Source organism: Miscanthus floridulus, chromosome 8, assembly GCF_019320115.1.
Source record: "Miscanthus floridulus cultivar M001 chromosome 8, ASM1932011v1, whole genome shotgun sequence".
NCBI classification, from domain to species: domain Eukaryota; kingdom Viridiplantae; phylum Streptophyta; class Magnoliopsida; order Poales; family Poaceae; genus Miscanthus; species Miscanthus floridulus.
Genome location: NC_089587.1, coordinates 208,990,367 through 209,101,068, shown reverse-complemented (window position 1 = coordinate 209,101,068; position 110,702 = coordinate 208,990,367). Strand labels below are relative to the sequence as shown.

General features: G+C 45.8%; 2 protein-coding genes and 3 pseudogenes across 2 annotated transcripts; all 5 read right to left on the bottom strand.

Moving 5' to 3' along the window:
- Nucleotides 1-33,769: 33,769 nt before the first annotated feature.
- Nucleotides 33,770-55,951, bottom strand: LOC136470566 (uncharacterized). The gene is made up of 10 exons (XM_066468369.1): nt 55,749-55,951; nt 55,358-55,409; nt 44,797-45,092; nt 44,294-44,687; nt 43,269-43,460; nt 42,532-43,070; nt 41,381-41,936; nt 40,403-41,002; nt 40,166-40,318; nt 33,770-34,048 (listed from the first exon to the last, which is right to left on the bottom strand). Exons 1-10 carry the CDS (start codon nt 55,949-55,951, stop codon nt 33,770-33,772), a joined length of 3,264 nt encoding a protein of 1,087 aa, XP_066324466.1.
- Nucleotides 55,952-56,590: 639 nt separating this feature from the next.
- Nucleotides 56,591-60,890, bottom strand: LOC136474773 (uncharacterized; annotated as a pseudogene).
- A 17,136-nt stretch (nt 60,891-78,026) lies between these two features.
- On the bottom strand, nt 78,027-79,558 carry LOC136470565 (putative disease resistance RPP13-like protein 1; annotated as a pseudogene).
- Nucleotides 79,559-83,551: 3,993 nt separating this feature from the next.
- Nucleotides 83,552-87,539, bottom strand: LOC136474772 (uncharacterized). The gene is made up of 10 exons (XM_066472331.1): nt 87,301-87,539; nt 87,023-87,205; nt 86,665-86,880; nt 86,399-86,581; nt 85,568-85,789; nt 85,310-85,426; nt 85,042-85,185; nt 84,764-84,865; nt 84,258-84,326; nt 83,552-84,139 (listed from the first exon to the last, which is right to left on the bottom strand). The coding sequence occupies exons 1-10, from the start codon at nt 87,466-87,468 to the stop codon at nt 83,906-83,908; spliced, it is 1,638 nt and encodes a 545-aa protein (XP_066328428.1). The 5' UTR covers nt 87,469-87,539; the 3' UTR covers nt 83,552-83,905.
- A 349-nt stretch (nt 87,540-87,888) lies between these two features.
- LOC136470564 (uncharacterized) lies at nt 87,889-110,141 on the bottom strand (annotated as a pseudogene).
- Nucleotides 110,142-110,702: the final 561 nt, after the last annotated feature.

The following is a 110,702-nucleotide window of genomic DNA, read 5'->3' as shown; positions in this document are numbered from 1 at the left end:
ACCATGATGGAATGCTAACTTTTGGTTATATCTTACCCAGGCAAGCCCCGATGCATTACCCTTATTTTGAATAATCACTGGAAATGTATATGATTTATATTGAAACTACATGCATAGATATACCTACCTATGAGTCCTACTAGCTTAGGTCGAGTAGCTGCTATGCTTATGTTTTTCGGTAGCGTGAGTAACTTGTCGTTACTCACAATAGGTGATTATTATTATCACTCTCATGATAAAATGGTGAAAAGAAATGGAGATCGGGCAGGGATATGGTATGGGTATTGGTGGGTGTAAAAGGTTGTGTCCCACGGCCAACAGGGCATAGCTTGTTTACACTATTTTCCTGTCCGTGTCGGTTAAGGATCAGTCGTTGCATTGGATTCTAGTCATGTCACAGACTTATTATCCTGAGCACATACTTATTTATGGGAGCAGGAAAGGCTCGTTGCTCTCTTGTTGTGGGTTTTGGCTCTTTTCGGATCAACTAATTCAAGGTGGGGATAGTGGAGGTCTAAGCACCACACTGAGTCTGGAACTCAGATGTGGGGGCTTAGAGTCCAAGTTTGGATGGGGACCTAGACCCCTTGATAGGAGAGTGATGGGTTGGTCTTGCTTGTGCCTAGGGTACAAGCGGGGCATGTGTTTCGAGGTACCCAGCTGGTCACGTTGATTTGCGAATCGCCAGGTAATCCGGTATGACTTGTCTACAATCTGGCACTGTAGTAAGAACTAGAATATGAAAGTTGGTAAAATGGTTCTAATTGCTTACCACCTGCTTGAAAGTAGCACATGTGCTTACATAGAATGGTTAGTTAATGAACTAATGATGACTGCTAATGAAATTGAATATAAAGACGCACGTTTAGTAATGCTTCATGCAGATGCAATCAACCATAAGCCAGATAGCCTTGCATATCCATAAAGTCTTTTCTTTCCTCCTGGCGGGTAAGTCTTGTGGAGTACAATTGAGTACTCTGGGTTTGTTCTACCCTGTTGTAGGTAACAGGAACATGTGGAGCTGACACTTGTGTGTGGAAACCTCCTGGTGGGTTCAGTGAGGATTTCCTTAACGTTGCGGACATAGAGTTTATTTGAAACATCCACCCAAAATGTTTTACAATGGAAAACTTATAACCTGTTATGATGTATATAACAGATCATCATGTTAATGTTTAACTTATCGTTAAATGGTTATATTTCCGCTGAAACTCTGATAGCATGGTTATATTCCGCTGTTATGAACAATAAATATTATACTCTGATGTTGCATGGAAAGTGATGTAAAAAATGTCTTAAGAATGTTGTAAGCTTTATTCTCTCATTTGTGATCCTGATGGAAAAATGTGGATTTTCGGGTTCTCCCTTGGGGTGTGCTCGATGGAATTGCGTAATTTAATGTCCTCCCTTGGTTACTTAGTGTCTAATGGAAGACAAGTATCTCCTGGGAGGCATTAGATTAGGTGGTTCTGCCACAGGTGGTATTAGAGCATAAATGAGGAAATAAAGTTTCGAAATCCTTTTCTAAACTAAATTTTTGACAACCTATTTTTGCAAAAAGTTAGGGTGTTTAACTACGAAGTATATAAGTAGCCCTATTGCTATATTTAAGCATCCGAAATAGGTTTAACTAGGTTCTCTCCGATGGGCTGACTCTCGTGTAGTATATGATCTTTAAGTCAGTCGCGTTGGTACTGCTTTAGTCGTCGTATCGTATTGTGCACGACTGACCCATTCTTGTTCTGGAGTTATTACTGCACTGTGACTTCGTGCTTCGCGTTTGCCTATGGTTCACGCCTGCCATGACCCACGTCTCCCTGTACTCTTTTCTGTGCTCTTGTCGGACCCTTGCCCTACAGTCGTACTAATCATTAATGGCCTCGGACATCGCTCGCCTCAAACGCGCAAAAAATTTGGTCGATTCATTCGTAGTGATCCCACGCAGGAACCATGGGTAGACTGCGCCAGGACCACTGACTGCTCTGCCATTATAAGCAGGGCCTAGCCTAGCCATTGGTACCACCACTCGGTGCACTTTAGCTCGCCTAGCTTTTTCTTTTGAGCAAGCTTTTCGCTTAGTCTTTCCTTGCAACCACCGCTAGGGATGGCAGGAGCCTAGGTTAGCAGTTACTGCCTGAACATTGAGGATTTTCCTAGAATCTTGTATGCCACCCTACAAAAGCTCAGAGTCAAGGATCGTCTCGAGTATGAGGGCCGTGAGTATGAAAAGCATGGCACTGAGCGGTGTGAAGTTACTGTCTACATTGGGAAGAGTGAGGAGTTCCCCGTCATCTCTGACGCCTAGAATGTGACCACAACTAGGTTTCGCTTCATCGACACCTTCTAGGTTGTGGCCCGCAAAAGCCTTGCGGTACTTTTGCCAGATTTATGAAGAGCCCATTGCTCATACCCCCATGAGGTTCTTTCCACCTTTAGAAAAGAATCGGCAGGCATGGAGGGCTCGCATGGAGGCTTTGCAAGGGCAGGATGTGTAAGAAGACAACCCAACCATGGTGCACTTGACCTTGTACCTGCTTGCTCTAGATGAACAGTATGACCGGCAAGCCTTGGAGCTGAGGAAGTGCCTTCGGCGAGCAGAGGAAGCCGAGATCTTCTCCAGAATGCTCTAGGTGCAGCTTATCGAAGCGCATGCCAGTGCGATAGCCGCAGAGAGTCAAGAGACTACCATGTCGAAAGCCCTAAGGGAGGCTAAAGATCGGCATGCCCTTTAGTTGGGAGAGGCCTACCTTGTCACTAGAGCCAAGCGAAGGACGCTTGCTGCTGAAAGGCAGGATCCTTTGATCGTGGAAGGAATCTCTATCCACCCACTAGAAAAAGGAGAACTGGTGTTGTAGTACCACCACCACCTCTACCCTCAGAAGTGTCAGAAGTAGAACCCTTGCTTTCTCTCACTTAGCCACTGCCTAAAGAGAAGGGAGATCCATAGCTAGGGCGGTAAAAGAATCCGCCGAGCTAGGAATGGAGATGCGTGGTCCGACAAAGTAGGTTAGTTGCCTTAGGATGATGTACCCATAGTTAGTAGTGTCTTTCGTCACTGTCCTTTAGTATTATAATCTTTCTGTTGTATTTCGTATGTAGTTGTTGAGGTCGTCCGACCGTAGGGAAGGTGAATGATGTGTCGAGAATGAGAGTGAGTGCATGTATGTTGTACCAGTATGAGGCCATTAGAGTGTGCATTTTATTTATTTTGCTATGCTTATTGCGTCCATCTACCCTTAAGTCTTGTTAGACATGCTTAGGGTTTTCAAGGGCGATGTTAAGTGGGTTACAAGAGAAGCTACTATTCTGATGCGAGCAAGACTGGCCATGATTGGATAACATAGGACCACTATATCAACAAATTGTGGATGTCCTAGCAGAACCTTTGAATTTTTTTTAAATCAAATCCATTGTTAGATTTTAATTCCTTGTCCCTTGTTGTGAAAAGAACTCTTGTTGTTTGAATCTTCCCTTGCAATACTCATTTATTTCTGTGGTCTATGACCCCCACTGTTTTTCACTACGTGTAAGTTGGTAAAGTGGCCTGGTTAATAGCTTATGGTGTCATGACAAAATCGAGGGCCCTTGTGGAATAGCTGCCACATGGTGATGCTATTCGACATGCGCTGGTATCGAGGTTGTTGACCAAGTACATTTACCAAGTTACACCGCCCTACCATTTTTATACAAATATTCTTCTTGGAAATATTTGGGTTTTTTCGAACGGGAAATCCACAACGGATTGATGAAATAGTGTTCCCTCAAAGAAAACAAGAGAATGTAGTTTTGGAGGAAGAATGTATATCACGATGTTAGTTCATACAAAGGTTGGCACATCTGGTGAACAAGGAAGGGAAGGAAAAGAATAGCAGTAAGGAAAAAGTTAGCCTCGGGTAGTAGGGAGTGCTTGGAAAAGCCTGAGTAGATATCAAGTCCCAAGCTCTATGTCTAGCTAGACCACGCTCCACACATCGGGGTGCTATCACCGCATGCCCTACAGACACCGTCTATGTCAGGCCCATTAGTAGCCTATTCCCGCATGGCTGCAACATCGTGCCACACTCACCGCACTCGTGTCCTGTGCGTTTTCCCTCCCGTTGGCTCTCGATCCCATGCCCTCATTCCCGTACCAGACCCTCCCCTCCCTCCTTTTGCTTCTTTTGGGGACATAGTCGCCCACATGCCTTCCTCACCGAGTGAATCCCCTCCCCGCTCTCTTATCCTCTCTCCGCTCACTCGCATAGGGAGCGCCCCATGGCCAACTTTATCCCCACAGCATGACCCGTCAGTGTATCCCATCCACATCGCCTCCACTTCTGGTGTGCTACGCTTCACCTTCGTTCACCATTATAAGATGCCCTTGGTCCTTGCTCTCCTTCTTCATCCCCATCCCTCTCGCATCCAAAGTAAAGTTACGAGATCTAGTCATCATTCGAAGAACCATGTCATCAGTCAGAGGTGATCGCATAATCCGGAAAGAAGAAGGGATCTAGAGTTCTAGTAAGGAAGTTCAAGTCCCCTTTTTGGATAGTTTGGTCTTAGGGTTCACGATGTTGGACTTCTCAGTCTCCTGTTACTGGATCTGTTGGACATACGCTATGTTTTAGATAATCATTTTCTTGTTATTTCTCCATTGCCCTCGTCTATCCCGACTTCTGGATTAAGCCTTGGTTGTACTAGGTTGCTCTTAACCATGTATCTCTAAATCCCTATGTGGTTTAGCGTTCGACATCATGTAATCTTTCATGTAATTTCATATCTACGAAGCGTAATTGTATTTCTCTCCTTCTGATTCATGTTTCAAATCTCGAGACTAGATTTTGTTTATTGGGGGTAGAGCTGTAGCACCCTCGGTGTTACCGCTTAAACAACTTGCTAAGCTATGTCATGAGCCTCATGTTTATGTGTCGATGCATGTGATAAAGTGTGTAGATCAATTTCCATAACTCAAAACAATCAATAGAAATGCTAAACGAAAGTTGATTCAATAGTCATGTTATATCACTTTGGGTTTAAAACCAATTTTTATTAAGCAAAAATACTATAGAACATTATGTGACACTTAAATAAAGTTGGAAGTACAAACTTGGTAGTTGACAATGCAACTTTTGTTTTGGTAAATAAATGTTGTTCAATAGTATTTTTGATAGCTCAAGGATTGAAGTTGGAATTTAATTCCAGCCTCTAGAACTAAAATGACCAAGTCTGAAAACCTAATGACGATGCTGCTTTGGCATTTAAATTTTGATTAAATTTCTTAAACACTAGATTCATGTTTTTGCACTGTTGGTTGTACCAAAGTGAGTACATGAGCATGGTGTAGGTCAAAGTCATGTTGGTTGTCATGTTGTACTCGTAAAAATTGCCCAAAACACCTTAGAATGCGTAATGGATCATTTTTCGGTGATCCATTCGCAAATTGATGTCGGCGCGATGAGCTCATTTTGGCATGCTTCTATCTCCCTCTCTAGTTGCTCTCTAGGCATAAGATTTGCTTCGCTAGCTAGTGGGTAGTACTAGCCTCGGGTTAGTGTAATTAGTTGGACTCTAGTTGATTCCTTGTAGCTTCTCGGTCTGATTCCTTGTAGCTATGCGTAGTCTGGGGAGTCAGCTAGCCAGTCAATTCCTATCAAGGCCCTGTCATGCCTTGGCATGGTCGAGCTTGGTGTTTTTGCGGTCGTCGATCATCTTGTCGTCGTGGATGATACGATTGGGGGTAAGGCCCGTAGGGCTGGTAGAAGTTCAATTACTTGCAGCCAGGAACTCGTCTAGACCTTTTGTAGCTAGTGCTCACGTCCTTCTGGCCAGGGACCTCACCAAAGATGTGGTGATGTGCCAGTGTCTGGTCAGAGTGCCACCGTCCCGTCAGCTCGCACGTGGCCAGCGCTGCGGGGGCCGTCTCTGACTTCACCACCACTTCAACCATGTTCATTGTAAGCTGCTGATGCTCAATCGCCCCCTTTTAGTCTGTTAATTGCATTAGCTCACCAGACCGCTCATGCCGCTGTGGTGGTTGGGCCATCGCCATGGGCAGTGCTGTAGAAGTCACCGTTTAACTCCTAATCATCGCTGAGGGTTTCATCTTGGCTTCGTGGTACTCGTCGGCTCGATTGTGGGGCAGGTGTTTCATTCTGGTGGTTGGTGTATGCACGCTGCGCCAGCAGGAGTCGCACCATCATGCGCAGGCTGCCTAGGACCATCCCATGGTAAAGATAGGCTAGTTCAGGGGTCTCTCTACAAAACGTGTCTCTGTTGCAATAGTGCGCATAGTACCACGTAATAAATGGATAGATTAGGGACTCTTTTGTAAAACCATCGGTGTGCATGCTGACTCCCCGCCTTGGGCCGTGGTTGGGCCAGCCTGCTGCGTGCACCATGTTCCATGTGGGCCGTATTGGGCTGCCAGGCCAGATCCAGTTATCGCCGGTCCTTTCTAATTTCTAAAGTCTTTTCTAATTTAGCTTTTAAGGTAAATTTGTAAATTCAATGAAAAATTGTGTTGATGTTCAAAAATTATGAAACCAATTTTGTTAGGTTCCTAAAATCATGACCTATCTGATAATGTATTTTTTCACTTAGTTTCATAGAATTTTCTAGAGCAGACTAATTAATTTGAAGCACTTAAAGTGGGTAAAACAAGAACTTGTAGGGATTATTGTGATGAATTGGTAGAAGTACTAGCTCTAAAATTTTTATAGTAGATTCCTAACAATATTATGTGCTCTCTGTAATTTTTGTAGCCTCATAGGAATTAGTTTGCTAAGGTAACTAAATGAGCCCTAGTCCAAAAATATATAGTTAATCAATCAAATGTCAAAAATAATTGAGGGTTTGTAGAACGAAAACATTTTCTAGAAAAAGCATTACTTGGTGATGTGGATACGTAGACTATTACGTTAGTCATTAAGCTAGCTCATTAGCTCGCGGGGCGTAATCATATTATAGAGTTGTTGTTACCATTGATTAATTGTGTCTCTGCGTTGCATCCACGTATATCATAATAGGAACAATGATGGATCGTGGAGTTGACCGAGGTAGCGGAAAAGATGGTGCCTTGATGATCATGTCACCATGATAGAATGCTAACTTTTGCTTATATCTTACCCAGGCAAGTCCCGATGCATAACCCTTATTTTGAATAATCGCTGGAAATATATATATGATATGCATTTATGTTACATGATTTATATTGAAACTACATGCATAGATATACCTACCTATGAGTCCTACTAGCTTAGGTCAAGTAGCTGCTATGCTTAGGTTTTTCGGTAGCATGAGTAACCTACCATTACTCATAATAGGTGATTATTATTATCACTCTCATGATAAAATGGTGAAAAGAAATGGAGACCGAGCAGGGATATGGTATGGGTATTGGTGGGTGTAAGAGGTTGTGTCCCGTGGCCAACGAGGCATAGCTTGTTTACACGGTTTCCCTATCCGTGTCGGCTAAGGACCGGTCATTGCATTAGAATCTAGTCATGTCATAAACTTATTATCCTGAGCACATACTTGTTTATGGGAGCAGGGAAGGCTCGTTGCTCTCTTGTCATGGGTTCCGGCTCTTTTCGGATCAACTGATTTGAGGCGGGGATAGTGGAGGTCTAAGCACCACACTGAGTCTAGGACTCAGGTATGGGGGCATAGAGTCCAAGTTTGGACAGGGACCTGGACCCCTTGATAGGAGAGTGATGGGTTGGTCTGGCTTATGTCTAGGGTACAAGCAGGGCGTGTGTTTCGGGGTACCTAGCTGGGCACATTGATTCATGAATTACCAGGTAATCCGGTATGACTTATCTACAATCTAGCACTATAGTAAGAACTAGAATATGAAAGTTGGTAAAATGGTTCTGATTGCTTACCACCTGCTTGAAAGTAGCATATGTGCTTACATAGATTGGTTAGTTAATGAACTAATGATGACTGCTAATGAAATTGAATATAAGGATGCACATTTAGTAATGCTTCCTGCAGATACAATCAATCAAAAGCCAGATAGCCTTCATATCCATGAAGTCTTTTCTTTCCTCCTGATGGGTAAGTCTTGCGAAGTACAATTGAGTACTCCGAGTTTGTTCTACCCTGTTGTAGGTAACAGGAACATGTGGAGCTGACACTTGTATGTGGAAACCTCCTAGTGGGTTCAGCGAGGATTTCCTTAACGTTACGGACATAGAGTTTATTTGAAACATCCACCCAAAATGTTTTATAATGGAAAACTTATAACCTGTTATGATGTATATAATGGATCATCATGTTAATGTTTAACTTATCGTTAAATGGTTTTATTTCTGCTGAAACTCTAATAGCATGGTTATATTCCATTGTTATAAATAATAAATATTATACTCTGATGTTGCGTGAAAAGTGATGTAAGAAATGTCTTAAGAATCTTGTAAGCTTTATTCTCTCATTTGTGATCCTGATGGAAAAATGTGGATTTTTAGGTTCTCCCTTGGGGTGTGCTCGATGAAATTGTATAATTTAGCGTCCTCCCTTGAGTACTTAGTGTCTGATGGAAGACAAGTATCTCTTAGGAGGCATAGATTAGACATCTCTGCCACATCAACTACTCTAGGTCCAAGCGTATGGGCCTGGATCAAAACTCTGACACCAGGGAAGAGATTGGCATGCCTCAATGTAACCCATGTCCATGATGGGACATACCTAGGGATTCACATCAAGAATAGTGTTGGGCATGCCAGTGTTGTTCTGCCTAACCCTCGTACGGACACTGACAGGCGCGTCAGTTCACCACGATGTCCACCAGGATGGAGTGGAATGCCATGACCGGTAGATGATGCCTACACAAGGCGCCAGTGATGAACTAGGCCACGACATCAAGCCATCCATGTTGACATCTATAGGATCGGTGGGACCCGCATGAAGGAGAAGAAGGACCTGGCGACCCTGGAAGCCTTCTTCTTCTCTCTCTCTCTTGTTCTTCACCTTTTCCTCCACTATAACCCATGCTTTCCCTTCGCCTATAAAAAAGGAAGCAGGGTGCCCCATGAAAAGGGGACAAGATCGAAACACAAGAGCACGACACGAGTACATGGCTGAGCAACAACCGAGCTCCTAGCACCCGTTCACTCCTTCTACCAGAGACTTGAAATCCTTTCTCTCTCTCGCCTGTTTGTAACCCCTACTGCAAACCAACAGTGAACTGGATATAGGGACATTCTGCTCAAACTAGTATGAACCCTTGTGTCCTCCGAGCACATCATCTAAGTCAGACACGCAAATACAAATTTACTCATCGGTGGTCCAAAAACACTGATAGTTGGCACGCCAGGTAGGAGCTTTTTGCGCGACTTGACGTCCACATCAGGCCTCGAATGGCTAGTCATGGCGTTAGCTAGGTCTTGGGCATGCACGCATACTTTGGGAACCTAGACTTCATCATTACGATGGAGGATGAGTTGGTGCAGGTTCCCGCCGCTGTCTAGCCTCTCCACTCCACCAGCCTTGACGCGATCGCTGAGGCACTTGAGGAGTTGTAGCTGCATGCACCGGAGGCCCACGCCCCTGGGACCAACCAGCTCATTGGCTTCAATTATGGGAGACTAGAGTGCCAGCTTGGTGCCTTCCTAGGACCTCAACCATCCTAGGAGGACCTGCGCTGCCTCACCTTCTTGTTCCCTAATGTCATAACGTAGCTTGTCGGAGGAGAGATGCTCTAGCTAGAATGCCTCATCCTGAGTGCCCTGGCAAAACTCCTGTTTGGTCTACGCAACGCTATAGAGACCGTTGGCCACCTTGTTGCGCAGCGCACGCCCCCATCCCCTACGAACGACACGTTCGTGGGGATGATCGAATATGTCGTGAAATCTTTCCATGACCTCATCATGGGAGAATCGAAGTCGCCCTCCAACTCTGACTCTAGTAGGGGGAGCCATCACCCCTTGCATGAATGTTTCATGGTAGGTACCCCCGAGGGAGATGTCAAAAGTATCCATGAGGGAGGGGCTACCCCAACTAACGACCTTGATGACAAGTTCGAGGGGGATGTAGGGGCCCACCTTGCCTATGGGTAGAGTAGCTAAGGGTGTGGCACCAAGAGCTCGAAGAAGCATGACTCTAGCTTGAGTAGGAATGCATGGAGCTTGAGCGAGAGATCAAGTGCCATGGAGATGGTGGGCGTGCATACACTATGGCCCATGATGTGAACTAGAGGATCATTGAGGATGACAAAACCCTCCCACACTTCACCTGAGCAAGCTTGAACATCGCTACCATAGTGGCCTTGCTCCGTAGGCTTCCGGGGCCCACGACGCCTGAGGATCATTAGGCCCATCGTGAGATTCGCATGCTACTCGAGCATGCAGCGGCACAGCAGGCCAAGAGCTTGCTGTCCCAATGATGCGAGCTCAGCACCTGCCAGAGCGTGCCCTCAGAGCGACCCGACAGGGACGTGTTAGTCCACCAAGTGCAGCGAGGTGATAGGCCACACGCCGTGATCCCGGTGCATGAGCATCTCGGCCTCCACCGTGATATGTGCAACACCTTGGATGCCCACAGGTGTGCCCACGGCAATGAGAGGGAGGAGGCTAGCCGTGGCTACCACCCTCACCGTGGCAGACACTACGATAGTGACGACGACTAAAGCCCAAGCCCTGACTTGTCGGGACCTTAGGCCTTTGGCTGACACCTCCTCAACGCCATCTTTTTGCCACTGTACCGACCGCCGACCAACATCCCAAAATACTCTAGGGAAACAAACCCTAAACTATGGCTTAAGGATTATCAGCTTGCTTGCCAAGCCAATGGAGTGGATAGTGACAATTTCATTATCCGCAACCTTCTATTATTCCTGGTTGATTCGGTGCGAACATGGTTGGAACACCTTTCACCCAACCTAATACAAAGTTGGGCGGCCCTAAAAGAGATCTTCATGGGAAACTTCTAGGGCACATACACGTGCCTTGGGAACCCATGGGATCTCAAAAACTACCGAAAGAAGTCCAGGGAAACTCTTTGTGGGTACATCCGACGCTTCTCCCGGTAGTGCAATGAGCTATCCAACGTCGCCAACACCAACGTCATAGGAGCTTTCCTGTCTAGGACCATTTGTGACTCCCTGGTTCATAAGCTAGGATGCAAGGGCCCATGAACCACCAAGGAGCTCCTCGACATCGCCACCAGCCATGCCTCGGGCGAGGAGGCGGTGAAAGGTCCTTGTTTGGTTTTGGTAATTGAGTGACAACTTAGGTGGACTAATTGTGTTTATGTGAGATACACAGGTGATTAATCCACAGGTACATGTGTGTGAGCAACATATGCCATGAAGGTGAAAATGACTTGGAAATGTTGCAAAGCTCACACATGTGATGATAAAGGAGCTTAAATGCACATGAGACATGACATTGAGTCATGTGATCAAGGTGGAGAAGATCAAGACAAGACTTGGCTTGATGGACCGGTTGCAAGCGTGAAGGGCAAGTCGAAGGCTTTGGAGTGATGGACCGCGTGACGGTGAAGCTTGAGCAAGACTTGGCGCCGATGGATGATGGCAACGGTGAAGAGCAAGTAGAGTCAAGATTGATGAACCAATATGATCATGTGATGATATGAAGTGGATCATATCATTGTTGATCATGTTGGTGCATGTGTTGCATCGACATTGAAGGAGATGGAATGGAATACGCAAGGCAAAGGTATAACCTAGGGCATTTCATTTCACCGGTCATAGGTGTGTAGAGAAGTTTATGACCGGGTTTAGTATAGATGGCCGTACTATCAAGAGGGGCAAACTTATTTGCATATCGGTCATCTAGTGCCACTCGAGTGATCTAACTTTGCATTGCCGCTAGGATCGAGTGGCGTGGCAAGTTGAGTGGCTAACATCCTTTGGGAAATGATTGTGAAATGCTAACACACATACACATGGTGGTGTACACTTGGTGGTGTTGGCACATTTACAAAGGAGGTGGTGTTTGCAGGGGTGAGATGGGTTTGGGTCCCTCTCTCCCTCCCACCGAGCAAATTCTTGGTGGTTAGCACATTGGAGCAAGGGTGAAGAAGTTAGAAGTGAAAACGAGTTGATCGCGAAGATGCTGGCGTCGGTCAACTGACCGGACGCTGGATCTAAAAGCACCGGACACTGGCAGGCTACATCTGGTTAGGCTGACGTACGTTGACGTAGAAGCTGGAGTGTGACCGGATGCTGGCTACGTCCGATCAGGTGTGACCAGACACGTCCGGTCGAGGTCAGTCAGTTGAAAGCTACTGCGTCCAGTCAAGTCAAGTGACCGTTGGAACCGGGACACGTGGCCATCTGCGGGCGACCGGACGCTGAGGTCCAGCGTCCGGTCAACACGACCGGAGCGTCCGGTCGGCCCGACCGTTGCCCAGTGAAGGGGTAATGGCTAGTTTAGCCCTTGGGGCTATAAATAGAAGTGACCTTCGGCCATGGCTGGTGTGGAGCACCTCAAGAGACTTAGTGTCCATGCTTGTGAGTGCTTGGGAGCCCTCCATCACATATATACTTGATAGTGATCATTCGATTGTGTGAGTGAGCGATTCTAGTACGATTGCATCGTGAGGTTGCATCGAGTGGCACTAGGTGATCGAGTTGCAAGCCGGTGGTGCTTGTTACTCTTGGAGGTTGCCACCTCCTAGATGGCTTGGTGGTGGTCTCCGTCGAAGTGCGCAAGAAGCTTGTGTGGCGCTCCGAAGAAGTGCTTGTGAGGGGCATTGTACTCGCCCCGCGGGAGCCGCGAAGAGCAACTCTAGTAAAGCGTGTCATTAAGCTACCCTCACTTCCAGGGTAGGTTCTTGCGGCACCCAACGTGCGGGCTTAGCGGGTGATGCTAATTAGCCGCCGAACCACCAAGTGAGCGGTTGACACAACGGGGACTAGCGTGTTGGCAAACACGTGAACCTCGGGAGAAAAATCATCGTGTCAACCTTGTTCTTCCCATTGGTTTGCATCCCCATTACACAAGCTTGCAATTACTTTTCTACATATTAAGCTTGTGTAGTTGCTCTTGTAATTAGATAGCTTGTGTAGCTTGCTAATTACCTTCTTGCTTGTGTAGCATAGAAGTAGCTCCCTTGCGTGGCTAATTTGGTTTTAGTAACCTTGTTAGTCACATTGCTTAGTTTGTGTAGCTAAGTATTTGCGCTCACTAATTAGGCATTGGTTGCCTTGTTATTGAGCATTGCTAGTGAGCTTAGTTAGCTTTGTGCTTTTGCTTACTAGCATGTGTAGGAGCTCCCTTATCACTTAAAGTACTAGTGGCATAGGTTTGTGTAACCTTGCTCCTAGAATTGTTTAGGAGAGCTCTAGCTAGCCCAGCACCTTAGTTGCATAATTAGTATCTTTGCAAGGTGCTAGAGAACATAGATAGAGGGGTATAGTCTTGGCTAGACCGATAGTTATAATTCCGCACTTGTTTCGGTTAGCCGACGTGATTAATTTTAGAAAAGACTATTCACCCCCCCCCCTCTAGTCCGCCATCTCGACCCTTCAGGCGGCCAGGGTGATTTTTGACCGCCCTAAGGGCAAGGCAAAGCAATATGAGGACACCGGCGAAGGTGCCTCCAACTACCCAAACAAGAAGAAGAACAAGCAGCGGCACGAGAGCTCGCTTATGGCCACTATCGATCGTAAGGGGGGTCAAAAGCCCGTCAAGGGTACCTCAGACCACTTCAAGAAGCTGCTCGAAGGGTCATACCTAAACTATTCTTTCCCCGTCAAACACCTAAACAAGGACTACGTCCTCATGATGCGGTTCTTGTCCGGAGGCTCCAACAAGGGGGAGCATAGGAAGGAGCCCAAGCCAGCCATAGACGATGCCAAGGGGAAGGACGATGGATTTTTGACGCTGGATGGGTGCCTCATGATCTTTAGAGGGTCGATGGCCTATGACTCCAAGCGCCATCAGAAGCTTGCGCACCACGAGGTATATACGGCTGAGCCAACCCTACCTTCTTTCCTCCGATGGTCAAAGTCCACCATAACCTTTGATTGGTCCGACCACCCAGAAAATGTCCCATAGCCAGGAAGATACCCGCTCATGGTCAACCTGATCATTGGCACAAAGCGCCTCACCAAGGTGCTAATGGATGGAGGCAGCGGCCTCAACATCATATATGTTGAAACGCTCGACGCCATGGGCATCGACCGATCTCGCATCTGGCCGACCGAGGTGCCTCTCCATGACATCTTACCTAGAAAGTAGGTCATCCCACTTGGGTAGATCGATCTTCCCACCACCTTCGAGAATCTGACCAATTATAGAATGGAGACCCTTACCTTCAAGGTGGTCAGGTTCCATGGGACCTACCACGCCATCCTGGGACATCCATGCTATGCAAAGTTCATGGCTGTCCCCAACTACACCTATCTGAAGTTGACGATGCCGGGCCCATGCGGGGTCACCACCATAGGTGCCTCCTTCCAACATGCCTACGAGTGCGAGGTTGAGTGCTATGAATACTCCACGGCAATTATCGCCTCCAAAGAGCTTGCGGCCATCAAGAAGGAGGTCGTCAAAGAAGTGCCTAACCCCAAGCGATCGACCGGGTGTTTCGAGCCTATAGAGGGCACCAAGGAGGTCCTCATAGACCACAGCGGCTCTGAGGGCAAAGTGGTGCACATCGACACCACACTTTCCTCTGAATAGGAAAGCGCGCTTGTTGACTTCCTCTGCACCAACAGAGACATCTTTGCATGGAGACCTCAGACATGCCAAGCATTCTAAGAGAAGTCTCCAAGCATGCCTTGAAGATCAGGCCTAGCTCGAAGCCAGTGAAGCGGCGCCTGTGTTGCTTCGATGAGGAGAAACACAGGGCCATCGATGAGGAGATTGCAAAGCTTTTGGTGGCCAGGTTCATCAAGGAAGTATACCACCTTGAGTGGTTAGCCAATCCCATTCTTATATGAAAAAAGAGTGGGAAATGGAGAATGTGTGTTGACTACATGGGTCTCAATAAAGCGTGTCCAAAGGATCTGTTTCCTTTGCCACGCATAGACCAAGTAGTCGACTCGACCTTAGGGTGCAAAACCCTTTGCTTCCTTGATGTGTACTCCGGGTACCATCAAATCATGATGAAAGAGTCTGACCAGCTTGTGACATCTTTCATCACCCCATTTAGATTGTTCTACTATGTCACAATGCCGTTTAGTCTAAAAAATGCGGAGGCTACATATCAGCATTATATGCTCAAGTGTTTCGGTGACCTCATCGGGAAAACCGTTGCATTTTTGGGGTCACAATGCTCAAGTCAAAAAGGGATGACCAGGTCATAGCTGACCTAGAGCAGACCTTCATGAAACTTTGAGCAAACGGCATCAAACTCAACCCCAAGAAGTGTATTTTTAGGGTCCCAAGGGGTATGGTGCTGGGTTTTATTGTCTCCGAGTGTGGCATCGAAGCCAACCCAGAGAAGATCTCAGCCATCACAAGGATGTGACTGATTCAGAACATAAAGGGGGTACAAGTTATAGGGTGCCTCGCCGTGCTCAGTCGCTTTATCTTGTGCCTCGGCGAATGAGGTCTTCCCCTCTATCAGCTTTTGAAGAAGGTTGACCATTTTGAATGGATGCCCAAGGACCTAGAGGCACTTGACTAGGTCAAGTAGCTCCTGATGAAGGCACTGATCCTAGTCCCCCTAACCGATGGGGAACCGCTTCTGCTCTATATTGCGGCCACCACGCAAGAGGTCAGCGCCGCCCTGGTGGTAGAGCAAGAAGAAGAGGGACACACACTCAATGTGTAGCATCCCATGTACTTCATTAGTGAGGTCTTGTCCGATTCCAAGACTCGCTACCCCAAAATCCAGAAACTCCTGTATGCTGTCCTTATCGCTAAGAGGGAGTTGCATCACTACTTCGAGTCACATCCAGCAACGGTCGTGATGTCCTTCCCTCTCGGTGAGGTCGTCCAAAATTAGGATGCTATAGGAAGAATCGTGAAGTGGGCACTCGAGCTGATGGGTCAAGGCATTTCATATGCTACTCAGACGGCCATCAAGTCTCAAGTGTTGGCTGATTTCATTGTAGAGTGGACCGAGATCCAAATGCTGCCAGCAGTCGTCGACCAAGAGTACTGGACGATGTACTTCGATGGATCACTGATGAAGAAAGGCGCCGACATGGGGTTGGTCTTTGTTTCACCCCTTGGGGTATGCATGAGGTACATGGTTCGCATCCACTTCTCTTCCTCCAACAATGTGGCCAAGTGTGAGGCACTCATCAATGGCCTACACATCGCCATCGAGTTGGGTATCCGATGGCTTGATGCCCGGGGCAACTCCTAGCTGGTCATCGACCAAGTCATGAAGGAATCAAGCTGCCACAATGCCAAGATGCTTGCATATTGCCGAGAAGTTCACTAGCTAGAGGACAAGTTTGATGGTCCCAAGCTCAATCACATCTCAAGGCATCTCAACAAGGCAGACGACATGCTAGCAAAAACAGCGTCTAGTCGAGAGCCAGTTCTGATAGGAGTCTTCGCTAGCGATCAGTATAAGCCCTCAGTCCGCTATGAGGAGCCAAAATAGACCGGTGATGGGCTGCTTGCCCTAGGCTTGGGGGCTAACCAGCCAGTGGCTCCATCCGACCCCAAAGTCATGGAGCTTAACGAGGATCCTATGATAGAGCCTGACCCTCTGGTCGACTGGAGGATGCCTTACCTTGACTACCTCCTACATGAGGCATTGCCGATGGATAAAATAGAGGCTCGATGGCTCACATGTCGCACCAAGTCCTTTGTCATTATTGAGGGCGAGCTCTACAGACAAAGCCATGCCGGGATCCTACAACGCTGCATCCCCATCGAACAAGGGAAGCAGTTGGTGTGTGATATCCACGGTGAGGTCTGCGGGCACCATGCTGTGCCTAGTAGCCTAGTCAGAAATACATTCTGATGAGGCTTCTACTGGCCGACTGTAGTAGCCGATGTTGCACAGATTGTGCACACCTATAAAGGCTGTCAATACTAGGCTCGGCAGACCCACCTACTGTCCCAAGCACTCCAAATGATCCCCATCATGTGGCTATTTGTGGTCTAGGGGCTTGATCTAGTCAGACCTCTTAAGAGGGCGCCCGGGGGATATACGCACTTACTTGTCGCCGTAGACACATTTACAAAGTGGATAGAGGCTCGACCAATCTCCATAATCAAGTCCGAGCAAGCCGTGCTGTTGTTCTTTGACATCATCCATCACTTTGGGGTGCCGAACTCCATTCTCATGGACAACGACATGTAGTTCACTAGGAAGAAGTTCCTCCAATTCTGCAATGAATACCACATCCACTTTGATTAGGCTACCGTGGCGCACACCTGCATGGACGGGCAGGTTGAGCGCGTGAACAGCATGGTCCTACAAGGCCTCAAGCCTAGGATCTTCAACCAATTAAATAAGTTTGGTAGACGATGGGTCACGGAGCTTCCCATAGTGCTCTAGAGACTAAGGACGACCCCAGTTAGACCACTGGCTACACGCCATTCTTCATGGTCTATGGTTCTGAGGCTATCCTCTCAACCAACCTTGATTACAGAGCATCGAGGGCCAGGGCATACGACGAACAGGGAATGCCATGGACCAGCTAGATGAAATGTGCGATGTTGCCCTCCTCTGCTCGGCCAAGTACCAGCAAGCATTGCGCTGGTACCACCACCGTAGAGTGTGGGGTCAGGCCTTCAACGTTGGGGACCCAGTGCTCCACCTCGTCCAGAGCAATAAGAACTACCACAAGCTCTCTCCACTGTGGGAGGGACCGTATGTCATTATTGAGGTGCTCCGGCTAGGCACCTATAAGCTCAAGACCATTGACAGTGAAGTTTTCATCAATGCCTGGAACATCAAACAGCTATGTCGCTTTTACCCTTAATCTACGCACGCTTTCTGTTATCGGTTTCGCTATTAACTCCTCGATCTTTAGTGACACCCAACCCTAGTGATGGCAAGGGGCTTAGGACCATCAATTGTGAAGTCTTCATCAATGCCTAGAACATCAAACAGCTACATTGCTTTTACCTTTAATTTATGCATGCTTTCTCTTATCAGTTTTGCTATCAACTCCTCGATCTTTAGTGACACCCGACCCTAGCAGCGGTGAGGGGTCGGGCCTCACTCAGGGATGAGTAAGAGCGTATCTCTCTGGTAGACATTCTCTATACCTGACCCTTTCTCATGTTAAAATCTAGAAGCTAGGGTTGCGGAAACAGACACTGAGTAAAACTAGTCGGACCGCAAGAAACCTACGCCCCAACGGCAATGGCGTTTTTGCTCACCAGCGTGATCAGAGTTTTTTCACACGCACCCTGAGCTTTACAGCCTTAATAATGGAAAGGGTTGGAATGCATTAACCTTTTTATACAAAAAGGGGAGAAGGGCTAAAAGTCTTTTTGGCCATAATGAAATTTAAGAGCTTGTCCACTTATTACAAGTTCGCCGCCTGGCTTATCTATCTAACTAATTTCTTGGGGGGATGATCCCATCCTTTTTCTCTATAGGTAAGTCCTATGCTAGAGGGGCCACCTCCTTCTCGACGTCGTTCGGCTCGGCATCGGTGTAGACAGGCGCAAGAACCGTCACAAGGTAAGGTGGGATATGGAGCTAAAAACGCTCCTATGGCCCATTTAGGCCTAGGAGTTCGAAGGCTGATCCTTCGATGGGTTCACAGCTGCTCCAGGGCACCCTTAGAATGAAGGGTGGAAAGGGATGTGCTCGCTAATGGCTAGTACCTAGGTGCACGAGCGTCATGGGCATCCTGGCCCATGTTCGAGTCTTGGTCGGTTCCCAGTCCATTGTTTTTGCTTGAAGAAAGGCAACGAGCCCTCGGGGCCGGTCAAACATACCTGAGAACTATATGGATTGGCCATTGAGAATCTAGAGTCAGACACCAGCTGACCCAAGCTGGACCCCCATGAATAGGAAGCTAGGGCCCCACTCAGACTAACCCATTAATAGCTCACCGAGCACCATGTTTCATCCATCGAGGAAAAACATGGCATGGCTCAGCCCCTCCGTTATACCAAAACAAACGCTTGTGGGATGATGATCACAAAGATGAGCTGACCCCTCGACCAGACCCCTACAATGCATGGGGGCTTGAGGGAAGTTCAACTCACAAGGAGACCAAATACGCGGTCGTAGAACGATGGCTCAGATCCTAGGGAGGGGTACATCTCCTCGATCTTTAGTGAAACCTGACCCCGACAATGGCAAGGGGTCGGGCCTCACTCGAGGGCTGATAAGGGTATATATATATCCTTTCTGAAATAGTCGCCGTACCCAACCCTTCCTCACGTTAAAAACATAGAGGCAAGGTTTGCGGAAACAAACGTTGAGTAAAACTGGTTGGACTGCGAGAAACCTACGCCCCAGCGGCTATGACACTCTTTCTTACCAGCGTGATTAGAGTTTGTCGCCCACACCTTGAGCTGTATGATCTTAACAACAGGAAGGGTCGAAACCCATTAACCCCTTTTACACATAAAAAGGGAGAAAGAATAAATTTGTTCAACCAAAACAAAAGAACAAGCTTGTTTAAACGAAACAGAAGGGTTGGAACTTGTTCGCCTATTACAAATGCGCCGCCTAACCTATCTGACTAAACTAACCTCTCAGGGGATGATTTCATCTTCTATCTTGCTAGAAAGGTCATGCGCCAGGGGGGCCACCTCCTTCTCGATATCATCTAGCTCGGCATCAGTATAGACGGGCATGAAGCCTTGGCTCATCGTCACCAGATCGATGTTCTCCTAATGAGAATAGGTGATTGCGAACGATTGGTGAATGCCAAAGCGAAGCACGCCCCTTGCCATATCACATGCCCGGTCCATGATCCAGGTGGCATGAATCGCGAGCGAGCTTGTCTCCTACTCTAGGGCCAGCTCAATTTCATCATGGACCAGCTAGACGGTGACGCATAGGTTGTCGTGTTCTTTGCTCTCCTTCTAGAGGGTGTCCTTCACCTCAGTGAGCTCCTTCTCTAGACCACAGCTCTTCAGCACCTTTGTCCTGAGCTTGTCGTCGAGACCTGCCCAAGTCATGTACCGACCATGTTAAAAGGCTTACCACGGATTCCAGAGAGAAAGACAACAATGGAAACCATAGACTTACCATCCACGTCCACCCAAAGCTTGCGCACCTCATCACGCTATCGGGCCACCTTGGCCTCTAGGCACTGGACCTCTTCTTGGCGCTGATCGACCTCTGCGGCAAGCCTGGTGGACATGCCCTCAGCTGCAACCTTTAGGTCCCTCTCCCCCTAAAGCTCATCCTTGAGATGGCTGATCCCCTACTGAGCATCAGCGCGCTCCTAACAAGCCAGGTCAATCCCCATGCGGAGCTCCTCTACGGCCTAGGGCAAATTGTCCTGCTCCTTCCATAGCTACTCAGCCTCCACGATGTCCGTGCGTACCCTCTCGATCAGGGCCATGAGCATCTCCTCAGCCTCACGAGCGTCATCACAACCATCCTTCTCCCTGACTCGTAGGTCGGCCACCTCCTGGGCGGTAGGGGCAAGTTGAGCCACCTCCTAATGGGCGGCAGCAAGCTATGCGGCCAGCCCCTCACTCCGCCGCATCTCCTTAGTAAGGAACTAGGACTTCTCTCAGCGGTGGGCCATAAGGATCTACGTAGAAGACAAGACTTAGAGGTGCGGAAAGAGAACATAAGGGTTGGAAGCATGGTCATATCATACCTAGCCAACTAGGACAACAATGTCATGCATCGAGCTCAGCATAGTGGTTAGGGTGCGAACCATGTCCCCAACCTCCATGTGGACGCTCCCGCATTCCCTCTCCTTTGTTGCATCATCGAGGGCAGCCACTCAGACCAGAGACTAGGACATCCCCGCACCGGCCTCAAGCAGCGCCGACCTCTCTGGCGGTGGCAACTCCTCTAGAGTGGCTCCTCTAGCGATAGAAGGGGCGGGTGATGTAGACATGGAGTCCTGCCCTGTTGCCACTTCCATGAAGGATGCCTTGGGTGCACCCCCTTCTGTCCGCCCCGCCATGGACATGACCACCCCATGGATGATGGCTCTGGCCCTACCTCCTCCTCCTGCGATGTCGAGGACACTACCGGCCGCGCTATGCCCTCCTCTGCCTGCTCTCCCATGGATGTGGCCATCGACTGTGCCTCCTTGGTTAACTCTGTGGCTGCCCCAATGCCACTCACGCTCACCACCAGTGTGGCACCAGTCAGCTCCTGGCACCTTTGTTGGAGGAGGATCTTTTTTAGACTGAGCCATAGAAGAGTCCCACGTCCTCTGACGCTGCAGGGGACATGGCGGTCAGTTCGCGGCAAAAATCCGTTAAGACAAAAGGATGAAAAAAACTCTTGACTCACCTTGATGCCATCATACAAGGACATTTTTGGGTTGGCTTGCCTGACCCTGGCTGCTCCTCATCAGCACATACCCGCTTCAAGCCGTCCCTCGGCTTGGAGGGCTCAAACGAATCAGAACGGCCACCTTCTGCCAACTCTAGAGGCACCACTGAGGGCTCGGTCGGAGCAGGGTGACCTATTTCCACTGGCTCCAGGGCCACTGTCGAAGGCCCAGACAAGGCGAAATGGCCTAACTCCACCAGTTCTGAGGCCGCCGTCGAAGGACCAAACAGGGTGGGGTGTTTAGCTTCCACCCGCTCCTAGGGTGTGTCCCCATCCTACCCCGTGGCATGTCATAGGAAGGGCCCTGCCTATAGTGAAGATGGGTCCTCATCCTCGGTGGCCAGATCATCCCACAGGATGGGTGACATGGAGCCATCCTCCTCCTCCTCCTCCTCCTCCTCTTGTTCTTCCTCCTCTTCTTCCAATGAACCTTGATGCCGCTTCCCTCGCTGTAGCTTCGCTCGCTACTTTGACCGCCGTTTCTTTTGCTTATCATCCTTCTTCTTCTTCCTTTGTTCATCCATGGCATGGTTTGCCACCCTCATGGCCACATGCTCTGGCAGCGGCGTGATAGAGTCCCAGAAGACTAACCCCGCCAATAGCTTGATGAAGCCCACGTCCGACCACATCACGGGATGCCCCAGGATCAGGAACACGGCATTGCGCGACCTCGCTATCATGGAGCAGCCCTTGAGCGAGCGTCGTCCCAATGAGCTATGCGCCAGGCGTCATCCCATACAGTAGGAGGACGCGCACCATCAAAGGCACCACCCACCTCATGTGATACGCCCCGATGACGCTAGCCCCGTGGAGGCCATGGGTCTTTAGGAACATGATGGCCTCAAGGAGGTCATGCATCCTATTCTTCTCCTTGATGGGTGTCCCCCATGGCCATGACGGTGGTACCGCTTTGAATAGACGCCCAGAGAAGACTGGCAAAGGAGCGGTAGGGTCATCCTTCAGGTAGAACCAATGCGAGTGCCACCCCTTGTTGGATCTAGAGAGCTGGCAGGGCATATACTCAGCCACCCACTACCCTCAGAGATGGATGCCCATGCATCCCATCAGCACCAGGGTCTCCCGACCTCTCTCTTTGTTCTTGATCAAGGAGATGGAGAAGAAATATCTCCACAGCTCGAAGTGGGGCTTGATCCCTAGGTACCCCTCACACATTGCGATGAAGGCCATGAAGTGCTAGATCCCATTGGGGTTCAAGTGCTATAGCTCGATCTGATAGTGGTGTAGCAGACCCCAGAAGAATGGGTGGGGAGGAACCACGAGTCCACATTCGTGGAAGAGCGTGAAGGAGACGACATAGCCGTCGGGCGGCGCCGGTGCATCCTCATGCTTGATGGGGACCTCCATGCATGCCTAGGTAACATTAGAGTGGTACCACAAATCCATAGAGGATGGAGGCGGCTACAGAGAAGCAAAGGCGGCGGCGGAGAAGCAGAAGGCCAGAAGCTACAGATCTAGGGCTCTGATGGCAGATTAGCAAGCACAATAGATCCAAATGGCGGCAGCGGTGGAGAAACAGAGAAGGTAAGGCTATGGTTTTGGCATGCAGAAACATGAAGGGGGAGGCTGCTATTTATAGGATGGAGCGGGTTGAGAAGGCAAACTGTCTGCCTCGATTCATGTGCTCTCTATGCCACATCACGTCACCTCCCTCCGAAGATCATGCACACGTTGTCTCTGGCCGCACCCTCAAAGGACACACCGAATGATGGTTCGCCTAATCGATGGGCCAAGAACCATCATAGGTAAGGAGGGATATAGAGCTAAAAATGCTCCTATGGCCCATTCAGGCCTAGGAGTTTGAATGTTGGCCCTTCGACGGGTTCATAGCCGCTCCGGGGCTCCCTTAGAGAGAGGGGTGGAAAGGAATGGCCCACTAGCGTCTAGTACCTAGGCACACGAGTGCCACAGGCATCTCGGCCCACGTTCATGTCTTGGTCGGTTCCTAGTCCATGGTTTTTTCTCGAAGAAAGGCAATGAGCCCTTGGGACCAATCGAATGGACCCAAGAACTATATGGATTGGCCACTAGAATCTGGAGTTAGTCACTAGCTGACCCATGCTAGACCCCCGCGAATGAGAAGCTAGGGCCCCAATCGGACTAGCCCGTTAATAGCTCACTGAGCACCATGTTTCGTCTATCGAGGAAAAACGTTGGACGGCTTAGCCCCTCCGTTTTATCAAAAAAGACGCTAGAGGGATAACGACGACAAAGATGAGCCAGCCCTCGACCGAACCCCTACTACACACGGGGGCTCGAGGGAAGTTGGACTTGCAAGGAGACCAAACACGCGGTCGTAGGAGGATGGCGGACCGATCGGATCCTAGGGGACTGGAATCAAGAAAAATATTTCCGACCTCCTAAATCCTATGGTTACATGCCCCCAAGAAGACCGATCAAGACAAAAGGGAATCATAGTCCTACCAGGACACACCGCAGGCAACAAAAAGAAGGCCAAGGCCATCAGAGTCCTCCCATTCGAGAAAGCCTCCAAAGGAGGCTTCTACTCCTCCATAGGCTTAGGGCTACTGTCGGTTATCAATATTAGGGATACCTAAGGCCATGGGCTCTGTCTTGGCTGAACCTAAGGCCATGGGATCTGTCTTGCCTGACCTTGAGGCCACAGGCTCCATCTCACCTGACGCCTTAGGTGCAGGCTTTGTCTCGCCCAACCTCAAGGCTACGGGCTCCATCTTGCCTGACCCCTTGGTTGCGGGCTCTATCTCGCCTAAGGCCGTAGGCTTTGTCTCACCCGACCTCGAGGCTGCGGGCTCTATCTTGCCTGATAATGAGGCCACGAGCTCTATCTCACCCGACCCCTTAGGTGCGGCTCCACCTTGCCTGACCCCAAGGACACAGTTTCCATCTCGTTCAATGGAGACCCATACCACCACCAACCACTTTAGGTCCAAGCATATGGGCCTGTGTCAAAACTCTAACACCAGGGAAGAGACTAGCATGCCTTGATGTAACCCATGGCCATGATGGGCCATACCTAGGGATTCACATCAAGAACAGTGTTGGACATGCTAGTGCTGTTCTACCTAAGCCTCGTACGGACGTTGACAGGCACGTTAGTTCACCACAACATTCGTCGGGACATAGTGGAATGCCATGACCAGCAGATGATGCCTACACATGGCACTAGTGATGAACAGGGCCACGACGTCGAGCCATCCCTGTTGACATCTATAGGATCAGTGGGACCCGTATGAAGGAGAAGAAGGACCCGACGACTCTGAAAGCCTTCTTCTCTCTCTCTCTCTTGTTCTTCTCCTTTTCCTCCACTGTAACATGTGCTTTCCCTTCACCTATAAAAGGGGAAGTAGGGTGCCCCATGAAAAGGGGACAAGATCAAAACACAAGAGCACGACATAAGTACATGGCTGAGCGACAACCGAGCTCTCAGCACCCGTTCACTCCTTCCACTAGAGACTTGGGATCCTTTCCCTTTCTCGCCTATTTGTAACCCCTACTGTAAACCAGCAGTAAACTGGATGTAGGCACATTCCGCCCAAACCAGTATAAACCCTTGTGTGCTCCGAGCACACCATCCAAGTCAGATGCTCAAATACAAATTTACTTGTCAATGGTCCAAAAACACTGACAGTTGGAGCACCAGGTAGGAGCTTTTTGTGCTTCTCGACATCCATATCAGGCCTCGAATGGCTAGTCACGGCGTTAGCTAGGTCTCGGGTGTGCATGAGCGCTTCGAGAACCTAGACTTCATTATTATGATGGCAGGAGAGTTGGCGTCGGTTCCCACTGCCGTCTAACCTCTCCACTCCACCGACCTTGACACGATCATCGATGAGCTTAAGGTGCTGTAGTTGCACGCAATGGAGGCCTAGGCCCTCAAGAGCGACCAGCTCCTCGGCTTCGATTACGGGAGGCTAGAGCACTAGCTCAATGCCTTCTTGGGACCCCGACCATCCCGGGAGGACTTGCGCCTCCTCACCTTCTCGTTCACCAACGTCATAATGCAACTTACCAGAGGAGAGCCGCTCTCCCTAGAATGCCTAATTCAGAGCGCCCGACAGCGCTTTCGTTCGGTCTACGCAACACCGCAGAGACCGTTGGCCATGGCAGCGCATACCCCCATCCCCTATGAACGATGAGTTCATGGGGATAACTAAATACATCGTGGGATCTTTCCATGACCTCCTTGCAGGAGAATTAGAGTCGCCCTCCGACTCTGACTCTAGCAAGGGAGCCATCACCCCTCACGTGAATGTTTCATGGCAGGTACCCTCGAGGGATATGTTGAAAGCATCCACGAGAGAGGGGCTACCCCAACTGACAACCTTAATAATGAGGTTGAGCGGGATGTAGGGGCCCCACCTCATTTGTGGGTAGAGCAGCTGAGGGCACGACACCAAGAGCTTGAAGAAGTACGACTCTAGCTCGAGCAGGAATGCGTAGAGCTCGAGTGCCACGGAGACGGTGGGCGTGCATGCGCTGTGGCTCACGACGTGAACCAAAGGATCATCGAGGATGACGAAGCCCTCCCACACTTCACCCGGGCAAGCCACAACATCGCTGTCATGGTGGCCTTGCTCTAGGGGCTTTTGGGGCCCGCGATGCCCAAGGACCGTTGGGCCCATCACGAGATTCACACGCTACGCAAGCGTGTAGTGGCACTGTAGGCTGAGAGCTCGCTGTCCCAACGACGCAAGCTTGACGCTAGCCAGAGCGCACCCTCAGAGCGACCCGATAGGGACGTGTCAGTCCACCAATCGCAGCAAGGCGGTAGGCCACGCACCGTGATCCCGGTGCATGAGCATCTCGTCCTCCACCATGACATGCGTGACACCCTGGATGCCCGCAGGCGTGCCCACAGCAACGAGAGGGAGGAGGCTAGCTGTGGCTACCACCCTCACCATGGTGGACGCTACGACAACGACAAGGACCGAAGCCTAAGCCCTGACTTGCTGAGACCTCAGGCCTTTGGTCGACACATCCTCAACGCTGTCTTCCCGCCGTGGTACCGACCGCCAACCAACATTCCTAAATACTCTAGGGAAATAAACCCCAGACCATGGCTTGAGGATTATTGGCTTGCTTGCCAAGCCGGTGGAGCAAATAGTGACAATTTCATTATCGGCAACCTTCCATTGTCCCTGGTCGATTCGACTCGAATGTGGTTGAAACACCTTTCGCCCAACCAAATCCAAAGTTGGGAGGACCTAAAAGAGATCTTCATGAGAAACTTCCAGGGCACATATGCATGCCCTAGGAACCCATGGGATCTAAAAACTACCGAAAGAAGTCTAGGAAAACTCTTCGTGGGTACATTCAGTGCTTCTCCTAGCAGTGCAACGAGGTGCTCGACGTTGCCGACGCCAACATCATAGGACCTTTCTTGTCCGGGACCTCCTACGAGTCTCTGGTTCACAAGCTAGGACATAAGGGCCTACAAACCACCAAGGAGCTCCTCAACATTGCCACCAGCCATGCTTCAGGCGAGGAGGCGGTCGGGGCAATTTTTGACCGCCCCAAGGGCAAGGCAAAGCAGGATGAAGACGTCGGTGAAGGCATCTCTAATGGCCCCAACAAGAAGAACAAGCAGCAACATGAGGCGCTGTTTGTGCAATGATGCCTCATTAAAAACCTTTCTAGGTAAAACTCACCCTTGTGAGAAACCCTAGAAAGGAAAAAGAGTGCAACACAGCTGTTAATAAGTCTTCCATCATTGTTCAAAGGTCTCAAGTCACAGTCATAGATGACAGATACAAAATAGAGATAACAGATTAACAGAACACTCTCTCCTCTCTCAACACTAATTACTAGTAGCCCTAGATGTACCAGCCCTAGATGAACCAGCCCCAGCCCTAGATGAACCACTAGCACCAGCAGCCCCATCTACATCTTCATCAAGGTATAGATTCTTGAAGGAGTCCTCCAGCTCTTGGTTGTCAACAGTATGATATAATCTTCTTTCTCCCAACTCCCAATCCTTTATGCAGACCAGCATCTCCATAGTTTTAGGCAGCAGGCGGCGTCGCTGCTCTTCAATTATCCTTCCTATCAAGCTAAAACATGATTCCAAAGAGACAGTAAAAACAGAAACATATATAATATCTCTAGCCATTATAGATAGGATTGGATAGGTTAGTTTGTGGTCATGTCACTAGAGAAGTAAATCAAAATCATCCTCATATGCAGTGATATTGTCACTGTCTAGATAAACTGAGAGCTCACTAGCAGTTGAAGCAGATGAAGATAAAGTGGGGGAACAGGCAGGGGAAGGACCAACAATAGATCTAGGGCCTCTAATGATTCTTCCCCATGCCTATTTTTTCTTACCTATATGGCTTGCAGGCTGTGCAGCCCTTTGAGTCCTAGCTACACCAAACTTTCTCTCATATTTGTTAAATAACTTGTAAATTTCAGCTTTCACATCAGCATAATATGAAGTATAATCACAACCAGTGCTCTCTTTAAGTAATTCCAGGACTCTAAATAAACCTCTCATCTTAGCTCTAGGATCAAGAATGAATGCAAATGAATATAACAGAAGTATATGTTGCAAGTATTTAAAGAATTTAAGCTTCATAGGATATACAACAACAATTAGACTTTGATCTTTTTCACTTGCATGTAAATGAGAAGCAATTTCTAGCAGATGGTGCAAGATAAGTGGACTAGTTGGATAGTAGACGCCAAAAAGAACAATAGTGGAGTCATAAAATAGTTCTAGAAACTCTAATATCTTTTCAGCTATATACCAATGCCTTACATACAATAATTCAGAGCCATAATTAGAATTAATGAACATAGAAAAAACATGCTTATATGGAACCAAGTCTTTAAGCATAAGATATGTAGCATTTCATCTAACATCCATATCTAAGCCAAACTTTCTAGGTCTAACACCCTTAGCAGTATAGTAGTTCTTAAACATAGTAATTCTTTGATTAGAGGAATTTAAGAAATTAATAGCGGTTCTAAAATCTTCTCTGTAAGGTTTGAACCTCTTTAAACTAGATTTTATAATTAGATTAATGATATGACAAGCACAACGTTGATGCACAAGACTATACTTACGCTTAGAAGGATCAACAGGCTCAGGTGTAGGATCAGGACCCAAATAACCAACAAACATAGGTGTCAAAGTTTTCATAGCCTTAGCATTAAAAGAAGCATTGTCTAGAGTTATAAAGAAAACCTTATCAATCAGACCAAACTCCTCAACCTCACAAGCAACTCTTTCAGCAATATTTTCACCAGTATGTTTCACCTCAATCAACCTAAGCCCAATAACCTTTTTCTGTAACTCCCAATCAGCACTCACAAAACGAGCAACAACACTAATGTAATCTTCTTTAGCATTACTAGACCAAATGTCTGATGTCAGAGCAACAGAGGAAGCAGCAAACAACATAGAATTCTTAAGCATATTATGACGTTCAGTAAACAGTTTATTCAGATCTCTAGTGGTGGTCTGTCTAGATACTTAGGGTTATGAGCACGAACAATGTAATCCTCCCAGGCCTCTGTCTCACCAATACCTAACGGCAAATCAAGCCTAGCAATCAAGCGACACAATTTAGATCTAGCAACATCAGGTTTATAGTCTCAGTTATGCACAAAACCATTAGGATTGTACGCAAGCCTAGACTGAACCCTAGCAGCTTGATCAGTTTTCTACCTACAAGATTTCTGGTGACTCTTCAAGTGCCCAGTGCTGGTATTAGATCTAGCAGACAAGGTTTGCTTATACATTTTACAGGTAGCTTTAGTGCAAATCTTCCTACCATTCACAGTCTCATATATCTCATCAAAATTAGCCCACATAGGTGATTTACGCTTACCAACACTAGGTCCAGAAGAGGTACCAGTACCAGCAACAGATGGAGTTGAGTCGTTGGAGCAGACCGGGGGCCTAGTCGCTGTCGCCCCTTCACCACCGCCGCCGTCCAGATCGATCGGAGCAGCAGAGCCGCTATCGACTTCGATACTAAACAAGGCAACAACGTCCTCATGGGTATCGTCATCGTCCTCAGGGGCCAGGCCTACCGCGATCAGATCGTCATTGTCGGTGAGCGGCCAGACGATCTCGTCATCAGCACCAGCCATGGCGTCCTCGATCGTGGAGGGCTCTCCAACACCGTTCCTCAATGGTGTAGGTGTAGGAGGGCGCCTTAGTCGTTCTATGCCATAGCTAGAGGACAACACATCGGCTACCAACCTACACAAAGAGATAGAGGAGGAGAAAAAGAACATATCAGAATAGATCGATCATCAATGGAAGAAGAGGAGGGTTAGGGTTAGGGTTAGGGTTGTACCTGTGCAACCAAAGCCTGGTGCCGGAGAAGACGAGGGCCACCCAAAGAAGATGACACAGCGGTTAGAAGAACGGCGAGCGGCGGAGGGGGGCCAGACGGGGACACGAACTCACATAATCACCGAGATCTAGAGGGGAGATAGGGACAAGGAGAAGGGAGAGGCGGATAAGGAGGGGATAAGGTAGGAGAAGTAGGGAGCTGCTCACCGACGGCAGGCGGATCGTTGAGGTCACCTCATCGGAGTCAGGGAGGATGAAGCCGAGACGACAAGGGTGAGGGCGCGAGCCACGAGACGAGACGAGAGCAGCGCAGCGGGTGAAATGAACTAGGGTTCGGGGTGAGGGAGAGGGCGCCGCGGCGTGCCGCTTATATATGAGGGGGGAGGCGGGGAGCCGTTGGGGCTGGGCCGCTTCGCGCTGGGCCTTGGGTAGGAGGGGGAGCGGGGGTCGTGGGGGGAGGCCGGGCCGTGCCGTGGCAGCCCACGGGCCTGAGCAGTAGCCCAGATACGGCCTGCTCCCTCGGGCCGGGCCAGCCTAGGCCCGCTGACCATTGGGCTATGCTGTGCTTGGGCTAGGCCAAAATTACGGGCTTCGTGTCAGGCCGCCGTGCCTCAGGCTGCATGGACATTTATAAGGCCAGACCACCAGTCCACCGCCGGGGGAGCAACCACACTTGCCCTGATTTATACAAGTAGCATAGTGTATAGCATAGCATGCCTCTCTCTCAGTCTCGTTGTGCTACAGCCATCGCTTTAATGAGGTGCTAGTGCTGGTACGTTTGCTTCTCTCCTCCCACAAACTGACATGGACCATATGCCGCATAACTTTATTTTATTTAAGGAAAAAATACGATCATTGTGGGGGATCATCCATCATGAATGAGCACAGATCCTCGCTGTCTCCTTGGTGCCCGCATCAGACCCAAATATGAAGAACCGACGATGGCCGCTCGCGATGACACAGCTTTCTCGCTAACTTGGTAGCCTTTTTCAGCTCAAGCTGTCAACAAATATAGGATAGGTTCTAGTTCGGCTGTGAGCCTGTGAGCTATAGAAAAACTACCATGAGCTATAATAAGCTATTAAGTCGTAGAAAAGCTACCATGAACTATATGACGTGGAAGAGTTGTAAATTGTATGGTTGAATTAACCTACCTCCAACCCTCCCTTCTCAATTTCAGTTCAAATAGTTGTGAATAAGCTCTCTGTATTCACCCATTTAAAAAAGTAGAGGGCTGAAAGCAAGGTTCAAGATGTAATGAAAATTGTAGTACGTGAAAGCAGCAGTTTCTAAAAAGCGGTTTCAGATTTCATGCATTTAGTTGACTTTTTGTTTTTTGGCCGTATAAACACTTATCAGAAATTGAACCAAATACAACCATAATCTAGCCCCTTAGCTTAGCACGTGCCCGTCTTAACAAAATTGTATCACTTTAAATTTTGTAGGTCATCTTCTGGGAGACTTACTCATCAGGCAACTGTTACAACTGTCTAGAGAGGAAGCGAGAAATTCGTTAAAAGAAGGTTGTCAAAGTGTTGGAAGTGACGATGATTGAATTATTCAACAAGTTTGGATGGAGAAACAAAGTATGATAGAGATGCGAGTCTTTAATCCTTGTATTAAGCTTTAAACATCTTTAATGTTTTATTGGTGGAGTGCGGTTTTAGTGCTGCAAGTTTGTATCGGACGACTGTACTCATTCTCTTGTGTGTTGGAGACCCAAATATTTGGTATTTAATATTAAAGAGTGATTTTTTCGTTGCTCCTTCACATACCAATAAAGCTAATCCAAATTTGATACAACCCTACCTTTACGCCCATATTCTATGAGTGTGTTTAGTTCCCAAAAAGTTTCCCAAAAAGAGCTACAATAGCCATCACATCGAATCTTGCGATACGTGCATAGAGCATTAAATGTAGACGAAAAAAAACTAATTGCACAGTTTGGTTGGAAATCGCGAGACGAACATTTTGAGTCTAATTAGTCCATGATTGAACACTAATTGCCAAATAAAAATAAAAGTGCTACAGTAGCCAAATTCCCAAATTTCGCGAACTAAATACAACCTATATGTGATTGGGACTCACTGTAACACCCTCGATGTTACACCATAAATTATTTACTAAAACATGTCATGAGCATTATGTTTATGTGTTAGTGCATGTGATAGAATGTGTAGATAAATTTTTTGTAACTTAAAATGATCAATAAAAATTCTAAATGAAAGTTGATTCAATAGCTCATGTGTATCAAGTAGGGTTGAAAACCAAATTTTATTAAGCAAAAATACTATAGAACATGTGTGTGATACTTAAATAAAGTTTGAAGTACAAACTTTGTAGATGACTGTGAAATACTTGCTGTCGAAAAATGATATTACTAGCTAATATTTCTACTAGCTTAGAAATTACAAATTGAAATCAAATTCAGCTCAAAACAGAAAAAATTTCAAGTTTGTCAACAGCTAGACATTGTTATGTTTAGCAAATTATTTTGAGAGATTGGGTTAAGGGATGGTGTAGTGTTATAGCTCGATTTGATAGTCTCATATGCCATCTTGAGTATGGTGAAGATGGTTAAGGTCCAGAAGCAACTGTTTATTTTTTTTATAGGCGCTTTAAAATTCGTGCACGACACGGTTTTGGGCTGGTTGGCCGCGTGGGCGCGGTCACCACGCTCGGGCATTCGGCGTCACCACGCTGACTGTTCCACGCGCACGCGCGTTGCCGTGCGTGGCCGGCCACGGCTACTCTGGCCTGGCTGTGGCCTGGCCGCCGCTGGCTCCTGGCGCGCGGAGCCCCTGCTGCTGCTTGCGTAGCCGGGCGGTGCTGCCGCCGGCCCCGCCACGCTGCCGCACTGCGACTCGTCCCACGCTGCGCCGCAGCCGCTGCCGGTGCCGTCGCCTCGCCGTCGTGTCCGTGCCTCCCTCTGCATCTTTGCGCCGCTGTCGGCCTAGTGCGTTGCCGCCTCTGTCGCGCGCACGTGGTCGGGCTCGCCGTCGCCTTGTCATTAATGGCAATGCGGCGCGCGGGCCAGCCGTTACCGTTGATGGGCCATGACACCAGTCAAAGGACCCAAATCTCCACGTATCCGCTCGCCCCCAACCTTTATCTACTTGTGGGACCGTCGTCCGTTCCTCTCCATTCACCACACCACCGTCGTGTCCACACCGCCGCACGCGTGCTCCAGCGTGACAACACCATCGGCGCTCTCCACCGCGGGTGCTCCTGCGCGCCACACCGCCGCACCACCACGCCCGACCGGCTGTCGTCCTCTCTCTCCACCGCGCTCCAACGCCCCCCCCCAATCCTTCCACTCTACCGGGCCATCTGCCTGCCGTGGCGTTCTTGACCATGCCGGCCCCCTTCTCCACTGGAGTGGCCTTTTCAACCGGAGCTACGCGCCTCTCCGTAGCATCGAGCTCTGCGTCGACGAGCCTCCAATCATCCAAGCAGCGAGTAGATGTTGCGCTGAAAACATATGTTGCAAGTGCATATTTCAAGTGTTTTAGATGTTTCAGAGGCATGTTGCAAGTGTTTCATATGAATGTTGCAAAAGTAAATTGGGATGCTGCTTATGTTGCAATGGTTGTACACATATGTTGTAAACTTCTATTCCCAATGTTTCATCTATTTTTCAGACGTATGTTGCAAGTGTGTTTATCTAGACGTTGTATATGTTTCACACATATGTTTTAAGTGTTTTATCTGGATGTTGCATATGTTGCAATGGTTTTTCAGTGTTTTCAGGTGTTTTTGCAATTGTTTAAGACTCATAGTTCAAGTGTTTCATCTGTTTTCGAACGTATGTCGCAAGTGTTGCATGTGGATGTTTTCAAAGTAGATTAGGTGTTGTACATGTTGCAATGTGACCCGCCTGTTGTGGCTGCTAGGGAGGGGGAGCGAGGGGTCGGGCGGGGCGTAGCGCCGCATAGGGTCGGGCGGGGGCGCAAACACCGTGTGGGGGTCGGGTGGGCACATATGTCGCGTCGAGTCAGTTGGAGTGCACGCACGGCCGTCCGTCCAGGCACTAGCAATGCCAATTTTGAATACTTATGTCCTATATAAGATTATAATAATGCAGAAGCACACGTCAATGAGCTACTGTCACTAAGAATCACTAACAATTTTTAAGACAGCGTTGACATATACCAAGGTCGTTAGGACAGATGCAGTTTCAACTCTCAACTCCGGAGAACACCTATAGAAGGGAGAGGACAGAGAAGAATCGATCGTGTTCTTGAGAGGCGAGGCTGAGAGCATCCCCACAGCAGGTCCGGCGGCCACAGGGCTTTCACGGGACGGGAAGACGTGCGCCCACAGGCCATGGAGGCGCGGACAGGCGAGGAAGAGGTGTGCTCCAGGGCAGAAGGGACAGAGTTCAGATTCCTTCAGCATTCAAATGAATGAATTCACACCATTTTCACATGGAGACTTGGTTTCACATTTTATCCTGAAATTTCCAGAACCAAAAACTGAAGCTTGAGTTGGGAACGTTCACCTTGATCACTTTTCAGTGGCAAATCTTCTCTGCTTGCGTAAGTCTGGAGTCATATTGCTTCCGAGGTCAAATGATGGATATGAATCCAGGAATCAGTGCGTGTTTAGTTCGTGACTTTTGGGAATTTGCCTACTGTAGCATTTTCGTTTTTATTTGATAATTAGTGTTCAATCATGGACTAATTAGGCTCAAAACGTTCGTCTCGCAATTTCCAACCAAACTATGCAATTAGTTTTTTTTTCGTCTACATTTAATGCTCCATGCACGTATCGCAAGATTCGATGTGATGACTACTGTAGCACTTTTTTGAAAACTTTTTGGAAACTAAACAAGGCCTTGTTTAGATTGCAACTTTTTTCAACATGATGAATAGTACCACTTTCGTCTTATTTAGCAAATATTGTCCAATCGTGGACCAACTAGGCTCAAAAGATTCATCTCGTGATTTCTAACTAAACTGTATAATTAGTTATTTTTTTATCTACATTTAATACTCCATACAAGCGGCTAAAAATTGATGTGATAGAGAGAGAGTGAAAAAACTTGGAACTTTGATGGGATCTAAACAAGACCCAAGCACCCAGGAACACACAACACAACAGACGCTTGGATGGAAATAAAAGGCTCTGCTGGAACAGGAACATACCACCACAGAACGACACGAAGGAGCTCAGGCCCCACACTATACCCCTCTCTCTCTCTCTTCCCCTCTTTCTATCCGAAGAGAGTGACCGAGACCGCGAGACACATCTCGAAATTTTTGCACAGATTCCATTATTCACATTCTTGATCTCTGGTACAGTGGTACTAGTGTCTGCGGTGCCATTATGTCTGTGTGGCCCTGAAAGCCAATAAAGATGCAAGGGCCGGGCAAGGGGCGCCGCTGCCGCCTTGAGCTGTTGAGCAGGGAACGGGGAAATTGCCTGCTGGCGGCTGCTGCTCCCTGTTGTTCTGACAAACTGGACCGCCACTCTCTCCCAATAATATTCGTCATGTTACTTTAGCTTATAAGCCGTATTTTTTAGTACTTTCAGTCATGGCTTATCAGTCAAACGAGCAGGGCAAATCCGACGAGTGCAAGTCATCAGTCATGTAGGGGGAGTGAAAGCTGTCCATGTAAATTTTCAAAAAAAAAAGTTGTCCATGTAGTAGGTTAAGAGTACGTATTAGGGTGGAAAATTAGTTAAATTTTCTCTCTAATACCTCCAAAGCCACGTAGATTAGTGTGAAATGATTAGTTTTCCTCCCTTATTACTCAATATAAAACCGTGTCATGACGACATCATCAGAAAGTAGTGGACACCAAGTCACCAAGCTACTGTGAAAACCTCAGCAGTCTAGAGAGCGCCTTCCTTTTGACCGACACACGCACCTTGTATCCAATCCATGGGTCAATCACAGCAGGAGCCTACTGAGGCTTGCATCATTGCATGCATGACGAGCTGCTGCAGACTCGAGCTCATCTCGATCTGGAATTGATGGCTAATGGGGCGCATCCTGCAAGAGCTAATGATCAGCGAGGTCAGGGAACGCCCAAAAAGCAAGACCGAGCATTGGTCGTGATCGACAAGGATGGGCACCAGTCCACCTTAATAATTCCTCCTGCCCTACTTGTTGCTGATATGCATGCTTGCTGCCTTGCCTTGCTGGTTGGTGACAGAATTTTACTGCTCCTACTTCTTTCTAACGTGGTAGCTCTCGGTAAAAAAAATATATATAGTCTTCAAACTGAAAATTAATTATATCAGGATAAGAAAAATCATGTTGGTCGTCTAATAAAAATTACGTCAAAGCTCTTGCCGTCCTTTCAAAAAAACAAGAGAAAAATCATGTTGGGCGCAGGCAAACTTGTATGTCGATAAAACCCAAATATCTAAGATCAACTCAAGGGTATGATAATGGCTGATACAAGTAGTAATCAGCTTCGTAGCTTCTTTCGGATCCAAAAGTTCCATAATTCCTCAAATCAAACAGTTCATAAAGCTCCGTAGTACGGTTTTGTAGGAAGCTACTTGCTGATATATGTCGTTGTTTCCCCCCCAATATCTTCATGATTTCCAAAAGATATGAAAGGTCTATCACTTTCAGAGTGATTCCAAATTTCCTGATAGATACTATGGACCAAACAGGGCATGGCTTCGATTGAGTAAAAGGGTCCATCAGTCCATGCAATCCTTCCATATGGCTTTCAGTAGCCATCTACTACCTGTCTACACGTCTGAGAGGGACTAGTGCTGAAAGAGTCATGCATACTTGGTGTTGCTCATGCATAGCTTATATAGAAGATACATGCATTTTTTTTCCTTTTGCTGCTACCCCCCTTATCCCTTGACTGCTCTCCATCCATATGAATATGCATGGGAATGCAGAACTGTAGATGCTGTGAGAGTGAAAAGGTGTGGGGAAAGGCATGGGCTTGAGAGTGGCAATGGACACTAGACAAGATCACAAGGCACTGCTGGCAATTTATATCCTCCTGCATCCTGTGTATCCACTTCTGAGTCTTCTCGATCGATCAGTGTCGCCATCCCCTCCCAATGCAAAACCAAATGCGACAGTGCTGACGAGGTGTCATGAAAACTTGTGTATGCAAGCAACGGCTGAACATCCGCAAGATACAGGCAGGGAAATATGGGCGAGGATCCGGTGCAGTGTTCTCAGTAGTGCAAAATTTGCAAAAAAAGCATCCTACTGTGGTCCCCTCAGAGAAATACATCCTGATTTGTGTGTCTGAAGGCTGCTTGCATTGACAGAGACGCAGAGAGTCTGATAGAGTGGTACAGAGCACAGACTACAGAGAGGGATATCGATTCAAAACTCTGTACAGCTGAGCATCACTGAGGAAGAGAAATTTGGATGTGCATGTTAGGCTCATGATGTAGTATTTTTGAAAAGCTTATTTTTTTCCCCGAAAAGCTAGGCTCATGTTGTATTAACAGAACGGCTTTAGCAAGAAATCAATACCTGATTTACTTTGAGACGAATTTCTTCTCTGATATATTTTGAGGAAAACAAGAAACAGGAGTGCTGCAGAGAGTGTAATCTACTGGCCGGTCAGATCGCAATTAGTAAGTTTATTACCTTCTCTACTAAAAAAATCGAAGAGTCCTTGTTAGATAATTAGGCATTTTTATGGCTAATTTAATCCAGAAATAAAACATCAGCACGTTGGTGACGACATATATGTGTATGTGTATATCACTAACAAACGCTGCAGCATGCAAGTATGACATACCGATCGATATAGTAAGTACGCAAAGTACGGTAATCACAGAGTTAAGAGTGTATCCAGCGGAGGGTCCCATGCCGAGAGCATCGGAGGCTCCATTCGCACCAGACATAGTGTGTTGCTCGAAGTCGTGGACCACAGTAGATGCAGGAAGGTGTTCGCAGTGCAGTCCCACGCATGGTCACCAGGAAGAAGACACCTTGTTGTTCCGCGAGCGATCACCACACCAGGAAGAAGACGTCTGCGACGTGGACGAGCAGTCACGAAATCGCTCCCCAAAAACTTAATCCCGCACACCCCGTACAAGGTTCGCAGGCGGGCGAGGGTTCCGGAGGCACCTGCCCTCCCGTTGCTCCGTGCGCGCAGAGGTACGGGACGGGGAAAACCAAAGGGCGGCTGAGATGTGGTCTCTCGGAAGCGAAGGAAAGATTGGACTGACGGAGGACTTCTACTTTTATGCCTGCGCGGGGAGGGAGAAAGCCAGCCAAGGAACTCAGGAGACGGAGACACGAAGAGACGGTAACTAGCGCAATCAACTCGTGCAAGGTTCGCAGGCGGACGAGGGTTCCGGAGGCACCTGCCCTCCCGTTGCTCCGTGCGCGCAGAGGTACGGGACGGAGAAAACCAAAGGGCGGCTGAGATGTGGTCTCTCGGAAGCGAAGGGAAGATTGGACTGACGGAGGACTTCTACTTTTATGCCTGCGGCGGGGAGGGAGAAAGCCGGCCGAGGAACTCAGGAGACGGTAACTGGCGCAATTAACTCGCCTCCACCATAAAAGAGAGAAACTCCCGTAATTATGTGGATTAAGTGGCAAAACATGGCCACGCCCGCCCCGCTCGCCGCCTGCCTGCCACGCCCACGGCCTCGGCCCGACGGCGGCGCGCGCGTGTGGCACTCCTGTGTCCTTTTCTCAGCTTCTCAATTAAGATGGATAATTTCCAACCAAATAAGTTGAGTCAACGTTCAGTCAAAATCACGTATGGTATTAAATCATATAATGCTTAATGTTACGGACCATAAAATTTTATTTGATTTATTAAATATTATATGAGTCAAGTCCATAATATATCCAACAGTCCTCATTTAGAAAGCATTTTCTTTCTTGTTCTTTGTCAGGGAAAAAGTGATGTTTCTGAACATTACGTTTTTTGTATGTGGAAGAAGAAGATGCTTCTGATATAGGAGTACTCCTATACTACACTTGTTGATGAATGAGTGATCACCACTTCACCAGAATGAGAATGGTCTCCGTACATCTGGGTTGCCAGTTGGACTGTAACCAATCATCCAAATGCGCTGTGCTGTGGTCGGACCAGAACGGCAGAACTGTGACAAATTTAGGCCCAGATTCAAGGCTGTCTCGCTGCTGCGCTGCGGACGACGAGAATCTGCGCCATTAATTTTTGAACAAGGACCGTGACTGTTCAGAATTCAGAAGCGTACTGTATGCATCTGTATGCCACTACGTCTGTCTACTAGCTTCTTCGACCCCTACCATTTCCGTTTTGCAACAGAAGCAGATGAGAACAACCAGAACAAAATAAAAGGCCGAACATGGATTACTGTTGCTACTAGTACTGTAGTAGTGAGAGAGAAAGAGAAAAGACGCAAAACATGTAATCAAGACCGCGAGCATTATATTAGCATAACGATGCTAGCAAGAAATTAATTAGCATATGAAATGCTAGCTTGTAAATACTCCTTTTTTGTGGTCAAAATGACAAATCACTCGACAGATCGTCCCGAACGGCCAGGTCGCAAAGGGAGGTAGGCAGAAGTTGCATGCAGCCAATAGCCCGCGATAGATAAATCAACGTTGCCATGCATGGATCGGAAAGAAAACTCCAAGGTCATCACGTGACCATGGCTCCCACCCATATCATTGCAGCCTGCGATTTGCAGACGTGAACGTGATCCTACTTCCTACAACATCGCATTCGCATGCAACGCCGATCGCCGTCTCCCGATCGCTACTCTGCCATGGGTGGTGGTGGTGGCAGATGACACCCGGCCAGGATCTCGCAGCGCGGCCGCGCGGGCAACAGATCTGATCGACCGCGCTTACATTCTCAGGCATGCATGTTTAATACGGAGTATTAGTTTAATTTAATCAGTAAAAGCACAGTAGGGGGCTTTACCCCTCCTGTTTCCCCTCAAAAAAAAAACGGAGTATTAGTGTAACGGCGGCGCCACCGGCGGCGGCGCCGATCGAGCAGTGTCATCATTTCCCGTGGCTCAACGACGGCGATGCCTTTATTGGCGACCGTAGTTCTCGGATGCATGGCCGGAGCCCGGATCGCGCAGGGAGTAGACAGTAGACTGTCACGAACCGCAAGGATTCGGACGGATAACTGGAAGGAATTGAGACCGGAATTCAGCAGGAATTCAAATAGGGAAGAGCAAGAACAGCAGTAGGACGGGTTCAGAGTTTCATTCAGTTGGAATACAGAGGAATATCTGGTTCGATGCCGATGGCCATCGGTTACAAGGCGTTTTATACGCCAGCAGAGCTCCGCCGTTACAGCCGTTAGGCAACCGCCTTAACGAGAAAAGCTAGCCACTAACAGACTTGCTAACTGAAGCCGCCGTCGCTGTAGCGGATATTGCCGGACGCCCAACAGTAGACACGCCTCTTAACTGACGCTTGCTGATCCTGGCATTACCCCCTCCTCGAAACGCAGCTTGTCCCCAAGCTGCACAAGCTGGGAATCGACGACGTAAATCTGATGCTTCCTCCCAAGTAGTTATGGAGTTGGAGATGTCAGACCACTGCACCTTGATCTGAGATAACACCGACGCGCCTTTCTTCACCATTCGAGAGTACAGAAAAGCCACAGGCTGGAGCACCGCCACTGGATCATCAGGTATTGCAGTAATATCTTCATTATCTTCATCAGCTAACACCGACGCTGGAACATGTCGTTTGAGCTATGAGACATGCACCACTGGATGAATCTTGCATTCGTCAGGTAGCTGCACATGATAGGCCACTGTTCCCACACGAGCGAGCACCTTGAAGGGACCATAGTACCGAAAGCTCAATTTCTGGTTACTTCTGGGAGAAACAGATGACTGAATGTATGGTTGCAATTTCAAATAAACCAAATCGCCCACAGCAAACTCCTTCTCAGAACGCTGGAGATCAGCATAGTGCTTCATCCTGTGTTGGGCACGATGCAGATTGTACTGAATCACATCTTGCAACAGATGGCGTTCCAGTAACCACTGATCTAAGTCAGGTGCATGAGTTGGAACCTCATTAGTAATGCCAAAATGCCTAGGAGGGTGTCCATACAGTACCTCAAAAGGAGACTTTCCCAAGGCAGAATGGTAGGAGGTGTTGTACCAAAATTCAGCCAAGGGTAACCATTTGGCCCATTGCTTTAGACATGAATGAACACTGCATCTCAAAAAAGCTTTCAGACACTGATTCAGTCTCTCTGTTTGACCATCAGTTTGTGGATGGTAAGAGGAACTCATAAGCAATTGGGTGTCAGTTAACTTGAAGAGGTCTCTCCAGAAGGCACTTGTAAAGATTTTATCTCTATCTGAGATGATGCTTTCAGATAACCCATGTAGCTTATACACATTGTACATGAAGGCCTGTGCAACCTGCAAGGCAGTAAAAGGATGGGCCAAGAGAATGAAATGTCCATACTTTGTGTATTTATCAATGATCACCAGGATGGTGTCAAATCTGGAAGATTTGGGCAACCCTTCCACAAAGTCCATAGAAACCACCTTCCATGCTTGAGTGGGAACTGGTAATGGTTGCAACAGACCAGCTGGTCTAGTATGGTCCACTTTAGCTTGCTGGCATACAGAGCATGACCGGATAAATTCACTAATTGTTGTCTTCATGCTAGGCCAAGTAAACAGTTGTCGAATTCTGTAATATGTAGCCTGGAACCCAGAATGGCCTCCCACTGCACTACTATGCATAGCCTGAACAACATGATGCGGAGCCAAGGTATGATTACCTAACCAGACCCGGCCTTTATGCCTGACAATATCATCAGTCAAAGTGAATGGACTCGCAGAAGATGGATTCTGAGCTAAGTCTTCCAACAGTTTGACAGCTAAAGGATCTTCCAAATATCCCTCCTTAACTCTGTTCAACCACTCAGGGTTAGACATTGCTACAGCCATCACAGATTTATGAGAGCAGCATCTGGACAGTGAATCTGCAGCTTGGTTATTGGAGCCTTTCTTATACTGAATTCTGAACTGTAAGTCCATTAATTTCAACAGAGCTTTCTGCTGAAGCTTAGTTGTCACTCTCTGATCAGATAAGTGTAGTAAACTCCTATGGTCAGTTATGATGATGAATTCTTGATTTTGCAAATAAGCTCTCCACTTGTGAATAGCCATAATGATGGCCATACACTCTTTCTCATAAGTGGATAAGGCCTGATTCTTAGCACAAACTGGCTTGCTGAGATAAGCTATTGGATGACCCTCTTGCATTAAGACTGCACCAAAGCCAATGTCACTAGCATCTGTCTCAAGCACAAACTGCTTCTGAAAATCAGGAATGCACTGGGGCCTGTACAAGGGCTTCTTTGAGTTGCACAAATGCTTGTTCAGTGATAGAAGTCCACACAAATACAGAGGCTTTCTTCAATAAGTCAGACAATGGCTTACTGATGAGCCCATAGTTCTTGATAAATTTCCTATAGTATCCAGTCAATCCTAAGAAGCCCCTCAACTCCTTCAAATTCTTAGGTCTAGGCCATTGCTGAACTGCAGAGATTTTTGAGGGTTCAGTGGCCACCCCAGCACCTGAGATACAATGGCCTAGGTATTCAACTTCCTTCTGAGCAAAAAAGCATTTTGATCTTTTGAGGAAAAATTGATGATCTCTGATAACTTGGAACACCTGCTGTAGTAGAACCAAGTGCTCCTCCAATGTGGCTGAGTAAATTAAAATATCATCCATGAAGATCAATACACCTTTCCTCAGAAGATGAGCAAATATTTGATTCATTACCGCCTGAAAAGAAGCTGGGGCATTAGTAAACCCAAAAGCCATCACCAAAAACTCATAGAGTCCACTATGTGTTTTGAATGCTGTTTTGTGTGTGTCATCAGGATGGATACACAATTGATGGTATCCTGCTCTGAAATCTAGCTTAGAAAACCATTGAGCTCTAGCTAGTTCATCAATCAACTCTTCCACAATGGGCATGGGGTGTTTGTTCTTCACAGTCTGAGCATTCAAGTGCCTGTAATCCACACAAAACCTCCAGGTACCATCCTTCTTCCTGACCAACAGTACTGGGGAAGCATAAGGGCTCTCACTGGGCTTGATAATGCCATTTTGCAACATTTCCACTAACTGTTTTTCGATCTCATCTTTTTGAGCAGGTGAATACCTGTAAGCCCTTACATTGACTGGTTGAGCACCTGGAATGAGTGGTATCCTGTGGTCAAAAGGTCTTGGTGGAGGGAGAGCTGTGGGAGTCTGAAAGATATCATCAAACTGTTGTATCAGTTGCTCCACTTGAGGGATCAGCTCCTGATCAGAGATAGCTGCTACTGACACTGTATCTTGGAACTGGTTATAAGATGAAGAGTCCAATCTTAGTTGGACACAATGAGCAACAGCCTGCCTGTTGAGTAAACCTTTCAGAGCCTTGCTGGTCATGGCAGAACACTGCACCACATCAGGATTCAGACCCTGCAAGGTTACTCTCTTTCCATTCATAGTAAACCTCATAGTCTTTCTGCCCCAATGCACCCACATTGGACTATGCTCTTCAAGCCAATCAGCTCCCACTATCATGTCAAAGCATCTGAGAGGCAGAACCCCAACTGAAGACACAAAAGTCTGCCCCTAGGCTGTCCACTGCAAATTTGGAATTATCTGATCACACACCATTGGACTCCTATCAGCAGTCATCAACTGAACAGGTTCACAAGTCACAGTAGCCAATTGTAACTGGACAGCCAATCTATCACTGATGAAAGACCCAACACTACCAGAATCCACTATACTGAGCACATTCAGCTTGCCTATGTTGCCACAGATTCTCGTAGTTCTTCTCCTCACATTCTCCAAAGAATCAGACTGAGAGACTGTTGCAACAAGAGCTCTGGAACAACAGTTGGATGCACAAGCTAGGAAGGAAAATCACCTCGGCTGTCCACATAGAGGAGTTTGTGTCCCTTTGAATACGAATACAGGATGTGCACCTACAACAGGGCGTCCAGGACACCATCATCTGGCGATGGACTAAGGATGGGAATTACTCCACCCGCTCGGCCTATAGAATTCAATTCAAAGGCTCGCTCGTCCCCTTCCGTACGGAATTGATTTGGAAAGCGCATGTGGAGAACAGATGCAAGATCTTCACCTGGATCTTAGTGCAAGATAAAATTCTAACGGCGCAAAACCTACAAAAGAGGCCACACCAACAACAATGCGTGCTGTGCAACGGTCCCTTAGAGACAGGCCTCCACCTATGCCTATGTTGCCCTTTTGCTAAGGCGGTTTGGGATCAGATCCTCTCGTGGGAAAACTTCACTCAACTTCAACAACAACCCCATGTAGACCCCACCCATATCAGGTCGTGGTGGGAAGAGGCGGCAAGAAAAGTGCCAAGATCTGAGCGTAGACGGCTTAACGGGGTAGTAATCTACACCTTTTGGAATATTTGGAAAGAGAGAAATAGGAGAATTTTCAACAACAAGATAGAAACGGTGCCGCAGGTAGCCGTAAGGATAAAAGAAGACATAGAGCAGAGGAAGAGAGCACTCGCTTATGTTTAGCTGTTGTCCCCCCTTTGGGCTATGCGGTTCCCTCCTTTACATGCTTGTGGGGGTTTGAAACCCCAATCTCGAGTGTCCTTGCTTGTACATAAACTTTTTTTTCCTATCTTAATTGAAAGGCAGAGCTCTTGCCATTGCGTTCAAAAATAAAACTGTTGCAATTTCTTCATCCTCCACTTCTGTAGACTCTTCAGTATCAGCTTCATCCATGGGCTCTAAGGCATCCAAAATCTCCTCAAGAACATGAAGAAGTACCTGAGCAGGACACTTATGATTGTGATTCCACTTGGCCCCACACTTGAAACACAACCCATTCTTCCTTCGTGTTTCCCTTAGTGAAGCCAGCTTATCCTCATTCTCCTTGACTGCTGCATCCATCTTGCCTCTGTCAGAATCCCCCACCTTGGCCTTATCAGCATTGTGCTTAAAAGTGCCCTTGGTGTAGCCCCCAAACTTATGTTTCCCTTGTGACAACTCCTCCTCTTGCAGCAAGGCTAAAGCACTGGCAGTATCAATGTCCTTCGGCCTATGTAAAGCAATCGCTGAACGGATTTCCTCCCAGAGCCCAGCCACAAAACGTGACAAAGTAAGTGTCATCATAACTGCTATTGTACAGTAGGACTCCTTGAGCCAACTTTTCGAACTCAGTTTGATACTCATCCACCGAGGCGATCTGCTTCAGCACTTCAAACTTCTTGAGCAGCAACTGATACTGGTTCTTATCAAAACGGTTCATCACCAACTCACAAAGTTGGTCCCAATCAAGCACACGCCCTTTTCGCTGAACCGTTTGCAACCATGTCTTGGCCACCCCTCGGAAATTCAAAACAGGGAACCGCGTCTTCAGAGATGGATGTACCGCGTAGAGCTTGAAGAACATCTTGTTAAACTTTTGGATCATAGGGATCATAGATCTAGCCATAGACTTGTCCTATTCAGTATAAAAGGTGAAGCAGTAGATCCTAATACATGTAGAACGAACTAGAGAGAGACAGGGAGATGGTGCTGAACCTGACATCGAGGAGGGGGAGGGTTCTGTGGCCGCCATCGGGTTCGTTGGTGATGTCTACGCACGGACAGCGACGGTCGGTGAAGATCGACGACGGCACAGTGCGGCGGTGGAGGCACTTCCCGTCACTGGCTGCGCCCCTCACTTAGATCGGGTTTAGGGTTTATCGGTGGGGAGGTCAGCTCAGGTCAACCTCGTGATTAGAGCCGCTGGCCCCCACCTCTTTTTTGTAGCGTAGGATGACAGGGGCCCTCCAGCCATGGTGGGTTGGGCGCCCCCGATCAGGGCACAAATCAAAGGCCCAACTGGGCCGTTGGGTCCAGTTAGGTTAGAGATCAATCTAACAATCTTTCCCTTGATCTCTTTCCATCTTTCACTTTCATATTCTTTACTTTTGTTCATTCCATTACAGATTAGCGTATAGAGCATGTGTCATCGTCACGGTCCATTGCCGATAGATTTAACAGCTACAACACACTACTCTGTTCTAAAATAGATACTTATCTTTGGGTCTTCTTTTGTCCAGGAATTATAGGCTTTCCCTAAAACCCATGCCGGCTACATGTTCTCTGAACACGTTGGGTGGTAAGCCTTTTGTAAGCGGATCCGCGAGCATCTTTACTGTACTTATATGCTCAAGACTTATGACTTGATCTCGGACTTTATCTTTTACAACATAATACTTTATGTCAATGTGTTTGGCAGCACCACTTGACTTATTGTTGTGAGCATACTGTACTGTTGGATTATTATCATAGTATAACTTTAGTGGTCTATAGATGTCGTCAACCACCTTCAAACCGGGTATAAAATTCTTTAACCAGTTCACCTGCCCCGTTGCCTCATAACACGCTACAAACTCAGCATACATTGTGGACGATGTAGTGATGGTTTGTTTTGAGCTTTTCCATGAAATAGCTCCCCTGCGAGAGTGAATACATATCCAGACGTGGATTTTCTATCATCTCACGCATAATCAGAATCTGAATACCCCACTATATGGAGTGAATCAGATCTTCTATACGTCATCATGAGGCCTTTCGTTCCTTGCAAATAGCGCAAGACTTTCTTTACCAATTTTTAGTGTTCTATTCCAGGATTGCTCTGAAATCTGCCAAGTAACCTGGTAACAAATGCCAAGTCAGGGCGCGTGCATACTTGAGCATATTGCAAGCTTCCGACAGCTGAAGCATATGGAACCACTTTCATTTGATCGATCTCATATTGGTTCCTAGGGTATTGAAAATCCCCATATCTATCGCCCTTGACTATAGGAGCAGGTGAGGGACTACATTTGTGCATACTGAATTTCTTTAAGATTTTCTCTATGTATGCCTATGTGACAGTCCTAATACCCCTTTACTTCTATCTCGGTGAATCTCGATCCCTAGAATGAACGAAGCTTCACCAAGATCTTTCATATCAAACTTTGAGGACAGAAACTTCTTTGTCTCTAGTAATAGACTGACATCACTACTAGCAAGTAAGATATCATCCACATACAGGACAAGGAAGATGAACTTCCCATTCTTAAACTTTGTATAGACACAATTATCCTCAACATTCTCTTTAAACCCAAAATTCTTTATTGTCTGATCAATTTTCAAGTACCACTGTCTTGAAGCTTGTTTTAATCCATAAATGGATTTCTTTAGGAGGCATCCCATTCGTTCTTTTCCTTCCATGATAAAACCTTTCGGTTGTGCCATGTAAATATTTTCCTCCAAGTCTCCGTTGAGAAATATCGTCTTTACATCCATCTGTTGTAATTCTAGATCGTAATGTGCCACTAATGCCATTATGATTCTGAAGGAATCCTTACATGAGACTGGAGAAAAGGTCTCATTGTAATCAATCCCTTCTCTTTGCGTAAAACCTTTTGCCACAAGTCAGGCTTTATATCTCTCTATATTCCCTTGAGAGTCAAGCTTTGTCTCGTAGACCCATTTACAGCCTACTATTTTGGCTCCTTTAGGAATTATCTCTAAATCCCAAACTTTATTGGCATTCATTGATTTCATTTCATGTTCCATGGCTTTAAGCCACTTTGATGAATGATCACTTCTCATGGCTTCTTCAAATGAGGTGGGACCATCCTCTATTTGAAATTCCTCAGTGTTGTACACTTCATAATCAGCAGGAATAACTGATTTTCTAACTCTTTGAGACCTTCTAGGGGCCTCCACATTTGGCACATCTTCTGTTTGAGGCTGTTGTTGCACCCCCCTCATTTGTGACAATTGGTTCTATAGGATCCTGAAGAACAGGTCCCTCATCATTATTCATTGTTGCCACAGGCGGGATAACAACAGGTGCTGGCACCACAGTGTCTTGCACTGTCGGTGCAGCAACAGCAGGTAGTGAGAAAAATGGCTCAAGAATCATCGGAGTGGGCGCATACACCCACTTCTCTTCAAGGTCAATTTCTCGAGCTACCATGCTCTCCCTCATCATTTCATCCTCTAGGAAGACAGCGTGTCTCATTTTCATAAACTTTGTATGTCTATCTGGACAGTAGAAACGAAAACCTTTTGACTTTTCTGGGTAGTCAATGAAATGGCAACTCACTATTTTGAGATCTAGCTTCCCAATGTTCGAGTTAAATACTTTAGTCTCAGCAGGGCTCCCCCACACACGCAAGTGGTTAAGTGATGGTACTCTTCCTGTCCACAACTCATACGATGTTTTGGGCACCGATTTACTTGGTACTCTATTGAGAATATGAATGGTGGTTTTTAACGCATCCATCCATAGGCTCAATGGTAAGGTGGAGTAACTTATCATACTGCGCACCATATCCATCAGGGTACGATTGCGTCTTTCAGCTACTCCATTCTATTGAGGTTCGCCCGGTGTTGAATACTGGGCAACTATGCCATTCTCCTATAAAAACCTTGCAAAAGGTCTAGGAACTTGGCCATATGGGGCATGCCGACCATAGTACTCCCCTTCACGGTTGGACCTGACTATCTTAATCTTTAAGTTGTGTTGGTTTTCAACTTCTACCTTAAATATCTTAAATTTATCCAATGCTTCTGTTCTTTCTTTGATTGGATAAATATAGCCATAACAGGAGTAATCATCTGTGAATGTTATGAATGAATCATAACCATCCACACTCTTTACGAGGAAAGGACCACAGATGTCTGTGTGAATAATCTGTAGAATTCCCGTGCTTCGTTTGACATCTTTCTTAATTTTCTTTACATACTTTCCTTTTATGCAATCTCTGCATTGTTCTAAATCTGAGAGCTCTAATGGAGGAAGAATATCATTCTTAACTAGTCTTTCTATTCTCCCCCTCGAAATATGGCCTAAACGACAGTGCCATAATTTCGACAACGCATCGTGAGCTCTCTTTCGTTTTCTGTTTACATCCATAGACGAGGATACATTCACATTGTCGCACGCAACGTTCCCATCATCTCATACAATATTCACATCATCACATAGTGATAACAAATAAAGCTCATTCTGTAAGATAGCAAGACCAACACATGCATCATTAAATGTTATCTTACATTTGCTATTTCCAAAATGGCAATCATAACCATCATTGTCCAAACATGACACACTAATCAAGTTCCTCTGTAATGAGGGAACATAAAGAATATCTCTAAGTATGAGTTTGAAACCATCAGCTAGCTCTAGAGAAAGATCATCAACGGCTTCAACTTCTGCTTGGACTCTATTTACGACTTTAATGTGTCTTTCGCTTTTTTGCGTAGTCCTCGTCGAACGGAATCCCTATAAAGAATTAGCAACATGAACAGTTGTACCTGAATCAATCCATCAAGTAGATTTTGAATACTATACATACAGGGATTTATTTATGAACATAATAATGTTCTCACCTTTCTTTGTTATGATCATCTTTAGGTAATCGGGACAATCTTTCTTATAATGTCCCATCTTCTTGCAGTGGAGACATTGATCTTTCTCTACTGTGAACTTGTTTTGCTATGGCTGATGCAGCATGGGACCCTTTCCCTTTGACTTTGAGGAGAAGTTGATATTAGTATTCTTTTTCTTGTTATCTTTCAGATAATTGATAGTGCCACCATTGGCAGCTTTCATTCTCTCCTCCTCTTACACACACATAGACATAAGCCTCTCCATGTCCCATTTCTCGGGCTGTATGTTATAGTTGACAACAAAAGTGTCAAACTCTTTTGGCAAGGAAGCAAAAACCAGATGGATAAGGAACTCATCCTTGAGAGCCAGATCCATTGGTTTTAGCTTGGATGCCAAATGGCTCATCCTTAGTATGTGCTCTCTAATGCCACCATTGCCTGAGTATCTCTCTGTCACCAGCTGCTTTATCAGCTGGGTAGCATATGTCTTTGAAGAGCCAGTGAACTGACTCTTTATTCTTTCTAGATACTCAGTGACGGTGTCACACTCTGGGATTGAGCCCACAATTGCAGGCTCAATCGTGTTCTTTATCACAGCCAAACACTTCTTGTTGGCAGTGACCCATTTCCTATGCTCAAGGTCATAGGACATTCTTTGGGATGCAAAGTCCCTCTCTCTGGTTGCCCAGGCGGCATCAGCCTCATTTGTCTCCCGCACCGGTGCCACAGGCTCTGTGGGACACGGTGTGGTGACTACCCAGTCCACCTCAGCAAAGATGAAAGCCAGGTCGATCTTTTTCTTCCACTCAATGTAGTTATCACCTTTTAGAGTGGGGATCTCTTTGATACAACTCATCAAGTTGTATCTGCCTAAAAACACAATTCAAATAGTGTGAGAACATAAATAATAACAATAACAATTGCATGCCTTAGTTCAACGTTGGTCAAAATTAAAATATACAATTGTTCTCTACATTAATTCTATATCACCGTTGGGCAAAAATAGAATTGATGCAAGACAAAACATCATAATATTGCCATTAATCAACGTTGGTCAGAATAATAACAATATTATAATCAATTAAAACATATCTATTTTTCAAAATTAAATTCTCCCATTGGTTCGAATTTAATAATGAAAATTACATCTTTAAATACGCAGTGGAAAATATTACAATTTGATGAATTTTACCCATAGGAAAATCCTCTTTTCTATTTTCTTTTGAGCCAATTTCTATTTTCAATTTTTTGGAAAAAAGAAAAAACGAAAAATGGGCTCATTCTTTACTGTTTCGGCCCAAAACCAACAAAAGCCGGCTCGGCCCATCAGTGCACGTGCGCGCAGGCCACACCCAGGCTGCAACCTAGGCCTGGGCCGGCAAAGTCGCACGCCGCGCGCTCCTGCCTGGGCCGCGATGCGGTCCGTTCATCTGGCGCCGTTGGATCCGATCGAACGGCTGCGCGACTTCTTCGAGCGAACAAAACCGCCCCATGGTCGCGTCGGCCGAAACCCTACGACCATTCGGCCTTCTCCACTCTCTTTCTTCGCCGCTCTCTTTTCTCTCTTTCCTCAGCGCAGCAGCACCGAGCGACGAGCAACAACGGCGAGAGCGAGCAGAGAGCCCCGGCGCCGTCGCCGGCCCCCTCGCCGGCGTGCGCGCTCCCTAGCGGGTGAGCACGCCACCGTTGAGCGACCTGGCCACGGCGCTCCTATGGCCTGAGTCCAGCAAGCAGCTCCCCCCTGGGGCTTGGCCTTCTTTTCCCCATGCACCGTTCTGCACGACGGCGAGGTAATCCCTTTGGGTCTCCCTCTTCCCCCTTTCCCTTTCTTTGGATCTCGTTGCTCTTCTCAGTTTTGACCGATTTGAATGGGATTTAGAGGTTAACTATGTTAGGGTTAGGGTTTTGGGATGGCACTATTTATCTTCCCTAGAGGGACTTTCCAGTTTTAGGGTTCGGCATCTTACATTCTTGAAACCGAGCCCTCATTATTTCTTTAACCCAGTTAGGGTTAGGGTTCATCCGAACCCTCTTCTTTTCTCAGATCCAAAGGGATCGAAGTTAGGGTTCAACCGAACCCTCTTTCCCCAACCTAGTTAGGGTTAGGGTTCATCCAAACCCTCTTTCCTTTTCTCAGATCTAAAAGGATCGAAACCGATATGCTAGATCTATACTCAAACCTAGCTCTGGTACCATTGTTAAACTTTTGGATCATAGGGATCATAGATCTAGCCATAGACTTGTCCAATTCGATATAAAAGGTGAAGCAGTAGATCCTAATATATGTAGAACGAACTAGAGAGAGACAGGGAGATGGTGCTAAACCTGACACTGAGGAGGGGGAGGGTTCGGTGGCCGCCATCGGGTTCGTTGGTGATGTCTGCACACGGGCAGCGACGGTAGGTGAAGATCGACGGCGGCGCAGTGTAGCGGTGGAGGCACTTCCCATCACTGGCTGCGCCCCTCACTTAGATCGGGTTTAGGGTTTGTCGATGGGGAGGTCGGCTCAGGTCAACCTCGTGATTAGAGCCGCCGGCCCCCACCTCTTTTTATAGCGCAGGGTGATAAGGGCCCTCCAGCCATGGTGGGCTAGGCACCCCCGATCAGGGCGCAAATCAAAGGCCTAGCTAGGCCGTTGGGTCCAGTTAGGTTAGAGATCAATCTAACACATCTCGCATTCATCACGCCATGCACGTGGAAAATCACCATCAAATTTCAGAAACTCTAATTCGGAAAAAGGTGGGGAACGACAATGAGACTGAGCATGATCATTAGGTGGAATGAATGGGGGTGGGTTTGGGAAGGGAAACGTACCCTTCTGCTTGACCTATGGTCGGGGTCCGAGGATGCCGTCGCAGTGTTTGCCGGGGCCCATGGGCTGCTCCCCGTCCCTAGCAGGTGAACTAGTGGACGTACCCGGATCTAGGTTGAGGTCGACCACCTTGGTGGTGCCATGAGGAAGTGGGGCAGTTGTGGGAGCCATCGTTAGCCATGTCTCCGGTGAATCCACGCGTGACGCGGTGAGATCAATCTGCTTCGTGATCGCGGCCAATGTTGCCACTGTTCCATCCGCCCTCTTGCGCAAATCGCCGAATGCCTTGTCCACCGTCGACTGCCACGACCCCATAGCATTGAGAGAGTCCAGCGAGTCCTACATCATAGTCTGAAATCCCGTGAACTGCTTCACCATCTTCTCGAGCTGAACCGAGAGCTCCTCCAGCGACTTCGCCATGTCTTGCTGAAACTTGATCAGGCCTCGCTTCGGCGCCAGCCTTATCGAAGATCAGCAACTCCTTGCGATCGTCTCCGTGCAAGATCTCCGACCCATTCAACCTCGGCTCGGACCTCTGGAGCGTGCGATTCAACACCGAAGCGAAGAACCGTGACTCCTGCCGACGGGGATTACGAACGTGATCAAGGAGGATCGAGCGCAACTAAGATCAAAGCGCGACCGGCTTTGATACCGATTGTCACGAAACACAAGGATTCAGACGGATAACTGTAAGGAATTTGTGTCGACACTGAAATTTTGTCTCGTGCCGAGAACACATGAGCAAGCCATAAGGGTCTGCTTAATGGAGCTGGAGATCCGCCTAGCTTCAGCGCAGGGGTGGTCGATCCTACGCACTCCTCCCAAGACGTGTCAGTCAATTTTATTCTGCAATTAACAAGGAAAGAAAGCTTATCAGTAATTTAGGACGGAACGTGCCGGTGTTGCCAGACGGTCCCGAACATGTGGCTCTGAGAGCCGATATGAAAGGAGATCGACTAAATAGTCGATTCTAGCATATTCATAAGAGTAAATCAGTTAAAGTTCATGGGGTTGTGTAAGAAGAATCGGTTATCGTTCAGGATAAATATCATTGTTTAGACAAATATTGGTCACTGCCAAAAGGATATCAATAGTAATTAGTTTATGCTAAGCCAATGGCTGCAAGTAACCGAACTCCTTTTATGTAAAAGAAACAGCTCATCATTATTCAACCATTTAATAGAGATAAATCTAATGAACATATTAGATCTCATCTATCGCTATGACCAGTGAGGCATGAGGCAGAATCATGTAGGCCGTAGAAACAACAATAGACTCGAGGACCCTAACTTATTACTAATATCAGTGGGGCATGAGGCAGAATCATGCAGGCCGTAAATAATAATAAGATTATGGGGTTAACCCATCTTTCAACTCATCTCTACTTCAACGGTCTCGTGGCGTGAATTGTTCGTGAAAGCACTCGATATCGGCTAAAACAGTCGATTCAGGCATAGCGCACAGTTAAGGTCATGCCCTCTCAGGAACAAATCTACCAAATAACGATCCTCACTCCACGGTGCTAATAGTGGGGTGTGAGGCAGAATCACACAGGCCGTGATAACGGGCCATGGAACGGTTTTCGCTAGCCAATAGATCTACTCAAGATCAGACATGTCTTAACCGCACGCTATGCATGATCAGGATTGATATAAAATAGCCGATAAAACATAACTTGTCGTTTAAAGTACAGATTATATCAATTTAGATTAACAAACGATAGGTTAAACAAGATATAAGGCCGATCTAGATCAATCCCAATCGGACGAAGTGATATTGCTGTAATTAAATAAATAATAGAAGCAATAAGTAATATCAGTAACTTAATGAATCTATCCGAAGGAACACCACCCTTAGATAGAGCCAATAACTTGACCTTAATCTAGTTCGAGCGGTGAAGGTCGACCGAATCGATACAGTCGTACTTGAACTAGACAAGAGTCGATAACTAACTTATACCAGAGTCGCAGTGGAGGTCGACCGTATCGATGCAGCCGTACGAACAGAGGTATAAACCATGACGGTACTTACAGACAAGCAGTGGAGGTCGACCGGATTGATGCAGCCGTATTTGCTGAAGAACTCGCCGAGATCTACTCTACTCCTACTCCTAAGAGGTGGCCGGAGCAAAAAAAAGTAAGTAACTTGTATTTGATTAATTGTGTGTCTTTTACAATAGCCAGGGTTTGATATTTATACCCGAGACCTACGCATGACTCTTATCTAAACATGACTCATCACAATCTTGGGCCCTAGAGAAAATATTCCTAATTTAAGATAACTTGAACTTTAATCTTTCCCTTTTTGTAGAGTCCAACATGCTTTGTCCCGGCGTCGACCGTGGCCTTTGTCGTTATCTGCCGGCGCTACTTGAAGAAAGCCGATTCCAGTGTTGCATTCGAATCAACTGATTCCGATCTGCACGTAATTGATTTCTTGATGACATAATCTTGGGAGCTTTCGAGTCCCTGCGACTTTTCTTCCAAATTTTAGTATAAACAAATTGAGACCGGGATTCAGCAAGAATTTAGATAGGGAAGAGCAAGAACAGCGGTAGGACGGGTTTAGAGTTTCATTCAGTTGGAATACAGAGGAATATCTGGTTCGATGCCGGCGTTTTATACGCCAGCAGAGCTCCGCCGTTACGGCCGTTAGGCAACCGCCTTAACGATAAAAGCTAGCCACTAACAGACTTGCTAACTGAAGCCGCCGGCGCCGTAGCGGATATTGCCGGACGCCCAACAGTAGACGCGTCTCTTAACTGACGCTTGCTGATCCTGACATAGACACTATCTAGACGACGGCGACTACGACGAGGAGGCACGCATATCCAGAGGGACCCCGCCGGATCGCTCGATGCCTCGATCGGCTGCGTGCTGTCTTTCTCCATGGTTCCTATCCTATCCAAACAGATACTTATCTCTACGCGTACATGAACAACGCGATACGGAACGTTCCTCCTTCGTGTGCACGTGAATGGCGGGCCCAGCTGTTCATCCATCCCGGCGGCACTGAATATAAGGTGCCAACGACAGAGCAGATGCTACAATGGACTACTGCTTTCACAGGGAAATACGGAGCATGACACCAAAGGGTTTCAGTTTCAAGATATATGCATATATATGTTGCAGATGCTAGCTTCTGCTGGACATGTCCCTGTGGATAGGTTTCCTCTCTCAAAGAAAATAAGAAATGGACAGGTCTCTGCAGTCGCGAGGAGATGTTTTCCTTGCACCGGTGGGGCTGGAGGGCGACAGTGCAAGTGCAGATGCTGGTCTTGTGCAAGACAGGGGAGATGACGAGATGTAGACATGCAGTAGGAGCATGGCCAAGCTTTCAGTTTTACCAACTGGATTGGCTCCGTATGCTTGCCGTTTCAGAGGAGCCAGCGGCTTTATAGTTGGCAAAGGATTGGCAGCTGCAGCTGTCTCGTTTTGGATCAAGCGTTCCTTTTCTCAGACACGTGGGATCCACCACCAGGTTTTGGATGCGCAAGTCAGTCGGCATCTTTTTTGCCTGACTGTGGATCCGAGCTGGTCGAGCTCGCTATGCTCGTGGATAAGAACAGGATGCCTGACAGACAGACAGAACGGAGGCAATTCGAGAGGTTCAGAGAGGATCCATGGCTTGGAGATCCTGATGACACTTCCTTTGGGAGCATAAAATTGGTGCTTTTTTCTGTAATGACATGATGCGCTCCCTGCTACCACGACCCAAATGTGGCCTTGTTAGACCGTCTCCAATAACGTTACCTAGACGCAAAATGAGTCGTACACAGTGTTTTGTGTAGCTACAAACATGGTCCAACGGAGCACCCAAACAGATGACCCATTTTGCATAGCACCCGAAACGAAAGGCAAATAAGCGTCTTCCAGGGAGAAGACGCAAAATCTCTGACGCCCGGTGGATCACTGGCGAGGCGTGGCCGGCTCGGCGAGGCGAGCCCACGGCGGGGAGCCGCCGGCGCTTCCAGACGGGTCCACGGCGGGGCGCGGCCGGCGGGGCAAGGCAGGGAGCGGGGCAAGGCGGGTCCGCGGCGGGCGCGGCCTGCGCGTCCAGGCAGGACCGCGGCGGGGAGCCGTCGGCGCGGAGAGGAGCGCGGCCGGCGCGACCATGCCGAGGAGCCGCCGACGCTCCGAGCAGGCAGCCGCGCGGTCCAGATCCGGGTGGCGCGCTCGCGCTCCATGTTGAGGAGGCTGGGGCGCGCATAGAGGGAGGAGGATGGGCGGCGCAACGGCGCCGGCCGGGGGGAGCGGCGGTCAGCTTAGGGCGACGCGGAGGCAAAGGAGGAGGCGCGGAAGCAGAGGAGCCTGCGAAGGCGGGGGGGCGGGGAGGAGCGGCGCCGTGGGGTTGTTGCCTGGGGGAGAGAAGAGAGGGAGGGATCGAGCAGAGAAAGAGGAGAGGGAGCAGAGGAGGATTTTGCATAGGTTGTTGGAGAAGATAGGTTGTGGGTGCGTGACTCATTTACTGTGCGTGACTTAAATCATGGAATTGGTCTCTGGTTTGGGTCTGCGCCGTTGAAGATAGCCTTAGTAGCATCCGGCTGAAATGATGGAGCTGAGCTGCAATTGGCATCCGATGCAAACATGATGTGACATATTCCCGTCTCATTGATCGGTCAGTGCTCTGCAACTAATCTGCTGAACCTGAAGAAAGCACAGCAGGACGAAAAAGACTTGACTGTCAGCACCAGTTTTACCGAAAGAGTCAATGGTTAACTCAGAGCACTTGCAGTATCGATTTAGAATTTCAAATCATGGTCGACATCATATTACACGCGTGCAGGCTTTATTGACACCCACCGATTACAATTTACAAAACATTATTCAGGAATCAAAGAATAGATGGGCTCGGACAGACACTTCTGGCCACAGATGGACAGTTAATCACTGCTACTGTGTTTGCACGACTTCTAGCTCTCTGAATTGCAGATACCAGATACAATCATATCTCATTGATGTATTGGAGCATGCCCTGAAAAATCATCACGACTGAAAATGATGGTACTCGTAGAAGACAGTCTTGGTGCTAGTTCAAAGGCCAAGATGAGATTCAGTTCAACAATTTTGGCTTTGTAAGTGGAGACTAGTGCAGAGTTCATCACCCTCAATACAAAGGTGCAGTGTGCCGTCCTGCCTGTTCTCCTTTATCTCCAAACATCTGCCTGAAAAAATATGACTTGCTGGTTGCTCAAGTGGTGCGGTTCAGCATTGATCATCTTCTGTGCAACGTGCATACTGCTCTTTCAGCCTCTCAACATCAGAAACATCAAGGTTTACTGATGGATTGGATTTTTTCAGTTCTTGTGCAAACAGGTTTGTCAAGTCAACTCCCCCAACCTCTAATCTCTTAGAAGCTATGTGTTGAACAGCTCCTTCACAAACTGGAGCAATATCTGGTAAAATAGAAGCAAATGTCACTCTCCAACATCAGCCTTGCTTGCCAACCGCTATAGAAAAGGGTCTAGTGAGAGTACATACTAATTAGTGAAGTAAAACAAGCACTATCCGCCATAACTGAACGTCTGAACCAAAATGTGGGCAAAGCCTACTTTAGTTAAAGCTAGCCAATCAAAAGATTCGTTATGCCACGTGTCTCTTGTAAAGTAGTCAACTATGCCACGCTAAACAAATCACCCAAAAATGCAAGTATAAACAATTTTAAAGCACAAGCATGCAGTCACATTCCCGTAAATGAACCAATAGCTTAAGAAATCTTCTAGTCCCTGCTCCTTCGCTGTTCTAACGGAGTTAATGGTGATGAGTATAACTATGACGCATACCCTGGGAGTCACTGGCACCTAAGAAATCAAGATTTTAAAAAGATGTGAAGCAGGTGTAATCATTATGCACTGTTTCTTCAGGTATACTACTATTATATCATCTTTTGGTTATTTTGGTTATCTTTTAGTGTTGTTCCAGGCATCCACTCGTTATTCAGACGCAACTTTGGCATTTTATCTATGTTATATTTATGAAAATATTTATAATATGTAAGTGCTTTTTCAAAATGATTCACTATCATTTTATATCTTCAATCTCTATATGCAATATAAGTATTGTTCTCTCAAATAGCTCCTTATCAGAAACTCCATTTACTACGTTTAGTTCCATCTTTACTCTTAATTGGCAACCAAGTTGAAAAAGAAACATTGGTAATTGTTGACTCTTAGTAAACTCCATTTACTAGGCGTTTGTACTTTGTGGGTCATTAGAATAATCCTGCTAAAAAAACTGATATTATCATACATCCATGAGTGATATACTACAGCTCATCTTCCTCCATCTCTAAAAGGTGATAAGCCGGGCTGAAAGGTGAAAGCTCTGGTAGACAGCGCTACACGTTTGGCTACATTGTGGTCAGGTTACTGAAAGGTGAAAGCTCTGGTAGACAGAGGTGAGAGGACGACGCATCCAATGAGACACTACGGTTTCTGCAATGACGATGGAAACATATGCTGACTGTTTTGTGACATTAATTAGGTCACTGCAAAAGGTAGTAGTATCAAGCATGCTGTGATGATCAACAGCATGTCGTCTACATAATTTAGCTAATTTGAAGGATACTAACACCAAAGTTGTCATGGCTTGTGAAGCACACATCTCCTGTACAAAATTGCATGCAGAGTACAAGCCTCGTATCCATGCAAGATGATAGATAGCTTCCCAGCCTGAGAGAGTCAGCTTGTCCTAACACAAAGGCAGATAACCTACAAGGCTGAGAGATAAGATAAGAGAAACATGTTACTAGTAGTACCTTTATTATTTTCCTAGAAGGAAATGGACACGGAGTGATACTTTGATCTAGAAACAAGTAAATATCTGATGCAGCAGAAATACCTACTGATTGTCATATCCATTCACTTTGATCTACTTCTGCAAGCTTGCGCCCACAACCTACACAACAATCAACAACAAAGCCTTTAAGTCCCAAACAAGTTGGATAAGAACAAAAAAAGAAGAGGTTTGTTTTTAGCAGACACCACACAATGTTTGCCCTGTTCGCTTGGGCTTGTTTGGCCTATAAGCCGTACTTTTTCAGCCAACGAACAATATTTTTCTCTCACACCAAATCAGCCAACAGTACTTCCAGCCATGGCTTATCAGCCAAACAAGCTCAAACGAACAGGGCGGTTATTTCACATTTCACAATATAAGAAGAAAAAAGGATACTTCTTTCACAAGCATGGTCTCATTAGAATCTGATTTCAGTGTTTACCAATGCATTCAGGATGTCAAGTTCCCTACTGATGATTGCTTCTATGATGCTTGTTATCAGAAGTGAAATAAAATTTTGATCCGCAATTGCTTGCAGTTTTTATTCATCTTTCAAAGACTTATGGAACAAATACATGTGCACTACTAGGCACTAGAAGCAGAAAACAAGCAACCTCCTGGACATACATATGGCTAACAGGCTAAGGAAAATTAATGCCAATTAACTTCTCCAATGATAGGAAAGCAAGAAATCCAGAAGGCATGGCAATCTTAATCATGAGTAATGACACTACATAAATTATAAAATCCTTTGGGTTGGTTCAAAAATAAACATGCATTATACACAGTTAATGGTACAAGCAAGTGGGATCACTTTTAAGCATGATGGTTTGTATGACTGTTATTTATATATCCTGACACATTATCGCCTTTGCTGTTACCGTGGAAAAGTCAGTACTTTTGACAGAAAGGTGTAATGCTATCACCACATTGTGATGCTTACAAACCTGTGAAATATGATGTTTATATTCGCACTGATGGATTCATCCAATGCCCTCTCAGCAAGTTCATACATAATGAAATGGCCTTCTGGTCCAGCAACTTTCTCCTTCAGCAGGTACCTGCATCAAGGGAACCGATACAGCAACCAAATTCTTTGCAGTAAACTATAGACTCCACACCATACACCAAACCAACCTTTGCTGCACTAGGTGTTCGAGCTTCTGCTTATTGTTACCAAGAACAGGGTGAGTTTCATCATTCTCATTCAAACCCACCCAGTGACGAAGCCAGAAAAAAATTTAGGAGGGACTGAAACAAAAGAATAGAGGTTTTTTTTATCTTCTTTTAACCTTAGCCCCTCCTACCTAATACATATATGCATAAAATTTTAAGGGAGGGCTTAAGGGGGCTCCACGTGCGCAGGATGGGTAGGGGGGCTAGAGCCCCCCTAGCCCACCCACACGCTTCAACTGATGCCAGAGGTCCTCTGAAATGTGATCGAAAGCACTTAGGAACATCAGAGGATGATGTTTCCCCACCAAAATACATAATTTGATCTCCTTTCCTTACCTTCAGGCATTTTGCCACCAGCAAGATGAATAGTGCTAATGACAGCGAAAGCAAAGCTAGACAGATGGGCAGCGCCCTTGTCCTCAACGTACTTGCTGTACACCTCAGGGTCTAAGTTGCTGACCAGAACATAGCTCTTGGCCTCCACGTTAACTAAAGACATTTCCCACGAATTTCATCAGTCATTGCCAGCCCGTAACCACTGTGATGACAGATGCAGAGTAAAGGAACACAAAAAAAAGGGAAGAAAGAAAAAGAAGGACGCCTTACGCTGCGGCTGTGACGGCCGGCCGGCGCGCGTGGCCGGCGCGCGGGTCCTCTGTAGCTCCCTCATCTCGTACACGAAGGTGGCGGCGAGCCTGTCCTTGTCTCGTTGATGACGAGCGTGGGCAGGGCGCGCTGGCGGTAGTTCTTGGTGACTATCCCGGTGAGCTCCTCCCGCTTGATGGGGCAGTCGGAGTTCTGGTGCATCTTGAAGAGCACGTAGCGCATCACCTCCGCCACCAGCTTGTCCTTCTCCTGCAGGACCGGTGGGTCAGACAAACCGTCGAACACCTCGCGGGCGGCCGTTCCGCAGCGCATGAGGATCGACGCGGAATGACGTGCGTACCTCCTTGGAGATGTCAATCTGGGCGAGCTCGTCGCTGGTCGCCATCGGGAGAGCGCGGCGAGGGGAGATCTTGGCAGGACGTGCTCACAGATCCGATGGGAGACGAGAGGGAAGTGTTCGGCTGAAAAATAAACTAAAATACTGTTTCAGCTGACGGTTGTGGGAGAAAAATACTGTTCTGGCTTAAAACACTGTTTATGCAAACAGTGTTCTTTTGAGTGCGCGCCCCAGCCCCAGCCACGCGGTCCAGCCAGCCGAACGCCGGCTGCGGGGGAGAGGAGCCGTCGATTTTTTTTTAACCAGTAGCCTGTGCGTACATTGCTACGGGACAACTAACATTTTGTACTAAAAATACACGGATCCCACGATAAGATAATAATACTGTAAAACTTAAATATCAACATTAAAGTTATAGTTAATCCAAAAAATAAAATTTGTGAAATTAACAGAAACGGAGAGCGCGGCGGCACATGCTTACAAACTCTATTTTATAGACCTTTCCGTGATGCGCCTAAGATAATATTTTATATCGGCGGGAAGAAATCTCCGATATCTATTTCTTTCGTGCGCCAATAAATCCACGAATGAGTTCCGCCGTATCTCCATACCATCATATACACATGTTCGAGTATATATGTAAATCACACCACGACAATATAAGTATGGATGTGTTACATTGTTACCAAAAAAACAATATTTTGCGTGTGATGTTTGCAACATCGCCATTACAAAGTGCTATTCTTGTGTGTGATGTTTGCAACATTGCCATTACAAGTGATATTTCAAACATGATGTTTGCAACATCGTTATTGCAACATATTGTTTTCAACAGATCATGTATGCTCCTGCCGCCAAACTAATGAGTCATTTGTGACTGTACCCATTGTTATAGACATGGAGAAAAAGCCAAGCTGAATGGGATGCACGTTAATATCAGGCCATATAAAAGTTATCGAATGACTTATTGACAGCATAAACTTCTCCGAGTATTAGTTTCAATGAAAAGATTGTTTATATGAATAGTCGGATTATTAAACAACCACTCAAAAACTAGATAACATAGTAGGATTGTAAAGGAACATTGTCATTATATGTATTGTACTAAAATTTCACTGAACTGGACCTAACTGATGAACCTGTGGATTCAGAAAAAAATATAAATAGTATAGGAAGTGGAACTAATTGATGGGCAAGGATTTTCTAGCTATGAAATACATGTGCATGATAGATGCCTTAAAACAATGGATGTCAACTCAAAAATCAGCAAAATAATAACAGCCTAAAATAAACAAGTATGTCTGATCTCGTGATGAACAACCTATACACCGGTTTCGCAAAAGGAAAAAAACAATGCGGTGTCAATCTTGAGTTTATATTAAGGTACAATTTTATACAAACAGGATCTGAATCATATGAACTCCCGTCTTATTCACTCATCAAAAGGCCCCTAAAAATCATTAGTTGTGCCTACAAAATGGACACATCTTTGCAGGCCTTCTAGAATCAAAGTAAGTACATGGTTCTTTCTAGAAGTTATGGGTAGTCAAATTGAGTGCATGCTGTTTTGGCATCTCCAAGTTTCCCTTCCCTTTTTGTTCGGGCTTTCATATCTTTGTCGACTTCCTCTTCATCTCACTATGGTGCCAAGGTCAAGCTTGTCATTCAGAGCAGCGATGAACTCATCCCAAGTGTGGATCGCTTAGAGGCAGACATCTATCATTTCTCTGGATGTCCAAAACAGTTAGTTAATCCCATCTAGTAACACTCCAACCTCTTCAGCCAAATTAGTCACAGGAGATCATATTTGCACCACTGTCTTGGCAGACAAAACCCATTTACATCCTTTTATAAGATGTAAATAAGAAAGCTTTAGCACACAACACTTTGTGAGGCAAATGAAGTACAAACCAAATTGTCACTTATCTGGTGACTACCTTGTGCGTATTCAAACATAAATAGAACACTACTGCTGTAGTAAATGAAGGCCAACCAAATTGAAGTTGTTGCTTACCAGGAATTTTAAAATGGGTGGGATTCAGAACTATACACTCTCTCCGGTCATCATTCAAAATTGATGGGCACAGTAGATGTTTAAAATTGATGGGCACAGTGGATGTGGTTTCTTTTCCTAGTTCTTTCTCACTTAAAGCCCCCAAACCGCCAGTTTTATAAGAGAAGAATTCTTAACAGTTTTGCCTGCATTTAGGTATCTATCAGTCTATGTATCAGTTACAGAAAACAAGTGTTTGTTCTTAGGAACAAGAGAAAACATGAAGCATCTCTAAAAGTAAGTCATTTAACTGCCCAAGCAGTTTCCTAGTTCTTTAGTCACTTCATATCAATATTCAACCCAAGAAAGGGTTCAGCAAATAGAGAGCCATAAACGGCTGCTCTCAGGAGTCTAACCACCAAACAAGAATGCAGCAGCTTGCTCCTCTGTCGACACGGAATTTTGTCCTGTGCCGAGGACACACGAGCAAGCCGGAAGGGTTCGTTCGATGGAGCTGGAGATCCGCCTAGCTTTAGCGCAGGGGTGGTCGATCCTACGCACTTCTCTCGAGACGTGCCAGTCAATTTGATTCTGCAATTGACAATGAGAGAAAGTTTATCAGTAATTAAGGGTGGAATATGCCGGTGTTGACAGACAGTCCCGAATGTGCAGCTCTGAGAGCCGATATGAAAGGAGATTGACTAAATAGTCGATTCCAGCATATTCATAAGAATAAATCTGTTAAAGCTCATGGGGTTTTGTAAGAAGAATCGGTTATAGTTCAGGATGAATATCATTGTTTAGACAAATATTGGTCACTGACAAAAGGATATCAACAGTAATTAGTTCATGCTAAGCCAATGACTGTAAGTAACCGAACCCCTTTTATGTAAAAGAAACAGCTCATCATTATTCAACCATTTAATAAAGATAAATCTAATGAACATATTAGATCTCATCTATCGCTATGACCAGTGGGGTATGAGGCAGAATCATACAGGCCGTAGAAACAACAATAGACTCGACAACCCTAACTTATTACTAATATTAGTAGGGCATGAGGCAGAATCATGCAGGCCATAATATAATAATAAGATCATGGGGCTAACACATCTTTCAACCTATCGCTACTTCAATGATCTCGTGATGTGAACTATTCGTGAAAGTGCTCGATATCGGCTAAAACAGCCGATTTAGGCATAGCGCACAGTTAAGGGCATGTCCTCTCATGAACAAATCTACCAAATAACGATCCTTACTCTACGGTGCTAACAGTAGGGTATGAGGCAGAATCACACAGACCGTGATAACGGGTCATGGAACAGTTTTGCTAGCCAATAGATCTACTCAAGATCAAACATGCCTTAACCGCATGCTATGCACGATCAAGATTGATGTAAAATAGCCGATAAAATCATAACTCATCGTTTAAAGTGCAGATTAGATCAGTTTAAATTAATAAATAATGGGTTAAAAAGATATAAGGCTGATCTAGATTAATCCCAATCGGGCAAAGTGATATTTCTGTAATTAGATAAATAATGGAAGCAATAAGCAATATCGGTAACTTAATGAATCTATCTGATGGAACGCCACCCTTAGAGCCAATAACTTGACCTTAATCTAGTTCGAGCAGTGGAGGTCGATCGGATCAATGCAGTCATACTTGAACTAGATAAGAGTCGATAACTAACTCATACCAGAGTAGCAATGGAGGTCGACCGGATCGATGCAGCCATACGAACAGAGGTATAAGCCATGACGGTACTTACAGACAAGTAGCGAAGGTCGACTGGATCGATGCAGCCATACTTGCTGAAGAACTCGTTGAGATCTACTCTCCTCCTACTCCTAAGGGGTGGTCGGAGCCGAAAAAAGTAAGTAACTGGTATTTGATTGATTTTGTGTCTTTTACAAAAGTCGGGGTTTGATATTTATACCCGGGACCTGCGCATGACTCCTATCTAAGCATGATTCATCACAAATTTTGACCCTAGAGAAAATATTCCTAATTTAAGATAACTTGAACTCTAATCTTTCCTTTTTTGTAGAGTCCAACATGTCCCGTCCTGGCGCCGATCATAGCCTTTTCATTATCCGCTGGCGCTATCTGAAGAAAGTCGATTTCAGTTTTGCATTCGAATCAGCTGGTTCCGATCTGCACGCAATTGATTCATTGATGGCATGATCTTGGGAGTTTTTGAGTCCCTGTGACTCTTCTTTTAAATTTTGGTATAAACACAGGCCCTCTAATTTTAGGATAAAAGTAATTTTATTTCAAAATTATCACGTCTACGCCCCCAATAGGTCCGCAGTCATGGGTAAAGAATCTTGATCTGGGGTCTACTATTTGTCGCCGTCTATGTCAGCTCATGAGCCCATGCTTCAAAACTTTTACGAGAGCATCATTGCTTCATGGGCATTTAGATTCATCCTTCCAGGCCTACTATAAAATGTCTATCCGACCCTAGCGAGAGCAACTCAATAATCCAGCCATGTTTCTTTTCTATCTGCCTCCTCGAGTGCTCCCAACGCCGCTGGATCCTCCATGGTCTATCCTTTTGCTATGAAGATCTTCAGTGGTTAGAAGAATTCTTGTGTATAGGGTGATTGTGTCGCTCATTCTAGCGCCTTGTTGAGCAAGAAGACCAGCTATTATGGTTAGAAGAATTCTTGTGATGTCACCTGAGTCTTCTCTCCATACTCGCAAAGCTGTTCTAGTGTTTGCGAGGGCTAAAATATGTGGACTCCTCCTTGTTTGCTCCTCCAAACGCCCATCGGGAAAGCCACAGGCTTTTTTCCATAGTTCCTCAATTTACCGAGAAATCGACTGAGCATATGTTAGGCCAGCGACCTTTCCTCTTCTCTAGCATAATTTTATCAATGGGCCGATGTTGATTCAGTTCATGACGACCTTCGACCTTGTGGGGACCCGGACTCCCTTCAATCCAAAGAAGCCTTGATAGGTTGATCTCTGGTCAATGTAAATTCTTCGTATCCATCCCACGATATTTTGTAATTTGGGGAAGCAATAAGTTTGAATCTGTTATCTCTTCATTATCCGTCCCCTAAATTCCTAGAGTGTCGATCCGCTTCCGTTTCTGATTCCAATTTCACACCCCTGATGAAATCTATCTTCTCGCCTTCCCGGGCTATATATATGGGCCACGGTCGTGGATCGAACAACCCGCTTCATCTCAAACCTTCTGTATCCTTAGGATAGTTTCTGCTTTTTCTGTAGGTTTAAGATCATAGAGAACAGCAAGAGGTCTACCGAGGAGGCCCTCAACGGATCTGCATCATCGCGCTAGCGCCTTCATCGCCAAGAGGGTGCAACTCGGGCTGCTCCCATTGTTCGAGAGCAGAGGGCTGACTCTGTTCAGCCTTTAGGGTCACCTTCAGCACCAATTCGCCACCAGCTCCCCCGCTACCCAAGGAGGTAGATCAGCAATGACAATCTGCTGGCCTCCATCGATCGGACTGACCAAAACCTGGCCAGCTATCTTTCCCTTGTAGAGTTAGCTTTGGCCATGATTCAAGGCCGATCATCCCTTGAGGCCAGCCCAGTGGGGGAAAGGTTGGCCAGAGCTGAAGCTAGAATCATGGGTGAGACATCCACCACAATCTTTCTATCTTCTTCTCCATGGTTTTTCAGACGTGGCACACCCTGGGGAGCATGAGCATTTAGTTGAGGACTTTTCTAGCGTCGTCAACTCTGTAGCCTTCAACACCCTGGCCGATGATGTAGTAAGCAAAGTGTTTTCTGGCCTGTAGCTTGTAACAGGTGATATTCAGCAAACAACTTTTTTGTCTCGTACTTCATACACATTTCTTTGTCTATGTTTGCTTTGCTTCTATAGGCGATACACATCGTACCGGCTTTTACCCCTTCGGGCTTATTTTTGCACTAGAGGCGATACCTTTCTGATATCGGCTATCAGAGCTGACGACCGAACAAATTAGTTATTAAGTATTAATCTAAACGCTAGGGTAATATTTTTTTAGATATTTCCCATTGATTGCTCGGCCAAATTCTTTCTCTCCGTTTAGTGTTTCCAAAATATAAGCATTACCAAGCGCACAACGTTTGATCCGATAAGGTCTTTCCCAGTTAGGTGACCATTTGCCGAATTTATTGTCCTTCGACCCGATCGGCAATTTCACTTTCTAGACCAAGTCTCCTTCAGAGAATTGCTTAATCTTGACTTTTTTATTATAATATTTTGCAACCCTCGGTTTATTGGCTTTGATATTTTCAAGAGCACGCAGCCGAAGGCAACTCAAGTCCTCCAAATTGTCAATCATAAGATTCTTGTAGACTTCGGCTAACAAATCATTCTGTAGTATAACACGTCTTGATCCAGTCCAAACTTCCCAAGGAAGAACTGCATTATGGCCATACACAAGTTCATAAGGCGACATTTTAATTGATCCATGACATGCCATCCTATAGGCCCACAGTGCCTCATTTAGCGTCGAATGCCACTTCCTTGGCTGTTCCTCGATCTTTTTCTTGATCAGCTTAATCATAATTTGGTTGGACGCCTCTACCTGGCCATTAGCCTGAGCATAGTAAGGAGAGGAATTCAATAGCTTGATTCCCATACTAGCAGCAAAATCCTCGAACTCTTCTGATGTGAATATTGTCCCTTGATCGGTAGTTATAGTTTGAGAAATCCTAAAATGATACACAATGTGTTCCTGGACAAAATCAATCATGTTCTTTGAGGTTACCGTCTTCAAAGGAATTGCCTCAACCCATTTAGTGAAGTAATCTATTACTACCAATATGAACTTATGTCCTTTGCTTGAAGGCGGAAAAATTTGGCCAACTAAATCAATTCCCCAACCTCAAAACGGCCATGGTTTGATTATTGAATTTATGGCCGACGCAGGCAATCTTTGGACATTATAAAAACATTGACAGTTCTAGCACCCCTTGTAATATTCAAAATAATCTTCTAGTATCGTTGGCCAGAAATATCTAGTTCTGCGAATAATCCATTTCATCTTATAAGCCGATTGATGAGCTCCACATATCCCTTCATGCACCTCACCCATCAACACCTTAGCTTCTTCTTGGTTCAAGCATTTGAGCAACACCCCATTGACTATTTTATAATAAAACTGATCATCTAACAAAACATACTTAGCTGATTTATACCTTAGCTTTTAGGTAACTTTCTGAGATGGATCTATATCAGCCTGGGCGTTCGGTTTTAACCGACGGTTCGGTTCGGTTTTTCGGTTTTTCAAAATTTCGGTTTTTCAGAAAATGACCCCCGATCGGTTTGTTAAAATTATAAAAACCGACCAATTTCGGTTCGGTTTTTTAGTTCGGTTTTTCGGTTAAAACCGAAAAAACCGATGCAAATAAAACAACAGACAGGCTAAACTGACAGCAGTTCATTCTTGACAGAATTTACTCAATTTAGAACAACAGACATTATTTGAATACTCAAGACTGTTACAAGCTTAACAATTCAATGCTCAAATCAAATATTACAAACTTGTAGTTCAATGCTCAAATCAAATTTACAAATTGGATAAACAACAGGAAATCAATGCAGGTTCCAGACTTCCAGCCGGCAGCCAGCTTGCATCAACAACAGCAATATCCAATAGAAACCAAACACCACTACACCAGCAATAGACTTCGAGCCACCAGGATGTGTCCAACCAGATTGTTGGCAAAGCACCAGGGCACTATATCAAGATGCAGTATATCAAGATACTCAGATAGCACTATATCAAGATGCAGTAGTGCTATATCAAGATAGCACTATATCAAGATGCAGTAGCAGTAGTAGTGCATTTTCTATGATCCTCAAAAGGGTCTAGCAGTAGCAGTGCATCACCTGTAATCCAGGCGTCCAGCTAACCAACTTACCATTATCAAGATGCAGTAGCAGTAGTGCTATCCTTAGAAATGGCCAGGGCACCAATTTCTACAATAAGTGTAGTCATGTTACTGTAATAAGCTATCAAGATAAATAATAGAAATGATAACAACTTAGACTTAGCATTAAAAATTACCTTCCTCAAGCTTGGCCAATTCGTCTGTGTCCTCTTCAACACTGATGTAGTTGTTTCCACAAAGCCAATCATTTGTACAAACGAGTCGCTCAACCATTGTTGGTGTGAGTGATGTCCTAAAATCATCAAGTGTTCTTCCACCTGAACTGAAGGCTGACTCAGAGGCTACTGTTGAGATAGGAATTGCCAGAAGATCATGGGCCATATGAGACATTATGAGAAATCTAGTAGCATTGTTCTTCCACCATTTCATAATGTCAAAACTTTTACTAAGCTCCTCATTATCTTATGAAAGGTACTTGTCTAGTTCAGACTTCACAGTGGTATTGGCACTCCCCTTATTGCTCATCTGTTGTGCAATTATGGAGCTCATCAATCCAGAACAAAATTCTGGTGTTTCTTGAGTTTCAGCAGGCACCTTGTCACTTGGAGATGGAGCATACAATTCTCTGTACTCCTCAAACAAAGCACTAAAATAAGTGTTGACTGTTGCCCACAGTTTCTGACCTATTTCATCACCAAACATTACCATAGTTGCCATCTTGACATAGTTAGAAAGTTTGAACCGAGGATCAATACCAACACAGAAAAAAATAACAATGTTAAGCAATTGATCCCCCTTGTCTTTCTCTCCTCTCTTCTCTCTATCCCCCGGCCTTTCTCCATACTTCTCTCCCCAATATTTGTAATACTTCACTAACATTTTCTGGCCCATTTCCTTACATAATGTATCTTCACTATGACACCATTGTCTCAGCAGAACCAAAACATCAGCAATCTCATGAAAGTATGTGTGAGATGTTGGGCGACTTGTGGTAGAGACACGAAGGGTCAGCTCATAGAAGTATTTAAGAAATTGAGCCATTTTCCTTGCCTTTTCCCAATCTGATTTGATTGGAACTCCTGGTGCTTTCTCACTCTCTAACTCTAGACTATAGTATGGGTCTTCATCACTATACCTTTCAAAGGCCTTTTCATACTCTTGTGCAGTTTGTAGCATCAGGTAAGTTGAGTTCCACCTAGTGCAGACGTCTAGGTTGAAAAATGCTTTGGTCTGAACCTTTGCTAACTCGGCACATTTCTTGAACTTTACCAACCTAGATGGTCCACTCCTAACATACTTAACAGCAGCCCGAACACGAGCGATTGATCTATCAAATTCTTTCAGCCCATCACCTACTATCAGGTTGATAATATGTGCAAAACACCTCATATGAAGGTACTCTCCTTCAGCAACACAGCCTTTTGATTCATTCAGGACCCTCTGCATGTACTTAATTGCAGTGTTGTTTGCACTAGCATTGTCTACTGCTATTGTAAAAACATTCTCAATTCCCCAGTCAGCCAAGCAATTCTCTAAAGATTTCCCAATGTCCTCCCCCCTATGGCCCTTAACTAAGAAAAAACCAATAAATTTTTTGTGCAAATTCCATTCATTGTCAATAAAATGTGCTGTAACACACATGTAATTATGACTGTTCTTAGCCGTCCATGTGTCTGTTGTCAGGCTAACTCTTTCACAGTTGTCTTTCAAAAATTTCCTAAGTTTTTCTCTCTCATCATCAAACACTTTCACACAAGCTCTAGTGATTGTTCTTCTAGATGGCAAAACAAAACGTGGGCATGCTTTTGACATAAACTTTCTAAGGCCAGAACGTTCAGATAACACAAAAGGTTGCTCATCTTCTATTATCATCTCAGCAAAACTCCTCCTTAACTCCTCAGGATCAAATTTCCAAGTAGATAGAGTACCAACACTACTATTGCTAGGGCTAGGTTGTAGTTGTAAAGTACCTTGATTATCTACTACAGGTTTGTGAGGATTCTTCTTGCAGATTTTCAAATGAGCCTTCATGGAGGACGTACCATTTAACTTTGTGTCACAGCGGAGTTGCTTGCCGCAGTACTTGCACTTGGCTCTCTCCTCCCCATTATCAAGTTTGATCTTGCTAAAGTGTTCCCAAACATCTGATCTTGGAACCATGGGCTTCCTTTTCTTGCTTCCCTCATCTCCCACTTCCTCTCCATCCTTGGACTGCTGCTGCTCATCCTGCTTGTCATTCTCCCCATTTACAACTTCATTCTCATTCACTTGAACATTTAGATGCGCCACTGTTTCTTCAGTGTCCCCCATCTACAAGACATCAAAACAAAAACCAGCCATCTAGGTACTTAGTCAGGGTACAAACTAACTAACTAATCAACTCGCTTTGTCACAAAGCAACCAACAGGCATCTGGATCTATTAGGCATTAAGCAAGAACAAGAAGAACTAAAGACTTACATTGGAGGACTGCTCTGTTCTTGCGGCCGTGGTTGAGGAGCTTGACGACGGTCGATGGTGGCGCCTCCGCTGCTGGCCGCCTGGCGCCCTGAACTGCTGGTTGCGTCGCCTGTCGCGCCTCCGAAGGGTTAGGGTTAGGAGCGAGAGTGCGAGGCTCTGCGGAGTGCGTGCGGAATGCGGTGCTAGTGCGACTGGATTCGTCGATTCGATGCGGGGAACTAGGGAACTGGGGAGTGAAGGGTTAGGGTTACTGCCGGTGCGACTCGATTCGTCGATCTCGATTCGATGCGGGGAAGTGGGGAACTGGGGAGTGAAGGGTTAGGGTTAGGAAGTGAAGAGTGAAGTGGTCAAGTGGTGCGGGTGCCTGGTGCGGGTGCTGCCATGGGTGGTGCCGTGATGGGCCGGTGCCTGGTCACTGGTGGGTTGGTGCCTGGGCTGGCGCTCAGCGAGTCAGAGTCAGCGAATAGCGTCACAGCGGCGGCTCAGGGCCTCAGGCGCTCAGCGAGTTTAGCGTTCGGTACTTTGGTTCGGTATGGACTTGAAACCGAAGCCGAAGCCGATAACCGAAATTCACGGAATTGGAAACCGAAACCGAACCGAAAAACCAAACTACCTACTATTCGGTTCGGTTTTGGTTCGGTTCGGTTTTCGGTTTTCGGTGAAAAAACGCCCAGGCTGAGATCTATAAGGTAATCGGCTATTTCAACTCTCCAATCATCACTTGAGGTTTCACTGCTCAAGACTTCTTGAAACACTTGATATCTTGATGCACTTTGAGCTAGACGATTAGCCTCTTGGTTTTGTGCTCTTGGAATATGTTGGTAAGAGATATGAAGAAACTCCTTGAGCAACTTTTCGCACTCATCATAGTATCATTTCAAAATCTCTTCTTTGCACTCAAATAGGCCGATCAACTGATTAATAATTAACTGTGAATCTCCAAATACTTCAGTTGCTTTAGCCTTTACTTCATGAAGAAGTTGAAGTCCCTTAAGAACAGTTTCATACTCCACTTGATTATTAGTAATCATTGGTTCAGTTGGAAGAGCAAACTCAAAACTTCCCCCCCGAGATGAAATAATAACAATACTAATGCCACCACCTTGCTTGCATGATGACCCATCAAAGAATAACGTCCAAGGCATCGGCTCTACATAACCAATGCTTGGCTTATGATGCTGGGTGACAATATCGACCATTATTTGTCCTTTGACTGCTTTAGCTGATTCATATTTCAAGTCAAATTCTGATAACGCAAGAATCCACTTTCCCACTCTTCCATTCAGTATTGGCATTGATAATATGTGCTTAACCACATCGGCCTTGGAAACAACTGTACACTCGACCGATAATAAGTAGTGTCGCAACTTAGTGCAAGAGAAATATAAGCACAAGCACAACTTTTCGGTGGGAGAATATCTTGTCTCTAGATCCAGTAGTCTTCTACTCAGATAGAAAACAACTCTCTCTTTTCTTTCAAATTCTTGCATAAAGGTCGATCCAATTGTCTTGTCATCAGCCGATATGTATAACTTAAAAGGCTTACCTTGCTGAGGAGGGACCAACACAGGTGGACGCTTTATGTATTCTTTTATCTCTTCAAACACCTTTTGTTGTATGTCACCCCATTTGAATTCTTGATCATTCTTCAACTTCAACAAGGAAGAAAATGGTAGGATCCTTTCTGACAAATTTGAAATGAATCTTCTGATAAAATTGATCTTACCAAACAGAGATTGCAACTCTATTTTGATAGTCGGGGGAACTGCATCATCAATTGCTTTTATGCTTTTCTGATCAACTTCGATTCCTCTCTTGTGGACCATGAATCCCAAGAATTGTCCAGCTGATACTCTAAAAGCACACTTATTAGGATTCATCTTTAAACCATGTTTTCTTGTGCATTCTAGAGTCTCTCGTAAGTTAGCCAGGTGCTCTTTGTACCCTTTGGATTTTATCATCACATCATCGATGTAGATTTCAACAATCCTATCGATCAACTTATGAAAAATGTAATTCATCGCCCTTTGATAAGTTGCACCGGTATTCATCAGACCAAAGGTCATCACAACCCACTTGAATAGTCTGATTGCGCTGGGGCACCTAAAAGTGGTCTTTGCTATGTCTTCCTCAGCCATAAAAATTTGGTTGTATCCTGTATTACCGTCCATGAAGCTAATAACCTTGTGCCCGGCTGCTGCATCCACTAACATATCAACTACCGGCATCGGATAACCATCCATGGGTGTGGCTTTATTTAGATCCCTGAAATCGATGCAAACTCTCAATTTTCTATTCTTCTTATATATAGGGACAACACTCGATATCCACTCTGCATATCGGCATGGTCGAATAAATTTTGCTTCCAGTAACCTTTCAGTCTCCTTTTTGATATCATTGAGCACGTTCAGGTTGAATCTCCTTAGAGCTTGTTTAAACGGTCGATATCTAGGTTTGATTGGCAACCGATGTTCAACAATTGACCGGTCTAAACGGAGCATCTCATAGTATTCCCAAGCAAAGCAGTCTTTAAATTCTTTTAATAAATCAATTAATTCCCGCTTATACTCTGGATCCAACTTAGCACTTACGTACGTCGGCCTAGGTCTTATCTCTAGGACCAATATCTACTTCTTCTAATTCATCGGCCAACGCGAAGCCATATCCTAGTTTGCCATCTGTACCATCTATTGAATTATCCATTAACACAAATTTTCAAAGCCGACTACTTGGATCGGCTGTTGGCTTTCACCATTGACTCTGAATTCTGACGGCAACAGAAAAGTCATTTGGATATTAGCCGATGGTTGCTTTCTATCGGCTGTTTGCTTAGTATTCCACACTTGAGGTTTACCGGATGTCTAAGCTTGTTCCATCTCTTTATTCCTTAGGCGTTGCACCCTTCTCTTTTGGCTTCTTGTTAAACCTCCTGGACACCATTGGCCTTCCTGCCAAACATATTTTCTTTTGTTGCCTTCTTGTCCATGATCAGCCCAGTCTTGGTCAATAATTTGCTTTCCAAGCCGATCATGAACATTTTTATTTTTTAAGCGCCGATCCATGTTATTATGACGGTATGCATCTTGAGCATGGATAGATCGGCGGTTGGTTTGAGATTGCCTAAACTCCCAATACTAATTGCTGCAATCTAGAAAGTCATGTCTGATAGGCAACTTCAAACCTTCATTCCAACAATGTCTGAAGAATGGACAATTCCAATATGATTCGGCTTGTTTCCTTTCACACCTCTATCTTTCCAGTTGACGCTGGTATTCTTGATCCTTTAACCAACACTAATAATCCTTTTCCTTCTGCCGCTGCCACTTATTCAACAGAATCTGAGATGTAACTTGTGGCTTTGTCGTCCCTGCTTTTGACGTTCCTCCCTGTTCATATTGGCTCTTTTGCTTATCGTGACGTCTCTTAATTTCCCTGTATTCGTTAGCCGATATTTGCATCTTGGGATCGACTGTTCTAGCTTCTTTTGATTTGGCTAATGTTAGGACCTTAGTCTTTCCTTTGAGTAGCCCAGCATCAACCATGTTTTGATCTCCTGGGAAAGGATTATCATCAACTTTCATTTTCCAAGGCGTATCAAATTTGAGCCTTCCTTGCTGAATAGCCCTCTGTATATGCTGCCGGAAGATTCTGAATTCATCAGTGGAATGAGAAGTAGCATTATGGAACTTGTAGAACTTCTTATTCTTTAATTGATCAGGGGGCAATATGATATGACCATCGAGCAACTTGATCTGCCCCTTCTCAAGCAAGAAATCGAAGAGCTTGTCTAATTTTGTGACATCAAAGTCATAGCTCTCCTCGACTCATCTTCCCCAAGGATTTGGCACCATTACTGTTTTCTTGCCCTAATTCCATTCAGCCGCAGCAACCTCTTCTTCTTCATCTTCATAGCCATCATCGACTGAGTATGGATTGTAAGCCTCGGGCACTATGGTGCTTTTCTAAAATCGGGTATCTCTACGCATACTCTGGAATTGGCTATTGAGTGTTATTACTCATTGAGCCAATTGACCCAAGTTATCAAATTCTTGTCCCATCAGTTTCTTTTTCCACATTAGCAGCATTTCTTGAACGGCTAAAGCAGCTAGTTGATCATCAGCCAGGTTTAAGGAGAAGCACAAGTTCCTAGTCTCTCAGAACCTCTGAAGAAATTCAATACCCGATTTATTAGTCTTCTGCCTTATAGTTGTCAGATCGATAATCTTCTTTTCTCCAGTCCTAGCATAAAAATATGTATGAAACTTCTTCTCTGGGTCAGCCCAATCGGCAATGGAATTGACTGTTAGTGATGAAAACCAAGTGAAGGCTGACCCTGATAGGGACAAGGAGAAGAAATGAACTTGATGGGCATCCTCAACTGATGCTTCGCCCAATTGTGTAAGATACCGACTGACATGTTCTATCGTGCTTGTATTGTCTTGGCCAGTGAACTTAGCGAACTCTAGGAGCCTGTAATTTGTGGGAAAAGCGACCAAATCATACCATTCTGGATATGGACGTTTGTACGAGAAGGTCAGCCCTTTTGGCTTCAGACCAAACTGATTCTTCATCATCTCAGTCACCTTCAGTAGCAACTCATCAGTATTTGAATTTGGATTTCTCTGCACCTGCTGACCCATCTGTGGATTGAAATCTCATGTGCCTTGATACCCTGGATTTGGAATCATGTGAAGGGTGTTATAGTCTAATCTATAGTTATATCCTTGTGGAACCTCTATCTGCTGGGTTCTTTGCTGGCTTGCTGCTTGAAGTCTCTGATTATAGACATAGGGATCTATATCTTTATAGATCCTTTGAATTGATGGTGCTATTTTTTTAGTCGACGATGGTATGTGGTCTGATGTGCTAAAATTGATCACCTGGTTTTGACTTTGCCCCGCCGGCTATTGCATATATTGTACTGACGGTCTAGGATTATACTGTGTTTCATTCGCAGTAGTACCTTGAGCTTGTTTAGATGAACCCTGAACTGCCTGGACAACACCATTACCAGCTGGTGCTGCTTCTTGATGGCTGGTATCGACTTGATTAGTCCCTTGGGTCAACGAATTTAGAATATTGTAATAAGCCGGCCCAACTTGACCAACTAAAAATCCATGAATTGCTTCTTTCATGGCGTTGTGGAATGTGTCCAAGAAAGCTTCATTTTGGCTTGATATGGCATCACAAACAGATTTGTCTACAACTTCTATAAAGAAACGCATGTCTTCAGCTTTAGTTTTGTCTGTCTGCCCGTGTAGTAGAACTCTTGGTAGTGGAAATTTCTGAACAATTGTGCTATCACGTGTTTTGGTGAAGGACAACAAATATTTTCTCTAAAATTCTTCTGTAGCTTTGCTGATGACATCTTTATCTCCATCAGGTAGATCTTCATAATGTGGTATAAGGATGTCTTTGTTGTTGTGAACCGCCATGACGATTGTGGGGTCCCACTAGGCGTGCCAGAAACATATGTCGACATGGAATTTCGTCCCGTGCCAAGGACACACGAGCAAGCCAGAAGGGTTCGCTCGATGGAGCTGGAGATTCACCTAGCTTTAGCGCAAGGGTGGTCGATCCTACGCACTCCTCCCGAGACGTGCCAGTCAATTTGACCCTATAATTGACAAGGAGAGAAAGTTTATCAGTAATTAAGGGTGGAACATGCCGGTGTTGCCAGACAGTCCTGAAAGTCCGACTCTAAGAGCCGATATGATAGGAGATTGACTAAATAGTCGATTCCAGCATATTCATAAGAATAAATCAGTTAAAGCTTATGGGGTTGTGTAAGAAGAATTGGTTATCGTTCAAGATGAATATCATTGTTTAGACAAATATTGGTCACTAGCAAAAGGATATCAACAGTAATTAGTTCATGCTAAGCCAATGACTGTAAGTAACCGAACCCCTTTTATGTAAAAGAAATAACTCATCATTATTCAACCTGAAAGGATCAAGATGCCCAAGAGGGGGGCTGAATTGGGCTAATTCTAAATTTCTTTGCAATAATTAAACTCTACGGTTAGCCCAATTAACCCTTTGTGCTTATAAAGTGTTTCTATTGATCTAACACACAAAAGTTTAGCACCGTAAGTTCCAATCCTACTCTAGCATGGTAATTCTAAGAATGTAAAAGACAAGAATTGAATTGCTCAAAGTAAATGCTCAAAGTAAAGAGAGAAAGAGGAACGCGGTGATGTTTTGCTGAGGTATCGGAGAGTTGCCACTCCCTACTAGTCCTTGTTGGAGCACCCGCGCAAGGGTGTAGCTTCCCCTTGATCTGCGTAAGGATCAAGTGTTCTCTATGGGTTGATTCTTCGATACTTCATCGCGGTGAATCGCCCACAACCGCTCACAACTTGAGTTGGGTCATCCACAAGCACCGCCGGATGATCATCAATCTCCCAATCACCACCAAGTTGTCTAGGTGATGGTGATCACCAAGAGTAACAAGCACGAACTCTCACTTGACCACGACAAGCCTAATGAGAAGAGTGGATGCACACTTTGCTACTCTTGATCTCACTAATGAGGGCTCTCTTTGGGATTCTCAAATCTCAATTATCTCACTAGGACCATGCTCTTCGTGGCACTCTCAAAGGTGTTTCTCAGCTGTTGAAATGAGCAAAAGTACCCCCACACACGAATAAAGAAGTATTTATAACATGGGCTAAAAACGAACCGTTATGTGCCTCTGCGGGGTGACCGGACGCTCCGGTCATGTTGTGACGTGATTAAAAAATATAGTTACTAAATCACAGAGGAAACCAAAACAGTGGTAGATCTATCTAATACAAAAAAAACCTTGGTAAAGTAACAACTCTAGTATTCTGTGAGATCGAACTTTCAAAACACATGGATACAAGAAAACAAGCAATTATTCTTAGATGCTCACGCAAAATCTGACCAAGGAAAACAAATCTAAAAAAGGATGTATAGTGAAACTACGTAACATTCAAAGGGAATCGGATTTAAATAGAGAGAATTCTGTATTTGGTACTAAAACAAATCGCTCTTTCGTATTTGGCACTGGAAATTTTGAACTTCCTTATCTAGCATCAACTTAAAAATTCCTTCCATATATGGCACTTTCGTCTATTTGATGCAGTAACGGTGTCAAGTGCCACCTAAAATGACATATATGCCCTTCTATGTATCAACAACATGTAGTGCCAGATAGAAAAAGAATAAATAGACATAATGTCAAATAAGGAAAGCACAAATATTACAAATATACTTGTGAATGAAACATAATATTTTGATAATTGAAGAGTGACAATAATAATCAATAAATTTGATGCACAAGCTTCACAAATCTGACCACATTGTCAGCATACTTAAAAAACAAAAAAAATATATAAACACCTTGCACACCTCACAATGAACAAATCTGGACTAGCAGATCTTTGTCGAAGACGAAGCCCTTTGGAAACAATGAACAAAACGCAAAGCTACGCTTCAGCGGCATGAACAGGTGGTCGTAGCTCACCTTCAGCACCGGTAGTACCAGATTCTTCACCTCATTGTCAGCCCACAAGACGTTATTCAGAACTTCATCCCAGTGCTTCCAGCTGGTTGAAGCACCCAGGGCACTACCAGCTGCCTCTGCCGCCAATGGCAAGCCCTGACATTTCTTCACGATCTTCTCACCGATCTCTACAAGTTCTTGGTCGACGTTGGCATCACTATTCGGCAGTGCCCGTCGCTGGCATACACGCCAGCAGTCTTCATCTGACAAGCATTTGAGATGATACACCTTGGTGCTCACCATCCTGGTAACCTTGTTGCTCCTCGTAGTCACAGCAACCGCGCTCCCCGGAGCGCAGCGGCTCAGTGGGGCCGTCAGGCTGTTCTAGTGGCTGGGATTGTCATCCCACACATCGTCAAGAATGATTAAGCACCTCATCCCCGCAAGGTGCTCGACTATGAGCTCATGAAGCGTGCTCAGCTCGCCACACTCCGGGCGTGATCTGGTGACCGCCTCGATGATCTTGTGGGTCACGCTGACGACGTCAAACTCATAGGATACCCAAATCCAGTGTGTCAGTTTGAAGCACGACTTCACGGCTTCCATGCCATAGACATGCTGCATCAGAGCTTTCTTGCCGACGCCGGCCATCTCGACGATGGGCACGACAGCGTAGGTCCTCCCGCCGTCCAGCTCCCCGCGTACCAGCGCAGCGACCCTCTCGATGTCGTGCTGTCGCCTGTGGAGGCGCTCGAGACGGGGAAGCGCGCTGCTTGGCATGAGCGGGCTCGCCGCGGGCCGGGGCACGCCATCGTCGGGCCACAGCCGGAGCTTCTTCCTGTCCGACGCGATCACCTTGTACCTCGCCCAGATGCCATCGATCTTGCGGCGGAGCCACCTCGCGATCTCCTCGTACCGCGCCCCCGCCCCGCGAGATGGGGCCAACACCGGCCGGTGAGCCCGCCCCACCGCCGCGTCCCCTGTCGGAAGCTCGGCCCGCCCCGCTGCCACGACCCCTGCTAGACCCGCTCGTCGATCTGCCACCATGGGGAGACCTTGGCTGAGGGACCAGCGCCTCTAGCTGAAGGAAGGGCGCCGTGATTTGCTGGGCGCCGGCGGCCAACGGCTCCTCCGCCCCATCCTCATCTCCTCCGGCTTCGGTTTTGTTTTTTTTTCACAGGAAGAGAAGACTGACGGTGAAGAGACCAAGTAGGTGTGTGCGACCAAATTAAGCAGAGGGCTATTTTGGTACTTATTAAAAAAAACTGACATTGTCAACGAAGTCAACAAATGGATGGATGACCAAAATGGACGGAAGTGCCATATACGGAAGGAATTTTCAAGTTGATGCTAGATAGGGAAGTTCACAATTTCCAGTGCCAAATACGAAAGAGTGATTTGTTTCGGTGCCGAATACAAAATTCTCCCATTTAAATAACCTGTGATCGTCACGTGCTTCCAAGTTAAAAGGGTTTAATGATTTTGTTGCTGCTCACATCAGGGCTGCCTACGCGGGCCTAGACAGGGATGGATGAGATGCAAGTAGGAAATACAGTAGGGGATTAAATGGCTCACCGCTGGAGACTGCCTTCGCTATCTGGATGGGGATGGCCGGGTTGCCGCTGCACTCCACAGAAATTTGGGGATCTTCATTATCTGGCTGTAGGTCACTCGATTGGGTCGAGCGAGGTGTGGCGGCCGAGCAGGTCCGAGTGGCGTGTTCTGTTCACCCGCACAGGCGAGAGGCCCTTGGGGGAGAAGAAACCGACGCCGGCACCAGCCCCGCACAGCCTGGTGTGCACCGCGGGGCTCCTCGACGCCGCCTCCACCTGCCCCAACGGCGGGCACTCCGCAGCGGTGACCGCAACGGTGCGGGTGCAGGGGGCGTGGACGGGGGCTGGCGAATCTGTGCCCTCCTTGGTCTAGCTCCGGTGCGACGGGGAACGCGACTCCGGTGTAGAGACAGGGAGCGCCGAAGATGGTGCTCACCATCACCTGCCCCTGCCCATGTTGCCTCCTCACCTAAACCCTCGGCCTCCACCTGGGTTAGGATGCCTCCTCACCGGATCCACCGAGGGCGAGCGCCTCCCCTCTATCCGATCTGCCTCGTCGCCTGATCAGCCGAGGGCGACGGCCTGCTCACCGACCGGACTGCCTCATCTGGATCCATCCTCGGTGTGGGAGGGGAGGAGGCAGGGGGGACGACGTTTGGAACCGTCGATGCCCTGGCTGACTGGGTCGCCGGGGGCTTGGCGAGGGAGGCCGCGGCGAGGCTGTCGGGCGATGGTGACGGCGGAGGAGCGAGGCCAACGGGCGATGGCGGCGCGATGGGATCGGTGGGGAGGAGGTATCGCGACTGGAAAGGAATGTTTTGGAGCGGAGATTTGGAGTCGTGGGGAGGAGGTCCCACCTGCCGGCGCCGTGCGTTTGAACTGCGGTATCGCACAGACGGGAGTGAAGAGCGACCCCAAAAAACCGCACGAAAAAATAGTCTTACTTTTATTCTTTTTAGTTATAGAAGATTTGAGGAGCCGTCGCTTTGGTTGGCGCGAGAACGACACGGGCTGAACGCTGAGCGTGTGGAAAGAAGGGACGCCAAGTGAACTAGGAAAAGAGTCCAAGAAGAGACGTCGCAGCTGGTTGCTCTCGTCTCATGGTCATGGACCCTATGGGGGAATTCCGTGCGAGCCATTAAAAAAGATCGCAATTTCCTGTGAGTCACTGGAAAAGTTCAGCGGACTTCAGCATCACTACTCCAACTTTATTTTTTTTGCCATCTATGCTACTGCCGTCAGATTGGATTCTAACGGTGTCAAATTACAGGTGTGAAAAGTCGAAAATACCCTTAAGTCTAAATATGTCATTAATTTTTTTTAGCATCTTAACAACTTCAAATGAAAAAACCAAAAACTAGAAATTTATAAATCTCGTCGAGATCTATAATTTTTATATAAAAATTATCTTCATTTAATTCCACAAAAAAAGATATGATTTAATATGATTAATATATCTTATAAAAATCATATCTTTTTTGCGGTATTAAAAGAAGATAATTTTTATATAAAAATTATAGATCTCGACGAGATCTATAACTTTCTAGTTTTGAGGTTTTTCATTTTAAGTCATTAAGATGCTTAAAAAATTGATGACATATTTTAACTTAATGGTATTTTCAACTTTTTACACCTGCAGTTTAACATCGTTAGAGCCCAATCTATTGACATTGAAGATAAAAAAAAAAGTTAAAACATTTTCCGATGACTCACTAGATTGCGATCTTTTTTTAATGATCACGAGGAATTCCCGCGTAACGTTACCCCCAACTTCCCTTTCTTGTCATTGGTATTTCATCGAACACATGGCGGGCAGGAGCAAGAACGCCGCCCGGCACCTGCAGAAAAGCATGCTGCGGCTGCCCGCCGGCGCTAGCAGCGGCAGCTCCACATGGAGGAGCAGCGGGCTCCGACAGCATCTGGGCGCGTCGGGGTGGAGCGGGAGGAGCACGGACGAGGCCGACGACGGGTAGTTCCTTGGCACGCCGCCGGGCACGGCGGGGAGGCGCCGGAGCGGGGCGCGGTTGTAGGGGTCGAAGACGACGGCGCGGTCGTTGGCGAAGACGAAGACGGTGCCGTTGGGGAGGAGGTGGAGCAACGGGTACAGGTTGTTCTCGGCGTCGGGTCCCATCGTCTCGTCCAGGAACGGGAAGAACGTCAGCGCCGGCGCTGCGTCGTCGCGCGGGAAGTACTCGAGGTTGAACTGCCGCCACCGTTGGAGAAGCCGCCGGTCTGGAGAAGCCGTCCGCGCACTGCCACTTGCCCGCCGGATCCCGTGCGCCGCCGTGCGTTGCCACGCGCCTCCGGGGGCCGCCATGCGCACTGCCACGAGCCCGCCGGATGCGGCCCGCGCGTTGCTGTGAGCCCGCCGGGGGCGTCGCGCGCGCCCAGGGGGGAGCCCGCGCGCTGCTGTCCGCCGCCGCCTCCTCCCGCGCGCTGCTGGTTGCCCGCCCGCCGGTGCTAACACTAGCCTCCGCCGCCACGGTCACCACCATCTCCCCGACGCTGCCCCAACCTCCCGCAGCCGCCATCTCCTTCACCACGGCGTCGGTCTCGCCCACGAGGCCCGCCGAGACCTAGTGAAGGGCGGGTTACTCCGGGGAGGCCACGAGGACGGCGGCGCAAAAGAGAAGGAGGTCACCGGCCTCCTTGCCCGCCGGCACCTGGCCTGGGGCGGGGAAGGGGAAGGCGAACGGAGGGATTAGGGACGAGGTGGGAGGTGAGATGCCGGGAGGTGAGGCGCTCGCTTACCGCTGGCTCCGTCTCGCTCCACTGGGCCAAGCCGTGAAAAAACAAACCCCTTCGTTTCCTGGGAGCCAGGCTGCTGGGTGCTTTGAGTAGCGTGCGAGCCGGGCTGGAAAATGGCCCAACGGCAATCAAACACGCACACTGCAGCTCGGGGGCGCAGCCGGACCGTTCGGCCAGCGTACCAAACACGCCCCAGAGTACCGGTCCCCCAAAGTCCAGAGCCCGGCCAACATTCGCTGTGTTTGTCGCCGGCAAGCAAAGAGCAGGGAAGGATTCACCCCCGCCGTCTTCCGTGCCGTATACTGGGTGCTGGACGGGCCCGGATAAGGATGAAACACCGTTTCAGGGGCACAAACAACCGCTGGTGTCAATTCCGAACAGGTGGAAGTTCGTAAACCTCCTTTTCCGTCACTATCGAGCATCATTTGCTTTTCATACGAATCAATGCGTACGGAACCAATGTGAGTATAGCTAACGAATTCCTCAAAAAAAAAAGTATAGCTAACGATAACCAAAGCCTATTATTGCTTTGCATGCGAATCAATGCGTGTGGAACCAATGTGAGTATCTAACGACAACCAAAGTCTGCATTTGCATCATTTCAGTGTTTCCGATAACCGAAGTCTACTTTTGTTCCGAAAATCGAAAATATCATTGCGGGCCTCTGCGGAATTGCTGGCACGGCAGATTTACATCCCACAAGACCTCAACAAAGCAACTTAACAGAAAGTATGCTTTCTTCACTTCGAAAGAGAAACTGTTTGTTTTATTATTGAATGTATGCGGCAAGCCGGCAACTAAATAAAAATAGCATGATATAAGCATTTTTAGCTTGCCGCACTAGGCGTTGCAAAACAACTCCGTACTTACAAGAAATCGAGCAAGCAACTTTTTTAGCTCGATAATTTTCCGAGGCGCATTTTACATGTGCCAAAAATATCATAAATGAGAACCACGTCAATTATCTTGGTCAACAATTCAAGGCCACGCAGCATTGAACTTCCGTTTTCTAGGGTTCCCGTCTGTTATTTTTTTCTCCATCGTTGTCAAAAAGAATAAAAATGTGGAGATATATCCATTTTTAAATGGAAACTCACTTGATTTGAAATCCAGATTCAAGAACAACCCAATTCTCGATGTCTCTGGCCAAATCCTCCGCTAGCCCAGTATACGAATGCGGGGTTAGCTGCGAAAGCCTTGATCGAACCTCCTCCGGTATGTCTAGACCATCAATGAATTGTTGCATGCTGTCCTTCGTGACAGCTTGACCTCTCGTCAGTTCCTTCAGCTTCTCATAAGGTTCGGGTATTCCATATCTTCGCATCACCTACAAAGAGTAATAACAGTAACGTGATACATGCCTGATGCCCACACAATAAGCACTTTCTGACAGCAACCAGAACCGAATTTAAGGGGAAATGGACAGAAGAAAACAGATGCCTTACTGTCTGTATTGGCTCAGCAAGGACCTCCCAAGTTTGCTCCAAGTCTTCAGCTAAACGTGATTCATTCACCTGTATAGGCACCAATTCAGCATAGAAGTTCTAGCCTGATCATAATTACCTAAAATGCATGTCTCAGGTCAATAGTAAAGAAGAGTAAACGTCTGATATTCTCATGCAATGGTCCAAGGGTGCAAGTATGTGCAGTTGGGCACCACAAAGGAACATCCTTATCCTACTAAGTTATCCTCAGCTGGTTTGAGTGGTGTGAACTTTTAGTTGGGTAGACGCCTACGCCTAGCGGTCACCACTAATTTATAGTGTATTTTTCCCTGTCAGGCCAAAACTTATGAAAATAGCAAGTGGTGAGGTAGGTCTATCTTCTTGATCATCAAGCATTCTGCAAGTACTTAATAATCATAAGCTAAAAATTAAACATGCATCAACTATATTGAAGGTACAACTATATCATCTGTAACGAGACAAAGGACAAGCTCTGGGTCACCTACCTGAACCTTGCTGATTCCATTCATGGTAGCTTTGTAAGCCAATAGAGAATGACCTAATCCCATACCCAAGTTTCTCAAAACAGTTGAGTCTGTCAGGTCACGCTGTCAATGATACAACATGGTGGTTCATCAGTATACGTATATACTAATGAGATGGTAAGTATAATTTATGATCCAATCTCGCATAGGTATCATGAATACAGGCACCAGATTTTCATCCTGACACCTCATGTTAGAAAAACTGAAATTCAGGCATAAAATTGAATTAGCGACAATACCTGCAACCGGGATATTGGCAGTTTCATGCTTATACCAGATAATATAGAATTCGCCTGACATAAATTGCCATCACTATTTTCAAAATCAATGGGGTTGATTTTATGAGGCATAGTGGAAGAACCAACTTCACCAGCCTTTGGTATCTGAAAAAAGAATTTTGGAAGATGTTGCAAGTTAATATGGGAGATAAAAATCAATACCATCAATTTGTTTCCTTGCAGTACAAGTTTAATACTCCCAAACTGTGTTGTCAACCCTTTAGTTTACCTGCTTGAAGTAGCCTAATGATATATAGGACCACATGTCTCTATCAAAATCAGTCAACACATTGTTGAACTGGGTGAATAGATTGAAGAGCTTTGATATGTAGTCATGAGGCTCAATCTGTAAAAGGGATAAAACTGCATCAGAACCAACAACATTGATGGTTATGATCACCCTAGAATTTGAGAAGCCTCCCTAATTGTGCAAGAACATAGAAGACCAGAGAAGAAACTAAATGTCAAAACAAAGAATATAGATCACCTGAGTAACGTAGGGATTAAACTGCAAACCCAAGGATCTAACAAACTCTTCTGCCACCTTAGGCCAATCAACTTCAGGATATGCAACCACATTGGCATTGTAATTGCCGACAGCACCAGCAAATTTCCCTAGTATCTTCACCTCCGAGAAACTCTTTCCTATATTAGATAATCTGGCCGCAAAGTTTGCCATCTCCTTTCCCACGGTTGTTGGTGATGCTGGCTACAAGCAGGAATTGAAAACAGTTTAAGACAGGGTTCCAAATCAAGTTTTTCTTGGCAAAGCAAGTGCATTACACTAACATACAAGCAATTGAGCAAGACAACTGTGTTCACTATTGCATCGAAAGAGTCACTGAGCTGTACTCCACAATGCAACACTGCTGAAGAACAATTTTTTACTTATAGAGATATTTCCCCCCCTTTTCCTGTACAAATGGAAAGGTTGAAGACTATCTGCCAGAACAGTATAATAATTTTTTTTTAAATTTCCTAGACTATGTTGATAAATAATGCAGGTTTGTTATTTCCTCCACCCATGTTGCCTTGGAAATAGCTGAATGAGTTGATCAATCATTCAATTCCATTCTTTTCATTATGAACTTATCAATTTACTATCACTAAAAATGACCTTGCTGCATCAACCAGGCAAACTTACAAAACATTAAGCCCCGATAAGTAATTATTTTATATCGTATATCTCACATAGAAGGCCTTTGAGAGCTGTCTATGGAGAAGCTATGCTTCAAACAAAGGGTACAAAAATCTTCTTGTTCTTGCTGTATAACAGTGTAACAAAATATTGTGGTGAGGGTGGCTTCATAAGTCATACCTGCCCATGAGTTCGAGCCAACATAGGGTAGCCTGAATTTTGTGTTGCCAACGAACACAATGCTCTGCAGATGTCGATCATGGCAGGGAACATAACTCTATTTACCCCCTCTTTCAGAGCCAATGCATGTGACAAATTGTTGATATCTTCAGAGGTACAACCAAAATGGAAGAACTCCAACACCTGGAAACAGGTTCAAGATGCCACTCAGCTTAAGTCTAACCAGAAATAATTACTCCTGTACACATTAAGATCCTAGTTGCAACCTTCGCAATCTCTGGATTTGAGCTGCACCTTTGCTTCAGAAAGTACTCGACAGCTTTCACATCATGGTTGGTTACTTTCTCAATTTTCTTTACTTCTTTTGCATCATCAATGCAAAAATTCTCGATAATAGCATTCAAGAAGGCCTGGGCTTCCTTGCTGAACTGAGGCACCTCAGTGATCTCAGGAATTTGAGAAAGTTTCAGTAGCCACTTGATCTGAAGAACAAGAAAGGCACGTCAGCTAAGCAAAATTGACAGTAACACCAGAAACAGGCTCTCAAGCGTCCAATCTCCAATAAAAAACTGTAGGCAGATACAGTGTTTGCAAGGAGCTCAAACTGTCCCGGATGTCAGATACCTCGATGAGAACGCGGTATCTGATTAGGCCGAACTCGCTGAAGAAGGGCATGAGCTCCTTGACGAAGCGATCGTACCGCCCGTCCAGCGGCGAGAGCGCCATCAGGCAGAACGTGTCGTGGTCCGGCAAGCTCCGCAACTCCTCCAGCGACCTCTCCGCCCAGTCCAGCGGAGCATCAGCCATCTGAACAACACGGCACAACCCGTAAGTCACAAGCAACCAATACCTCACTAGCAGGATTCCGGGAAGTTCCACGTGGAGGAGGCGTGCGTCGTCACCTCGCTGGAAGCTCCGGCCACGGCGGCGGAGGCTGAGCACCAGAGGCGCCGAGTCGGGAGTGCACAGGCGCCGCGAATCCCGGTGGCTCTCGGGGTGGCGACCGCGCGCGGAGAGGCCGCGGCGGCGGTTGCCGGGGGCAGGTGCTTGAGCGACGGCGGCGGTGACATGCTTCGAGAGGCGCGGCGTTTGCTGTTGGTTAAACCCTAAGGCGCAGGGGAGCCGAGGATACGGTGTGGGTGGCTGCGGGTGGGGCGTAAGCGTAAGGAGGGGATAAATTTGGAGTCTTTTACCTATAAGCCATTATAAAAGTTTTTAATTCCTTCTCTGCTTCAGAAATTTTGACTGTCCCTCCTCAATCTCTCACGCAAACTTTTCTGGTCATGTATGTCACTTCCGTTGATTTAGAGCGTGACGACCGGTAACAGAGGATAGAACGACCCTTTTGCCCCCTGTGTCCGGGCGTCAGGAGCAGAATTTTCCACTTGCCCGTCATCAGCCTCCACACCTCCTCCTTGAACTCCTTCTCCCCCCCTCTTCCACGCCAGGAGCTCCTCGGCGGCGTTCGCGTTGCTGGGGCGAGGCGGAAACTATTGCTGCTGCTGCTGTCCGGTGAGGAGCGGTGGACTGTCGCCGGAGCGAGGCGGGTACCCCACCTGCTGCTGCTGTTGTCCACCAGGGAAGCCGGTGGGCGTGAGGCTGGTATGGCAGCGGCGGCAGCGGTTGCCCAGGGAGCGCGGAGGGGCCCTCGCCGTGGACGCGAGGTGGCGGGTATGCCAGCAGCTGACCTTGGGGAGACACCAGTGGATGCCCGTCGGCGACGCGAGGCTGGTGGTACGGGAGATGTTGCTGCAGCGACAGAGGCGCGCGGGGGCGGGAACTGCTGCGTGACGACGGCGTGTGCTGCTGCTGCTGCGGGGGCGGTGCTTTCGGCGCCGGCGCTTCCAGCGGCGGGTCACGGGCGGCCCCTGACTCGACCTCGTGGAGGTGGTACTACATGTCCACTTGGCCGAACATGGCGTTGGCCTTGGCGTACCTGAGCACGGCCTCCACGTCAGCCTTGAACCTATAGATTATTGCCTGCGCTAGGCCTCGGTGCAGCCGACTTCTTCTTCTTGGGCGACTGGACGTCAGCGGCCGCGGCGGCAGTAGGCTTATCTAGGCTCATCTTCTTCGACTCCTCCGGTGGGTCATTCTCGTAGCTCTTCTTGTAGTATTTTGAGCGGAACGCGAGGACGAAGGAGCGAGCGATGTTAGAGATGCGGCGGTCGGCGCCATGGATGGGAGCCAACGGGAGGTTCCAGATGTCTGATAGTACATGCGTCAGGTCAAGCCCGTTGGGGTCCTGAACCACCGTGGCGACCTTACCGGCGCCATCCATGTCGGAAAGCTTCTTCTTTTTCTTCCTCTTCTTGGGCTCACCGGCGGCGTCCATTGTGTCGGGGTTGGCATCGACATCGGCATCGGTGCCTTCCTCCTGCTCGCGCTTGCGGGGCTTCTTGGGCTTGGTCGCCTTCTTGGTGAAAGCTCTTGTTTGGTTTTGGTGAATTGATAAAACCCTAAGTGCTAACCTAGTTTATCAAGTGATCATGAGATAGGTAGCACACTTCAAGTAGAGAAGCTAATGAAGATCATAGCATGACAATGGTGATGGCATGGCGATGATCAAGGGCTTAAAAACTTAAAAAGAAGAAAGAGAAAAACAAAAAGCTCAAGGCAAAGGTATAACTTGTAGGAGCTATTTTGTTTTGGTGATCAAGACACTTAGATAGTGTGATCATATTTAGGTTTGATAGCCGTACTATTAAGAGGGGTGAAACTCGTATCGAAATACGGTTATCAAAGTGCCACTAGATGTTCTAACTCATTGCATATGCATTTAGGATCTAGTGGAGTGCTAACACCCTTGATAATATTTGTGAAAATATACTAACACATGTGCACAAGGTGATACACTTGGTGGTTGGCATATTGGAGCAAGGGTGAAGAAGTTAGAAGTGAAAAAGAGGAGATACCAGCGTCGGTCTAGTGACCGGACGCTGGATCCAAAAGCACCGGATGCTAACTGCCTGCGTCCGGTCGCATTGACTGGCGGTACAGAGGCTAGGGTTTACCACCGGACGCTGGGTTGTGTCCGGTCGAGGTGGACCGGACGCGTCCGGTCGAGGAAAACCAGGTTTCGACCCTTACTGTACTCGACCGGATGTCGAGGCTCCAACGTCTGGTCAGTTTTACCGGAGTGTCCGGTCAACTTCGTAGCCGTTGGAATCTGACGAACAACGTTTGAAGCTGGTGACGCATGGCGTTCATCTGTGGACCGAACGCTAAGTCCAGGGTCCGGTTAGTTGGACCGAAGCATCCGGTCAGAGCGCAGTGTGCCCAGTGAAGGGGTACAATGGCTCTATTTCGTGGGGGCTTCTATTTAAGCCCCATGGCCGGCTGTGGCTCACATCTTTGGCCAATTTCATTGACATAGCAACCTTGTGAGCTAAGCTAAAGTCCTCCCACTCATCTCCATCATTGATTCATCATCATAGTGAGATTGGGAGTGAATCCAAGTGCATTGCTTGAGTGATTGCATCCAGAGGCCCTTGGTGTTCGTGTTTCGCTGCGGATTTCGCTTGTTACTCTTGGTGGTTGCCGCCACCTAGACGACTTGAAGCAACGAGGATCGTTGAGCGGAGGTGGTGATTGTCTCCGGCTCCGATCGTGGTGATTGTGAGGGGTTCTTGACCTTTTCCCGGCGGAGCGCCAAAAGGTACTCTAGTGAATTGCTCGTGGCTTGTGTGATCCTCATCTTATGTTGGTTGTGCGGCACCCTATTGAGGGTTTGGCGTGTGAAGCCAATTAGCGCGTGAACCTCCAAGTGAGTGAATCGCCACAACGAGGACTAGCTTGCCGGCAAGCAAGTGAACCTCGGTAAAAATCATTGTGTTCATCATTGATTCCGAGGTGATTGGTCTCCATCGTTATTTATCTTTGTGATTGATTGGTTCTTCATCTACACGGCGGTATAACTATTCTAATCACTCTCATTACTTTACCGTAAACTAGTTGACAAGCTCTTTAGTGTAGCTAGTTGTGAGAGCTTACTTGCTTGGTTGGTGTGTCTCTTTAGTTAGCCATTTGAGAGCACACTAACATAGGATAGCATCATAGCTTTTGTGTGGATCGACACTATCTAAACTAGAATTGTGGTAGGTGGCTTGCATTTTGAGTAAGCTAGCGCAACACTCGCTTCGCCTCATAATTGTCTAACCATCTTGTTAAGTGTTGTTGTAGAAATTTTATTAGGCTATTCACCCCCCCTCTAGCCATTAGGACCTTTCAAGTGGTATCAGAGCTTGGGTCACCGTTATTTGAGGCTTAACAACCTTCGGTGTAAAAATGGCTTAAATCAACAATACCAAGAAGCCACCCTAATTTGATGGCATAAATTATCCCTATTGGAAGGCTAAGATGACAACATATATCAAGTCAATCAATATAAAGATTTGGAAGGTGGTAGAAATAAAAATTGAGATTGAAGATGAAGAAACTCCCACCGCCGCCGAAGAATTACTACTCCAAAATAATGATATTGCTCTTAGTGCCATCCATGATGCTTTGGATGAGAGAACATTTGAGCAAATCAAGAACATTGAGAGAGCTCATGAGGCATGGAAGAAATTGGAAGAATCATTTGAGGGCACCAAGGCAATCAAAGGTGCAAAGGCATACATCCTCAAGGATAAATTTGCTAGTTTCAAGATGAAGGAAGATGAAAGATGAAAGTGTGCCGGACATGTTCCATCGGATGGAAGTGATTGTAAATGATCTCAAGGCACTTGGTGAGAAGATAGAGGATAAGGAATTCTCAAATAAGTTCTTGAGATGCTTACCCTCAAGATTTGATACATTGGTCACTATTCTAGTGAGGTTCGGTTTGGATACAATGACACCAAATCAAGTCTTGGAAGATATCATGACCGATGATGCCTATAGAGATGATGATGAGAAGGAAAAAAAGAGAGAGAAGAAAGAAGAGAAGAAAGATGACAAGAAGAAGAGCGTGACATTCAAAGCCACATCATCCAATAGCAAAGCAAAGCAAGAAACATCAAGTGAAGAAGATGAATCATGGGATGATGATGATGATGAGAAGATGGCTCTATTTGTCAAGAGATTTGGCAAGTTTATGGTGAAGAAGGGCTATCATGCAAGAAGAAAGAAATCTTCATTCAAGAACAAAGAAGAGTCAAGAAGGTGCTTCAAGTGTGGAAGCAAAGATCATCTTGTTGCTCAATGCCCATACAATAGTGAAAATAATGATGACAACAAGAAGAACAAGAAGAAAGATAAGAAGGAAAAGAGAGAGAAGAAGGACAAGATGGCCTTCAAGAAGAAGGGTGGTTCATATGTAGTTACTTGGGATAGTGATGCTTCCTCAAGTGATGATGATGATAGTGATGATGTCAAGACCACCAAGAAGAAGGTTCTTGCAAGCATTGCTATCAATGAAAAGCCTTCTCTCTTCGAATCTTCATCATGCTTCATGGCTAAGGCCACTAAGGTACAATCTTGTGATGATGAAAGTGATGAAGAACATGAAAATGAAAATGATAGTGATAGTGATGATGATGAGCCTACCAAAGATGAATTGTTTGACAGGCTAGAAGATGCTAAAGAATATTTTGACATTAAGAGAAGAGAATGCAAAAGCTTGAATAAGGAGGTAAAAGCCCTTAAGCAAGCCCTTGATGAGCTCAAAGCAACTCATGAGAGGCTAGTGGAAGCCCATGAGAAGCTTGGCAAAGCTCACAAAAGGCTTGAAAAGGCTCATTCCTCTTTGCTTGATGAGCAAAATAAAAAGAAGCATGTGGAAACTTGCAATGTAGGTTTAACTTATGATATAATTAATGAATCACTATCTATGCCTATCATTGTTCCTCCTACTAACCCTTCTTGTAGCACTTCCATTTCTACCTCATCTAGTAGTGATGGTCTCACTTATGATGCCTCACTAGTGGTTGAGAATGAGAATATCAAGAAGGAGGTCAACAAGCTCACTCACACCTTAGCTGAGGCTTATGGTGGTGAGGACCGCTTGCTTATGTGCTTAGGTAGTCAAAGAGCTTCTCTCTACAAAGAGGAATTGGGCTACACCTCCAAGAAAGGCAAAGCGGCCTTTGCTCCTCACAAGACTAGTTTTATGAAGAACAATGGTCAGTTTTACACTAGTTGCAAGCAAGTGGGTCATAAAGAGTAAGAATGCAAAAATAAGAACAAAAATGCTAATATATCATTTATTAAGCTTGATTCATGCTATATGCTTACTAGGGGTACAAATGGTGTAAAGGCTAAGTTCATTGGTAAACCATGGATTGGCTCAAAGAAGAAAGCTATTTGGATACCAAAGAGCCTAGTGACTAACCTTTAAGGACCCAAGCAAGTTTGGGTACCTAAAAAGAATTAATCTTCTTTTGTAGGTCAATTACAAAGCCGGAGGAGGGCATTGGGTTCTTGATAGTGGGTGCACTCAACACATGACCGGTGATGCAAGAATGTTCAACTCAATCAACACCAATGGCAATGATGGTTATGATAGTATCACATTTGGTGACAATGGGAAAGGCAAGGTCAAAGGGCTTGGTAAGATTACAATATCCAATGACATGAGCATTTCCAATGTGTTGCTAGTAGAGAGCTTGAACTTTAATTTGCTATCCGTAGCTTAATTGTGTGATTTTGGATTCAAATGCAAATTTGGAATAGATGATGTAGAGATCATAAGTGTAGATAGCTCTAACTTGATCTTCAAAGGCTTTAGATATGAGAATCTATACTTGGTTGATTTCAATGCTAGTGAAGCTAGATTGTCTACATGCTTGTTCACTAAGTCTAGCATGGGTTGGTTATGGCATAGAGGCTTGGTCATGTTGGAATGAAACAATTGAATAGATTGATTAAGCATGACTTAGTTAAAGGCTTGAAAGATGTTATGTTTGAAAAGGATAAGCTTTGTAGCTCTTGTCAAGCCGGCAAACAAGTTGGAAACACCCATCCTAAGAAAAGCATGATAAGCACTAGTAAAGCATTTGAGTTATTGCACATGGACTTATTTGGGCCAACACAATACACTAGTATCGGTAAAAATAAATATGGCTTTGTGATAGTGGATGACTACACTAGATACATATGAGTATTCTTTCTAGTGGACAAAAGTGATGTATTTACAACATTCAAATCATTGTCAAAGGCATTCACAATGAATTTGAACACAACTATCAAGAAAGTTAGAAGTGACAATGGTAGTGAGTTCAAGAACACTAGAATTGATGAGTTATGTGATGAATTTAGAATTAGACATCAATTCTCGGCCAAGTACACTCCTCAATCAAATGGCCTTGTTGAGAGGAAGAATAGAACACTCATTGATATGGCAAGGTCTATGCTTAGTGAGTACAATGTGAGTCAATCTTTTTGGGCCGAAGCTATCAACACGGCTTGCTATTGTAGCAACCGCCTCTATTATCACCGATTGAAAGAGAAGACACCATATGAGCTCTTGAATGGTAGAAAGCCCAACATTGTATATTTTTGGGTCTTTGGTTATAAATGCTATATCTTGAAGAAAGGCATAAGATTGGGCAAGTTTGACAAGAAATGTGGTGAAGGATTCCTACTTGGCTATTCCACTACAAGCAAAGCATATAGAGTTTGGAATTTGGATAGTGGTACTCTTGAGGAAGTTTATGATGTTGAATTTGATGAAACCAAGGGTTCATAAGAAGAGAATGAGAACTTGGAAGATGTTAGAGGCATTCAACTTTCAAATGCCATGAAGAACATGGATGTTGATGAATTGAGGCCTAGGCAAGTGAATGATGATGAAGATGATCAAGTGCGAGTGCTCTCTAATTCAAATATGCAAGATGATACAAATCAAGCTAGTAACTCTCATGACATTGATCAAGATCAAGTGGCTAGTACATCATCTCAACTCAATGATCTAGCAAGTGCAAGCAATCAAGTTCCATTACTCCAACCAACAAGTATTGCAAGAGATCATCCTTTGGATACAATCATTGGAGATATTTCAAGAGGTGTACAAACAAGATCAAGATTGGCATCATTTTGTGAACACTTCTTATTTGTGTCATCCATTGAACCAAAGAAGATAGATGAAGCATTAAAAGATGTTGATTGGGTCAATGCTATGCATAAAGAGCTAAACAACTTCACAAGAAATCAAGTATGGGAGTTGGTAGAAAGAACAAAGGGACACAATGTAATTGGAACCAAATGGGTCTTTAGAAACAAGCAAGATCAAGATAGGGATAGTAGTAAGGAACAAAGCAAGATTGGTAGCACAAGGCTATACTCAAGTTGAAGGTCTTGACTTTGGAGAAACATATGCCCCGGTTGCTAGATTGGAAGTAATAAGAATCTTGCTAGCCTATGCTTGTGCGCACAACATCAAGCTCTATCAAATAGATGTCAAGAGTGCATTTCTCAATGGTTATATCAATGAAGAAGTATATGTTGAGCAACCTCCCGGTTTTGAAGATGATAAGAAGCCCAACCATGTGTATAAGTTGAAGAAGGCATTGTATGGCTTGAAGCAAGCACCTAAAGCATGGTATGAGAGATTGAGAGATTTCCTACTCTCTAAAGGGTTCACCATGGGAAAGGTTGACACCACTCTTTTCATTAAGAAGATTAGGAAAAGATCTATTTGTATTACAAATCTATGTTGATGACATCATATTTGGATCAACCAATCAAGAATTTTGTGATGAGTTTGGAAAGATGATGGCTAATGAGTTTGAAATGTCCATGATTGGAGAATTGAGTTACTTGGTCTTCAAATCAAGCAATTGAAGAATGGTACATTTGTAAGTCAAGGCAAGTACATCAAGGACATGATCAAGAAGTTTGCCATGATTGATAGCAAAGTCATTAGCACACCAATGGAAACCAATGGCAACTTGGATAGTGATGCAAGTGGAAATATGGTAGATCAAAAGTTGTATCGGTCTATGATTGGAAGCCTACTCTATGTGACCGCATCAAGGCCGGATGTCATGTTTAGTGTATGCATGTGTGCAAGATTTCAAGCCTCACCAAGAGAAAGTCATTTGAAGGCTACAAAGAGAATTTTGAGGTACTTGAAGCATACATCAAATGTTGGTTTGTGGTATCCCAAAGGAGTAAAGTTTGAGCTAGTTGGTTACTCCGACTCAGATTATGCGGGATGCAAGGTAGAAAGGAAGAGCACCTCGGGCACATGTCAATTATTGGAAAGATCACTTGTTTCATGGTCATCAAAGAAGCAAAATAGTGTTGCATTATCAACCGCCGAAGCCGAATACATATCCGTCGGTAGTTATTGTGCACAAATACTTTGGATGAAGGCCACTTTGAGTGATTTTGGAATCAAGTTCAAGAAAGTGCCATTGCTATGTGACAATGAGAGTGCAATAAGTTGACAAACAATCCGGTTCAACATGCAAGAACAAAGCACATTGATGTCAGCCACCATTTCATAAGAGATTACCAACAAAAAGGGGACATTTGCATTGAGAGTGTAGGCATCGAAGATCAACTTGCCGATATATTCACCAAGCCATTGGATGAGAAAAGGTTTTGCAAGCTAAGGAATGAGTTGAACATATTGAATTTCTCAAATATGTGTTGATGCACCCCCACTCATATGACATGCCTCTCCTTCGAGCAATCCAAGGTAAAAAGTTGATTGGCATGACATATATCCTTGCTAAGGACATGTTTAGTGCATCTAGTCATATTTTCAATCTTATTAGGACCTTGCAAGTGGTTCTATCTTATTAGGCTCATTCATAAAAATCAAATGAATTTTGATGTCAATATGGTATCACTATTGCTTCTATGTTTGACTTGATCTAGTGATGGCATATGACATGTTTATGGGCTTGTAAACCTAGTGTTTAATCTAGAAAATAAACTATAAGTGTTTAACTCAATATGGTGCAAGATAACCCTTATTTGGAGGTGTGGAGAAGCTTGTCCTTAGATCAAACCGAGTTAAATATCTTTGGGAAATAATCTAGAATTGAACCAAATTTGGAAAAATGACCCTCACCCAATTGATTGACATTGATAATCTCGACCCTACAAGTAATTCCATCTAAATTTAGACCTTTGTGGTCATTGATGACAAAGGGGGAGAGAAACAAAGATAAGAGAAGATAAAGGGGAGAGAAAATAAGGGAGAGAGAAACAAACATAAAGATATCTTGATATATGACATAAGGGGAGAGATATAACAAAGAAAAGGGATCAACTAAAATTTTGAGCACACAAGTAGGGGGAGCAAGCTCATGAACTTATATGGTGCATTTGAATGTGCATTTCATATGTTTGCTTGCATGGCACAAGTATTAAATTTACACATCCATGCTTGTATGATGAATGTTAGTTGTAAGATTGAATGGTGAAATAAATCACTAGATAACTTTCATTTCCAAGTAAGTCTTTACAAGTGATATCTTTTCAAAGTATGTTTCCAAGTGATATAGAACTAATCCATGGTGCTAAGGATGGTATATTGGTGCACTCCGATTGGTATCACGCTTCAAAGGTCCATCTTTTATACCTTAGCATCATATGGTAGACATTGACTCCTATATTTCCTATCTAAGCATATGTGCAAGCTACAATCCAAACTCTTAGCACATATGTAGGGGGAGCAATTGCTACCACTTAGGGTTCATGAAACTTGTCCATATCCTTTTACACATGGTAAATATACTTGGGCAAGCAACATGGATTCAATTTAATTTCAATTCATATCTTTGTATAAGGGTTGTCATCAATTACCAAAAAGGAGGAGATTAAAAGCTCTTGTTTGGTTTTGGTGAATTGATGAAACCCTAAGTGCTAACCTAGTTTATCAAGTGATCATGAGATAGGTAGCACACTTCAAGTAGAGAAGCTAATGAAGATCATAGCATGACAATGGTGATGGCATGGCGATGATCAAGGGCTTAAAACTTGAAAAGAAGAAAGAGAAAAACAAAAAGCTCAAGGCAAAGGTATAACTTGTAGGAGCTATTTTATTTTGGTGATCAAGACACTTAGAGAGTGTGATCACATTTAGGTTTGATAGCCGTACTATTAAGAGGGGTGAAACTCGTATCGGAATACGGTTATCAAAGTGTCCACTAGATGCTCTAACTCATTGCATATGCATTTAGGATCTAGTGGAGTGCTAACACCCTTGATAATATTTGTGAAAATATGCTAACACATGTGCACAAGGTAATACACTTGGTGGTTGGCACATTGGAGCAAGGGTGAAGAAGTTAGAAGTGAAAAAGAGGAGATGCCAGCATCGGTCTAAGTGACCGGACGCTGGATCCAAAAGCACCGGACGCTGACTGCCTGCGTCCGGTCGCATGTGACTGGCGGTACAGAGGCTAGGGTTTACCACCGGACGCTGGGCTGTGTCTGGTCGAGGTGGACCGGACGCGTCCGGTCGAGGAAAACCAGGTTTCGACCCTTACTGTACTCGACCGGACGCTGAGGCTCCAGCGTCCGGTCAGTTTTACCGGAGTGTCCGGTCAACTTCGTAGCCGTTGGAATCTGACGGAACAACGTTTGAAGCTGGATGACGCAGTGGCGTTCATCTATGGACCGGACGCTGAGTCCAGGGTCCGGTCAGTTGGACCGGAACGTCCGGTCAGAGCGCAGTGTGCCCAGTGAAGGGGTACAACGGCTCTATTTCGTGGGAGCTTCTATTTAAGCCCCATGGCCGGCTGTGGCTCACATCTTTGGCCAATTTCATTGATATAGCAACCTTGTGAGCTAAGCCAAAGTCCTCCCACTCATCTCCATCATTGATTCATCATCATAGTGAGATTGAGAGTGATCCAAGTGCATTGCTTGAGTGATTGCATCTAGAGGCACTTGGTGTTCGTGTTTCGCTGCGGATTTCGCTTGTTACTCTTGGTGGTTGCCGCCACCTAGACGACTTGGAGCAGCGAGGATCGTTGAGCGGAGATGGTGATTGTCTCCGGCTCCGATCGTGGTGATTGTGAGGGATTCTTGACCTTTCCCCGGCGGAGCACCAAAAGGTACTCTAGTGAATTGCTCGTGGCTTGTGTGATCCTCATCTTGTGTTGGTTGTGCGGCACCCTATTGAGGGTTTGGCGTGTGAAGCCAATTAGCGCGTGAACCTCCAAGTGAGTGAATCGCCACAACGAGGACTAGCTTGCCGCAAGCAAGTGAACCTCGGTAAAAATCATTGTGTTCATCATTGATTCCGAGGTGATTGGTCTCCATCGTTATTCATCTTTGTGATTGATTGGTTCTTCATCTACACGGCGGTATAACTATTCTAATCACTCTCATTATTTTACCGCAAACTAGTTGACAAGCTCTTTAGTGTAGCTAGTTGTGAGAGCTTACTTGTTTGGCTGGTGTGGCTCTTTAGTTAGCCATTTGAGAGCACACTAACATAGGATAGTGTCATAGCTTTTGTGTGGATCGACACTATCTAAACTAGAATTATGGTAGGTGGCTTGCATTTTGAGTAAGCTAGCGCAACACTCACTTCGCCTCATAATTGTCTAACCATCTTGTTAAGTGTTGTTGTAGAAATTTTATTAGGCTATTCACCCCCCTCTAGCCATTAGGACCTTTCACTTAGGCGCGGCTACGGTGGGCCCCTCGGTCGGCTGGGCCTGGTGGGCGGCGGGAGGAGGGACCTCGACGAGCGGGGGGCGCCTCTGCAGCATCATGAAGTCCTCGTCCGCGATGGAGCTCGCAGGCAGCGGCAGCGTGGGCGGGTCGCTGCTGGCCGGGAAGCCAGGCGGCCTGTCGTCCGGCACGGGCACAGGCGCGGGCGGTGGCGGGTCCGGGAGCTGTTGCTGGCGGTGGTGGGCGCAGGAGGAGGCCTCATGCACGTCCCACCGGAGGAGTGGAAAATTATTCTCCTGACGACGCCGGGACACAGGGGCAAAAGGTCGTTCTATCCCTCCGTTACCGACCGTCACGCTCTAAACTGATGGAAGTGACACACAGGATCATAAAAGTTTGCGCGAGGGACTGAGGACGGGCAGCCAAAATTTCTGTGACTGAGAAGGAATCAGAAACTTTTATAATGGCTTGTAGGTAAAAGTCTCGTAAATTTGTGCGAGTAGGGGTTTAAGAGCAGGATTTGCCGAAATGGTCGGTGTAGTCTGTACTCTCTCGACTAGTCCTGCCCTCAGAAGTGGTGCATTGGTGCAGCTTAAAGAGAAGTAGTAGAGGTCACAGCTCGGTCGCGTCGCAGCCAGAGCCAGGCACTGCTCGCCACCACCGCGCCCGCCCTGCTCGCGCCTCGCGCGGTCGGGGCCGCGCGGCGCCCCTGCCGCCGCTCGCGGCTCGCCCACGCCCGTTTCAGTGCAAATGTAGTTGTGGATGGCACCACGGTGAATTTGGGTCTTTGGGATACCGCTGGTAATTTTAATGTTTTTATCTGTACTACTAGTATACATGTGCAGTCTATGTTTTGTTCTACTCAGCAGCAAATGGAAGTCGAAAAGTCTGCTTTTAGAGGATTCAGGATTTTTTTCTCTCGAATAGAGGATTCAGGATTCTTGGGGTAACTTAAAGTTCACATGATCACATCCTTCGCAGGGCAGGAAGATTACAACCGGCTGAGGTGGCGATGTTTTCGTGCTTGCATTCTCACTTGTGAGCCGAGCTAGCTATGAGAATATCATGAAGAAGGTGCTGAAATGGCTATCTTGTTCTTTTACTTTCTTAAAATTTGTTCTTACAGTTCATGATATGAAATTTCCTAGAGGATTGAATGTTTATCCTTTGCTCTTTGCTCTTTACTCTTCAGTGGATACCGGAGCTTCAACATTGTGCACCTGGGGTGCCCGTTGTGCTGGTTGGCACAAAATTGGGTGAGCTCTGTTGACAACAAGAACATGTTGGTTTATTATAGTCTGATTAGTCATCCTATACTGTTAATTCATAAGCGTCATCCTATACTGTTTACAACAAGAACATGTTGGTCTATTATAGTCTGACAACAAGAACAGAAGACTCGATTGTCCTGATGGGATATAATTCAATTAACTTCGCTACGAAATGAAGCCGAGTGTAGAATAGTGTGTCAGCGCCCATGAATCACATGATCACATCACGAAACTCAGTAGAATAGCGTGTCAGCGTCCATCGCCATGTTCGTTTGAGCTTGTTTGATTTATAAGCCGTACTTTTTCAGCCAACGGACAGTATTTTTCTCTCACATCAAATCAGCCAACAGTACTTTCAGTCATAGCCTATCAGTCAATCAAGCCCAAACGAACAGGACGCATGAACTACATCAGGAAACCAGAATCTCAAGCACTATGGCATTTATTATTTCCTCCCGAATGCATCGGGAAATCAAGTTCTGTTTACATCCTCCCGAATGCCAACGGGCTTATTTCAAACCTCAGGTTCGCATGCTCTGGTACTACCGCAACTATCAGACCCAGACTGTCAGACTTTCATACCCAATGTATTCAGAACCTGAGGGCTTCAATTCTAAGATGCAAACGTCTATTGCATCGGCTCTCTTCTATAGTTATGCACAGCTAAGCCAACCACCCTCGGTGACCCGGTCAAAAGTAGCACAAAAGCATGGAGTAGAACCTACCACCATCTGTGTTACAAGCCTCTGTTTCTCGAGGAGCGTTCCAGATTGCGCTCTTCTTCAGATCCTCTGGCATCGTATGATGCCTGCAGCACCTCCATAGCACAGCCATCTCTCGCTACCCTTGTTCATGTTCCATCGCACTCGATGCAAAGCGACAGAATTCGGAGGGATGACTTTAAGTTCTTTAGGGGATTCACCACCCTTGCTGTTCCATGTTCATCATTCTCCTCCTTTGTAGGACTGGCTGAGATTATTGCACCGGCTCCTTGTTCTTCGCTGTGTCCATCGTCTTTATCATCGCCAAATTCTGTGTTTACCATGCCTGCTGCTTGTTCTTCACTGTGTCCATCATCTTGATCACCCTCAAGTTCTTGATTTACAGTGCCTGCTCCTTGCTCTTCGCTGCGTCCATCATCTTGATCATCATGAACTTCTGGATTTACAACGTCACTGTTTCCTGTGGGGGAGTTGAGCTCACATGTCAGCAGGCCGGTGACAACGCTTGTAGCGAGCGCCTGAACTATATTTTGGCATGGTTTTGAACCCTTTTTGGTCACCACAGGAACATTTGGTAATGGGGACGTTTGCAGCCTGCTGCCAATCTTAATATTTTCTCCCTCTGATAATGACCCAGAGAGGAAATAAGGAACACGGTTACGCCCAGGTTCCTTATCCCAGAATCTCGAATTAAGCTACAGCAAGTTGAATATTTGTTTAGAGCACTGCAACTCAGAACGACGAGAAATGTTGTTCATGATATCAACTAGAAAGTTCACCTGGAAGTACACGGCAGTACCATCTGCCCCACAGTAAGCCACACAACCTGGACATCAGCAAACAAATATTATGAATTTAAGGACCACTACAAGCATTTGACACCTTGAGGCAAAGCAGAAGTTAGTGCATAATCAGGAAACGATCTCGGACTGATACTAAAAAGAAGAAAAGTTGCCACTGTTTTGGAAAGCAACTGGAGGCAGTGTATATTAATAAACTGGTACGGATCGATCAGACAAATCTAAAAACTGCATCAACTTTTATGTCTGGTAGTGACGTCAGTTAAGATAGATATTTTCATGGTGTGATTATTTTTCTCATGTAAACTACTCATCCCAGCTCTCTTTTTTTTTTCTGTTTCATACAACACTTTTCAGACTTTGTAATAAATTTTCTCTGATATCGTAATGATCCAAGTTGCAGGGTGTTATGCCTATTATCTAAAAAAGTTACAGACAGTTGACTCGACTATCATCCATTGAACTATGTATCAACTATCAAATTGCAAAATAATAATTTCATGGGAAACGAAATCATTAATCACTACTAGCAGAGTTCTGCAGGAGGATCGCCTTAAATTTCTTTTAGCACCAAGTCCATCTTTGAAATTTAGATCAAACATGTGATATCAATATTTTAAGTTATTGTTTATTTTACACGACAACCTCTCCCTTCATTGGATTTTAGACTCCAAAGTGACTGCTGCTACATAGGAACTTTGCTACTCGGTACTCAGTACCATTGGGCAGGATATGGACAGTGGCTATGGGAGACAAGATACTGAAACACACCTGTAGGTTCTGAGGCATGGACACTCCAAATCAAATATTCTGACAACTGATAAGTTACAACACCCTGAGTTTTTGTTCCGGCAAATTGTCTTCCAGTGGCTGGAACATCATTTGCAATCCGAGTCAAGCTTAGAAACTTCAATGTACCATCTTCCAGTGAGATAACAATCCCCCTGAAAACAATTGGTCATAAATATAACATTAGCATCATGATTCTAGTAATAAAGGAAGGGAAAAGATCAGTAGCCTGTGCATATAAACAGAAATGTGATCAAGATGTGGGTAAACAACTTTTAATATGCCATTCTTTAATGTTGCTTCCGAATTCTGACCAAGTGCCATATGCCTATATGGACTCCCTATGTCTAATAAGGTGTTTCTCCAGATAAAAAAAAATGCTTGCTGGCCAATTCAAATCCGCAACGGGTAACATAAAACAACAAGAGTAGGCTAAGTACCTTGTATGTTTTTTTTTCTAGCAAATTATAATGCCCATACCTAAGGAAGAAATACAATGCTCTCTGTCCTACGGCATTGAATACAAAGATGCCCTACTACATCAAACAATAAAACATGCTAACTAGGCTGTCAGATGCTTGCATGCGATATAGGAATAAACATTAGATGATGATTCACCCAGATTCCTGAATTCACCCGAAGGGAAAAAAATACAAACAATGAACTTTATGTAACCACATTATATTTTGTCCATGCCTCCATGGACAACAGTTAGCGATCTTGTGATCTGTGAGTTAGGTCAACAATCTTGGAAGAATTTTAAGTTCCTGTTCAACAAAGGGAGCAGGTTTGATGATAATATAAGGTGCATGCATGGGCGTGAAAAGGTTGTTTAAAAACATGTAAACAATCCAATCTCAAAAGGTTATAATACATTGACAAGTGTCAAGAAAACCAGTTATCTAGACTGGAAGATGCTTTAGCAAGCTAACACGCATCTATTGCAACATCATGAAACAAATAAATCCATTTTGCAATCTATTTCAACTGCAGTTTAGTTTTCAACAATGACCTGCATTTAACTAAGCGGAAAAACAAGTTAAATGCAATCAGTGCACATAGAGAGCAAAGACAAATAAAAAGCAAAGCAAATTTTGTACCAAATTGTTTTGTACTCTATATTTTTTGAAACAAATTGATGCACTCTATAATCTATATTGGAACTAAGTATTACCTTCCATCCTTTAGCCAATGAGGACTTAAGACAGCCTTTGGAGCAGTAGTTAGCTCCCAAAGAGGACGGTATGGATCTCTGCAAAAGTGATTCATGTCATCAAAAATCAGTAATCAAATATCACAGTTCAGTGAAATAAGAAACGACATTCACAAATGCGTGCCTAAGCACACAAATGTCATAGAGCAAGAGAGAGATCAAAACTGAAACAAAGGTACTGAACACAATACTTTTTTTCGAACACACAGGAGAGCTACGCATCATTATACTAAGATGAAAAAGGGGAAGAGCCCTTACAAACACCCACCACCCACCCACACCAGGTCATTCAAAACCAACACGCGCCTATTACAAATGAGCCCGACAACGACCTAAGCCCACAAACTTAGTTTGGCACAAGGCAAAAAGGTAAACCCAATACTTAAATTATTGTGAAAAGATGACGAAAAACTAGATGGGTGCCTTAACCATCGGGGGTGGTAGATCAATTTCGATCAACTCCAGTATGAGCAGTTTGCCAACCTATCCTATTTGCATGCGTTTACTTCCTAAAAGGCCAAAACCATCATTAAAAGAATGGATAAAACAAGCACCAGTAGAGAATAGACCTTTGATCCAAGGGCCAAACCAGGCTCTAGTCCCGGAAAATATTGCGCCCGGGACTAGAGAGACCTTTAGTCCCGGTTGGTGGCTCCAACCGAGACTAAAGGTCCCTGCCCAACGGCTCCTGCGCTAGGTCGTTGTGGCAGGGGACCTTTAGTCCCGGTTGGAGCCACCAACCAGGACTAAAGGTTGACCTTTACTCCTGGTTGGTGGCTCCAACCGGGAGTAAAGCTCTTGTCCCGGCTAGTGGCATGGTCCGGGACTGGAAAGTGACCTTTAGTCCCGGTTGGATCCACTAACCGGGACTAAAGGTCCCCCCTATAAATCCTGCTGGCCGTCTTCTTCCTCCCCGAGCTCGTCCGAGAGCTTCAGTTCAAATTTAAGCAGTGTTCTTGCTCTTTCTCCATCCATTCTTCGATTCCTCCGTCGATTTCTTCGATTCCTCCGTCGATTCTTCGGTTCTAAAGGTTACCAACTTCATATTCTCATGTTTCACCATTGTCTTATCTCATTTTGTTCACTATATATATATGGTTCTTTATTGTGGTTTTTTTCATTTGTAAGCAATTTGAGCTCAAAATCACTTCAAGCTTGCATATTTACATGAAGGAAGGTTAAAGTAGCTATTAAAAACTAGTATTCACCGTTCATTTGTAACATGCATAGCACACTTCATTGTTTAGAGATATAGAGAATTTTAGAGTTTTTTTAATTTTATTTGTTTATAAAATAAGAAATTTATAGTGTATTAAAAAATGAGTATAGAGAGTAGCTGGCAACTGCTTCTGGGTCCTCGGCCTCTTATGGGTTTCTAAAGCGACTTAGGCCGGGCCTCCCACTCATTGCATGCAGCAAGTGTTGTGATGAGACGAAGATTGTGATGGAGTACCGAGTGAAGAAGGAGGGTCCCAACAAGGGTCGCATTTTCTACAAGTGTCCGGATCGCAATGTGAGTTATTTTATCGTATTTAATGACTATGGTTAGTTTATACCTATTTTCATGATGGTTGTGATTAAAGTTCTAATTTTCTGTTTTAATTTTAGTGGGATGGCACTGGATGTTCAGGCTTCTACTAGGAGGAAGAGTATGTTGAACTCATGTAAAAATATCTTGCACAACAGGTAGATATGGCGGCTAATGAGGCAGTGATCCAGCCGAAGAAGCCCAAAGATGTTGAACAAACGGGGGATCTGTCTGTTTTAGTTGGGATTGGTCGCGAAATCCTTGTGCTGCTGAAGTGTATTTTAGCTTTAGTGTTTTTAGTGGTAGTTGGGATTGTCTACATTGTAGCGAGGCTTTCTTAAATTTATAGTTTTTGTGGTGGTATGCATGTTGTATAATTAACTAATTATGTTCTAGGTTTTAATATGGTATTTATGTCATGTAATACAGATGAGTCGGCATTGGATGTACAATGCTGATCGTCGCTCTTAAGAGTTCATGGACGGCGTGCATTCTTTGTTACGTGCGGCCGAGGCAAACAAACGCGATGGTTTCATGTGCTGCCCATGTGCCGTATGTAAGAATACGAGAAGTTGAATGCATGCCCTGTATGTCACGCGTTGCGGTATAAGATCAGGCGAGATGACCCTGGTGATGTTGAAGGCGAATGTCCCAAGAAGAAAATTTCTGCCAAGGTTATGTGGTATGCTCCTATAATACCACGCTTGAAACGTCTTTTTAGAAACAGAGACCATGCAAAGTTGTTGCGATTGCACAAAGAAGACCGTAAGGTAGACAATATATTGAGACACCCTGCTGATGGGTCCCAGTGGAGAGCAATCGATAGAGAATTTCCCGAGTTTGCAAGTGACGCAAGAAACTTAAGGTTTACTTTAAGTACGGATGGTATGAATCCTTTCGGGGAGCAGAGCAGTAGTCACAGCACTTGGCCTGTTACTCTATGTATCTACAACCTTCCTCCCTGGTTATGCATGAAGCGTAAGTTTATTATGATGCCGATGCTCATCCAAGGCCCAAAGCAACCTGGCAACGGCATCGATTTGTACCTGAGGCCACTAGTTGAAGAACTTCTACTTTTGTGGAACAAGCCAGGTATACGCGTGTGGGATGAGCACAAGCAGGAGCACTTTGACCTGCGAGCATTGTTTGTCGTAACAATCAATGATTGGCCAGCTCTAAGTAATCTTTTAGGACAATCAAACAAGGGATATAATGCATGCATGCACTGTTTCAGTGATATGAAAGGTATATTCTTGAAAAAGTGTCGCAAGGTCGTGTACCTTGGGCATCGATGATTTCTTCCTGCAAATCACCCCGTAAGAAAGAAAGGCAAGCATTTTAAAGGTAAGGCAGACCACCGGACCAAGCCTCGCAACCGAACTGGTGAGGACGTCCTCGATACCGAACTGGTGAGGACGTCCTCGATATGGTCAATGATGTGAAAGTAATATTTCAAATGATGTGAAAACAAATTTACAGTCGAAACACAAGAGTTTTTCTAAATTTAATTAAACACTATATTTTTGCATTATCGAAATAGTAATTTAAACACTATATTATGTTTTAAAACTTGTTAAAAAATTAAAATTTTAGGTCACATAATTTTCCTGTGTGTAATAAAGCAAAATAGAATATATATATTTTTTAAATATTTTTATGTCTTTTATTTAATTTTCTGTGTAAATAACTATCCTTTTATCATTTGTGTAAAAAAAGCATATTAAAATCCTAATGAATTGGCGGGCAGCGAAACTGCAGTTTGGCTGCCCGCCAAAAACCTTTAGTCCCGGGCGCCACCACCAGCCGGGACTAAAGGTGCGACCTTTAGTCCTGGGCGTTAACAGGGCCCGGGACTAAAGGGCCTTTAGTCTCGGCTGGTGGTGGCGTCCGGGACTAAAGGTCATCTCCCTTATATAGCCTTTGCGCCCGCTCCGATCCCTCTTCTTCCTCCTCCCCACTGTCGAGCCAAGCCCTAACAGACCCGCCGCCGCTCGTCCGATCCGTCGCCGATGCCGCACCTCGCGAGCGCCCGCCCGCACACCGGCGCCCCACCGCCCTGACGTCGCACGCCCCGACTAAGCGCGCTCGCCGACGCACCGCCCCCCGACCACCCTAGCCCGGCGCCCCGACGCTCGGCCCCGACGCCCCACTATGGCCCGACCCGACGCCACGCCGCCCCTGACGCCGCGCCACGCCCCTGACACCGCCCCTGATGCACGCCGCCCCTAACGCCCGACGCCACGTCGCCCCTGACGCCACGCCGCCACTGACACCACGCGCGCGGCCCTAACGACTCCACCCCAGCCCGGCCGGCCACGACGCTCGCGCCGCCACCGACGCCACCTGGCCCAGCCACCGACACCGCTCTCGTCATCATCGCCTCTGGACGCCCATCACCGCCGACCCCTACGTACGTCGATCGTCACCGCCAACCCCTACGTACGTCGGTATGTGTTTGTATGTGATATATGCAGAGGAACGCCTCGTTGTGTTGTATGCGGAGCAACGCCGTCGTTGTGTTGTATGCGGAGCAACGCCGCTTCGTTGTGTTGTATGCGGAGCAACGCTGCCTCGTTGTGTTGTATGCGGAGCAACGCCGCCTCGTTGTGTTGTATGCGGAGCAACGCCGCCTCGTTGTGTTGTATGCGGAGAAACGCCACCTCGTTGTGTTGTATGCGGAGCAACGTCGCCCCGTTGTTGTATATGCGGAGCAACGCCGCCCCGTTGTTGTATATGTGGAGCAACGCCGCCCCGTTGTTGTATACCCTAGCGAGAACGACGAATTCGCCCTAGCGAGAACGATAGCGAGAACGACGAATTCGCCCTGTCGTTCTCGCTAGGGCGAATTCGTCGTTCTCGCTAGGGCGAATTCGTCGTTTATATGACTTGTTTACATATATGACTTGTTTATATATATGACTTGTTTACATATATGACTTGTTTACATATATGACTTGTTGACATATATGATTGTTTACATATATGAATTGTTTATATATATGACTTGTTTATATATATGACTTGTTTATATATGTGACTTAGATTTATTTTGTATATGACTTATTGTACATATATGACTTGTTTACATATATGAATTGTTTATATATATGACTTGTTTATATGACTTGTTTATATATGTGACTTAGATTTATTTTGTTTATGACTTATTGTACATATATGACTTATTTATATATATGTGACTTAGATAAATTTGTATATGACTTATTATATATATATGACTTGTTTATATATGTGACTTAAATTTTGTTAAATTTGTTAGATATGGCTACCCCGAGAGACAACATGGAGAAAGAAATGATGAATATTATTGCTAATGCTGGTGAGCAGGATGTTGATGACGGAAGTCAATACCTAGCTCTTGAAAATGAGCAAGAAAATATTTTGCAAGAAAATACATGCGAGGTATATATACTAAATATATATTATATGTGAATATTGTATATATTTCTGTGTACAAAAGATATTTATTTATTTATTTTTATATGTAGCCCTCTGGATCATCATATATATATGCATGTACGTGTATATTCGTTTGTTATTTATGTACAAAGTTCGAACGAAAACTTACGCGTGCGAAGTACACATATATATTACTATTAGCAGTGTATTCAAAAATATATTTTAATATCAAAACTAATCATTAAATGAAAAAAGAAACCAAAAATAAAAACCAGAAAAAGGAAAAAAAGAGGGACATTTAGTCCCGGTTGGTAACACCAACCGGGACTCAATGTCCTGCCCCTTTTACTCCCGGTTGGTGTTTCCAACCGGGACTAAAGGGACCTTTAGTCCCGGGCGTCAAGCCGGGACTAAAGGAGGGTACCTTTAGTCCTGGATTGGTGCTCCCGGTTGGGAAACCAGGACTAAAGGGGTTTCCCAACCGGGGGCAAAAAGCCTTGCTGCACCAGTGAAGTAAAATATTTTTGTTCAAGGGGGAAAATAATTTAGAAATATCACTTGGTTAAATGGGCCAAGATAATCAGACCTAAAAAGAAAAGGTGGTCTGGGTGTGCATGATCTGAGAGGAATGAATATCACCTTGTTGTGTAAATGGTGGTGGAAGTTAGAAACTGAAGGTGGAATTTGGCAAGAAATTGTCAAACAGAAATATACAAAACAAATTGTTTGCCACATTTGAAATATAGCCCCCGTAATTTTCCCTTGTGGAATGATCTGCTCAAAGTGAAAGATGTTTATTTAAAAGGTAGAAATATGGTGATAGGAAAGGGAAAATCCACTGATTTCTGGTCTGATGTGTGGTGTGGAAATGTGTCCCTGAAGGACAAGCTCCCAAGAATTTTTAATGATCAATTTGTTCACTACATGATGTTAGAACCAAAACACAGGTTTGGGGTTGAATTTCAGATTTCATTAGCCATGCCACAACTATGGCAGGTTGAGGATACATATAAGATAGCTTGCTTTAGCCTTAAGAAAGCTTGCTTGAGCCATAAGAAAGCTACATCATATTCTAGAGATGCTAAAGTAGATGTTAGGGATAAAGATAAGGGCTGACACAGCCACCAACTACTCTAGATAATTATCCTAAGTAGATAAGGACAAGACTTATAGCTGTCATTCTCCCCCTAAGTCTTGTGTGGCGCCTTCTGGGGAATTTGAACCATCCCAATCCTGGCGCGAAGCTCCTGGAACTTGACCCGCCCAAGGGACTTGGTGAGAATGTCAGCGAGCTGATCCTGGGTGTTGATGTAGCTGGCCTTAATGCTCCCCTCATCCAAGCAGCTCCTAATGAAGTAGTACTTGATTCGGATATGCTTGCTGCGCTCATGGAAGACGGGGTTCTTCGCTAAGGCCAAGGCGGACTTGCTGTCCACCATGAGCTCCACTGCTTCTGCGTCTCTGCCCTGCCCAGGAAATCGCCTAGCAGCCGAGCCAACCAGAGAGCTTGAGTCGAAGCGGTTGTGGCAGCGATGTACTCCGCCTCGTAACAGGATAGAGCCACCACTTGCTGCTTGACCGACTGCCAGCTGATTAGACACTTGCGGAGGAAGAATAGCGTCTCGTTGGTGCTCTTGCTTGTGTCGATGTCGCCGGCGAGGTCGCTGTCGCTATACCTGATGAAGTGCTCCGCACTGGGACACCTCGGGTAGTGCAAGCCGTAGTCAGAAGTGCCCGCGACGTAGCAGAGGATTCTCTTGACGGCCTACTCGTGCTCCGTCGTCGGTCACTGCATGAACCGACTGACGTAGCCAACGACGAACGTCAGGTCTGGCCGTGTGTGGATGAGGTAGCGAAGGTTGCCCATAATGCGCCGGTACCACGTGGCATCGACCTCCTTCGCTGTGCTGTCACGGCTCAGCTTCAGCCTCTCCTCCATGGGAGTGTGTGCCGGGTTGTAGCCGGTGAGCCCGCCCAACTCGACGATGCGCCTAGCGTAG

Coding starts and splice junctions, on each gene's coding strand:
- LOC136470566 (XM_066468369.1), bottom strand. CDS start 55,951: ATGGTCGCGCCGGCCGCGCTCCTCTCCGCGCCGACGGCTCCCCGCCGC. Junction 55,410..55,748: donor GAGCCGGCCACGCCTCGCCA/GTGATCCACCGG, acceptor TCTGTCTGTCAG/GCATCCTGTTCTTATCCACG. Junction 41,937..42,531: donor GAACTAGCTAGAGCTCAATG/GTTTTCTAAGCT, acceptor GCCCTTGTACAG/GCCCCAGTGCATTCCTGATT.
- LOC136474772 (XM_066472331.1), bottom strand. CDS start 87,468: ATGTCACCGCCGCCGTCGCTCAAGCACCTGCCCCCGGCAACCGCCGCC. Junction 86,582..86,664: donor CAAATCCAGAGATTGCGAAG/GTTGCAACTAGG, acceptor ACCTGTTTCCAG/GTGTTGGAGTTCTTCCATTT. Junction 84,866..85,041: donor TGCCAATATCCCGGTTGCAG/GTATTGTCGCTA, acceptor TATCATTGACAG/CGTGACCTGACAGACTCAAC.